At 36.5% G+C, this 144,179-nt stretch overlaps 3 protein-coding genes across 3 annotated transcripts; 2 read left to right on the forward strand and 1 right to left on the reverse strand.

Annotated features, from left to right (window-relative positions):
- The first annotated feature begins 11,866 nt into the window (after window positions 1-11,866).
- On the forward strand, window positions 11,867-59,705 carry LOC140163591 (uncharacterized). The gene is made up of 14 exons (XM_072186905.1): window positions 11,867-11,954; window positions 12,217-12,340; window positions 41,242-41,362; window positions 46,589-46,891; window positions 47,886-48,020; window positions 49,450-49,513; window positions 50,750-50,937; window positions 51,988-52,184; window positions 52,607-52,775; window positions 54,103-54,188; window positions 54,661-54,793; window positions 55,579-55,689; window positions 56,842-56,981; window positions 58,409-59,705. The coding sequence occupies exons 3-14, from the start codon at window positions 41,284-41,286 to the stop codon at window positions 59,699-59,701; spliced, it is 2,898 nt and encodes a 965-aa protein (XP_072043006.1). The 5' UTR covers window positions 11,867-11,954; window positions 12,217-12,340; window positions 41,242-41,283; the 3' UTR covers window positions 59,702-59,705.
- An 11,114-nt stretch (window positions 59,706-70,819) lies between these two features.
- Window positions 70,820-106,481, reverse strand: LOC140163592 (extracellular serine proteinase-like). The gene is made up of 11 exons (XM_072186906.1): window positions 106,158-106,481; window positions 99,957-100,137; window positions 96,161-96,298; window positions 95,538-95,679; window positions 93,304-93,431; window positions 90,441-90,576; window positions 85,615-85,802; window positions 83,315-83,486; window positions 78,765-78,902; window positions 72,442-72,704; window positions 70,820-71,083 (listed from the first exon to the last, which is right to left on the reverse strand). The coding sequence occupies exons 2-11, from the start codon at window positions 100,098-100,100 to the stop codon at window positions 70,820-70,822; spliced, it is 1,713 nt and encodes a 570-aa protein (XP_072043007.1). The 5' UTR covers window positions 100,101-100,137; window positions 106,158-106,481.
- Window positions 106,482-133,563: 27,082 nt separating this feature from the next.
- On the forward strand, window positions 133,564-134,106 carry LOC140163593 (tereporin-Ca1-like). Its single transcript, XM_072186907.1, has one exon. The coding sequence runs from the start codon at window positions 133,564-133,566 to the stop codon at window positions 134,104-134,106; it is 543 nt and encodes a 180-aa protein (XP_072043008.1).
- The last annotated feature ends 10,073 nt before the right edge of the window (window positions 134,107-144,179 follow it).

The raw sequence follows: 144,179 nt of genomic DNA on the forward strand, positions 1-144,179 counted from the left end.
TAATATCTCACAATTGACCGCAAAATGCGTAATTGCGTTAAATATTCATAACCTCATTAATATACGCAAAGCCTGTGATCCAATCAAAAGAAATTGATTGCCTGACCGTGCACTCATTGCGCGGTCATTAAAAACTCACAATGACTCCGGACGCGCAACAATGACTTCCGCGTCTGATGTAGCAATCAAAACCTGGGTTGATTGTGGCCCCGAACATGGATAAAAATTTGGCATTTGCAGCGTCCAATTCAAATGGCGGCTACCTTCACAGCACGTAAACCAATATATATGCACGCATATCCTGTTTTGAATAAATAAATATAAACAATTTTTCCTGATGAATATGTTTGTCCCTGTGTTACGTTGATCGAGTGAGCTCCCAGAGTGAGCTTTGCAACTTGCGTCTACGTCTCAGCTGCTACCGGCATCTGCTGCTCTCAATAATATGATTTTGCATCGTATGACTTGACTTGTGTAAAACAAATACAATTGGGGAATACCAACAGGAAAAAACAAAAGAATAGATGATTCACAAGAACAGCAAAAATAGCAACAAAAACAATAGCAGTAACATGATAGGAACCATATTACAATCAAATTATTTTAAGGCCTTCAAGCCTAACACAGAGTTGTGCAGTATCACAAACAGGCTAGTCTACTTCATTAAAAAAAATTAGTATTCCAAAGTCAACTCATCTACCAAGAACCGCTTCCATCCGAAAACTGTGACGCCCGAGAAAAAATGCCTTTTCTCATTGATTTGTAGTTACAGGCTTCTAGCTGATTTAATAACATGACAGGCAAAACATGGTCTCAACATTTTTGTATATTTATACCAGATATCATATTGTCTATAATAAACGCCCCAGGGGTGTTGAATTTTTACAAAATCGGGGCGTTTATTAGAAGTGAATTTTCAGTGAAAAAAACAACTTTAAAATCGGGTTCAATTTCCCGATGGTGCGTCTGTCATGTTATTTGGTCCAAGTTTATTTCTTTTTTATTAAGTGTGAAAACTATTATAGGTCAGCTTAGAGAAAATCTAGGTTGGATCACATTGCATCAGCAATAACAAGCTGTACTGCAATCACCTGCTACATGCAGATGTTCAATCTGAGAGCTTTTTTATTTATCCCAGGCACAATTTAGCAGAGAAACAAAAGTATGAGAAACCATTGGATTCTATTTTGACATACGGGGTTATTGTATTTGGTATGGATACTTGGAAAACAGATGATAATGCTGATTGATTAGATGTTATTAGCAATTAAGTGCAATATCAGATATTTATTTAGTAGGGTTGGCCACGGTCAAAAATTTTTTCTTGCTGAGGTGAAAGGACTTTGGTTGGAGGTTACAAAAATGCATTTCGAAAATTCAGCTGAAGTCCGTTGCCATGGCAACGGCCTGATTTGTGTTTTTTACAATTTTCGCCTATTTTGGAGCTAAAAAAGTGAAAATTACCCTTAAAAGGACGCCTCGTTGCCTTAATAATATACAAGTTGGTATTTAAAAATAAATTATATCATAAAAACGCCTTATCCTTGTTCTATCTACAAACGAAGGTGTGTTTAGAGATTTGTTTTCTAAATATCGATTTCGGGCCTGGCAACACTGCAAGTTTTTCAAATTTGAAAAAAGCCATTTTTACCGATTTTAGGCGTCTGAAAAATTAACTTTCGCTCACCTAGGATTTTGTCGTTATGGTTATTGGTAGAACATACCTTGCCCCCAACATATATAATAAGAACAGCTTGGGGAAATTTATTTCTCTAAGGAAGGTGTTGCCAGAAAAAAATACATTTTGTAAAAATTCAAAATTCTCATAAAAGGAACATTTGCTGCAATTTGCCCTAGATTTAGCACATGTGATGTAATGAGTCATTTTATCATCATGGTCAACGATTCTGAATGTTTGGAAACAATAAATGAGGTTTAATTTTAATGCAGTGTTGCCAGATGCCTAAACTATAAAAAATATGACAAGTTTTTATGTATGATATTGATAAACAATTTCTTTGATGATGCATCTAAAATACAATTAAATTATAATAAATTTCGATATGACTGCTCACCCCTGTAACCATGTTAACCTATCTGTTTGTCAGTTGTGAATGTTTGACATAGTGTTGCCAGATGTCAAATACTAGCAGACATAGGAGGATTTTGTAAAAAATACACCATACATGCCATACACTCTCAGAGCTTTTTAAACCTTGTACTTTACTTAACCACTTTAACATTAACATAAACCTTCCAGTAAACATTTTACAAACAAAATTGTAATTTCATTACTTTAATAGAAGTCCTCATTATCGCAGATTTTCATTTTCATTTCAGATATTGTTGCTGAAAAGTTGGAAAAGGAATTAGCCAATCATATCTTATCAATACACATACACTCTTTACCAAATCTTTGGGCACATACTTTGTTATTGTTAATGCAGTTCGTTTCCGCATACCTTTGTTACCATTCGCTTTGGTGATTTACTAATATCATATATTTTGTGACTGCAATTTTAATATGTTTTAAGTTTACTAAGAAATTAAGAAAAATATCTGGTCATGGTCGTTTCAGAATTTCATTCTGATCTTCAACTTTTGCAGGCAACAGAATGCAGATTAGCTCACGATCGATGTTGTATTGCTCTATGTGGGTCCCTTGATGATAAAATTACTTTGAATTTCTTGTAAAAACATACAAATTTTCGTCTGGAAACAGGGTTTCAGTTTTATTATGGCACAGCTGTAGTGTTCGGCGCCGTATCAAATCTCCAAACAAATAGTTTAAGGGGTCATATCATAATTTATTATAATTTAATTGTATTTTAGATACATCATTAAAGAAATTGTTTATCATACATAAAAACTTGTCCTTTTTTTCATAGTTTAGGCATCTGGCAACACTGCAAGTTAAAGTTTCGAAACATAGAGAATAGTTGTCCATGGTCATAATGTGACTCTTCATACAATTCATTACATCACATGTACTAAATTCGGGCAAATTGGAAAAATGTCCTTTTATGAAAATAGTGTCTTGACGTAAACCAAAAATGGTATTGAAAACACAGGATTGACTAGATTCATACATGAAAACTTGACCTATTTGGGCTATTTTGCGTAAAGTAGCTTTCATAATTTTGGGCATCTGGCAACACCGCATTAAAATTAAACCTCATTTATTGTTTCCAAACATTCAGAATCGTTGACCATGATGATAAAATGACTCTACATACAACTCATTACATCACATGTGCCAAATCTAGGGCAAAATGCAGCAAATTTTCTTTTTATGAGAATTTTGAATTTTTACAAAATGTATGTTTTTCTGGCAACACCTTCCCTAGAGAAATAAATTTCCCCAAGCTGTTCTTAGTAGATATGTTTGGGGCAAGGTATGTTCTACCAATAACCATAACGACAAAATCCTAGGTGAGCGCAAAAGTTAATTTTTCGTATCGCCAAAATCGTAAAAAAAATGGCATTTTTCAAATTTGAAAATCTTGCAGTGTTGCCAGGTCCGAAATCGATATTTAAAAAACGAATCTCTAAACACAACTTCGTTTGTAGATAGAACGTGGATAGGGCTTTTTTATGATATAATTTATTTTTAAATACTAACTTGTATATTAAGGCAACGAGGCGCCCTTTTAAGGGCAATTTTCACTTTTTTAGCTCCAAAAATAGGCAAAAATTGTAAAAAACACAAATCGGGCCGTTGCCATGGCAACGGACTTCAGCTGAATTTTCTAAATGCATTTTTGTAACCTCCAACCAAAGTCTTTTCACCTCAGCAAGAAAATTTTTTTTTGACCGTGGCCAACCCTACTAAATAAATATCTGATATTGCACTTAAGTGCCCTTTGATTATATTATTCCCCCATAGTTTTTTTTTATTATTAATAAGTTTATCTAAGGGGTTTATTTAAGGGTGTCGACTGCAGACGACAAATTTAAAAAAAAATTCAAAATTTCAAAAATTTCAGAATTGTAATTTTTCATTACCATTATTTGGAATCAGCATGAAACATGAATTAAAATGAGTACAAACAAGCCTATTATTGATTCAGTGATTCTTTAGATAACTCTTGATATTTTGAGAAAATATCTCAAACTTTTTATGTTGAAGGCTATAATGGCTAGCATGCAGAGTATACGTATTAAAAGACTGATTTCTGTGAGAGCCTGTGGCCACCTTATACACTGTACTCATGCGTGACTCAAAAATGAATGAAAGGGTGTTTTTTATGACAAGGCATATAGTTTAGGGGTAAAAAAGCGGATAATTTAATAAAAAGGATTCATTGTCAACTTGTTCAGGGTAGTTTTAAACCAGCCAACATATCCCCAATAACAACTAAAAAAGAGTTTCACAGATGTGACTGAAAAAATAAATTTGAGTAGAAACTTTGCTTGTGTACTGGATTAATTAGTTTAACTTTCCTGTAATTATAGTTTTAAACATGTTTGCCAATTGGGTCAAAAAGGGTACATTTGTTGGACAAAAACATGCTTTGGGGGAATATTTTGTTTCAAATATTGTTATTTAAGGGGTAAAAGGGTGAAACTTGTTTAGAGGTGTTTTGAAAAATATTCTTCATGCATGTATACGCTTACTGTCATACTTGAGTGCCCCCCCCCCCCACACACACACACCCGGGGCCTAAACGCCACCCAGCCTGGGTATAAAAGGGGGTGGCGGACTCTGATAGGTTCTTACTTCACAAAATTCAGATGGGAAAGGACAGATAAGTTGAAATGATCAGAGTTGATTAGAGTTGAAAAAATAACAGACACCTGGGACGGGGCTCTTGGATCTTGGGCTGCCGGATTTTCAATCTAGTGTTCCCTCACTAGAAAACACTTGGATTTTTGTAAAGTTTTTTTTTTCAAGTTACACATTTTATTGAAAATGGCAATTGCATCATATGGTTTAAAAGTTAAAAGGGCCCATTCAGTGATCCCACTGAATGTGTAAAAAAACCCGAAAAGTGTATATAAATTGCATAAAAGTGAAGTATAAGTCATCAAAATTGGTATGTATTTTTAAATGTAAAATTTGGCGAAAAACAAGAAATTAAAACTGCAATATTGAATAAGTTCAAGCCCCTTTCAAAAAGATGTAGCTAAGGATATTAGAGTTTAATGTAAAATGTCCTATTTTGTCTTTAAGCTTCTTTAATAGTAAAACACTACTTTTGGCTTAACCACTAGAAAGCTATAACACATCTGTGCTATAGCAAAGGGAAGAAAACTAAATTTGGATGATTTTTACAATTTTTCATATGAGAAAATCACTGAAGAGGCATTTAACACATTTTTGCGTGTTGCAGCTGGACTCGCGTGGGATTAACAAGAGGCAATCGGGGGCGGGATGATGTAACAACTGCCTGTGAAAAGAAGTGGGTGGTGGTAAAAACAAGCTGCATGTTTTCCATACAGTTTTGGCAATCCTGTCTGTTGCCTTTCTCAATGGTATATGCCATTTGATCCCTTGTTGGATGGTATGACGTCATCGGAAGATGATGACGCCCTCAGGATCAATTGGTCATAGACATCTTCCGAACGTCATGCCAGGGATCAAATGGCATATACCATTGACAAAGGCAACAGACAGGATTGCTTTAACTGTATGGAAAACGTGAGTTTTTTATTGGAATTTGTACTATGAAAACTTTGAAATCTGATAACTGTATTCCTGATGAATCTCTTCAATAAAGCTGCATGTTTATAAACATCTTTCATAAAAAGGGGTAAATGTGAGCATGCACCATTGGCTGGGATTGGACTTCATATCTATGCAACATTGGGATATTCCAGTTGAAATCCATACACCCCCTGATGGAAGACATGATGACCTTAATCTTCCACACAGGGAGTGTGAATTTCAAATGGGGTTACCTGAATGGGTGACTCCATTTGAAATCTTCACTCTCTGTATGGAAGGTTAAGGCCATATGTCTTCCATAGGGGTGTATGGATTTCAACTGGAGTCGCCCAAAATTGGGAAAAATGGATATATCTTGTAAAAGGGGAAAGGGGTCTTTTTTTATTGATCTGGCATTGTACATACGTATCGTGAATAGGGTATCTCTGAATACAGGGAAATTTAAGGAAAAGGATATACATGTACCTTGCAAAATAAATTAATCACAGTGTTTAGGGTCCTTTCAGGAAAATGTAGGGTGATAATAATTGATAAAAGGTTAAAAGTTCTAACCTTTTGTATTTGTGGTTTTAGGATCAAGAAAATGAATGATTTATTTGCTTCTAAAAGTGGGTGTAAGCAATGCCAATACCAGGAAATTGCACTTATAGAGGTACATTTTCTGATTTTCAGACCTCGCAAATACTTACTTAGGGTGCTTTTTGAGACTTCATGTTAATTTGAATGCATGATACCCTCTGTCCCAGGATGAGAACACACAAAGGCCAATTGGGCTATTCCATTTAAAATCCATGTTACCCCTGTGGAAGATTTTGGAAATCTTCCACAGTGGGAGTATGTTTTTCAAATGGAATGAACACATTAGGCAGCTGCATTAGAATTTCATACACCTTCTGAGAAAGATTCAACCTGAATCTTCCACAGAGGGAGGGTGAGTTTCAAATGGAGCTGCCTAATGTGTTCATTCCATTTGAAATTCATGCTCCTCCTGTGAAAGATATTTCTAAAATCTTACATACATACAATAGATATTACACAGGGGTAACATGGATTTTAAATGGAATAGCCCATTGACCCTCCCTCCCTACTGAAGACACAAGCAAAACTTGGATTTTTGATATTTTTGCCCAGGATGAGACACAGTCGAATTAAAGTAGGTCAACAATCACAATTATTGTTCAAACACTCACGATTACAGGATGCCAACTCATGCACGTCATTATTAAAGGAGTATTTTGTGTTTACGAGTTATGCATGATTATGTGTATTACACTGCTCCAAAGGCCACTGTGTTGTAATTTCGTTCTAGTGTTAGGGTGCTTTTTGACAAATGCCATTGTGTTGTAATTTTGTTCTGTTAACCAGAACTTAATACAAATTTGTGATATTTTTGCTACATGAATCTGCAAGAAGAAATGTTATATACATAAACATTAATGCAGGGAAGCCAGTGGCCTGAAGTTACTTTGCAGGAAAAGCCTGAAAAAGTGCGCAAATTGGGCTACAAAGCCTAAAAAGGGCTGAAAATAAACAAACATGCGGAAATTTGGAGTAATTTGGTCAGTTGGAACAGATTTTCCCTGTTTTTATAAAAAGTAGGAAATCATGTAATTATCTGAAACCTGGCATCCCATAATGATTATGTAGCCAGAGGTTTCCAGTGGTATGAAATTGAAAATCTCGACTCTTTTTGAGAAAAGTGGGAAGATGAGGCTGTGGATCACGAAATGCCCCTTTAAGTGTATATTATCCCAGTCTTTGATCTTTTCATTTCTAAATGGAAAAGGCATTCAATTAAGATTCATTTAAGGGAAGGGGTATGAACCTCTGGACAGTATTTATTGTGGGACATATTAGAGCACATCAGACATATCGAATTGCATTCTGAATACGAAGAATGTCCTTTTGATATCAAATAATTTTGATTTTTTGAAATTCGCAATGTAATACACATTTTACGGCAAATCATTAAAATGGATATTTTTGATATTTAACAGTACTCGAAGTAAACTTAATAAATCTGATGATTTATATTTGAAGTGTATGTAAGTGGGATGAAAAGCCGACGATCAATTGAAAATTTGGACCTTTCGTATTGAAGATATGGATTTTTTTTTCCAAAACACAAAAAAAAATTAGTCTTTTTGGGAAAAAATCCATATCTTCAATATGAAAGGTCAAAATTTTCAATTGATCGTCGGCTTTTTCTCCCAGCTACATACACTTTAAGACTATATCATTAAATTTATAAAATTTACTTGAGGACTGTTATATCTCAAAATGTGAAAAATATCAAATGAAAATTATTTGATATCAGAAAGACATACTTCGTATTCAGAACGTAATTCGATAGGTTTGATATGCTCTCATGTCCCACAAAAAACACTGTCGAAACTCTCAAAACGCTCATTCCCGTTCCCTTAAAGAAGAAAAGCGGGAAAGTGTTCCATTATGTAAATAATCAGTCGTGATACAATCTTCCTACACAATATGATTCATTCAACAAAAATCAATGAGGGAGAGCAGATGTGATTTTAACTGAAAAGTTTAATCTTCATATGGAAAACAGTGGCATGATCAACAGGAATTATATATATTTAATAAGCATAATTTTTCACCAAGTTCGCTGTGGTAAATAATAAAGTAGAAAAAATGATCTGGTCTGGGAATTGAACCCAGGACCTCGGGATTACGAGACCTGTGCCATAACCACTCAGCCATGGGAGCTTCATGATTAGGCTGGTTGAAATTCAAATCTTCAGACTGATTTATATGTAATTGTGTGGTAAAATCAATACCAAACAAAAAATTGGGACAGCAACAACAGCTTACGATGTCTTCAGTAAATAATAAGTTTAAAACAACCTATTTATGCCAATCAGGGATCTTTGTCTGTCACATCCCTGTTCCAATACAGCCAGGATGACTAGGCCTACTGGTGCTATTCCACTTGAAATCCATACTCCCCTTGTGGAAGATTTGACTTTGATCTCCCACACAGGGGATGTAGATTTCAAATGGACTCATCCATTCAGGTAACTCCATTTGAAATTCACACTCCCTCTGTGGAACATTCAGGTCATGTCTTCCATACGGGGTGTAAGGATTTCAATTGTAATAGCTTATTGTCCTGCTTGCCTAGAGGGAACAGGTGTGCACTGATAGCACAATTATTAATTTGCTGATTTATTAGACATGGCCTATTATTACCTTCACACCATTGTCTCTTAATTGTTGTAGTTTGGAAAATTAGGACACATGTATATAGAACTGATTGTTATGCCCTCAAATAGAGCTTGTGTCTGAAGTGCAATTTGCCAGGGGGCAAGTAATTTTTGGCACAGATATTTTGGGCACCGTTTCTAATTTACACCATAAAAGGTGTAGGAAAACGTTAGGAACACATTCAAATATGCAAAATTCTCTGCTTGCTGATGCACTCACACTATATGATAAGATAATTTAAGGTTTTAAATTCGGGTTCCCAAAAATCTTGCAATGTAGGGGGGATGGGCAAAGATTTTTTGGCACAGCAAAAGGGGGGAATTTTTTGGCACATCAAAAGAGGGGCAACAATTTTTTGGCACAACCACAGGGTGGGGGCAAGCGATTTTTGGCAGACCATTTTGAGAATTCACCACCCCGGGTATACATAATTATTGCACAATCCTCATGAACCAGAGCTAAAGTTTGTTTGGTTTATATAAGGCAGAAAAAATAAGACTCAACACCGTGTATTGATATAGAATGGCATGCATGCAGTTGGGTGCAATGCTAACACTAGTTGTGCATTGCGTAATGCGTGACTGGCGCACGCTTATGTGAATTTATGCGAGCATGAGTTGCAGTGACAAAAGCCGAATAATTTCTGCCTTATATAAGCCAAACAAACTTTAGAAGTAGGTTAACCTTTTTTACCTAAAAACGTAGCATTGTGATAATTTTCTGGAATGTTGTATGCTGTCAAAGCTAGCAGTGAAGTATAGCGTCAACTGACTGGGAATCTCCATGATTGGTAAGTTTACAAATGTATGGTGTATTAAAGCCATAATGTGTGATTTGCTTCACAGCGACGCCCTCAATTTTACTCGGATTTCTACTTTTTGCATAATTATAATGCCCAGTGGTATACTAAAATACCACGTAAAAGACTAAGCCTGAAGTGCTTTAATAACAGTAAAATGTAACTTTTGTATTAAAACCGGTCGACCGGTTTTATTCAGAGTTCAACGATTGAGTACTTGCTAACATGTACCGTGGATGTCAGCTTGTATATACACACGTCGAGCGCGATGCTCCGTGCGGTTACATGTAATACGATCGGCGAGCGTAGTACACGCATTGTAGGCTTGGGAATGAATCGCAATTTTTTTCGTTATACTTCATTTGTTTGGCTTGAAATTAAAAGGGGATAATGTGATCAGTGAAAATAAACATTTAACTTGTGTAATGTAGTTCAATGTGTAGTTATACTTTGATCAACTCGTAATCGGCGGGCCTTATAACATCGCGGATTAATATCAAAATAATTTCATTTTGAGAATTTTCTTGTCACATCTCTCCAGAAGCATCACAAATTATTAATACAAGTGCTATACTTTGTCTACTTTCTATAACACACAAAATAAAGACCGGACATGTCAATTGATAGAAATCTTAACGTGGGTCCAAGTTCCGCGTAGTGGTAAAAGCCTAACATTTCCCGCTTATTACGAGCTGATCAAAGTATAAACATGTATTTAAATCACACCGCTGGTGCAGAAACAAGCAAATATTTCCCCATAATACTGAGTCGCACACAAAAGTGGTGTGTATATTTTGAATGATGTAACTATGGTGTGTGGTGCAAACCCAGAACCTGATATTACACATGATTTGCGTGAAGTTTCTGAATGTTGGGTTGCTGGTTGCCCAGTAACTTACATACGTTATAAAAAACAAAATTTCAGAAAAAAATTACTGAAAGCAAAAACATTTCTATAAAGAGCAAAGCATTTCATTTGTTTGGTGTATTTTGGAGTAATGAATTATCTTTGAACAGTGACTTGGTGTAACTATCTACTGAAGATAGCATTTAAGTCATAATGTACAATCTTATAATATGAAATTGGTTAATATTTTTCAAACCTGATTTTTTTGCATATTTGTAATGTTTACACATGTCCCAACTTGCACTTAAATGGAATCGGCCAAATCTGTTGTCTTTGTAGGTCAATAGAGCAAAGTTCGACATATTATCATCATTTAAAAATTATGATAATATGTCCTCCCATAGAACTGCATGTTAAATGGCCAAAATAACCAGTGTGGTTTCTTTCACTTTACCTTGTTATTTCAACTTAAAATGGACATCAACCCTTCCCGGATAATATTATTTCAACATTGTGAATAAAGAATAACAAAATTAAAATTTGACGGAAATCGTACATTAAGGCTCTCATTGGATTGCTGACTGTTAAACATGGCATCATTTGGTACATATTATTATTGTAGCAGCAGGCTGTATGCTAATTTCAACTGTAGTAGTTAACATGATGCAAACCTTTATTTTTAAAAGTTTAAGGATAATTTTCCAAATTCAATTATCAGGGTGAAACATATGACATGGTTTTCTTTGAATAACCTCTAAGAAATTCATACAATGTACTTTCAGCTGAACAGATCTTGTGGTTCTTGAGATATATATTGGGGTACTCAAGTTTAGATTGTGCTATTCCATTTATTCCCTGTCAAAGATTTTGGAAATAGCTTCCACAGGGGGAGTATGTTTTTCAAATGTAATGGTCATTATCATTTAGTTATCATTTTGAAAACCATACTCCCCCTGTATTATGGCTTTACCTTTATATAAAAAAAAATATGAACAGATTTCATTGGGAAAAGTGGGTGTTTTTGACCTATTTTTCACAAACTTTCCTGACACCAAGTGGGAAATCCCCCCTCAGGCACCCCCAGGATGGATCAACAAAATTTAAAAAAATCTTCCTAAGCCAATGCTGTGTTTTGAATTGTTTTAGCATAAAAATTTAATTGCATGAAAATTACCACCTTACAGTATGGTATAATTATATTAAGTTTAGTATGCACTAGTTTCATGAAATCAATAAATGGGGGAAAAAAGAGAGAAAATGGGATAAAAGGATATAAAGTTTGGCCATACAATGCAACAGACTCATGGAGTGTGGGGAGTACTCATCCATGACCAGTTGGGCTATTCTTGTCAAAATCCATACACCCCTGTGGAAGATATGACCTTAACCTTTCACACAGTGTGAATTTCAAATGGGTGACTTTATTTGAAACCTACACCCGTGTTGGGGATTAAGGTCATATCTTCCATAGGGGGCGTATGGATTTCAACTGGAATTGCCCAACGTTTTAAATGTATGTCATGCGTGACTTCATCAAGTAGAACTTGTAGTTATCATAATGTGTAGCTCTAACAGTCACGATCATTTAACAATAACATAAATTGCACATGCGTGATGGCTGCCACGTGCCACTGTAAAGTGTATACAATTTTGATTTATTTTTTATTGCGCTTTCAGGAAAATTGTTCAGTGTTACTTTGGGATATCCTGTTGTTTACATGGGTTCTGTTTTGCTGCTGTTAATGTTTTCCTGTAACCAGACCAAAGGCTTACACAGTCAAGCTGGAATGATATGTTATTGGTAAGAAAGTTTTACAATTTTTCTGATTTAGTTTCATGATCATTTTTTTTATTACTTACAAAATATATTTTGGTACAGATTTGGTAAAGTCTTTTGTGTGATGTATGTGGCTGTGTAAATAGTTGCTTATTTTTTTATCACGCATGAGAATTTTCAAGTTTAAGCCTGAATTCATGGTTTTTTGGTTCAAATTTTCTCACTTTCTTTTAATTTCAGCCTGTGTTTGGCCTTTTAAGCTTAATTTCACAGGCTTTTTCAGGTTTTTTCATGGATGATCATTCTCGATCATGCCTGTTTTATTTATTTTTTTATTGTTTCTTATAAATGTGTTTTTGACTTATACAGGGTATCTGCATAAGTGACTTTTATCACTTTTTCCAGTGCACTTTTGAACATATATTCCTGTTGGTCCCTGTTATTTTAGCAGTTTAACATTTCTGTATGCTGTAGAATTTGTAATTTTTGGCTATCAGACTTTACCTACTTCTGTGCCTACATTAATTTGTTGTCCCCCTTTACATAGCATCTTCTTGTTTTACTTGTTTCCACCACATCAAGTTGGTGTATAGTGCTCCTTCTTTTTCAGTTATTTGCATATCAAGGTATCCTCTTTTATCATTAATTGATTCTTAATGGGTTTTTTTTAATATCCTTGTCCGTTAAACAGGTTATTGTAAATTTATTAAATAATTTCATGATTATTGATTTATAATATCTTTCACAGTTACCATCAACTGACAAGTCAAGTATCTCCACTGTAGTTCTCATACCAATGCCTTTTTCAACTCTGTTTTTGTTTCCTTTCCACGTTTGTGGAATGAACTTCCCACTGATGTACGCTCTGCGCACTCCCTTAGCTTGTTTAAGGCCATGTGTAAAGAACATTTTATGATGTAATTATGTTTTTCATATGCATGTTATCATTTTGTTTAAATTTAGGTAATTTAGCTGTATAATTTGAGTTGCATGTAGGCCCACTCTAAGGCAATGACTTTGTTCACGCATGTTTTATTTTCTGTACTGCCTATTTTGTGCACTGTTGATACATCATGTGTGCATAAGATATGTCATAGAGTGTTTCACTTATTTTTTTCCCCTACAAATGTTTCTGGTTTAATTAATGCATATCTATTATCTTAATTTATATTATTATTATTATTATTATATGTACTTTAATATAATCAGGAAAGAAGAACACATTGTGCTTGGACTGTTTAGTCTATTTCTTCTTTCATGGATTGTCATTTAAATTGCTTTTAATGTTTTTTCATGTTTGTAATTTATGGCAATTGAAATAAATATTATTATTATTATTATTATTATTATTGAAATTTGGAGGATTTGAAACGACTCCTACTCTAATAAAAGTAAGTTCATGTTTGCATTTGTGGCAAAATCTAATGAAAAGTGGCATGTACACTCTTAGAAAAAAGGGTTCCAAGTAGAACTTAAAAAGGTTCTTAAGGGTAGACAAGGTATTATTGGTCGAAGCAACCAAAAAATTGATTTTCATTATCTGAATCAATATATTTAAAAAAAATAACACTTTGCTGTTTTGCAAAAGTTCAGTCTACAAATAATATACTTAAAAAACATGCTTGATTTATTGTTGTTTTGAGTTATGTTTGTTTTACAAAAGTGTTGTTGTTTCAGCCCTTTTTTCAACATAACTTAAGAACCACATGACCTACAAAAGTATATCTGTGATATTTGAATTCTTCTACACACTCGCTATGCAATGATCAATGCAAGTTTTGCCAAAGCTCACTACCATTCACAAGATGCTGTGAACTACCAAATCGCAACAGCTTAAAATAGTTGCTAACCTTAAAGGGATATTTTGTGATCCACAGCCTCATCCTCCACTTTTTTGAGATTTTAATACCACTGGAAACCTCTGGCTACATAAAGTTTATGTACAATATTTCTTGCAGATTAATTCGTTAAGCAAAAATATCATCAAATTTGAATTACATTCTGGTACACCAGAACAAAATTACAACCAGTGGCCTATAGAGCAGTGTAATCATGGTAATACCCATAATCATGCATAACTCACATATTTTTCTGATTTAGTTTCATGATCATTATTTTTATTACTTACAAAATGTATTTTGGTACAGATTTGGTAAAGTCTTTTGGCGTTTTTATATGCTACTTCGGAATCGACTGAAATAAGTTCTTTTTGTGGATATCTATGGAAAATTGTCATAAAAAGAGGATGCCAAGTTCTGTAGTGACCAGAAAGAACCATTTTGGGTTCATACAATTTCCTGGAACCCTTTTCTCTTGAGCTCTTGCATGTAAAACCCCTAGAAGTTGCCTTTTTTATTCTATGAGTTACTATGAAATTTTCCAATGAACACGTACACTCATAAATATATGTAGCTCTCCATGGACTTACTTTTCAAACATTTTTATTGTGTGAGTTGGTCAGTTTTTCATAGATAGCATTTTCTTAAAGTTCAAAGTCAGATTGAATAATCTAGTGTAAGCCAGGGTTGTTGATTTTTTAAATTTTTTTTATTTAAATTGATTTTTTGAAGAACTGCTATATCCCATGATAAAGTCAAAAGAGTACCAGTGGAATACTAGTCATATGCACAATCCTACCAGATATTTACAAAAAAATCAAAACATGTTTTTACATGTGAAAATTTCAAAGAAAAAAATTGGTAAGGGGACTGGCATTTTCTTTGGAAGGGGGGGGGGGGTCCCCAAAAATACAAGGGGGGGTCATAGAATTATCAGACCAAAAATAGAGGGGGTTATAATTTCTTTAACACCCAAATAGGGGGGTTATAGAATTATTAAGGCTGGTGACTCCAAATTTCTTTAATTTCGCAATCAAAATGTGCGTACAATCTATGCACAATTTTTACGCGCTACGCACGCCTTCTTTACACTTACGATAACAATTTAATGCGCTCCGCACACTTTCTTTTTGGCGCGCTCCACACCATAGTTCCGGGAAGGAATCAATTGTCTTGAGTCTGTGTAGGTGGAAGGGGGGTCATAAAATTTTCGACTCATGATAGGGGGTCGTAAAAAAATTGCCCACGATAGGGGGGTCATAAAAAATTGATTCCGCCACCGACATATTTGGGACCCCTCTTTTTTTTAATCAAGTGATTTAAATCGCGATTTTAATCAATGATTTAAATCGGCGTGATTTAAATCAAACAACCCTGGTGTAAGCCAAATGGTCTAATAACCAATGGCACAGATCAATAGCCTTGTAAAATTTTAGCTCAAATTCTGATATCACATTGCAGAGAAAACCTATTTTGGTTCACCATTTCCTATTCCCTGTGTATCCTATTATGTATAGACTTTATCATGGTGGGCAGGCTATGGTTCAGGACAAAAAGTTTAGCCTGGTGTTGTGATTTTTATTTCCAATAGGCTAAATACAGTAGGCAAGTAACAGCCCTGAAATTCAGAATTTGAAAAAGTGGACCTTTTTTTCCAGAGGGGAGGCAATTTTGTGAAAATTTTGAAATTTTTTGACCAAAAAAGCATTAAAAAAGACTTTTTTTTGGGGGGGGTTTATTTGGGACTTTTTTTAAATACTTTTGCGAACTGGGTAAAACATTGAACTAGCAAGTGATAATTCAGGACTAAATAGGAATCAGGGCTCAGCTTTTTGCTTTTATGCAACCTTTTCTAGTTTATTTCATACCCTGATTTCATATGTGGAAGCTTGTGGAGAAGTCAATTTGACCGAAATTCCTTCCCACAATATGCTAACAGTTTGGCTGTTAGTACCCACACACGTTATTGATGTACGCTACATTCAAGTTGTTCCACGATACTCAATGACAGGCTAAGTTTGGTCAAACGGACTCCAGGTGTAAAGAAACGTATTAAGTCTAGTGGCCGCTTTCAAGACACTCATTGCTTTTGCCCTAAAATTAATAGGGGATTCCCATATGTATATATAGGTATTACTCATGTTTGCAATGTTTTCCATTTATGCCATAACTTGCTATTAATAGTGTATTGCATCGTGACTGAGTCATGAACCAGAACAGACACTTAAACTACATACATAATAGAATCAATTAAATGATAGCATCAGAGGAAATTGAATGTAAACATAACAAGAATATGTTGTTGTTAACATTTGATGATGACACTCCAGGAACTATGCCCACTCGCCTAATTTCAAATGGCAGGTGTAGTCATACAGACACACACAATGCATCCCATACATGACTGATTGACAATTAAAGCAATAATGTGTGATTTGCCTGAAGAATAGATTCCTATATAAATGTTTGTTTTCACTCATCACATTATCCCCTTTTAATTTCGAACCAAACATGAGATATAACGAAGAAAATTGTGATTTCATTCCAGCACCTACAATGCGTGTAATACGCTCGCCGATCGTAACATGTAATACTACACGGAGCATCGCGCTTGACGTGTGTACACATAAGCTGACATCCGCGGGAGATGTTAGCAAGCATTCGATCGATGAACTCTGAATAAAACTGGGTCGACCCGGTTTTAATATAAAAAGTTAAATTGTACTGTTAATAAAACACTTCAGGCTTAGTCTTTTACGTGGTATTTTAGTACACCATTGGGCATTATAATTTCACATTATAATAATCACACATTATGGCTTTAAAGGTACTATATATATATATATATATATATCAGCAGCGTTCAAAATAACCGCTTACACTTTTGCACCCCAAAATTGTACCACACAATTTGCACCCCAAACAATTTGCCTGTTGCGATACAAGTACGGTGCAAAATTGCGATATCACAGTTCACTGACTTGATATGTTTGTGACAGATACTTCAAATGGCCTTGATTAAAAGCCCTTTCACTGGGCCTACCTTTCGCAGTACAATTTGCACCCCAAAATTTGCATGTTGTGATCGGTGCAAACTTGCGATATTACATATTACTGACTTTATATGTTTGACAGATACTTCAAATGGCCTTGATTAAAAGCCCTCTCAATGGGCCTACCTTTCACAGCTGTACAATTTGCACTACAAAATTTGCATGTTGTGATCGGTGCAAACTTGCGATATTACATTTTACTGACTTTAAATGTTTGACAGATACTTCAAATGGCCTTGATTAAAAGCCCTTTCACTGGGCTACCTTTCGCAGTACAATTTGCTCCACAAAATTTGCATGTTGTGATCGGTGCAAACTTGCGATATTACATTTTACTGACTTTATATGTTTGACAGATACTTCAAATGGCCTTGATTAAAAGCCCTCTCAATGGGCCTACCTTTCACAGCCAGTACAATTTGCTCCACAAAATTTGCATGTTGTGATTGGTGCAAACTTATGATATTACATTTTACTGACTTTAAATGTTTGACAGATACTTCAAATGGCCTTGATTAAAAGCCCTTTCACTGGGCTACCTTTCATGAGTACAATTTGCTCCACAAAATTTGCATGTTGTGATCGGTGCAAACTTGCGATATTACATTTTACTGACTTTATATGTTTGACAGATACTTCAAATGGCCTTGATTAAAAGCCCTTTCACTGGGCTACCTTTCGCAGTACAATTTGCACCCCAAAATTTGCATGTTGTAAGACAACTTTCAAAGTACGGTGGAAACTTGCGATATTACATTTTACTGACTTTATATGTTTGATGGATACTTCAATTGGCCTTGATTAAAAAATATATCAATAAATTGGAAAAATACAAGGAAAGGTTGATAATGTGCATAAAATCAGGTCCTTAGTTTCAGTTATTTTTCATTTGATGTGCACACAATCCAGTATCATATGTGACATGATCTGGTCCATGGGGCCAAAGGTGGCATTTAAAAAATTGAGTTACTGTAATTAGTACATCATACATACAATGGGCTATCATTTACATTTACTGAAAACACCAAAGGTCTATCTTACTTGGTTCTAAAGTTGTTGTTTGCTCCATATTTTGACCTTTATCTCAGTTTCAAATTTGCCGCCTTTGGCCCCCATGGACCAGATCGTGTCACATATGAAGTCTAGCCCTGTAATCTTTTTTTTTACAAGATTGGAGAAGACTTTTTTGTGACCAGTTGTCGCTATCTTCATTATTTGTATTTATTTTGTATTTAATTATTTGTGTACAATTACAAGTTATTTGTGTACATCATAGAGCTTCATAGCAAATACGCAAGATCTTAGAAGAGAGTAAAGACAGTTTTCAAAAATAAACAAAACACTGAAATTCATTGTTACTGTGTGTGTTAAAGGGGCATTTCGTGATCCACAGCCTCATCCCCCACTTTTCCCAAAAAAAAGTTGAGATTTTTACACCACTGGATACCTCTGGCTACATAATGTTTATGTACCAAATATTTCTTGCAGATTAATTAGTTTTAGCAAAAATATATCGCTAAATTTGAATTTCGTTCTGGTGCACCAGAACGAAATTACAACACATTGTCTATGGAGCAGTGTAATATAATACACATAATCATGCATAACTCGCAAACGCAAAATCGGAATCAACTGAAATTTTGGCAATAAGCTTTTTTCGTGGATATCTACTGAAAAATGTCATAAAAAGAGGATGCTAGGATCACGAAATCCTCCTTTAAATTCCATAAGCTTCATGTTTTGGCCTATGTTGAATGTTAGTGTCCTACAAAACTATAACTTATTTTCATTGTTCCAAGGCTACATTTCAAATTGCTGTGCATCAGATGAAATTACACCACAACTTTCAAAATGGGATGAAAAAGTGCACTCCAAGGTAAAAAATTTAACTCGAACACTGTACATCAGTGATTGCTAAATCAGAAAATCTGATCATATGACAAAAGTCATTTTGCTAAATATCAACGTGATCAATGACACAAGCGGGATTTTAACTATGGAAAACCTTTATTTATAACATGGTAGCTACAACAGAAACAAATTTAGGTCAAACTTTTCAACTTTGCATTATTTCTCATTCTTCTAACATTGACTTGGCATGCCTACAACATTTCTTATTTCTTGATTTCTTTTGTGCACTTTGACATATTACATTGCATTGTCTAGAAATAACTAGTTTCAATGACTTGAGTCATTCTGTGACAAGGAAATAGTATGAGTTGTCCTATATATGTTCAACACTTTTCCACACTTCCTTGCAAATGACCTACATTTTTGTGGCCCAAATCAACCCATAATCTATAAGGGGCTGTGCAATAATTATGAGCCCCCAGGTAAAATTTCCAAACGGCTTGCCAAAAATCGCTTGCCCCCCTCTTGGTCCGCCAAAAATCGCTTCCCCCCTCTCGGCCTGCCAAATTTGCATATTTAAGCGTTTCCGTACTGTTTACCTAAGCCTTTTAGAGCGTTTTATTAGAAAGGCGCCCAATGAATGCGTGCCAAAATCACTTGCCCCCCACCCCTCTCGGCTGGCCAAAATTGCTTCCCCCCCTCTTGGCTCGCCAAAAATTTCTTGCCACCTCCCCCCCATTTTACCCTCCCCAGGGCTCATAATTATTGCACAGCCCTAAAATAGAAAAAGAACCAAGATCAATGCCTGGGAATTTGTGAGCCTCAGGTATAGTGCAAGACATAGTCATGAAGACAGGCATTTGGCCCGGTGGGTTCAGTTTGTATTTAAAGGTAGGACGTATGACCGTTCCAGGATTTGAAAATAACCCCTATTTCACGGGGAATCGAGGATATTTGCAGCAATTTTACCCCCTATTTTACGCGAAATCAAGGAAAATTTGCCCCCAAATACCTCCCCTATTTTCATCATTTTGAGGACGATTTTCATTTCACCCCTTATCACAAGGAATCGAGGACATTTTTCCGAAATAAATACCCCTATTTTTACCATTTCAAGGACGCTTTTGAATTTTCCCCCCTATTTCACGGGGAAATGAGGACAATAACGAAAACTGTAGCGGTAAAACGCGGACGAAAGTCATAGAAATACACCCTATTTTTCATTTCAAGGACAATTTTGCTCCAAAACACCCCTAATTTGGACAATCGCGAACAATTTTGTCCTCGAAAATTCCATGGACATTTCTTGAAAAGTACCCTAATTGGAACCATCATGCGTACACATTGTCAGTGAAGACTGAACCCACCGGGGCATTTGGGTCATAATTAGTTTGGTAGTAACGTAAGTGTGCATATTCCGCTAGTCGCAGTATCAAATCTTGCAAGTAAAGTTATTTAATCAAACACAGCATTATACACACAACTACAATGGCTATTTGCTTGAGACACAACTGCATAAAAAACATTGACCCAGCAAACACAAAAATGTTTTTAAAATGTTATTTCTAAACATGTTTTGGTTTTGGTCAAAATGTTTTTAAGCAAATTTAAATGTCAGGCTAATATAAATTAAGGTTGTGAAAACATTTCAAAATCATTTTATATGAAAAAACACAACAACAAACAAAAACTGCTATTTCTTTCCAGCGCATATAGTTATCGTCAATGCGTGTATTAGCTAACCAAATAAGACGATCATTATTGTGGTGGGTCCTTAGTATAAACTAGATTTCGCGGTTCTCGGATCGGGCAGTTCTTGTAATAGGCCTATCTCTAATACCAATATACCTGCCCTGACCTTTTTGACTACTATGATATAGGCCTAGGAGGATCCCGAAAATACCCGAAATTAGTAAACGCATAATAACGCCTAATATAACGGGTTATAATGCCTTACCATAACTGATTATTTTAATGTTAACCATTTTGGAGGACCACGGAAATAGTCATGTTCTACTGAAATAGGCCTATGCACTCGTTCTGTATTGAAATAGGCCTATTGGTCCGATGAGATGCACCTGGTAGTCACACTGTTAGGCCTAATGCTTTCAGTTGCACACACTGCTACCCGTTGCTACTCAGCGAAAGCGATCCGCATGCACGCGATAGCGCCTTAGCGGACTCAGCGCAAGCGATCCGCTCGACGCAATAGCGCACGGACTCAGCGAAAGCGCTATGCGCGACGCGATAGCGCGCGGACGGACGGACGGACGGACACTCTGTAAATAGTATTATGATAAGATGTAAGAAGAATAGTGATACACACACATTTTATATGAAGAAATTGAAGAACAATTAATGAGGGGGTCTCTGTGGAGCAAATCACACATTATGGCTTAAAGTAACATTATGTTAGAATGTTTTGCAGCAAGTTTTCAAAAGTGTTTTTGAATGTTTTTAAAACATTTTATACCCTTTATATGACCCAACATTTAAATATTTTATGTGTAATGTTTTGTGATTGCCGGAGACTTCACTACCGAACTTGAGGTGAACCAAAGTCCTTTTGTTATTAATTGTGCCATATTTTTCCATCTACTGAAGATAGCAGTAATATATGACAAATATATGTTACAGTCAACTTGCTTAATGTATTGCAGCATTAAACTGCTGTCACAATACCAGGCCCATAACCAGGATTAACCCCAGACGCAATAACGGAAAACTGGACCCAAGAATTTGCGCCTTTATCAGACGTTCAACAAGCATCTATGTTTTATTTGCAATAAGTATGTAACAAAATAGCATGCATATAAGGAATCAGCCCCCAATACTTGGACTTATTTGCAAAACGATATTTAGATTGACAAAGGACCCAGATGAACTATCTTAAGTCACCACCCCAGTGACCACCTACAAAAGGGCTTATAAATATCTTATAAATAAACAAGAATATTTTAAAGGACCCGAATGAAACCTATCTCAAGCCACCACCCTCGTGAACCCTACAGAGGGAGCTGCATAATATCTTGTTAACAGAAAAAACAGGAATATTTAATTTATAGCACCCCAGATGACCTATCTGAAATCACATCCCCAGTGAACTACAAAAGAGGGGAGATTAAATATCCAAACAAAGAGCATAGCCAAAAATATAAAATGATGGGCTGAAACCTTTAACAATATTTGTGCATGCAATATATATAATAATCCTGTGAGATGTAAATTGGATAACTTGATCCATACAAAAATGTCTACATACTTTTACAGGTTAAATTGGATAAACTTGATCCAGACTAAAATGTCTACATACATTAAATTGTGTGCATTTCTTGTCCATTCTTTAATAGATATATGTTTCAAATTAGAAAATCTCTGCCAAAAGATTTATAAAAGTTTACATTGATCTGCTAATGCTTTAGCATTGCTGAAATGAAAATGACATGGTTGACCATGTAGAAATCTATAGCTATGTCGCCACTTCCTTGGAAGTTTTTATTTGAAAACTATAAGATTTGAAATTATATTTAATTACATACAAATCCATGCGGCTAGAGAGATTCCATGAGCTACTATTTCTACGCTATGAGGTACCTGTAGAATTTCATCAATGATAAGTATAGCAAAGTGCGGGTGCATCTCTTGATCGTTTATGAAAACGAAAAACTGCCGTTGCTCTAAGGGAGTTAGACAACTGCACCAATCCCGACCCCAAAACCAAGATTATTGCAGCCCAAACTTTGCTATATCAAACATAATATAAATACATATTTTATTTTGTATTTTCTTGACAATTTACCTAATAAGTCTAGTGTATCCATGTTAGATTTACTTTATTTTAACTTTTAATAGCCATCAACAAAGTAATTTCACTTCTTAATGTAATTATTCCACACCCTATAAATATTTGCTAAGGGAGTGGTGGGTGGGAAAGAAAATTTTGTAAACACAAGCTGTCTTGTTGAAATCTGACAAAGCAATGATGACATGAGAATCAAACAACAAAAACATGCCATGGCAACAACAGGACCATACCATTATTCCACAGGGGTTAAATTTGTTTTCAATTGAGGGATTGAAAACTGTATTAACCCCAGACGCAATAACGGAAAACTGGACCCAAGAATTTGCGCCTTTATCAGACGTTCAACAAGCATCTATGTTTTATTTGCAATAAGTATGTAACAAAATAGCATGCATATAAGGAATCAGCCCCAATACTTGGACTTATTTGCAAAACGATATTTAGATTGACAAAGGACCCAGATGAACTATCTTAAGTCACCACCCCAGTGACCACCTACAAAAGGGCTTATAAATATCTTATAAATAAACAAGAATATTTTAAAGGACCCGAATGAAACCTATCTCAAGCCACCACCCTCGTGAACCCTACAGAGGGAGCTGCATAATATCTTGTTAACAGAAAAAACAGGAATATTTAATTTATAGCACCCCAGATGACCTATCTGAAATCACATCCCCAGTGAACTACAAAAGGGGAGATTAAATATCCAAACAAAGAGCATAGCCAAAAATATAAAATGATGGGCTGAAACCTTTAACAATATTTGTGCATGCAATATATATAATAATCCTGTGAGATGTAAATTGGATAACTTGATCCATACAAAAATGTCTACATACTTTTACAGGTTAAATTGGATAAACTTGATCCAGACTAAAATGTCTACATACATTAAATTGTGTGCATTTCTTGTCCATTCTTTAATAGATATATGTTTCAAATTAGAAAATCTCTGCCAAAAGAAATTATGGATCATGCATGAACTGAATGAGAAATAATTTCTCAATCCCCCCCCCCCTGATTTTTAGATTTTTAAACATATATTCTTAAATTTTTATCAGTTGAACCTGGAGGATATGAAAAGCTCCTGGATGGACATTGAAATGAATAAGAGCATTTTGCAACTTTCTAATAATTTGATACCTCATATCCAAACGATAAAACTTTGTATATGGGGGTCTTGCAGCGTTATCACAGGCCTTTTATAGATCCAAATGTATTGCCCGATATATGAGGTTATTATGCATGTTAGACGTAGATTAAATAACTAATAAGAAAACTGTAATAGCATTTTTACTTCATATTATAAAATATGATGAAAACAATCCTGAAAATTGCAGGCGCCTGTGATATCGGTTTATTGCTGCCAAACGAGAAAACCACACTGTGCCGTGCTATGAGAACTGGAGTACCAAGAACTGGATCCTGCCTATTCTAAATACAATAGGTAACATACCTCTGAAATCAACGCGATAACTAGGCGGCTGCGCAACCTCACAAAAAACTTGAACATAATTTTGATTTTGATTTTTGTTGAACAAGAAAAAAAATATGAGGGCATAGTACTTGGCTCCTGCCTAGGCTATCCCATGCCAACCTGGTGTTGATTCCTTAATTCCTTTGGAATTAATTCCATTGTGCATACTCTGGCTATTGCATTTAATTAATTGTGCACCATTGATAGATTTTTACATCTGATCATTTCAGTCACCGTATTCGCTGTTTGTTATCTTCCCAAGTGTTTGAATTTAACTCGGGCTTTCACAATTAATAAACTGGTAGATTCTAAAACAGAATTGTACAGCATTGTAGAGGGGCGGATCCAGGAATCCAATAGGAGAGAGCGCCATGAGCGCCGAGCCACCACCGCTCGGCACCCACACAAAGTCAGGTGCCGTTCTGCAAAATTGGGGGGCGAGCACCGCTTTGTAAATATTAGGGGGCACACCTATGTTGATCAAGTGCCATTATAATTATGCCATTATAATATGTTGCATTCAATAATATTTAGCCTTATATTATATACATATGCCTTATTTTTTATTATTTATTATCTTTACCCAGGGTATGCCTGAATCAGCTTAAAGCTGTTCTAACCGGGGCCCTGCAATATACAATTAAGTTACAACAATATTTAAAGGACACTTGTATAAAATATAGTAATTATACATAAAAACACATTTAGATATACAAACAATTATGGCACGTAATTTCATATAATCATAGGTATATACAACTTTTTAAAAACATCAAATCATGCGAATATGCAATCTACTTCAAATGGCTACTTTTATACATTGTCTTAAACGACTGAACATTAACAGCATTTCTAGTAGGCGGGTCAATATTATTCCACAACTTAACGCCACTATAGCTAAAACGAAAATTTAAAAGACTCAATGTTATACCATGAAAAATGGGTGGAAGAGCTAGCAAATCAGCTGCAGCTTGCCTCAGTAACACGATCGTGATTGTCATGCACATAATTGAACATATTATTTAAATACTGTGGAGCAAGACTATTAAGACATTTATAAATCATTAGAGCTTGACATAATCATTACGATCTGATAGCCGTGACCACCTTGGCTCTTGAAACATATAATTAGATGGAGTGTAGTAATTAACACCTAAGATCTCTCGCGCACATCGCTTTTGTATTACATCAAGTCTATGACAATCTTCTTTAAAACGACCATACCATGCTAAGCTACAATAATCAAAGTGAGGTTGAACCATACTTTTATAAAGAACATTTAAAGTATCAACATTAAGATATGGTTTAACACGACGTAACAAAGCAAGTTTACAAAAAACATTTCGAACAACATTATTAACTTGCTTATGCCATTTTAATTGATTATCAATTACAACACCCAAGCATTTAAAATTATCAACATATTCAAGATCATTACCCTCAATTCTAACAGAAAAATCATTTGCATGCACATTTATTAAGTCTAGCACTAGTACCAACTAGCATGATTTTTGTCTTATCAGAGTTAAGGAACACAGGAGGGTGAAAGTGCATAGGAACAATGCGGAAACTACGTCACGCTATTGTTCGACTTAGACTACATCATTTTTAACGTGTGCGTGTTCGTTAATACAGCTTTAGTCTCCTCCACCTTCGCAACACGGCACGCGGAACGTCTGGAATCACACTGACGGCGGAGGAGAATACTAGCTGGTCAGACAGTTTAATTTTATCAAGCATATAATACCTGAACAATCACCGTCATTTGATCGATTTACTACAGAATATAATTGATTATTCAAAATATAATTTTAATATTGTAAACCTGTTAACTTGTATATTTGTGTACTAAAGTATAAGGACACGTGAATAAAATCATGTCGAAGACAAAATGGCCGCTAATCCGCCTATTGTCTAGACCTAGGATACATATTTCAACAGAGGGCAGCAGTCTAGGATGCCTATCCCTTTGTCTATTATTCCTGAGGAACATCTTATTCATGCGCATCCAAATGATAAGCTTTTCAAGATCACATCTTAATTTACTTGCAATATCACGAGCATCATCCCCACTAACAGACAGTACAGTGTGGTATCATCAGCATACATTGAAATATAACCATGCTCAATTACTTTACACATGCTATTAATAAAATGATGAATAATAGTGGCCCAAGTATGCTACCTTGAGGAACACCTGAATTTACAGGAAGTTCATTTGATAAAGCTCCCTTAAAAGACACTCGTTGTGTTCTATCATGTAAATAAGAACGAAACCATTTAACTGTGTGGTCAGTTAAGCCCATTTCCTGTAATTTATTCAACAACATATCATGATTGACTGTATCAAACGCCTTACGCAAATCAACAAAGGCTACGCCAGTCATTTCACCTGAATTCATATTGCTCAACCAGTAATATGTCATTTTTACTTTTACTGTTACTAATATGATTATATAAACTTTTTCATAACCATTTACTAGTATTTGGATGTGATAAATATCAGTATAATTTCGAGCTCAACTGAATGCCTTCACCATGATTATATTTTTATCAAAATCGACAATGGCATAGTCTATCAAAACTGATGAAAGCATAAATAGCTATAAATGATGGTGCTGTACATACATGCTGGTGAGTATGTCAAATGTTCAGAGTGACAAAAGATTGATTGCAGCAATTTACAAACCTTTGATCACATCTCAAGAAAAATGGTTACAACTTGGAGAAAATAAAATTGTTCAGATCGAGTTGAAAAACAGAAGCTCTGTTGGCCCGATGACATCCAAAAGTCCCAAGGACCGTCCCTTATGAATTCTCATTGTCTTGCATTGGACAGGTAGACATACATATAAAATGTAAAATGCTATATAATCTGTGATTCTTGCACGATTGTTCTCCATTATTTTTATGTCCGTTAAAAGCACTTGAAATGGTTCTTCCATAGCTTTTACATGATGCCACATGCAGTATTAATTAATACAACAATTTCTTCTTCACCTGAGCAAAAGTACATCTACTCTGTATTTGATACCATTATGTTAATCGAGTGTCCTCATAATTTACGCTTTAAATACTGTACTCTGTTAGAGCAGTAATTTTAACTGTTTTAAGGACCAATAATTCAGTGGTATTTTCATCCATCTTTCATAGTGCTCCATGCTAGTCTATGACAGAACTATACAGAATATAAGTCATGCTGCCATGTGGCTGTTATATGGTCCCAGTCTAACCGAAGTAAGCCCCTATGCCTGATGATGAGATCAACATATATCGTTGTGCAATTACAAATCTCCATTTCAAACAAGCAAAGCATCTTCTCTTCTGCTATCTGACTTGGATGGAGTCCCTATTTAATCTGCAACGAAGAAGACAGAAAAAAGGGGAGCAAATTGTGCAAGCATAGGCTTTTGCATATGTATACAAGCCACAGTGTCGACACCATATTATAAAGATTTTTTCCTGCAACTTAACACTCTGTTGGTGAACGACGGGCGATTGGTATTTCACCAGGAGTCCTATGTGATTGGCTAGGAATCTATCGCTAGATCGCTCAGTGCTGAAGTACAAACTCAAAATGTAGAGATGTATTCAATTCGATAAAAATCAATATTCTATTATTGACGCAGATAAAGAAAAATTGCATAGTGTCTGGATAGCTCTCGATATAGTGCATTGTATTAAAGACTTGTGATTTAATATTCTATAGAGTGCGTGGATCTGATTTTTATTCTCAAACAGTTGAATATATCACAATTTTAATGTACGATTTAAAAATCGTAATGTATAAAATGCAGCAAACTATATGCGCTACTTGACAACAGCAAACGCCTATTAGTGTATTGAATTTCCAGTTAGTGTATTGAAACCCAACCAAAATGTTGCCTTTCAATAATGACAATCTTTTCAAGTACCGACCACTAACATTCTTTAATCAGACTATAACATGAATCACAAAATTAACCAAAATAAGTGATACACAGCCTATACGCCATGCTAAATATTATTTTATTTATTGATTGCTTGATTGATTGATTGATGCCAATTAAGTCAGCAAAACTTAGTACGCCATTCATTTTTGAATATGGACGCAACAATAATGATTAAGATTTATTTATTTAGATTGATTGATTTTTTAGATGCCGATTAAGTCATTATCTATTTAATATGCTAACGCCCTAAATCACGGCCTATGAATGGCTCCTGGCCCGCGATATAAGGCATTTATGATTTATGCAAAAGAAGAGTCACGGCAGACCTCGCATGGCTCCGCCTCTTATTACCTTTTCAGGGCTAAAAAGAAAAGGAAACCTGTGCCCGGGATTATTTATAACCCTCTTCAACGAATTTATTGCACCAACAACAGTTTTATTTTGAACTGAAGTTCAGGCACGGAGCATCAGCGTGCACCGAGGGTTTTGACCCCCACGCTTGTTGTTTCTAAAACAAATTATTTCTCTCTCAATTAAGTTGACACATGTAAACGATGCAATTTATATGTGAAAAAATTCGTATGACGCCATCTCATTAATATACGATCAATGAATTTTTTGTAATATGCTGATAAACACGTCATAGAAATTCAGGTATTTGCATAACACTATATATTGATTGACGTTCCACATATTGCTCATAGAACAATGAACCGAGATCGCAATATTCCCAGTGCTTTATGTTCTGCCTTAATAATGAAATGAATGTGAGCCCCAACAATTGGATGCACTTTTAAATAGCTGTTGCGACGTAAATTTAAATAAAACAATATTATTACTTTGCCGCACTAATTAATAGCTCATGCTTATTACTTCCAAAGCACGCTTTTTACAAATGTGCTGCCTTTACTACAATCCGACAATACTGAAATCGGAACTGATAGTGATAGGCCTATTCATAATTTTTAAAAACCAATTTTCTCACCGAATCAATTCATCATGATCTGCCATATCTCAACACTACTGCTGCATGACCGCATCCATACTGGAAAATACCTCCAGCGTTACGATCAGGGGTGTGATGATTTTAGTTTGTCATTCCACCATGATTCCACGATGACCACTGCATGTCTCGCTTTGTTTGGTGGGTATCTCTGCCATTGCATTACTCACGACAATTTAGTAAGCTTATAAACCACAAAACTAAACCAAAACCCGTTGATGAAATGATGAAATGCCAGCAATAACAATAACCAATAATATTACTACTGATGATTAGTACAGATGAACCATGATAAATTGTAAAAATTATAAAGAGGAAAGAAAATTTTGTAAACACAAGCTGTCTTGTTGAAATCTGACAAAGCAATGATGACATGAGAATCAAACAACAAAAACATGCCATGGCAACAACAGGACCATACCATTATTCCACAGGGGTTAAATTTGTTTTCAATTGAGGGATTGAAAACTGTATTATCTGGGGCTGATTATGAAAAAGTGTACTTTTATCAAAAATTTTGACCTTTTTGACCAAAAAGTCATAAACAAACCTATTTTCCCCTCACTATCGCAAATGAGACTTTTTGGGTCTAAAAGGGGGCTTTTTGGCGCATTTGGACTTGCCCCCTAGTTACATGCCTGCACAATACATATGTTATGCTAAATAAATAAGCTTCATTACCACAGATGCATGTTTCCTGCAATTGTTTGTTTATTTAAATGGTCCCTCCATACGCAGACACACTTAGGTCCTGATGAGACCAGGCTTAAACAAAATGCTAGACAGGTTAGAAATCTTATAAGCAAGATTTCAGACCTGCAGGTGGGTAACTTATGTGAGACTCACTTTATGATACGGTACTATAGTGGCAATATTTTCCCAGGTGAATAAACTGAGATATTTGGTAGGTAAAGTTCCACTCAGATTTTTTAAATGTGGGCTCCATATGGGAGTTTGAAATTGGGGTTTTTTAGTTGTAGAGAGCCTCAAAACCCACCAGCTTGTATGTGAAGAGTGCAAAAATTGGCACCTTTTAGGCTAAAATGATCAAATATTATGGTAAATTTAGTCAGAAACCCACATACAGGCATCAACATGGGAGGCGGATATGATTGTATGGACCATGTCCTTTTATCCCCCCCATCCCCTGGGATCCCTATGAGTACAACTTGTATGAAGATTTTTAATTATCTGGTAACTTTTAATTTCTTTCATCTTGTTCTTTGTTGCTCTGCGGAATATGTTTTGATGTTTGCGTATTGCTTCTTTTTGCTTTGTTACATTCAGCACAATGAACATCTGCGATGACAATCTCCTCTCTAACTGCTGGTCTTTTATCATTTATTCATATACAGTGAAAACCAATAAAAGGGGAAGTTTTAATGACTAATAATGCCAGCAAAAAGTTTAATTTAAGACAAACAAACTGTCTTGTTTGCAAAGTTGAATGCTATCGATCAGTTTTGTTAGAACTACAGTCTTTTACCAGCAGCTTTCAGAGCATTTTTGCAGCCTCTTGCATTCACACTTGAGCACATTTGGATTGAAGGAGTTAAAGGAGTGTTTCGTGATCCTAGCAATCTCTTTTTATGACATTTTTCAGTAAATATCCACGAAAAAAGCCTATTCCCAAAATTTCAGTTGAGTCCGATTTTGCGTTTGCGAGTTATGCATGATTTAGTGTATTACACTGCTCCATAGACAATGCGTTGTAATTTCGTTCTGGTGCACCAGAACGAAATTCAAATTTCACGATATCTTTGCAAAACGAATTAATCTGCAAGAAATATTTTGTACATAAACATTATGTAGCCAGAGGTTTCCAGTGATATAAAAATCTCAACTTTTTTTTGAGAAAAGTGGGGGATGAGGCTGTGGATCACGAAATGCCCCTTTAAGCCAGCTGTATTAATCAAGCAGGACTGTCAAGAGCTGACTGAGCCCAGGCAGTAAATGAAAAGGGCCCTTTAATCTTTAAAAAGCGAAGGTAAAAATTAAATGTTCCACCAATGTGCCTACCAAAGTGGTCCTCTAAGGGACCGTTCACAAACAGAAAAATTCACATATCTTTTCAGACCCCCCCCCTTTGAACCTAAAATTATTTTCAGGCCCCCTTTTCTTTCAAGCTTGTCGGTGAACTTTAAAAAAAAACCCCTTTTGCATCTCATTTCGCGAAGTTTTCAGGGGAAAAATACCCCCTTTTTTAGCGATTTCGCAAATTATTTGCCCTTCGACAATACCCCCTATTTTTGCTCAAACGCGTTACGCAAACTATATTTCTGATATACCTTTTTCTGGCAAAAATGCGTAGGCTGTGTACAATGCACGAATTGCACTGGCACAGGCATTTGGTTTATTCTGCAGACTGGATCATATTAAAGTTAATATTGAATAGGACCGGGAAGTAGGAGGACTTGTAATAATATTGAATTGCTTCTCTGATAAAAGCATTATAAGAGAATTAATATTTCGATGAAAATACCCTTTTTTTTCAATTTTGCAAATCGTGGTTTGAAAAACACCCTTTTTTGTGTTTTTCTCGAATCATGTTTCTTCATCTGAAAATACCCTTATTTTGTGAATACCAGCGAATGCATGGAGTGCAGGGGCGGGGTTGCAGGCCACTTAAGGCCTGTGCACCAGCGAACACCCTGTTACCCCTTTCCCTTTCTCTATGTCAACGGCACAGCTTTAACCAAGTGTAGCACCAATGCAACTAGAATAGAGTAGCAGTTAAGTAGGCTAACCCTAACAATTTTATACCCAACAGTTTTTAGGTTTAATATTACCGTAATCAATCATTTTGTAGTGCAATGATTCCCAATCAATGACAACCTGTGTTCTGTTGGCAATATATTTAGGTTGAATGATTACTCTCTTGCTATTTTTGTAGTGAATAGTATTTTGTGTTTGAGTTTGAAATTTGTGATTTTTAGTTCTGGAGAACTTCAAACCCCATCAGCTTGTGTGAAAAGTGCAAAAATGGGCACCTTTTAGGCTAACCCACATACAGGCATTTAGGTTGAATGATTACCCTCTTGCTATTATTGTGCTTAATAATATTTTGTCTTTGAAGAATGAAAAAGCTGACAAAATGGGCCATTTTTCGGTATCAATTTAAACTTTTACAGGTGCAATATCACTTTATGTAGAGCATGGACAGGCGCAGATGCAGGTTTTAAAAGGGGGCCCAAAATTGGTTAACCCATAAAACATTTTCTGATGGCCAACGTGGGGGAGCTTGAGGGGAGGGGGTTAAACTGGCCCCAGACTCAGGAATTGGGAGCATGTTTCAGGGTAGATTTTCAGAAGGATTTATATGTGGGAGCAAGTAAAACAAGGACAAAGAAAGATATAAAACTAAAGCAGTATGCAAAACATAAGAGAACAAAAACTGAAGTAGACAAAAATAGAACAACAAAAAGGGATTATTAAATCTATAGAGTTCTGAGAAAATCAAAGGTTTTTTTTTTTTTTTTGGATAAGGATTGTTGTGCTTTTATCAAGTTCATTTTCTGCCCTCCGATAGATACTACATGTGTTGAAGCTTAAAAACTGGTTTGGTTTCATTCTTTTATTCTCAATATAGTTTCTATGTATTTCTTTATTTTTGGACATATTAGTTGATTTGACCAATTTTTAGACAACCTTGCTTAGGTCGACTTGTCCCGTCAGAATCTGCAGATGACTCTCCAAACAATCCAGTTAATCTGCATGCAGATATCCTGTCTCTCTATTATAGTATCCTCCGAAAACCACTTTACCAGAAAGTGTTTATTTCAAAATAAGGTGCACCTGAAAGAAAGACAATGTCCAAACAAAAAAAAAACAGAAAACTGCATTTAATACCTCTTTTTGAATTTGTGTTATTTTGTGAGAAAACAGTCATAGAAAATTTTGCACATTTTTCAAACACCACCAATTTAGTTCATGTGCAATTTCCAATATATAACATGTGCCCATCCACCACGAACTGGTTGTAAAATCAGCATTTTACATTTTGAGATACAATCAAAAACAGTATATGGATTTATATGTAAAATATACTAGGAATTTGACCTTTGATGAACCATAACTTCACTTTCAAATGTCTGATGAAGCTGGTTGAGGTGTCATTTTAAAGCTGAAAGTGCGTTCTTTCAAAATCTGCAATAAACAGAAAATGATCTAGAGCCGACTTAACTACAACTTTGTGGTGGATGGTCACAAATAGTCTACGAGATGCATGCCAAATCACATATTTTTGAGTTTATTCTGCCTTCTGTCATGTAAATCAATAACACTGTGCCCCATATTTCCTCATATCTTTGTTCAAATCATTTTTTTAAGGAAACTGATTTAGAATTTCATGAAGGTGGTAAACAAATGCAAATTGGATGATTCATCAGCAATTTTTTTGGATGATGACTTGGGGGAACTTTGCACTGCTGGTTTTGCATGTCACTCTTTATATCTGCAAAATTCACAATGGTTCAGACTTGGCTTGTTTAGATCTTTTTAGGTTTCTATGTACATTTGTGGCATGATAAGTTTGATTCTTATCCAAGTCTATTCTTTACTCTTTTTGTTTTGTTTTCATGCAACAAGATGCAGTTGATTAATCTATGACATTTAACTCTCAAATTGATGGGTATAGACATGAAAGTTTAGTGACTTTATGTTTTAAAATATGAAAGTTTTACTCATGTTTATCTTTGATCAGTCATTATTAATTTGTAATCACAGACATCTTACAGGACTTTTAACAACATAGCTGTTTTAATACATACATGTTAGTAAACTCAGTTTTCAAAAAATGCCCCATGGAGAAGATTTTGTCACATTTGTGACACAATCTGGTCCATGTAGTAAAAAAAACAATAAAATACATAAGGAAATAGACATCACATAACTGAGTATGCTAGACCTTTGGTGTTTTCAGTATGATAACCTAATGTTTGTATATGGTAAAAATTATTGTAGTTACTCAGTTAGCTTCAGTTTTCAAAAATGCTTATCTTTTAGCCCCATGGAGCAGATCGTGTCACATAATTTTATCATTTTAAATTTAGCACTTGACATACACAAATTTGCTTCTTGTTAAAGGTTTAATGGCAGCTTTCACATACTGTAAATATTAATTGAATGCTTTAAGGGATCTAGAATGAGCGTTTATGGCGTTTCGGCAGTATTTTTGTGAGACATGAGAGCACCTCAGGCGTGTCGAATTGCATTCTGAATACTGAAGCATGTATTTTTGATATCAAATAATTTTCATTTTTTGAAATTCACGATATAATACAAATTTTATGACAAATTATTAAAATTTGATATTTTTCAAATTTTTGATATAATATAACAGTCCTCGAAATAAATTTGATAAATCTTATGATATATTCTTAAAGTGTACCGGTATGTAGCTGAGAGGAAAAGCCGACGATCAATTGAAAATTTTAACCTTTTATATTGAAGATATGGATTTTTTTCACCTAAAAGACCTATTTTTTTTTTGTGTTTTGGGAAAAAAATCCATATCTTCAATATGAAAGGTCAAAATTTTCAATTGATCGTCGAACTTTTCATCCCACCTACATACACTTTAAGTATAAATCATCAGATTTATAAAGTTTACTTCAAGTACTGTTAAATATCAAAAATATCAATTTTTAATGATTTGCCATAAAATGTGTATTACATTGCGAATTTCAAAAATCAAAATTTATTTGATATCAGAAGAACATTCTTTGTATTCAGAATGCAATTCGATATGTCTGATGTGCTCTAATGTCCCACAATAAATACTGTCCAAACATTCATACCCCTTCCCTTAAGCAGACATGATTTATTGGGTATTTATTCCAGAATCGTGATGTTTCAAACTATGTTCAAATCATAAAAATAGAAATATTATGTGTATGGAAATTGGCCATTAACATGATAAATAATGATGATGGTTCCAACCAATGTTGTAATTTATTTATTTTGTATTTTTTGTATTTTTTGTATTTATTTTTGTATTTTTTTTTTTTTTAATTATTATTTTTTTCCCAATGTAGTAATTTTAGCCCTGATACTTGTGGATATTGGGCAAGGTGATAATAATACAGTTTCCAAAAGTCTGTTAGATCAGTTCATGTTACAAATAAGAACAGTGGCAGCACTTGGTGAGGGCAAGGAGACTCCCCTCCCAAGTATTTTCTTCTCCCCACTTTTAAAATAAAAACACCTAAATTATGAAAATTTCCACTTTTTGCATTAATTTTGTGCAAAATTTGTTGACTGCACCCCCACAAGTTAACTTAGTCCTCATGCCCCCCCAAAAAAAACCTCTGGTGCTGCAGCACTGAATAAGAAATTGACACCAGGCTTGGGGAAGGTGTTCTGACAATCCAAATATAAACTTAGTCCACCTCAAATTTGTGATTTACATTACTTAATTCACCTCGGATGACTTTGATCTGACATTCAACATTTTCGCGATTACACCAATCATATCCATAACAATTTAACTCTTACAACTTCCTGTCAACTCTCTAATTTAAAACTCTAAATTTCTGTCTGTTTGCCTTTTCTGTCTTGTACCATTTAGTACACTACAGTTTGTTACAATAATTATTATTAAGATAAGCAAACATTGCTGGGTAGATAACAGGATTTAGTTATTTACTTACTCCAATCATGGAGGTAGTAGCTAGTACTACCTCCATGATCCAATCATGGCATTAACGTCAATTTTGGTCTTCAGTGTTTTAAAATACAACAATGTAGAACATGTATAATTAGTCTGCCGTGATGTTTGCATACAGTTTGCCGCCCAATTGTGCCACCATATTGCAACTTTGGCAATAACCGCTATATAGATTCTATGGTAATTGGCAAACAAAAGCCATCAGTTTAAGAGGCCTCGTTAATTGATCTTATCAATATGGACCACAAGAGTCTCATCCCAATGGCATAGTCCAATAACCTCAATTACATAATCATAGTGCAAAATTTGACCTCAAGTTGCAGAGTATGAGTTTGTGTACCCAAATTTTCAAATGATGAATGTATAAATGTATTAGGGTTTAAGAACTGTTCCCATGATAGATGAGCATGTTGTGGATCCTAGTGTGTGGTCAAATGTCACCGTCTATCGGGTTCTAAGGCACACGGTAAACTGGTTGAACGCATACAAAGGTCAGGATTTATTTGGTGTTTTTATAAGTCCTAATTTTGTATTTTAAACAAAGAATATACACTCACCATTTTATCCCGTGCATATCAGAAAACAATAATAAAATAAAATCCAAGCAAATTGTGGTTTTATTTCTGAGCTGGGCATAATTTTAGCAAAACAATTGCGAAGTCAATCTAGCAAGAGTGAAATTAGAAACTTTTCACAAAGTCATGTTATATGGTGGCGCCTCCGTGAGGGCGCCCCAAAAATCAGACTATACTTCTCGGTAGTATAAAGACTAGTAAATGTCAAAGCTTATTGTTTTGTGGGATTTATTTTCCTGTTACTCTGTTAAAGTGACCAATTGAATAGCCAACAAAAAGATTCAATCACAAAGATTAATTTTTCAATCTTCTGCGATTAGGACAAATCATTTTTGACAGAATATTCAGTCAAATGATTTGAATTCTCAATCTTTTTATCAATTTAAAGGAGTGATTTTAGTTTTTTAATGATTACAGTTATAAACAAATCTTTTTTTCCATTGAATATTTAGTTGAAAGAGTCGAAAGGATTGATTTTCATTATTTTCAATCTTTTGCTGGCTGAACTTAAAAAGGGACAAAATGTAATCCTTTTAAATTGTAAAAAGATTGAAATATTCACTCATAAAAAGACTGAAATCTCATAACAACCAAATACAGTGTATGTCATTGCCAGAGCATATAGGAGTAAGATTATTTGATGGTGATATTAGTATACAAAGAGAGCAAAAGTCAATCGGTATTTAGATTGATTCCAATCATCAACCGTTAAGGGGTGGGGTATGGACGTTTGGACAGTATTTATTGTGGGACACTGACATTAGAGCACATCAGACATATCGAATTGCATTCTGAATAAGACGAATGTCCTTCTGATATCAAATAATTTTGATTTTTTGAAATTCACAATGTAATACACATTTTATGGCAAATGATTAAAAATTGATATTTTTGATAGGATATAACAATACTCGATTACTCGAAGTAAACTTTATAAATCTGATGGTTTATACTTAAAGTGTATGTAGGTGGGATGAAAAGCCGACGATTAATTGAAAATTTTGACCTTTCGTATTGAAGATATGAATTTTTTTCCCAAAACACCAAAAAAGATTTGGTCTTTTTGGGAAAAAGTCCATATCTTCAATATGAAAGGTCAAAATTTTCAATTGATCAAACTTTTTTATGCTTTATAAAATTTTTCCGCCCTTTTTTATTTACTAATTCTTTTTACCGCCCCTTCGCTTTTTGCCGCCCTGTTTTTGCAGCCCTTCTTCTTCCACCCCCTTCATTTTGGCCCCCCTGCTTTTACCCGGGGATGGCGCCCAAAGCCCCCAAAATATGCTCATGCAGAAAGACATTCTTCGTATTGAGAATGTAATTCGATATGTCTGATGTGCTTTCATGTCCCACAAAAAATACTGTCGAAACGCTCAAAACACTCATTCCAGATCCCTTAAAAGATTGAAATATTTTAAGAGAGTACAATATTGAAGACAGCGTAGCAAGATTTTATGAGGATCATTGCATACAGGATGTGAATATTTTAGTGCAATTTAGCCACACTTTGATTGCCAATGGTTGTGTCACATATAGTGAACCAACTTGACATATAATCTGTCATGCTAATTTGTTGATTAAAGACCCATTCAGTGATTTGCTCATCCGGACGATCGCTAAAAATCATCAAAATTCAGATTTTGGTACCTTTGTCATTGTCATAGATGTGTTAACATAGCCTGATGGTTCTGTCAAAAGCTGTGTATTTAAGACGAAATAAGGCATTTACATGAATCTGTAATTTGTATACTATAAATTAACTACATGCATTTGAATGGGGGGAGGGCTTCAACTTTGTCAATAATGCTGATTTCTTTTGTTTTTTGTGAACTTTTTCATTATATTTTTGAAAAATACCAAATGACAATTTGAATGACTTCACTTTTAAGCAATTTATAAACAATTTTAAATTTTTTACACTTGCTCTGGATTACTGAATGGGACTTTAAGATGTGGTTGTGTTGAAGAAGATATGATCAGATATTATTTTTAAATGGGGTCTCATTTAGGAGGGAAGCAGTGACAGTGCCAGAATTTTTCCAGGAAGTGTGTGGAGCCTTGGGATCACTCATTACGTGACTTGCTACATGCCAGCATCCAAGCATCAAAAAGGGTATAATTTTTAGCATAGGGCAGCATCCCAGCAAACACAAAAACGTTTTAAAAACGTTTTAAATAAGCTATATTTTGGCTTTTGGTTTAGGTAAAACGTTTTAATAACATTAAAATGTCGGGTTATATAAAGGTCATGATAACGTTTTAAAACGTTTTGTATGAAAAAAAACACACTGCAACAATATTTTTTTAATGTTTTCAAAAAATGTTATTTTAAACTATTTTTGCCAACATTTTTGCCAAATATTTTGTCAATACTTTTAAGTATTTAAAAATAACATTGTGTTAAAATATTTGAACCCAGCAAACACAGAAATGTTCTTAAAATGTTTTTTTCAAAACCTTTTAATAACATTTAAATGTCGGGTTATATAAAGGTCATGAAAACGTTTTTAAAACGTTATTGAAAATATTTTGGGCAAACGTTTTTTGCAAAATATTTTTTCAACCCCAAAATAACATTCTGTTTAGAATGTTTTGTATGAAGTTTTCAAGAATGTTTTTGGAATGTTATTAAAACGTTTTTATACCTTTTATATAACCCGACATTTAAACGCTTTCTGTAAAACATTTTTGTTTGCTGAGCAGTAGATTATCAAAAAAATGTTTTTTAAAGTTATAAAAAACGTTTTATACTCTTAATATACCCTTTATATAACCCGACATTTAAATGTTTTCTGACAACCTTTTATAACCTTTTGCGAATGATGTCGAAAACGTTTTGTGTTTACTGGGATCACCATGTTTTCCAAAAAGAGATGCTTTTGAAAAGCTGACAGCCAAAAGCAGAGACGTTTAGGACTGATTTTCGGTTGACTTGGAAGTTTAAAATGAATGGTGAAATTTAATTTAATGTGTTGTGTAAAAGAAGTGGTGTTTTTTGTACCCATGGTTTCTCTTTATCTTCTGCAGGAGATCATGAAAGTTAAAGAATATTATAGTTATAGTAATATTATCTATACACAATTGAGGGTAATTTTTACATTTAGGGGTACAAACTTGAGCTAACTTGATTGCCTGTGATATGTTTAGGGTGCAATTTAGAGATTGTTGGATGGAGAGTACTCGTGTGAGAGTGGACCCTCCCCTAGAGTCCGACGGAAAACGGAAAAAAATCACGGAATCGGAGGTACAACACGGAAAATTAAATTTTTGTATAATGTGACAAAAATTGTTAAAAGATAAGAGAAATAAATGTTAAAAACAATCATGAGTTTGTGTGTCAATTTTTATGATAAAAATACTGTTTAATAATACCGAAATAAAGGTATATTACCCAAACATCGTAATAGTCGGTATATTATCGTAAGGATATATATTGATCGCGATATTGAACACTTTATTGTGACATCAATATCATTGTTTATACATTTTAAGCTTTATTCATGACACAGATTTACAAATTTTACAACACAGATTAGAACACGGAAAATGGATTTTAGAAAATGGTAAACTTCGGACTCTACCCTCCCCCAGGTGGGGGGTGATATCTGTTGGTGCAACATCTGAAAACGTTCTTAGAATATGTATGTTTGCTTTTCGCTTTCATAACATAGTAAATAACCGGTTTCCTCTTGAATTAACTTTTTCAGTATATAGAGGAATCCAAATTCACACATTCCTACACCTGACTAACAGCCTTTAGTTGGGTAGCCGTCGGCTAAAATGCACTCAAAATGTGAAATAATTTGGCCTTGGCAGAAATTTTAAACTGCATTCCATCACGCGTTTACACCTTCTGCGAAAACACAGGTAGACAAAAGAAAGATTAAAGTTTACAACACAATACAGTTCCCTTCGACAAAACACACAGCTGGTCTATTCGCTGTTGAAGTGACATAATAATCGGATTAACTACACGCCGTATCTATGCATTGATGTACTTGCAAACAAAAGGACTATGTACATGAATAGATGCGACAGGATTACCTGCGGAATTATCTCCACTATATATATTATTAGCTATTATTCTATTAACCCTCCTCGTCCTTGCATCTTCTCTAAGTGTTAGGCGGCTTTTATTTGCACAATTGGACGCTCAAAACACCAGGTTAGTGCTAGCAGCTACCCAAAGATGTCCGACCAAATCCTGACCATGACTTGGCTTGTTGGATTCGTCTATATATTGTGAAATTTGTAAAGAACTTCAAATACTACAGGAAGATTTTGCAGGGATTAATTGTCACACCTTTTGCAACCACAAATTTAAAGCCATGCAAAAATATTTTTCACTTACAGTACATGTACTGTATCTTGATCTTAAGAAATACTCACAACACCTCCTTCTGGGTCAGATGAGAGTGCTTTCTGTAGATGTGGAACAGAGTTTTAAAGTGCCAAAATGATGGTGTGTTTTTTTTCAGTAAATTGATGTAGAGAACCACTAGCCAATTTGAGCTGAAGATAAACACAATTTATGCATTACTGTTTACAGTGCTTGTGTGAATTGAAAAAAAAAACACCATAAAACTTTACCCAAAATATCTCTTTATTAGACACATAAAGCTCCAACCTTTCATATTTTTCCCTAATTGATTGGCTCAATGGTTATTTATTATCACATCTGATGTTTTTCACGATCCTTTATTATATTTTGTTTACCACAGACTGAACATTGAATAACATCTGGCAAGATAGGGACCTACGCCATGAACTACAATCTGTTATGCACGACATGTGTTGCTCTTCTACTGTGCTGCAAAGTTGCCATTAGCGTCAACAAAAATGGTGAGTATTGCCTGGACCATTCCAGTTGAAATCCATACACCCCCTGTGGAAGACATGACCTTAATCTTCCACACAGGGAGTGTTAAATTAGGTACGGTAACTTTAAAGGAGAATACAAGTGATGAAAACATGTTATAAACATGGAAGAAGAATAGAGCACAAAGTGCGATGGAATTGCAACTCCGTTCGTCGACGTGAGGTCAGTGACGTCAACACTTGCAACATGTGGACGTAGATGGCAGCAGCATTTTTCTGTCATTAGCATAAGTCTCCACAGCACTACGCAGTAGGCCGTAGGTGGCAGCAGCATTTTTCTGCAGTTTTCAGTAGGCTATCAGCACAGGGTAATACACAGGGGAAGCCGACGCTGTCGACATCTTTTTGTATTGCGCTAGTATAGAAGTTGCAACGGCCTGTTATAAACATAATTATTGAACACATATGCACTGGTTTTACTGAAAACGGAGCAGCATTTACCGTAAAATTAAATAAAATGTGTCTGTTCCAGCCCGTGATATTAAGATTTTATTTCATACATTTCAGTGTGGGTACAGTGAAGTCGACATGCTCACAAATCAGGGGGAGCGCACATGACGTGCCCCCCCACACACACACACACTAATTTTTGCAGAGCAGTGCCTGACTTTGTGTGGGCGCTGAGCCGCGGTAGTGGCTGCCCTAAGTTGAACATTCCTGGATCCGCCCCTGCAAAGGTTTTGAATAGCTATGACATCACTGTACCCGCACTAGAGCGTGAAGCTATCCGGTGCAAGACTTAAATACCACATGGTGGGAAACGGCACATTTTATTTGTCGTTGTGGTAAATATCATCCCGTTTTCAGTAAAACCAGTGTATATGTGTTCAATAATTACGTTTATAACAGATTAAAGCATATGTTTTCATCAGTAATATTCTCCTTTAATTGAAATTCACACCACCTGCAGTGGAGATTAATCCCTAACACTGTTCCATGCTTTTTGCTATCAGAAGTTCAAGAACAAACAAAAAAGGAGGGAAGATGAACAAAGAAGTCACTTGGCACTCCCGGGATTCGAACCTTAGACCCCCCCCCCGCGTGCCAAGCACACGATCACCGACTGGTAGCCACACGGGTTACGCTGCCCCGGGCAGCGATTCCGTGAGCATATAGCACTTAGGGTGATTGCGTCATCGCAGATCCTGGGATTCATGCATGCGCAGTGGTTTCCATCATGGTATTTATGGGTGTTAGGGTTAACATAGGGTGATTGAGTCATCGCAGACCCTGGGATTCATGCATATGCAGTGGTTTCCATGGGGTGTTAGGGTTAATGCCAGCAGGTGTGTGGATTTCATCTGGAAGAGCCCTTGTTAATCTGTGATGTGACATGATTTGTGACCGTACACCATGAATGAGCCATAAAGTCGGCAAATTGTATTCTGAGTTACAGTGTAAAATGTGCATGAAGCTCGTATTCATAGGTACCTCAATTTGGTTCTACATGTATCTCATTTTGATAGCGCCAGTCCAACACCTTTTAAACCAACCAATAACCCTATTGATGAAGAGGATAATAAGCTTCTACCTATGTCTATAGAATTTTTAAATAGCTCTATAGTCTTTGTTTGCTTTGGCTAAATCCTGTTCAAGTGGTGGGTTACAAAGCATTGTATTTTCTCTTGGTATGTTTAACCAACAATGAGAGGACATTCCTGAACCTCATTGACTTGGGGATGATTTGAAATGACTGCCAATTATGACTGTTTGATATTTATTACCAACAATGTGGAGCACATAACCCCGCTTCTGGATATCATTTGAAGTCAAATGATAAACCATTTTAAAGCTTATATATATTTTCTAAAACAAAATTGACCATGGGCCGACTTTACGGCTCATTTGTGGTGCACAGTCACATTTGTGATGGGATGTTGGTCCATGGAACCAGGCCATAGGCAGGAATCGTAAAACTTAGATACAGACAAAACAAGGAGCAAAAAAAAACCAATCAGATCCGGTGGAAGATTAATGGATTTCAACTGGAATAGCCAATTGATAACTAAGAAATAATTTGTTGAAAAATCCATAATACAAATATGGGTGGCACGCTGGACCCTGATCATGAACAAAATTTACAAAGAGAGAAATTTGAAAGGAATACAGGAAATAGATTATCGACCCCACAGAGAAAGCTTACATGGAAAATTGCCAAAAAAGTAACAGGTGTTTGGACAAAACTACATAAAATATGAATCAAGTCAAATCAACAATACAACAAATAGAACCAGGAAATAGAACTTTATGGAAAATTTAATTTATGAACAGTAATTTTCACGCTTTTCTTGCACTACAGTGTGGTCGAGGGAGGGGTTGGTAAATCCCCAAGATGATTTGGTTTTCTAGCTCCATCTTTCCCAAAGAAATTTCACCCCCTTCCCCTCCTTAAAATCACCCCAAGAAAATAACAATAAATAACTAAATAATGTAAAATTGAAAATTAGCCTGTTGCACAAAATTTCAATTGATATGATAAAATGATGCACACCAGAATTTTTTATCTTTGTCCCCTGAGACAAATAACTCTGATACGCCACTGAACAAGCATGTAAAATATTTGGACCCCTCCCTCAACTGAAAGAATTTTTACAAAGACCACTAGGGTTGTTGTCGTCTTGTCGAGTAGAATTTTCATTGTCTACAATCGTCAAATCCGACGTGAGCAAGTTGTGGACAAAGCAATACATCAATAAAGTCAAAATATTAAATTCAGAGACCACATTATGTGTTGTTTATTTACATCAAAATATGTACTGTCAATTGCATGTAATCATATCGGTAACTCACTATTACAAAATAAAATCTATTAATCCACCCTATCATTGTCATTTTGCTCAATTATTATTTTCTTTTTATACCTAGAAGTTATTTCATGATTAATAATTGTAATCTTAAGCTTATCTCTAATATTTTTAATGACTAGTCTTTGTCGACAATTAGTCCATACTTGTTGACAATCAAAAAAATTGTCAAAAAGTTAGGGAAAATTGCTTTGTCAACAATATACAACCCTAATGACAGCACAGCTTCCATGCAAATAAAAACATGCAAATAATATTCTTTACCCACAAATCTATATTCAAAAACTCAAATCAGGAGTAGTTCAAAATTGACAAGTGTGAAAAATTAAACATGCAAAAATAATCACTTCTATAATACTGTATATTTGGATATTTTAGGTGGTGTTTTTTTTCTCAAGATTATACTATTCTGAACAATTTTTTTATGTTTTATTCACGGTTTTCAAACACAACACATACCCTATGGATCCGAAATATTTTCACTGCTTTTTAATTTGTGGCTCTGAATATACAACAAAAAGCAGAAAGATGATACATAATCTATGATTTGAATTGGCTTGATCTAAGATCAAACCAATTCATATCATAGATTATGCTCAAATTAAGATTGATTACATTGTACTATAATGATTTTCTACACAAAAAAACCTACAAAAGACAATCTTTTTAGAGATTCACCGCCGGGTTCATGTGTATTGATGCATGGCAGCAGTAGTTTATTTTAAATGTCATGATGTGAAAAGAAGCAATTCTGTGAAATTTGGATAAAGGATCCTTATGGAGCATTGTACAAAATGACACAAAAACTGTGAGACTGGTGAACTTGAACTTGAATGTGCTATTCCATCTAAAATCCACACTCCCCCTGTGGAAGATTTTGGAAATATCTTCCACAGGGGGAGTATGCATTTCAAATGTAATGAACACATTAGGCAGCTCCTTTAGAATTTTTTACACCCTCTGAGAAAGATTCAACCTGAATCTTCCAGCGTGAGGGTGAGTTTCAAATGGAGCTGCCTAATGTGTTCATTCCATTTGCAATTCATACTCCCCCTGTGGAAGATATTTCCAAAGTCTTCCACAGGGGTAGTGTGGATTATAAAATGGAATAGCCTAATTAATTCAGTAGTTGTGTTTAAAGAGCTATTTATGTTGATTTTGAATGTAGCCTATAACATGTAATATAATTATGTGACACGATAGAGCGCCAAAGGCGGCAAATTTGAAACTGAGATAAAGGTAAAAATGTGGAGTAAAAAAACAATAAAATACATAAGAAAATAGACATCAAAAAACGTCATAACTTTAGAACCAAGTATGCTAGACCTTTGCTGTTTTCAATAATTGATAGCCTATTGTATGTATAATGTAATAATTACAGAAACTCAATTTTCAAAAATGTCTCCTTTGGCCCCCATGGACCAGATTGTGTCACATATTTATTATGTTTGCCTTGTTGTGCTTTCACTGAGCATGGTGAGTGAATGGAATAGACATTAGGCTAATAAAAGTTGATTACAAGTTTTATGTAACTGCCCAGCACCCAAATCACATTTTCATTTTTGACCAAAACCTTCATTATTTTCATGAAAAGGCCAATTATCTGCCCTTATGATTTGAGCAGTTTGTCTTAGTTGTAGGGGCAGGGGATGTAGTCAGTAATGAACATTTAGGTCCGTATGCACAAAAGGGATAGACTGAGTTTAAAGTTAGACCAGGTCTAAGTGGAATTCAGTTTAACCAAGAAATATATTTTCCTGTGTTCCAAGATGAATTAATTTGGTTTGTTGTTGAACTTTACACTTGAATCTTTAAAATTAGCTTGTCATTTTATGAAGAAAGTGTGATTAAATGCCCATTTCTGACAGAAGTAAATTCCACTTAGACCCGGTCTAACTTTAGACCCAGTCTAACTCTTTTGTGCATACAGACCATAAGGATCCGCTCATCATGTTTTTGGTGATTATAAAAAACTGCTTTTATAATAACAATTGTCATATCTTCCTAATGAAGTGTAAAGCGCTTCAGACTCCGAGTATTGTATCGTACAATATTGTATGTACAATATATACGTTATTTAATCTATTGCCATTCTATTTCCAGTAATGTTTAAGTTCTAACGAATGTTTGATGACGTAAAATCGATAATATGTTACATACAATATCTAGCAGAAATATATTATCGATTTTACGTCATGAAACATTCGTTAGAACATAAACATTACTGGAAATAGAATGGCAATAGATTAAATAACATACATATTGTACGTACAATAAAAAGTCTGTATACTGCTTTAGGGGCAGATGCATTTCAACTGGAAGAGCCCATTGTGATTTTGGGTGGCAATCACTGGTCTAAATAAAGTTCCTCTTCTTTTTTTACTAGTTTCAGTGTCGGCATGTCCTCTATCTTATATCACACAAATTGGAAGTGAAGCAATCTTCAACTGCACCGTTGCTGTACCCAGTGGTCACTCTTTAGGCAACTATGACATTAGGTGGTTCAACAGGTCCATTCCCTTCCCTGACAACAGTTACCATGGATACCAAGTACTGGAAGATGGGACATCTCAACTGCTATTGTCTAGTGTTCAAGCTAGTGATAGTGGATTGTTTACATGTTGTTTAGTTCAGGATGATGAGCAGTGTGGTGATGCAAGCAGAGTTGATGTGCAACTAGAAGTCGGATGTAAGTGAATGAATTATTCAGATTCAGATCAAAAATGTAATATATTAAGAGAACTCTCATCTGACCATAAATACTTTTGATTTAGAGCATATTTTACCATCAATTGAAATTCATTTTAAAGGGGTTTAGGATATGATGTGCATTATCTTAAAACTAAAGTACAATGTCAAATATCGTCCCTTAAGGGCTGGGGTATGAACGTTTGGACAGTATTTATTTTGGGACATTAGAGCACATCAGACATATCGAATTGCATTCTGAATATGAAGAATGTCATTCCGATATCAAATAATTTTGATTTTTTGAAATTCGCAATTTAATACACATTTTATGGCAAATCATTAAAAATTTATATTTTTGATATTTAACAGTACTTGAAGTAAACTTTATAAATCTGATGATTTATACTTAAAGTGTATGTAGGTGGGATGAAAAGCCGACGATCAATTGAAAATTTTGACCTTTTCATTATTAAAGATATGGATTTTTTTTCCCAAAACACCAAAAAAAAATTAGGTCTTTTTGGGAAAAAATCCATATCTTCAATATGAAAGGTCAAAATTTTCAATTGACCGTCGGCTTTTCCTCCCTGCTACATACACTTTAAGAATATATCATTAGATTTATATAATTTACTTCGAGGACTGTTATATATCAAAATTTGAAAAATATCAAATTTTTATAATTTGTCATAAAATTTGTATTATATTGTGATTTAAAAAAATGAAAATTATTTGAAATCAGAAAGACATACTTCGTATTCAGAATGCAATTCGATAGGTCTGATGTGCTCTCATGTCCCACAAAAAATACTGTCGAAACGCAATAAACGCTCATTTTGGATCCCTTAATGCATCCATGTTAAAAAATACCACTTCAATGTTGTCAGTGTAAATGTGATTAATTGGCAAAATTATCAAGCCAATACATTGGTACATCCAATTGCATTGCGGTCACTATTGACTGTCTGTCTGTTTACTGTTTTCTTATACAGTACCACCTGGGAATGTACAGGGCCTCACATGTTTTAGTCGAAATATAAACTATGGATACTGTGTATGGAATAATTCTGAGATAGACACCCATCTTGAGTTGAATCATACTCTGCAACGCATACACAAACAAGAGGGTAAATAGTTGTTGTTGTTGTTATTGCTGCTGTGGATGTTGTTGTTGCTATTGCTGCTGATGTTGTTGTAATTGCTTCTGATGTTGTTGTTGTTGTTGTTATTGCTGCTGATGTTGTTGTTATTGCTGCTGATGTTGTTGTTGTCATTGTTGTTGCTGCTGCTTCTGCTGTTGCTGTTGTTGCTGCTGATGTTGCTGTTCTTGGAAATAGCAATAATTTGACAATTACTACTTCATCAACTATCTACTGCTGATAGCACAGTACTTCATCAACTATCTACTGCTGATAGAATATTACTTCATTATCTTACTGTTGATAGAAAACTACTTCATTTGCTATCTACTGTTGATAGCACACTATTTCATTATCTTGCTGTTGATAGAATACTACTCCATTCACTATCTATTGCTGATAACACACTACTTCGTCAACTATCTACTGCTGATAGCACACTCCTTCATTATCTTGCTGTTGATAGAATACTACTTCATTCACTATCTACTGCTGATAGCACACTACTTCATTCACTATCTACTGCTGATAGCACACTACTTCATCAACTTTCTACTGCTGATAGCACATTACTTCATCAACTCTCTTCTGCTGACAGCACACTACTTCATCAACTATCTACTGTTGATAGAATACTACTTCATCATCTTACTGTTGATAGAATACTACTTGCTATCTACTGTTGATAGCACACTACTTTGTCATCTACTGCTGATAGCACCTGCTTTATCATTTTGCCATTAAAAACTACTACATAATCCACTATCTACTGCTGATAGCACACTGCTTCATCCACTATCTACTGCTGATAGCATACTGCTTCATCCACTATCTACTCCTGATAGCACACTACTTCATCAACTATCTACTGCTGATAGCACACTGCTTCATCCACTATCTACTGCTGATAGCACACTACTTCATCAACTATCTACTGCTGATAGCACACTACTTCATCAATTATCTACTGCTGATAGCACACTACTTCATCAACTATAGTATCTACTGCTGATAGCACACTACTTCATCAACTATCTACTGCTGATAGCACACTACTTCATCAATTATCTACTGCTGATAGCATACTTCTTACTTCATCAACTATAGTATCTACTGCTGATAGCACACTACTTCATCAACTATCTACTGCTGATAGCACACTACTTCATCAACTATCTACTGCTGATAGCACACTATTTTATACAAATATATACTGCCATGAGAGGTTCTGGTTAAAACTATGGGCCCTCGGTGAGATCAATAGTACTATTTTCCTGAGGGGCGCAGCCCCGAAGGAAAATAGTACTATTGATCTCACCGAGGGTGTATAGTTTTAACCAGAGCCTCGAATGAAGGCAGTATATATTTGTTTTATATCCTTCATTCATAGATTTTTTGTTCATTGATTGGTTAAAAGATTACATGAAAACTCCACCATGCTTCGAAATGGGCCTGGGTAGGGCCTATGCACATGATGCACGGTAGGCCGGTTTAGGCGGTCCAGACTCGCACTGTCATGTTCAGGTGTAAAACTTACTCATTGACTGCTCATTGTCAGTGTTTATTTGTTCAAGTTGTATCTTCATTCCACTGTGCCTTCTTTCATAGATTTTTTGTTTATTGATTAGTTAAAAGATTTACATGTAAAAAATATTTACGTGTAAACTCGAAGGCCATCATGCATCAGGATTGGCCTCCGTGCGCACGGTAGGCCTACTACTACTAGGCCAGCTGCCTTCATGGCCTAGCCGGTCCGAGACTTGTCTCGCACTGTCAGTGTTTGTTTTTAAGCTTACCATGTCAGCTGATTATGATGTCAGTGTTGGTCTGAATACAGTCAATATTCCTGCACTAGAACTGGTAAAAAAGTTCAAATTAAACAGCTGAAATCATGAATCTTTTTCAGCAGAGCAGCCACTCCAGCTTGATTTAATATTTCGCCATGTTTGTGTTGTCGTTTCACGGCAGTGACAAAATATTCTCATAGTCAATGTCGACGTTCAATATTATTTTTATGCTTTATGGACTGCGACGTGGGTATGCTGCTATCCGTAGATAGTAAATATCCAGAAGTACTATTTACGGCTTGGAGGTACTATTTACGGACGTAAATAGTACTTTTTCTCACTTCTTTACAGAATAGTGTGTTTATTTTTGATCACGTGACACACTTTTAACCAATCAATGAACAAGAATCTATTAATGAAGGATATAACATCAACTATCTACTGCTGAGAGCACACTACTTCATCAACTATCTACTGCTGAGAGCACACTACTTCATCAACTATCTACAGCTGATAGCACACTACTTCATCAACTATCTACTGCTGATAGCACACTACTTCATCAACTATCTACTGCTGATAGCACACTACTTCATCAACTATCTACTGCTGATAGCACACTACTTCATCAACTATCTACTGCTGATAGCACACTACTTCATCAACTATCTACTGCTGATAGCACACTACTTCATCAACTATCTACTGCTGGTAGCACACTACTTCATCAACTATCTACTGCTGATAGCACAGTACTTCAACAATTTGCTGCGGATAACACAGTTCTTCATCAACTATCTACTGTTGATAGCATACAATTTTGTTTTATTAGCATTTCAAACTACAGTGAAGGAAAAAATATTTATAGTGCAGCTATTGATTGGTAATCAACTCTTGATTATTATTATGTTTCTATCAATTTCCTTACAGTTCCAGATGGGAAGATGCACCTTGTGATGAAGAGGTGCCAGGAGCAGTGTCCATTAATGCAGATAATGTGTGTTATGTACCGCTTCAAGGTGGTGATCATTATTACTATAGAGTGGTTACTAAGAACCAACTTGGCATGGTCATTACTGACATGATTCATCCAGACAAATTCAGTATATTTGTCGATGGTAAGTATGTGGAGGTGTGTTTAGAGGTGTACAGCGAGTCAAGTGGTGCAGCCAAGGGGGGCAGCTGCCCCCTGTGAAAAGTCTTGCCCCCTCTCCCCCTTACACCTTGAACATCTTGTTTTGATAGTGTGTCCGCATTATAAATCCTTTTAGTTGAGTTAAGTGGTGTGTCTGGTGAATATTTGTGGTTTACCTATTACAGGCGAGCGAAGCAAGCCATATATTTTTGAACAGTCGGGGGAATCATGCCCCTCCCCCCACTTTTGAAAACTTGTGGACACAACTGCAGTAAGGCAAAACTGCATGTCCCCAGTTAGATAGCACAAACTCCTAGGGGTGTTGCTGTCCACGGGTGGCTGGGTGTTACACATGAAATGTGTATGTGCTTCTTTTTGCTTACATGACTTTTTTGTGTGGGCATTATGTTTGACATAGCACATTTTGTTCAATACCAACAAGCAAAAGACTACAATCAAGGAAAAAAAATAGTTGGCACACTTTGATAATACGTTGGAACTCTTTTTTGCTGCTCTTCAAGTTTAGCGAGATTAGTATAACTATTTATTCCTGGTTCCTTTCCCTCCCCATCCCCACTCCCCCTCAATAAATATTTGGGAGACTGGAGAACCCATTTTCAAAAGTGATTTTATCAATATTGAATTTGGAGGAGAGGGATGGTGATTTATAAGTGCAATACATTTAGTAAGACAGAGCGTGCAAACATTTCTTGATTGCAGCTAAATACTAGCAAAGAAACTGCACATTAACCCTAAAGCTAAACATGGTTTTTGGCTATCGGAAAGGGAAGAATGAACAAAAAAAGAGAGAAGATGAACAGAAGTTACTTGGCACACCTAGGATTTGAACCATAGACCCTTCTGGTGCCCCACACAAGATCACCGACTTGTAGCCACAGGAGTTTTGATGGCCCGGCCAGTAATTCCCTGTGTATATGACTTGCGTCATGGCATCATGTGCAATGCATGCATGCCCGAGTTCCGGTTAGTTAATTAACCCATGTTTTTAATGTGTGCTTTGTGTGTATTCCAGCAATTCCATTGCCACCCGAAAGAATCTCCTTGGAGGCTGAGACCAGCAACACTATCCTTGTTACTTGGCAACCACCTCCAGGGTTTGTGTTCAATAAAAGGTCACTCTGCAACAAATTAGGATATAGAATACGATATCAAAATGACAATGGAGGACCTCAGTGGGTTTATACAGAAAATGTGAACCAACACAACATGGTAAGATCAAGCTCACAGGCAGGGGTTTTATTTAAGGATATGTGGGACTTACAAAATGTGGACTTTCGGGGAAGGGGGAGAAGGAATAGTGGCTTGCATGTAAAAATTAGATTTTTCTTCAGAATTGGGATCACAAAATTTGGACCTGTGATGACTGCCACACATACCCGTACCACCTTTTCATGTCAATGCCCCCCACACCCGTAATTTCTTATAGATTCTTTTCAAATATGTTTATTTATCAATTTATCATCATCTTGGATTTATTTTGCTTAGATAAACAAAACAGTGGAAGCACAGAGGATTGGGCCACCAATTGTTTTGTTTTATTATATCCAATTTCGTAAGTCCACATTTCAAAACTTTTTTTTTTCATTTTTGATCACAATAACCCAACTCTTATTGTACTATTTCAATTTCAGGCTGATATTTGCAATCCAACATATGGCATTGATAAACTTCATCCACCTTATTCCAATGTATGCATTCAAATATCCAGTGAAAACAATGTATTGAATGGTGGAAAATCAGATGAGGAGAAGCAATGGAGTGAGTGGTCACAGGTGCAGTGTACCAGGCTCTTGGAAGAAGGTAAAAACCCACCAAACACAAGATATGTTTTGCAACATTTTTAAGTCATTTTAAAATGTTATTGTAAACTATTTTTGCTTTTGCAACATATGATAAAAAATATTTTGTCAACAATTAAATACTATTATAGTTTGATCAGCTCGTAATCGACGGGCCATTTCACCTCGCAGATTAATACCGAATTTTGAACAGGAATAATTGAAATTTAGCACAAATTTTGTTCTTTATCAACAAATTTGGTATATTTTTAGGGTATGGTTTGAAACTGCACACCCTTACCCAAACCAAAATCGAGACCAACATATTAAAAAATTATATAACCTTATTTGAACCAACCATTATGTTTTGTTTATGCAAGCATCAATTGGAAGCTTGAACTTACCCACCTCATTGATTCGATGCCATTGATTGAGGTCAATGAAAGTATGACCTCAATCATCTGCATCAAATCAATGTTGATATATGTCGAGGCTTGAGGTGGGTAGGTTAAGGTTTTAAATTGATGCTTGCATTAGATAGTATAACAAAGATATGATAGCACAATGGCTCCTGACGTATAGGGCTATTCCAGTTGAAATCCATACACACCTATGGAAGACATGGCCTTGATCACCCATTCAGGTAACCCCATTTGAAATTCACACTGTGTGGAAGATTAAGGTCATGTCCTCCATAGGGGGTGTAATCTGGTGTAGGGATTTCAACTGGAATAGCACAATGATATAGTTCTTCAAGAGCATGTGTCACAGGCCACAGCATTAGGGAGTGGTCATTATTTATACTAGGGGGGAATGTTAGGGGGAATAAAACTTTTTTTGGTGAGAAAGAGGGGAATGCAATTTTTTTTTGCCAGGAAAGAGGGGGGAATGTTTAGTTTTAAATGGAGAAATAGGGGAATACGGTATTTTTGAATGGAAGCGAGGGGGGACAGGAAATTTTTCGTCAAAAAAAAATTGAAATCCTCCATTCCCCCCTGGCGTAAATAGTGACCTGTGTAATACAAATTTTTGCTTCTAATTTCCAAACTGATTCAGCAATTTAACTCAAAACTTGGGAATATAAGTTTGTACAAACAAAAGTGTTGTTGGCAAGAATTGAAGTGTATCATGCCTCCTGTCCTTTAATGAGTTTTAGACCTGAGTGAGAATGTGTGAATGTTGGCATGCTGGTCACTTTTGGAGAAAGAAAAAAAAAACTTTTACCAGTTGTCTGACCTATCTGTAAAATGTGGTCTATGGACAGGCAAACCATCATTTTTGTTTGGCTGTATAGTTTGAGTGAATTGAACCCATTGTAATTATGTCTTTTGTTTTCATATCCCTTATAGCTCCAGAAGCAGCACCCAATGAATTCACTGCAAGTAATATAGAACATGAGGAAAAACAACTCATTAATGTGATTCTAACATGGAAGGTAAGAAGTTCTCAATGAATTGGATTTCAAATCAGTGGTTGCACCTTTTGTTTAGGAAGAGCATGGGGTCTATAGGGGGGGAGGGGGTTCTGTAGTGAAATTTAGAGGGGTTCTATAGTGGGTTTCAGAGGTGGGGTCACATAATTTGACTTACATTTTTGCAATATTTGCCCAAAATAGTAAATTTCCAATGTTTCTCTTGACTGATGAAAACTGGGGAGAAATCCCAAGTTTTTGTGGGATTAGAAATTAACTTACATTTATCAAAAATGGTAAAAAAATGAGAAAAAGTTGATTTAAATCAGTGATATTTTTGAATAAAAATTATGTGATTTAAATCAAGCAACCCTGTTCTCATTATGCAGTTTTTATGATATGCTGTGTCATTGATGGTTTAATATCCAAAAGAATTCAAGAATTACCATAATGGTCTATTTCAATTGCAATAAATATTTATATTTTCATTTCATAGCCTATATCAGAAGAAAAAAGAAATGGCCTGGTTCTTGGTTACAGTGTTAGTGTTATTGGTCGACTGGAAACGGACACCTTATATAGAAGAAATTATTCGGCTGATGCAAACAGCACATCACTTTCTGTAAAAGGTATGTCTCTTCTTTGAGTTTTTAAATCATTCTCAGGTCCTAATAGTTGCACCCATGGACTAAAGAGATCAACTAAACAGTGGAAGTCTCAGCATCACCCGATAATGAGGGCCGATTGTTCCATGAAGTGCGACAGACAAAACTCCTACTAGACAGGCACAATCGAATCTCATGAATATGCGAGAATTCACAGCATACAGTGCACATTGACATTTGACTAGTTGGAAAATATTCTGTATTAGTCTATGGTAGCACCTTTGTGGAAATTTAGATAAAAGTAGAGTAAGCTTATGGGCTATTCCAGTTGAAGAAAATGTCACCTGCACAATTACACAACACACCTTCTCATACTGCCCTTTTGTTTTCCTTCTTTTGTATTGATTAAACAGTTTCATCTGTAAAGGGTCCTTTTTCAGGTTATCCGGCAGTTAAGACACACATTTGGATCATGCTTCAGTTCTTTGAGCCTCAAAATCTGACAAATTGTAGCTCTTTAGCTCAAATTTGGATTTTAGCTAAGCTCCACAGCCTATAATTTGGCCCAATTTTAATTCACTAGACCCCCCCAAAAAAGTTGATATTTCATTTCATCAAGCTTCTATTTTGCACAAAAATCAGTTCTTAGTTCCCAAAGTTTGGCGCTCTGTGCCACACACCCATACCAAAATTTAAGTTGAGTGCTCCGGGTATTATTCATGCAGGTGTAGAGTATTTTCAATTTGATATCATTTGCATAAGACAAATGAAAATTATTTACACTTTGATGTTTTATTTACTGTCTGTAGGTTTAAACAGGACATATGAATATACTTTTGAAATAACAGCCTTCAACAGTGCTGGCAATTCTCCTAAAGAATCAACCACAATTCAACCAACACCTATTAACATGGTTAAAGGTAAGTTACTTGAGTACCATGTTTGGACTTTGTTCTAAGGCAAAAAAAAAAAAAAAAATTGTTTGCTTGTCCTCCACCGACCGACCCTAATCTGGAAAATCTGGAAATTTTTTTTGTTTTTGTTTTACTGTACAAATGAATCATCATCATCATCACAAACGCTTCTCGTCAGCAGTTTGATATCGCACCATCAATAAAGTTTCTCCAAGTAGGTCTCTTTCTCAAAAGTTCAGTCGCTTTCTTTATGGTTAAGTCTTTGATTTCTTTCAGCTCTTTTTGAATTGCTGATATCCACATAGTTTTTGGTTTCCCTCTTGGTCGTTGTACGTGTAGTTCATATTCTTGAAGAGCTTGCTTTGCTGGGGTATCATCAGGCAGTCTCAGGAGGTGTCCTAACCAAAGAGCCGCCTCTTCTTGATTTTATTACTCCACTTTTGTTTCCTTGGTTTTTTTTACAGTTTCTACACACTTCTGAACTGTTTTAAAAACATGAATGAAGTGGTATACAGTAGAGAAATACCCCAATTCACAACTATTTGGGCTATTTATTAAGCTAATTAAAGGCATACAGTCATGTTTTGGCTATGACTTAAAAAAATTATTATAAAAAAAATCCTGATCCACCGACCCAATTCTGAAAAAGTCGTGGAGGACAAGTAATCTTTTTTGGGGGGCTATTTAGTGTCCTGGGTGCAGGAGTAGCCCACCTGCAGTTAGATTTTGTCCCAAATATTCTAGAAAATGCTTAATCTTAGTATAATAATTTCTGCTTGAAGTGATTCTTTTTGAGAAAATTTTCTCTTCCTGTAGCCCCCAGATGTTACGGTATATTTGGTGCAACAGGTTATTTCATTTAAAATCCACACTACCCCTATGGAAGATTTGGAAATATCTTCCCGAGGGGGAGTATGAATTTCAACTGGAACACACCAGGCAGTTCCATTTGAATTTCATACACTCTCTGAGGATTCAACCTGAATCTTCCATAGATGGAGTGTGAATTTTAAATAGAGTTGGTTAATGAGCAAATTCCATTTAAATTTTATACTCCCCCTGTGTAAGATATTTCCAAAATCTTCCACAGGGGTAGTGTGGATTTTACATGGAATAGCCCAATGTCAATGAGAACACAATCTGACTTATTTATTTCAGGAAGTAGCTTGTATGCACTCATTGTAATAGCTGTTGTCTTACCAGTTGCTGTAGCTGTAATATGCATGATCAGCTGCTGTTGCTGGAAGAAGTTATCTGAACAACCAGACTATGAAGTGAAGATCCCCAGTGCTGTATATGTGAGTAGAAAGTTTAGTTGATTATTGTTATAGCTATTGTTTCTTAATGTGGATGACATGCAGTGGCGTACCGTGGCTGCTTCTACCCCGGGGGGCTGAAGAAAATTCAATTTTGCCGCCCTACAGCCCGAAAAGGTTGACCTAATTTTTTTTTCAGTGGTTTGAAAACGTGAAGAGCAAAAAAAAAAAAAAAAAAGGATTATAGGCGCTAGCACCCTAAAAGCAACACATTTTGAATTTTTTTAAATACTTTTACAAATTTTTCTGCCCTTTTTCTTTTTGCCACCCCTTCTTCCGCCGCCCCCTTCGCTTTTGCCGCCACTTCTCCTTCCGTCAGCCCTTCGCTTTGGCTGCCCCTGCTTTTACCCCAGGGGCTTGCGGCTTGCCCCAAAGCCCCCCAAAAATACGCACATGGCATTAATGTGCAAAATAGTTCTACAACTGTATTAATGTTGACAGCTATAACTAGATGTAATCATGTGTATTTTGAATGGGACATAAAACTACATTGCAATAAAGTTTTCATAGGGGTTCTCAACAAGTGACTTCACAAAAAGTAATGCAGCTGTTATAAATATGCCTATACAATAGCTTCAGAACTATTAATCATAATTATTCACAAACAGAGAAAGAAGGATGGTTTAATTACACACACTTTGATATCCCCATTCATCCAATGTCATTCAATATTAACAACACATCAATATTTTTAAAGAAAAAAACACTGTATTTAAAAGTTGCAGATATTTGTATTGATTTGAATTCAGCTCGAAGATAATGGTGGGTTTTAATAACATGCAGCAATGATTGCGTAATATACCACTAATCGCTGTAAACTGCAACTTTTAAACTGGGGAAAGCTCACTACCATTCGCAAGATGCTGTGAACTACCAAATCGCAACATTTTAAAATGGTATCTAGCCTTAAATAACTGAAGTTCTGAAGCTATATGCATATTACTGATGGCTGCATTACTTTTTGTGAAGACTTTATATGAGTATATACTCACTACCTTTTTGCATCCAACCATCAAAATTTAAGTATGATAATCAAAAACACCATAGGCGTAGATCCCGAGGGGATGGGGAGGGTAAATCCCCCAATATTTTGATAGGGGATGGTCCATACAATCATCCCCAATGTTGATGCCTGTATGTGAGATTCTGACAAAATTAACCTCATCATATTTGGCCATTTTAGCCTAAAAAGTGCACAATTTTTCGCGCTTCGCATGCATTTCTTCCAGTTTTGCATCACAGTTCAGCTTCAATATGCTTTGTGCACATTTGTACAATATACTTATTATGTGACATGTCACCAAAAGGGGATATCTCAAGAATTTTTTTCAAACCTCATCCCCCCCCAATGTCAAAAAGAAATCTATGTCACTGAAAAACACAATATTTGTGTATTTTGTTTATTACAGAGTAACCACAACATCAAAAGTACAAACTTCAGAGTTCAGGAACCAGAAGAATTTGATGAGCTTTGTACAGGAAGACCGGACCTCAGCACCAATAATACCAATAATGACAAGAACTATCAGAACAATATTGTCACCATGAATTTATATCAAAATTTCTCCTTTAGTCAAGAAACTGAGGTGGAGGAGTTTGACCACCTTGTGGAAGTGACTGGTGTTGGTTGTACTGGAAATGGCGATGCAATGTTACAATTAGGGATGAATGTACGAGAAGGTGGTCGTCATGGCGATGGAGAGGGTAGAGATGATGATGATGATGATGATGAAATAGTTTATTACACAGTTACTCCTCAAGGTCTCTCCCCCATTAAGACAAAACTTGTGGAAGTGACTGATGTTGGTTGTACTGAAAATGGTGATGAAATGTTACAATTAGAGATGAATGTACAAGAAGATGGTTGCCATGGGGATGGACAGTGTAGAGATGATGATGATGAAATAGTTTATCACACAGTTACTCCCCAAGGTCTTTCCCCCATTAAGACAAAAAGTGAAACACAGAGAAATACGAACACCCAACCAACTGTCGCCAGTGAAGAAGCTACTGTGTTCCCATCTAATTTGTCATCCACAGTGTACATTCATAGTGTTGAAATTCATAGTTGTGAAAATGATTGTATTTCCTTAAAAAAATTAGCAGTTCCTGATGAGGTTAACCTGAGTGGCTTTGAGTCAAAAATGAATGAAGTTACTGAAGAAGAAACGACAGATGTCAATGCATATGTACAACAAAGTAAAGTGCCTACCTGTAAACAGACACCAGTAAAACAGGGTGCAATACAGTGTCCTTCTAGTGATGGTAATTTTGAAAATGAGGAAGGTGCAAGCTATTCCAAAGCTTCCATCGCAAGCGCTGGGTTTCAGGTCATAGGTTCAGATGAAGGGATATGTATTCATGAGAGCAAATATGATGACCATAATAACACAAATTTGAAAAAAGATCATTTAATTCAAAATGTGGGTAATGGAAAATGTACCAAAAGCATGCAGCCTTCACTACCCGAGCTTGTTATTGTCAATGAAGTTAAAGAAGATAGCTTTAAGAAAAACAACCAATTTAGTTGTCCGGGAAACATGTTAACCTTTGACCCCAGGATGTGTGATTTCAGAAATGGGTACCTTCAGCATCCCAGTGGAAAGGTTTGGAGTTCTGTAGATGATGGATATTCATCAAATGGTAATGGTTCACTCCCAGATTCACCAAATGATGTAATGGAAAGTAAAATGAGTTATTGAAAACCACTTGTGGTGGGGTGGGGGATTGAAGGGTGGGATAGGGGAGGGGATATTCATGATGGATATTCATCCAATGGTAATGGTTCACTCCCAGATTCAACAAATGATGTACTGCTGTTGTAAAATGAGTTATTGAAAACCACTTGGGTGGAGATTGGAGGGGTGGGGTAGGGGAGGGGGTATTCATGATGGATACTCAACCATTGGAAATGTGTCATTCCCAGATGCACCAAATGATGTGCTGCTTTTGTAAAATGAGTTATTGATTACTCACTTGGGGTTGGGTGGGTGACTGGAGGGTGGGGTAGGGTAGAAATGCTTCACTCCTAGATTCATCAAATGATGTATTGCTATTGTAAAATCAGTTATGAAAACCACTTGGGGTGGGTGGGGATTGGAGGGGTGGGGGAGGGGGTATTCATGATGGATACTCATCCAATGGAAATGGCTCACTCCCAGATTCACCAAATGAAGTACCGCAAAGTAATATGAGTTGTAAATGAAAACCACTTGAGGTGGGGTGGGGACTGGAAGGGTGGGGGAGTGGGTATTCAGGATGGATGATCATCCATTAGCTCACTTCAGATTCACCAAATGATGTCTTGCAATTGTAAAATGAATGATTGAAAAACACTTGGGTGGGGTGGGGTGGGACTAGAGGGGTGGGAAGGGGTATTCATGGTGGATACTCATCCAAAAGAAATGGCTCACTCCCAGATTCACCAAATAAAGTACCGCTAAGTAATATGAGTTGTAAATGAAAACCACTTGGGGTGTGTGGGGATTGGAGGGGTGGGGAGGGGTATTCATGATGGATACTCATTCAATGGTAATAACTCGCTCCCAGATTTACCAAATGAAGCAGTGCTATTGTAAAATGAGTTACTGAAAACCACTTGAGTGGGGTGGGATTGGGGGATAGGGAGGGGTTATTCATGCCAATGGTAATGGTTCATCAGAGATTCACCAAATGATGTAAGCCTACTGAAAAGTAAAATGAGTTATTGAAAACCACTTGGGGTGTGATGGAGGAGGGTTATTCAAGATGGATCCAACGGAAATAGCTCGCTCCCGGATTCACCAAATGATGTATTACAAAGTAAAATAGTTAAAATGAAGGAAACTGATGAAAACACCAAGTGACACAATTTGAAATTTGCATTAATTTTCCACGTCAATGATAAGCAATGTGTCCCGGGCAATGTTTAAGGTGTTATTATTGATTTTCATACTGCTTACTTGTTTGTGAAGCAAATCTATGGGGGCAGCTATGGTTAACATTGGCGTACACTGAAGTGAAATTTGCAACTTTTGAATTATATGTTCCATCTGTTTTCATTTCATAACTTGGTTATTTTTGCATCATTTGATATCTCAAATTAAAGAAAACATCCTTGCGGTCATGATGTCACCTTGATTTTCAAAATCGACCTTCACTTTGGCTATAAGGTCATGTTTCATGACTTGCTACCTTATATATTGTGCTGGCTGTAGTTATATTTATAGGGCTTCATTGATCTCGAAGCTGGTCCCTAAACCAAGCAAACAAAACATTACTTTTTTTGTAAAAATGTACAAAAGGTTGCCAGAAAATGTTTTAATGTTGAGTTATGTAAAGGGGAAAAAAGCATTTTAATTTCAAAATTCCTCACAGGCTGTGAAATATTGTTATAACATACTGTTATTTAAGTGTTGATAAAATGTTTGGAAAAAATTATTTTACATTTTGAAAACATTATTGTAGCATTTCTTCATACATATTTTGAAGCTAGTGGTCTTTATATAACCTGACATTTGTTATTTAAATATTTTGACCAAAACAAAAAACAAAAAGTTTTCACACATTTTTATGTTTGCCGGGAATGTGTATATAGTTTGATGTTATGTGTGCATTTTGCCATTGAGACAGGGGCAGGCAGCAGTTATGTCTGAAAAACGCCATTATTCGCCACTGAAGTGATGTAATAATCGGATTAACTACCATAGCGATAGGTGAAAACAATTTTTGAATATATCACGCTGCAGTACAAGCAAGTTGCACTCATCACTTGTGTATATCTGCAATCATAGATTGAATACAATACCGCTCTTTTCAAAGATATATTACAAGTGTGAGTGATCAGCATATGGTTCAATGCAGAGCTACCACGTGAACGTACTAGTGCAGCGCAATATAATCAAAAATTGTTTTCACCTATTGTTATATTACCGGTACATCACTTCGGCGGCAAATTCTGAGCACAAAGTGCCAAATTTTGGGCACATTTTCCAATCACCCCCCCCCCCCCACACACACACACACACCCCCACCCCGTGGCACTCTTATGGAAACACAATTTTGGTGCCACCATTACCCAGAAGACAGCAGAGAAGCACTCCAAGAATGAAAAGCACACATTTGGGAAACTTTAGAGATCTTGTTGATGGACTGTTTGTAGATGATAATTTTGATAACTTTTGTTTGATTTATAAGACATCACCAAACTCTTTGGTGGCCATCTTAAAGATAAACTGATTATATGATTATATATTTTTTGTCTGGCTTCTATGTCCTCAAAATAGGGTTCACAACTTATAACTTCCCCCTATTACTTTTTCAAATAAATCAAAAAATATTTTATGAAATGTAAAAAGGCATGTGTGGCCCAATTTGTTTTACACATGTGGACCAATTTATTGTGATCAGTCACAGTGGTTAATTATGTAAGAAAAGAGACTATTTTAAAAGTTGCACCTGAGTCAATTTGCTACTGTAGTGCATGTTAGTAACCATTGGTTACACTACGGGATTCTCATGAGAGTAGCAGCGCTGCTACTCTCGAGTACCTACGTCGGCCACCAGACCCTTGTGGCCCAGCAAGCCGGCTGCAACTCGCGAATACCTCGTGGCGTAGGTACTTTGAAGGTACTCCGAGTACCGACACTGGTACTCACCTGTCCGGTACTCCGCAGCTGAGTACCGACGTGGGTACTCTGGCAAAAAAATGAGGCAAGCGGGTTGCCATTTCTTATTTGTTTTTGTTGCCATATTGATTTATATTGATTAATATGTTCTTGATTTATGTTTCTTATTTGTTTTGGGGCATTTTAAGCGGATATTAAAGTTACGTAGGCCTATTAGTAAATAAGTAAATAAATAAGTAAGTAAACAACTAACTAAAGGACTAAGTAAATAAATAAGGCAATAGGTAAACAAATAAATAAGTTATTAAATAATTACCCAACTTGAAGTAAATAAATAAATAAATAAACACATAAATAAATAAGGAGATTGGTAAATTAGGGGTTCATTCATATATTTTCATGACTAAACGGTTGTTTATGCCCGAGGGGCCGCTTGAGGCCCGAGGGCATAAACAACTAATCATAAAAATAAGTAAATAATTAGGTAAATAATAAATAAATGAGTAAGTAAATAAACAAGGAAATAAAAAATAACCAAGTAAGTAAATAAGCAACTAAATAAATAAATATCTAAATGAGTAATTTAATAAATAGGCCTAAGTGAAGATAATAAATAAGTATATAAACAACTAAATAAAAAATAAATAGTGAAATAAGTAAAGAAAAGGTAAATTTATAAGTAGGCCTACATAAATAGGCCCTAAATAAGTAAATAACTAACTAAATATATAAATAGTTAATATATAAATGAGTAAATAACTAAAGCAAATAATGATTTAATGAATAAAAAACATATGAACATGTTAATAAAATACATGATTCCAATCTTTTCTAAACATTTCTGAAAAATAATAAACTTACTAAATAATTAATTAAAATTTAAATAAGATAAAAATTACAAATGAAAATAACCAAGCTGAGCAACCAGCCAAGCAAACGGCTAACTAACCAACCAAGTAAACAATCAAACAAACATAAAAACCGATACAAAAATCAAAGCACAAGAAAATAAATAACAATCTTCAGGTTTTGGAACAAGGCAATTTAAAACAGAAAAATCTTCACATAACATCGGTCTAGGTAACATGCTAAAACATTATAAAACATAACAATGATGATGGTAATTTGGCATTAACAAATTAAAGTGTTATTTTCTTAACAGAACAAAACAGAAAACAAAAGAAAACGATGGGATTATAATATAACACTGTCGCCGGCGTACGGAAAAACTGCATTGTGCAACAAGCATTATGCATCCATCATAACAAATTAATTATTCCACTTCAACGCGTTCGTGTGCAAACCTTGTTGAACGCGTAGTCGGCCGCGTAGTTGTATCATAGGCGCGCGCCGCTTGAAGTCAATGAACTTTTACGATCGAATGATTTTGGCGACGGAGTACCTCGCGGGTGAGTACCTTCACTGCTACTTCACTGCTGACACATGGGTACACCATGTATGCGGTTACTGTGCAGGTACTTCCGCTGAAGGGCCATTGAAGTACCCCTGACTATGGTGTGCCTATAAGTCACCTACTCGGTGCATCGCAGTTGACTCTTAGGTGACGCATGGCGGAGTATCGCTGTAAGTACTTTGCTACGGGGGGTATCTACAGTATGGTGGCCGACGCTGGTACTTTGGTGTAGTACCAACGTCGGCCACAAAGGGATTGGGTACTCGGTAGTAGCAGCGGTAGTAGCCGCGAAGTAACATTGCAGCAGAGGTACTACGTCGCCAGGAATCTTGTAGTGTACTGGTTCAAGTCTGGGCTCATAATACACATGTTCTGAATTATGATATGCCATAGGCTTTGTGTTATGATCATTTTGATCAGTGGTTCGTAATAAAGATAGCATGAGCCAGTTGACCTAGCAATGGTCATATTCTAACATGAACTGTGCTAGCGAATAGCAGCAAGGTTTTCCTTAACAAACACATGAATAGGCCTGGCCTACTGTATTGACCATTATTTGAGAATAGTTTGACTCCTATGGACTTTGATGAAACTTTTAACAATGTTTAAAACGATCTTTTTTTTACATAATGAACCATTATGATTGGACGCAATGACATGCACACTATAATTTGGTCCATATGTGTAAAACAAATAAGGTGATGCATAACTTTTCACACTTTTACATTTTGTAAAATTTTCTGCGATTGATTTTAAAAAGGATCAAGTGGGAACTTGTAAGTTGTGGACCCTTCATTCAATAATTGTTTTAATGGTACTATTTCACTGAAATTATGTGTATATATGGTGTTTCTCTGAATAAAATAAAAATTTAAAGTCAATGAAACAAAACTTGTCTATTTGCGAAATCTTTATCATTAGATGCACTAAAGACACAAACAACATGGAAGAAAGGAAAAGAGAAAGCCGGAAATGAAGTTGAAGCCATAATGTATGATCTTTTACAATAAAGTTGGCTTTTTTATTTTAAACCCAATTTTTTTGACATGTTTGTAATGTTTATACATGCCTCAACTTGCACCCAATTGGATTCAGCCAAATTAAACTAACCTTAACACCCAACCCTGCTTTTTGCTATCAGAAGAAACGAAAAAACCCAGGATTCGAACCTTAGACCCCTCGCATGCCAAGCACACGATCACCGACCTGTAGCCACACAGGTTATGCTGCCCCGGGCAGCAATTCTGTGAGCATATAACACTAAGGGTGATTGCATCATCGCAGACCCTTGGATTCATGCATGCGCAGTGGTTTTCATCGTGGTATTTTGTGGTATCTATGGGTGTTAGGGTTAACATAGGCCTCAATCTGGAAAAATACATATGTTATCTAAGGATATTATGGAGCAATGCTATTGAGGCATAACATCTCCATTGAATAACAGGTTTTAAGTATGAGCATTATTTCATTTTACCTCATTATTTGTCTTAAAATAAACAGGAAATCTTCCCAACTGGTGTTACTAATAATTTATCTGAATTTCTGGCAAAGAATGACAAAATTTGACCGAAATCGTATGGCTTTAAAGGCCCATTCAGCGATCCCAACGAAGTATTAAAAAATTAGAATGTTGTATAAATTGCCTAAATATGAAAGATAAGTCATTAAAATTGTCGTTAGGCATTTTCAAAATGATAAATTTGGCACAACAGCATTATGGACGAAGTTAGAAGCCCCATTGAATTACCAATTCATGTAAATGTCGAATTTTGTCTTTAATACATGGCTTTCAGCATAACCGCTTAGAGCACATCAAGGTGCCAAAACCCGAATTTTGATTTTTACGATCCCCAAGATGAGTAAATCACTGAATAGGGATTTGGTAGCAATGAATGTTTGGAAAGATTTTTTTGTGGGACATGAGAGCACATCAGACATATCAAATTGCATTCTGAATACGAAGAATGTCCTGATGATATCAAATAATTATTTTTTTTAATTCACGATATTATACACATTTTATGGCAAATGATTAAAAATTGATATTTTTTATATTTAACAGTCCTCAAAGTAAACTTTATAATTTAGGTCTTTTGGGGGAAAATGTATATCTTCAATATGAAATTTGATTTCATCGTCCGCTTTTCATCCCAGCTACATACACTTCAAGTACATATCATTAGATATATAAAGTTTACTTCGAGTACTGTTAAATATAAACAATTTTAAAAATATCATATTTTACTAATTTGTCCTAAAATTTGTATCATATCGTGAATTTCAAAAAATGAAAATTATTTGATATCAGAAAGACATTCTTCGTATTCAGAATGCAATTCGATATGTCTGGTGTGCTCTCATGTCCCACAAAAAATACTGTCGAAACGCTCATTCCAGATCCCTTAAGAGAAATGAAAAAGAGACATGTATACTAGTATTCACCTAATTGAGCTATTCAATTTGAAATCCATACACCCTCTATGGAAGACATGACCTTAATCTCCCACACAGGGAGTGTGAATTTCAAATTTGAAATCTAACTAATATGTAAAAGATTTAAGGGGGCGTAAGGATTTCATCAGGAATATCCCAATAAACAACTCTCAGAGATGAAGACATAGTTAAAAAATGACACAAAGAATGTTTTTGGCATAAATTAGCCTTTCATGCTATAACTTTATTATCCATGTCTTCCAAATAAAAAGATCCACCGAGTTGTTTTAAATAATTCACAAATGTAACAGGAACCTGAACACAATTACAGGTAAACAGGTTAAAATAACAACAAATGCAAAGTATAAGCGGTCCAATTTCCATGTTCTAGTTTTCTACCTTACACCTAAAAAAATTGTTTGATTGGCGTAACATAAAAAAAAATTATAATTTTTTTTTACACACATTTTAAGCTGAAAATCAAAAATTTTAATCTTTCTAAATTTTTTAAATTCATTTTTTGCAAAAAATAAGAAAAAAAGTCTAGGGTCGGGCCTATTTTTAGGGTCGGGCCTATTTTTAGGGTCGGTCTGGTTACGCCAATCAAACAATTTTTAGACCTTAGATTGAGGCCTTTACCATTAAAAAGAATATGTTTGCAAATTGTGAGCTGTATTTCTCCAGCAGTTTTGATATGAGAAGCAACAATGCTCCATCGGATAGTACATACACTTCCAGCATGGTTTATGTGTTTGTTCACACCCGGGGGGGGGGCACTTGACTTTGGAAGTGACGGGAATGTGCGGACAGCAGTTCGAAACTAGCGGTCTTTCGGTGTGACACTGAAAAAGGGGGGTCTTTCAGTGAGAAGGCCCCAAAAAAGGGGATCGTTCCATGAGACCGGGGAAATCTGACTAAAAAAGGGGGTCATTCAGTGAGACTGGGAACAATTTTGGGTCAAGATAAAGTTGATAAAATTTTTTCAAAAATTCATCATAATTTGAAAATTTTTCAAACATTTTAGGAAAAATACTGAAAAAAACAGGGTCATTTAGTGAGAGATTAGCAGAAATTTCCCCAAAATTTTTGAAAAAGGGGGTCATTCTTCTTCTTCCTTATAAGTGCCTCCCTCATATGTATGAGTATTTGGTGACAGGAAAACAAAAAAGGGGGTCATTGGGTGAGAGGGAGTTCAGTAAAATAAAAAAGGGGGTCATTGGGTGAGCTAGTTGAAAAATGGGGGTCAATGTGGCCGCACATCCCTGTCACCCATTTTTAGGAGTGCCCCGGTGTGAATGTTCACACCATAGCAAAACACATCTCAAGCGTTAAATTTCACTGGAAAATGAGAAAAGAGCTTTCTTCTGATTCCAAAATAAGGACCTTCAATGCCTGTTCCATTATGTTACAGAATTGATATTATTAAAGGTCCGTGACCCGATCGACAGCATCATCCCCCCGATATTTTTCATTGTTGATGAGGTTTTGGTATCACATGATAGATACTATTTTTCTCATTGCTATCCTGGAATTTGACGCTCCAAGTCAATGTATTTTCGGAGAAATCATGAAGCACAGCGGTTTTTACAGGCTACCATTTTGTAAATACTAAAAATTACGTTGGATTTCTGGACAGGGAATTAATTGTGAATCATCAGTCTCCTCAACAGCTACTTTGGTTTCCCGTCATTCACATTCTGTGAAAGAAGCGAACTACACCAAGTGCTGAGGAGACAGGGCGCCGTTTATAGTTTAAAAAAACCTTTACAGATCTCAGTGGGCTAAATAGCTCAATTGGTTAGCGCATTGTGTTTTTACACGAGGGGTACCCGGTTCAAAATCCGGTGGTGGAAGTTTTTTTTTCCTCCCCATTTTTAGCCCAAACTTTTTTATATTCATTTGAAATGTACATGTTGCAAGGGAAGGGGAAATATAGTTTGTTTCCTTTTTTTCTGAAACGGTACGAAAAAGAGTTAAAAACAAATATTTTCTGTTCAATACGGGCCGGGCATTGCAACATTGTCGTCAGGTCTTGTTGCTTGCCTGCCCAGAATGCAATTCATGCATACCAAGGTATTGGATTGCAAATTTGGCTATTTATCCACATTTACGCTGAAAATGCTCTCGTTTTTTCACAAAGCAGCATAAAGAAGGCGATATTTTATATTATTATGTAATTTTAAAGACAATCCATATCCAAAACCAATAGGGTTACCCCCCTTTAAAGGGAGTCTCCGGCAATCACAACATTATGCCTTTTATATAAGATAATTATCAAGCACGAATCATGAGGTTTTATTCAAAACCAACTCATAGTGACCATAAAAACATCCGTCGCTCAACACGCGATATTCAAAATTCCCGGGCACCGAAATTGTCGAGTGCAATGATGTCCCAGTATTACAATGAAGGCTGACGACAATTGAACACAAATAGCCATTACGTCATTGCATTTAGACAATTTCGGCGCAAGAATTTTGAATATCACGTGTAGAGAACCAACTGTTTTTATTCATTTTTATGGTCAATATGAGTTTGTTTCAAATAAAACCATGTGATTCGCGCTTGATAATTATTTTTCTAATATATAAGGCATAATGTTATGCTTGCCGGAGACTCCCTTTAAAGGAGGATTTTGTGATCCTAGTATCTTCTTTTTATGACATTTTTCAGTTGATTCCGATTTTGCGTTTGCCAAATTTTTGGTACATAAACATTATGTAACCAGAAGTTTCCAGTGGTATAAAAATCTCAACTTTTTTTGAGAAAAGCGGGGGGATGAGGCTGTCACGAAATGCCCTTTTAGTTTATTAAATATAAGTGTAATTTTATTTTTGAGAAATAATTTAAATTTACTTCAGATATTGATAATTGACTTTCCTGATTTTTCTATTTTTCAGAAATATTTGGCATAATAGAGATTATCCATCGCAATTGCATAGACAAAACCTTTTTTAACTGTAAACTCCCATCCAGTTCATTCCCAAATCATAGTAGAATTTTACTTATTCACTAATCACATTCTTGCATAAAAATGCACTTACAGGTGTAATTTTGTGGTCAGTATTTTCAATAATTTGCTAAAATCCCCCCCCCCCCCCGCCGATATCTTGAATGTGGAGTGCCACAAGGATTAGTTATTGGACCTTCCATTTTTATATACATTGTACTACACCTCCGATTGAAAGTATCCTGAAGTCTGGCATGGTTTGCATGCAGGGGATGATATATGAACCATAATCTAAAAGAAGGACCTCACAAAACATTAATTTGAAATCTTGGTGTATCTCTGACATAGGCGGTAGAAATTTTTTCATGAGGAATGTCTCCCTAAGGCCCTGTATCCATAGGCTGTTCCCTTGTGGCGTGTGCCCTTGTTCCGTGTTCACTTGTTCCCATGTGACCTGACACACAGACAACGAACCTTTGTTTTGCTTAGTGGCCGCTACGGCCACTTCTGTGTGGCAGGTCACATGGGAACAAGTGAACACAGAACAAGGGCACATGCCACAAGGAACAGCCTATGGATACGGGGCCTTAAACATCCAAATAGAAGAAAATAAAGCAATATTTGCCCTGTGCATCTTCCTTTTTTGCCTCAAAAAAAAAAACTTGTTTTGGGCCAATTTGTCATGCAATTTGTGTGCCTGCAAAATGTCCCAGTAAAACCAAAACAAAATATGCCGCCCCTAAATTTTAATGTTTCCGGTGCCACTGATCTCTTAACAAATAAATTTTTACAGCGGTAGGTACACTGAGCTCAAAAAGAAACTTATAATTTTTTACAACTTGTGAATCACAAGGTCATATCTTAAAATATTGTCAATCAAAATGAACCCAAATTACACACAGGATTACCTTAATAATCTACTCAAAACACATGTCAGTAACCAAGCAGTTATCCAACTGACACAACAGCAAAATGCACTGTCATGGGACAGCTTCCTGGACTTCATCCACTTTCACAGCACAACATTTGGCACCCAGCACAAAAAAATCTGTGAGAATGCACACAAGATCCTTGCACAGATGATAAAACAGTGCTGCTTTCTGCTTTTCATACACTTTTTTCATGAAACAGGGCTGGGCTGTGAATGTGGTCCAGGAAGCTGTTCCATGTCAGTGCATTTTGCTGTTGTGTCAGTTGGATAACTGCTTTGTTACTGACATGTGTTAAGAGTAGAGTATTGAAGTAAACCTGTGTAATTTTGGTTCAATTTGATGGACAAGATTTCAAGATATGACCTTGTGAAAAATTATAAGTTTCTTTTTGAGCTCAGTTTATTTATCGCATTTAGCATCTGAATTCTTCATTTGTTCTTCTGTATAATTATACTAGAAAAAATCTTGCACCGTTCAGTTTGTCCTTAAGAATAAGAACTTGATGAACTGAAAGATGCGGATTGTTCATTCTGGGGAGTTATTTTACACATAAACCATTTTGTAATATCACAGTTAGCATCATTCCAGGAGGCCACATCACCATTGGGATATGTCCCAAATTCGACACAGTCCTCTCTGTTCTTATGATTATTCGGCTGCTTGCGTTTCCAGTTTGTATAGTCCAGTGCAGTCTCATCTGTCCATACCATTCTACCCTCTCTGGTTTTGTCGTTTAGGCCAATCCACACCTATCAATTAAGAAAAATAAATGTGTACATCCATATCAAAATGATGCACTTGTCAGCTGCTACATGTGTCTCTTTTTACATGATAGCCAGGAAAAAATATGAGACTTGTCTCAAGTGGAGGACATTTCAAATCATCCCCAAGTGACCACTGTCAGAAATGCACATATCACTTCAAAAATATTCCAGTTTGCCCACAAAAATGCAACTTTTTACAATGTGCTATAGAAAAACATTTACTGAAAGAGCATCATCTCTGGTACATGAATGGGAATGCATTGTGGGCCAAAGAAAAAAACCAAAATGGGGGTCTAAAAATGAATAGTTTGGAAATCATGTGAAATGGGGTGTTGAGGGAAGAAAAATCAATTTGGCTCAAAATTGGACTTTTACGTAGTTCACTTGCCCATTGTGCATACTCTGCATTAAACTCTGATTTGTATTAATCAGTGTTAATTGTTTACAATTGATCTGATCTTTTCTGTCACCATACTCCCTCTGTTTGTTAGCTTCCCAAGTGGACTATTTACTTTGGATTGCTGTTAACATGTTTAACACAGGTGACTATGATGGACACCGGCGTGTCCAGGATCTTTTCCTCTTTCAGATTTATGCGGGAGGTTTAATGGCTAAAATCACCAAAAAACCGGCTGATTTTACATGATTTTTAACAAAGTGCGGGGGGCTTCAGCACACCCGGACACGCCACTGATGGAAAGATTATCGAATTTCCAGCCTACTAAACTTGGCCATGATGTAATGCATCTTTAAGTGGATCTGGCTTGTGATTAGTCGGCCAGATCTCATTACATATTTTTGATATCATTTGGAAGCATGTTCCAATCCCGTATTGCACTGAACCATTACTTTTACCTACCAGTCGTCTTAGGGCATTTAAATAAAGGCACTTAATTTAATGCCCACGTGACCAGATGGGCGCTGACATTACAGCGTCTAGACAGGGTGTCTGGAAAAGTGACCTTTGGCACAGCGGGTGGTCTTCCTGTGTATTTCAATTGGAAACGCGGGTTGCATGTCCAAATTTTCTAGCAAATTTGTAATTTTTTTGCAACTTTGTAGTATTATTGTAAGAGTTTCTGTTGATAACTTTTTTTCCGTCGTTCAAAACTTTCAAAATTTTGTTCTTGGAAGCATACTAAAAAAACAGAATCCCCCAATGTATAATTAAGTTGCCTTTTAAATTTTCACCAATTTTGATGATATTTGTCTGAAAAATTCCTATCTCTTAGCATTGTAGCACATCTACTGATCACTTGGTGGTCTTGGAATGGCGGCGCCCATGGGTCATGCGAGCATTAAATTTAGTGCCTTTTATGTAATACCCTGTGATAACTACCTACCCTTGTCCCTTCTGTTAGCCAATTAACAAAATCATTCTCTTCACTGGAATGGATGCTAACAAGATCCGTGCCATCTCCATATGCGGTGCAGAGAAACTCGGCATCCGTCCATGTTGAGGGCGTCTCAAAAACACGATAGCAATTATCTTGGAATTCATACCAACCTTCACAGCATGGGATTGTTTCAGAATCTGATGATGGATTTGAACTTGATGGAAATGATGAACTAAAAGATAATGATGATGTCCCCAAATTCTCTCCAGCTGTGAAAAATATTGGGGACATTATGATGTTATTATAAGTAACTCATGTTGAAAGTTTTCAACTTCATGACCATGTGGCACCATCAAACATGTCAAACCTGAAATGTAAAACCAATGTGGGATTTCCATAAAGAAAAGATTCCTTTTTAAAAGTGGATTTTGTGATCCTAGCATCCTCTTTTTATGACATCTTTCAGTATATATTCACGAAAAAAGCTTATTCCCAAAATTTCAGTTGATTCCGATTTTGTGTTTATGAGTTAGGCATGATTATGTGTAATACACTGCTCCAAATGCCAGAACGAAATTCAAATTTGGCGATATTTTTGCTAAACGAATTAATCTACAAGAATTTTTTGTACATTAACATTATGTGGCCAGAGGTTTCCAGTGGTATAAAAATCTCAACTTTTTTGGAGAAAAGTGGCGGGATGATGCTGTGGATCACGAAATCCCCTTTCAAATGTAAACTCATCTTTTTCTTCATGCTTTTCCGGATTCACAGATGAAACTTGTTGGTCTTTATTGCTTGTGCACCTTAAGTTCTTTTGAAGATTATGCGCCTACTAAGAACCCTCCATTATTATTAAATAATGTGCCTCCAATCGATTTGAAAATTTAGAAATCCAATAGGTAAATTTCCAAAAATGGCTTGTGCCCCCCCCCCATCAGGCCTGGTGCAGTGCCCCCCCCCATTTGGATGAATCACACTATGCCACTGGTGTACGCGACCTGCTTATGGAAAGCAATCAATTTGTGTATATTCGTAGCAGGTAGGTAACTTATTGCCCCAGTAAATCACTGAATGCCTGGCTCGGCAAATTGGTCCATTTTTTGTGACAAAAATATAGTTCAGCTTTTGACACCAATATGCACTCTTCAAATTGATCCAAATATATTAAGGCTGGTATTCAGTATTCCTGACAAGGCCCCCTGTTATTTTGGCCAAAGGCCCCCCCCCCTGCTTTTTTTTTTGTTGCTTTAATTGTTTTCTGCAAGGTTCAAAGGTCCGGTGGGTAGAATAGTATGCCTACTGACAAGGTTATATATATGCCCGTGCATGCAAGAGGACATTCTATTTATGCCTGCATTTATGATTCTTGAAAAGTTTCATTAAATTTTGCCCGTTTTGGCCACAGCAAGAGATCAAAAGTCAAGGGCCCTAGCTGCCCAAATTTAATATTTGGGAATACAATTTTTATAGAATCAGGACTACGAATTGGTGCATTACACATTCTCAAAATACAAGTAGGTCATCTAGTATGGGACATGGGTCCAGGGCCCCCAATATAAGCGTATCATCAAAGCTGGCTCTAAAACTACAAAGGACCCCATGTGGACCGTGATACACTTAAGCCTGAAGGTATTTCCCCTTAGATATGAATTTTGGCCCGGATACACAAGATCAAGAGTTTCCGGGGGCCCGAATGTCAATACAAAGGGCCTGTCGTTTCTCAATAACTATTCATGAGTTCCAAAGGTCAAATATTATAGGTCCCCGGGGCCTAAAATGTTTTAAAATAATAATTTAAAGCAATGACTGTTCATGGTTCAGCACTTGGGCAATGTACCTTTACATGGGCATATGAGCCTCATAATGTCAAATATTATTGGGTACAGAGCCCACATGGGCTCAGACCCAGGGCCCCCAAAATGTGCCTCCCTCCCAATTGCCCTGTGCACCTTCCTTTTTAGACCTAAAACACCATGTTGTGGGCCAAAATAGGTAAAATTGCATAATTTTGCCCGTGCGAAGCGCGCACTGGCCCTATATTATAGCAAAATTCACCTTCATTTGTTTCCGTGCTTTACCCGCAAATGTCATAGTAAAATCGAAAACAAAATATGCCAGACTCTCTCTAAATTGTTATACTTCTGTCGCAATCTTATACGTAAATCAAAATTAAACTAAGCCACTTGAGTGCATATATATCCACTCAAGTGGCTTAGTTTAATTTCCTTACAGTGAGTTTGGGGCCCTCAAAAAGGCCAATCCTGCCCTAAGGTGCATAGGCGTAGATCCTGGGGTGTGGGGATGGGGATAAATCCAACGTACCAACGTATTGGCTTCGTTGAGATCAGATAATGACCATTAATCTGGGATTTTGCTTGCTTCTTGACTATCAAGCAAAAACAGAAAAGGAAATATTCCTAGTTCTTTAGTACCGTTTAAACACTCACAAATCTGATAAACCCTCGAATTGGGTATAGAATAGTGTGAAATTGCAAACTTTTGCTAGCTTCGCACGAACTTTACTGGGATAATATAGGCCTACATCAACTTTTACTTCAAATAGTATGAAATGGAATGAATGTTTGCGCACTACGCGCACGTATCTCATAACATTGGGCCGAACTAATGATCACTATCAAATTTTGTTCTTACTCTCCTCCCGACAAAAATTCACGTACTTTCCTGATTTCAACTCTTTACCATTGGGCCCCCAGGATATTTTGCTGACAGGGCCCTTTTCCTTAAATCCGCCTCTAACCCGAGTCATAATTTCTTTACCCGTACTCGTACCCATGGCCCCCAGACCCGTGGCCTGGGACTCGTGCCCGTCCCATGGCCTGGGACCCGTACCTGTACTCATGGCTCCGGACCCTTACTCATGGCGGGTCCCAATACTACAAGTGTGCTAAAAAGAGATCAATTCTGTCAACCCAGACTGCACTATTCCTCCATTGCCTTTTTGCATGTTTACAAAAAAATGTAGGGGAGACCAGGTAGTGTCTGCCCTTGGGGCAAGTCTGCCCACCATATCGCTCATTCTACAAAATCCGGTGCCAATCCACTGTAAAAATTGAAAAAAATAAAGTTGTTCAAAAAGACCTGCTTTTTGTGTTTTTTAAGAGCAAATGTATCACTACTTTCAGATGTAAAAGATTGTCAACACCACTTGCATATTTTTCTTTCAGGACATCATGATGTTTTTTAACACTAAAAGTCAATGTAATGTGAGCTACGTTACCGGCTACAAAATGGGTTGGTTTTACTTAATCCAAGGTCATAAAAAGCAAACGAAAGATCACTTGAGTGAAATGTAACACCGATTTCACCATTTCATAGAAGTTTTGAAGATGCATAAATGAGTGCGTAACGTAGCTCACAGTAACGTAGTTCACGGGTTTTAATGTTTTTGATGTGATTTGCGAACGTTAGAATGTTATGTCGGTTAATTCTAATATAAATGGGATTCGATCACTGGTACCTATCACATATTATTAGGAAGTACTTGTTATACAAGTGCATACTATGGAATTCTGGTAACGTAGCTCACCAATCTTAACATGGTCGGTCGAAATTTCAATGTTTACAACATTTCTATGCCAAAATGCTACAGCATCACGATTTTTACTGTTATTTTTAAAAACCTAGGAGTGTTTCCTTTCAAAAACCGTAAACTACGTTGATACCTCTGTTTTACGTCTTTCCAATAACGTGTGTTAAAAAGTGGTAACGTAGCTCACAGCGTTTTGTGGAAAGTGCAATTTATTTTAGAATTACACAAAGACGTTTTAATCACTAAAAATAATGTTGATATGCAATATGATGACGCCTTATCTAATTAAAAACAACAAATATGTAAAGATATCGCATTTATTCAAAGAAAATATTAAGGATCAGATTTGACACTTGAGCAGTGGAAACGCAATTTTAGCGATTTTCGAGCCTTTGCAAGGGTTAATCAGGCTGAAGAAAGCATTTAAAGTATGGACAACTATATATGTCCGTAGATCTCGTTTAGTTCTACCAGAAAAACAACATATTTGATGCCCTAAATGCTCGACAAAGTATTTGTGGACCAAAGAATGGAAAAAGGGCTATTGGCACCGGATTTTGTAGAATGAGCGATATGTTTCTGATCATGTGACTGCTGGGAAAGTACTATGATGGTGATGTATTAGCTGGCACATGTCACAGCTAAGTACCCAAGAAAACAAGACAGTCCAACACTGACTAGCCACAGAAATTATCTTCAAAAATGTTTCTGAGTCAAGGAAGTTTTTTTTTTTATCTTTCAAGGAAGTTTACTTTTCTTGGAATTCGTAATATTGTAATAATCTCAAGACTCATCGCAGAGATGGTTTTCATTCGTATGTTAAAGCCTTAATGTGCGATCTTTTTTCAGAATATACCCGTCCGGTCTGACTGCCTGATCAGGAAGTACTGCCGAATCAGGCAGTATGTTGCCGAGTCAGGCAGTATGGTATCCCACAATGCAATGCTCTATTTCAAATAGAGCATCTTTTAATATACCGTTATTTCTTGGTTTAGAGTAAAGAAGTAAGTAAAATATATAAAATTATCAATGAATGTACAATAAGTAGTAATTTTTCATCAATTTTAGTTAAAATAAAGTTAATTTGTATATTTAAATCAAACCGTTAGAAATTGTTTTGTTATTTAAATCATTTTTCTCCTGGTGGAATTTTTTTTCGCCCGGTGAAAAATTGTCAACTTACATGTACCTCATGTGTGTCAAAGTAAAATTTCCCCCGATCTTTTATAAAATCACCATGAACAATTTAGTCCTTAGTCTGTCGAATTCGGAAGGGTTACCAAAGCCTGTGTTGTCTAACTCGGCAACATGCTGCCTGATTTGGCAGTACTTCCTGATCAGGCAGTCGGACCGGACTGTATACCTTTATTTTTTTCAAAACCTTACACATGTTCCAACTTATATCTATGAACAAACTGTCAAATTCGTCCTATTTGTATGCATGTAAAACAGGATGATTTTCTGTTGGTCCGACATATCATAATTTTCAGATTATGATAATATGTTGGAATGATCAAAATCTTAGTCTCCTACGAAGCCAGTTTGGTTACGCTAGGGAGCGTAACCAAACTGGCTGCATAGGAGCTCTGAGGCCGCATTCATCCTTAAATCCAAAAAGTGCAAGATATTTCAAGTAATATAGAGGTTAAGTGATGATGTTGTTTCTTTGCAAATTTCCAATGATTTTCGCATCCAAATGTATTGGGAACTTTCATAATGATTGCATTTTATCATTTTGGAAGAAAAAAAGGAAAATCTAAAAATTTAAAAAGATCATACATTAAGGTTTTAATTCGGAAGGTGAATGATCTGCCCAACCCATCATGCAATGTAAAGATCGACAGTTTGCATTTAGTGGGCATAACACAAAGTTAATAAAAAAGTGCTGTTGGGGCATGTCTGCCATGTAGGCCATTGTGAGGAGTAAGTTTGCTCGGTGTTTTACCCAAAATAAATGTGAAATTTTGTGTTTATCAGACTAACTTTCAATTGTACACAGGGGGGCTGCAGGGGGAAAATTGCAAATTTAATTGCAATTTTAGTTGCTTCACCTCAGGTGTTTGGCGCAAAGTTAAAGGGGACATATCTGACAGTAAAAACTAATTGCATTTTGTGGAAAAGAAATGCAAATATATCTTTAAAGCCATAATGTACGATCTTATAATATGCAATTGGTTAATTTTATTCAAACCTGATTTTTGTGCATATTTGTAATGTTTACACATGTTCCAACTTGCACCTAAATGGAATCGGCCAAATATGTTGTCTCTGTAGGTCAACAGAGCAAAGTTCGACATATGTGACACGATCAAGATATTGGCAAAGAAAGTATTAATTGTTTTCAGCCATTGATCAAGTGACGTAACTTTTCAAAGAAAAGTCGTATCAACATGGGGTTTTCAATTTTGGAAAGCTCTAAATGTCCTCTTTAGAAACTAATGTAAAACTTATTTTTGACCAGGGTCGACATGTGACTCATTCCCCTTGATCACGTCACATATTATCATAATTTAAAAATTATGATAATATGTTCTCCCATTGAACTGCATGTCAAATGACCAAAATAACCAGTGGGGTTTCTTTCACTTCACCTTTTTTATTTCAACTTAAAATGGACAGCAACCCTTCCTGGCAGTCATTACTTATATTATTTCAACATTTTGAATGAAGAATAAAAAAATTAAGCTAATTTTTAGGAAATTGTTTCTGCTCACTGTTGCTAGGGTCATAGAGAGAATAGCACAGTATAAACTTTAACATTAACATTGTAACATACCTCCAATGTAAAGAAGACGATTTGGTGTCGCAATTTGAGCATTGTATATCTTATTCGGTGTTGAGTTTAAGATAAGTAGTTTAGCCACTTGATCAGGACTGAGTGCATTGTTATTACCAAGCAGAATGGCAGCAGCTCCTGTGTACACAAAACACATGTGAAGGAATCATTATTATGATACATGGCACTAACGTAGCCAGCAGGGTGGCAGAGTGCCCCCCCCCCACCCGACAAAAAATGAAAGAAAAAAGTGTCCTCTGACAAAAAAATGAAAGAGAAAATCTAGAGGGCAAGGGAAAAAAAGGGGCAAGGAGCCCTTTTCCACCAAAAGTGTACGCTCGTATTTCAAGCCATGGAGGTTCCACTCAATGTTTCACTCTTCCCAAGACATGTGGACAAGCCATGGAGGTTCCACTCAATGTTTCATTCTTACCTGAGACATGTGGACAAGCCACGGAGGTTCCACTCAATGTTTCATTCTTACCTGAGACATGTGGGCAAGCCATGGAGGTTCCACTCAATGTTTCATTCTTACCTGAGACATGTGGACAAGCCATGGAGGTTCCACTCAATGTTTCATTCTTACCTGAGACATGTGGACAAGCCATGGACGTTCCACTCAATGTTTCATTCTTACCTGAGACATGTGGACAAGCCATGGAGGTTCCACTCAATGATTCATTCTTACCCGAGACATGTGGACAAGCCATGGAGGTTCCACTCAATGTTTCATTCTTACCTGAGACATGTGGACAAGCCACGGAGGTTCCACTCAATGTTTCATTCTTACCTGAGACATGTGGACAAGCCATGGACGTTCCACTCAATGTTTCATTCTTACCTGAGACATGTGGACAAGCCATGGAGGTTCCACTCAATGTTTCATTCTTACCTGAGACATTTGGACAAGCCATGGAGGTTCCACTCAATGTTTCATTCTTACCTGAGACATGTGGACAAGCCATAGAGGTTCCACTCAATGTTTCATTCTTACCTGAGACATGTGGACAAGCCATGGAGGTTCCACTCAATGTTTCATTCTTACCTGAGACATGTGGGCAAGCCATGGAGGTTCCACTCAATGTTTCATTCTTACCTGAGACATGTGGACAAGCCACGGAGGTTCCACTCAATGTTTCATTCTTACCTGAGACATGTGGACAAGCCACGGAGGTTCCACTCAATGTTTCATTCTTACCTGAGACATGTGGGCAAGCCATGGAGGTTAGTCCACTCAATGTTTCATTCTTACCTGAGACATGTGGGCAAGCCATGGAGGTTCCACTCAATGTTTCATTCTTACCTGAGACCTGTGGACAAGCCATGGAGGTTCCACTCAATGTTTCATTCTTACCTGAGACATGTGGACAAGCCATGGAGGTTAGTCCACTCAATGTTTCATTCTTACCTGAGACATGTGGGCAAGCCATGGAGGTTCCACTCAATGTTTCATTCTTACCTGAGACCTGTGGACAAGCCACGGAGGTTCCACTCAATGTTTCATTCTTACCTGAGACATGTGGACAAGCCACGGAGGTTCCACTCAATGTTTCATTCTTCCCAAGACATGTGGACAAGCCATGGAGGTTCCACTCAATGTTTCACTCTTCCCAAGACATGTGGACAAGCCACGGAGGTTCCACTCAATGTTTCATTCTTACCAGAAACATGTGGACAAGCCATGGAGGTTCCACTCAATGTTTCATTCTTCCCAAGACATGTGGACAAGCCATGGAGGTTCCACTCAATGTTTCATTCTTACCCGAGATATGTGGACAAGCCATGGAGGTTCCACTCAATGTTTCATTCTTACCAGAAACATGTGGACAAGCCATGGAGGTTCCACTCAATGTTTCATTCTTCCCAAGACATGTGGACAAGCCATGGAGGTTCCACTCAATGTTTCATTCTTACCCGAGATATGTGGACAAGCCATGGAGGTTCCACTCAATGTTTCATTCTTACCTGAGACATGTGGACAAGCCACGGAGGTTCCACTCAATGTTTCATTCTTACCCGAGACATGTGGACAAGCCATGGAGGTTCCACTCAATGTTTCATTCTTACCTGAGACATGTGGACAAGCCATGGAGGTTCCACTCAATGTTTCATTCTTCCCAAGACATGTGGACAAGCCACGGAGGTTCCACTCAATGTTTCATTCTTACCCGAGATATGTGGACAAGCCATGGAGGTTCCACTCAATGTTTCATTCTTACCTGAGACATGTGGACAAGCCATGGAGGTTCCACTCAATGTTTCATTCTTCCCAAGACATGTGGACAAGCCACGGAGGTTCCACTCAATGTTTCATTCTTACCCGAGATATGTGGACAAGCCATGGAGGTTCCACTCAATGTTTCATTCTTACCCGAGATATGTGGACAAGCCATGGAGGTTCCACTCAATGTTTCATTCTTACCTGAGACATGTGGACAAGCCACGGAGGTTCCACTCAATGTTTCATTCTTCCCAAGACATGTGGACAAGCCATGGAGGTTCCACTCAATGTTTCATTCTTCCCAAGACATGTGGACAAGCCATGGAGGTTCCACTCAATGTTTCATTCTTACCCGAGATATGTGGACAAGCCATGGAGGTTCCACTCAATGTTTCATTCTTACCTGAGACATGTGGACAAGCCATGGAGGTTCCACTCAATGTTTCATTCTTACCTGAGACATGTGGACAAGCCACGGAGGTTCCACTCAATGTTTCATTCTTCCCAAGACATGTGGACAAGCCATGGAGGTTCCACTCAATGTTTCATTCTTACCTGAGACATGTGGGCAAGCCATGGAGGATCCACTCAATGTTTCATTCTTACCCGAGATATGTGGACAAGCCATGGAGGTTCCACTCAATGTTTCATTCTTACCTGAGACATGTGGACAAGCCATGGAGGTTCCACTCAATGTTTCATTCTTACCTGAGACATGTGGACAAGCCATGGAGGTTCCACTCAATGTTTCATTCTTACCTGAGACATGTGGACAAGCCATGGAGGTTCCACTCAATGTTTCATTCTTACCTGAGACATGTGGACAAGCCATGGAGGTTCCACTCAATGTTTCATTCTTACCTGAGACATGTGGACAAGCCACGGAGGTTCCACTCAATGTTTCATTCTTACCTGAAACATGTGGACAAGCCATGGAGGTTCCACTCAATGTTTCATTCTTACCTGAGACATGTGGACAAGCCACGGAGGTTCCACTCAATGTTTCATTCTTCCCAAGACATGTGGACAAGCCATGGAGGTTCCACTCAATGTTTCATTCTTCCCAAGACATGTGGACAAGCCATGGAGGTTCCACTCAATGTTTCATTCTTACCTGAGACATGTGGACAAACCATGGAGGTTCCACTCAATGTTTCATTCTTACCAGAAACATGTGGACAAGCCATGGAGGTTCCACTCAATGTTTCATTCTTACCTGAGACATGTGGACAAGCCATGGAGGTTCTACTCAATGTTTCACTCTTCCCAAGACATGTGGACAAGCCACGGAGGTTCCACTCAATGTTTCATTCTTCCCAAAACATGTGGACAAGCCACGGAGGATCCACTCAATGTTTCATTCTTACCTGAGACATGTGGACAAGCCACGGAGGTTCCACTCAATGTTTCATTCTTCCCAAGACATGTGGACAAGCCATGGAGGTTCCACTCAATGTTTCATTCTTCCCAAGACATGTGGACAAGCCATGGAGGTTCCACTCAATGTTTCATTCTTACCTGAGACATGTGGACAAGCCACGGAGGTTCCACTCAATGTTTCATTCTTCCCAAGACATGTGGACAAGCCATGGAGGTTCCACTCAATGTTTCATTCTTCCCAAGACATGTGGACAAGCCATGGAGGTTCCACTCAATGTTTCATTCTTACCTGAGACATGTGGACAAACCATGGAGGTTCCATTCAATGTTTCATTCTTACCAGAAACATGTGGACAAGCCATGGAGGTTCCACTCAATGTTTCATTCTTACCTGAGACATGTGGACAAGCCATGGAGGTTCTACTCAATGTTTCACTCTTCCCAAGACATGTGGACAAGCCACGGAGGTTCTACTCAATGTTTCACTCTTCCCAAGACATGTGGACAAGCCATGGAGGTTCCACTCAATGTTTCATTCTTACCCGAGACATGTGGACAAGCCATGGAGGTTCCACTCAATGTTTCATTCTTACCAGAGACATGTGGACAAGCCATGGAGGTTCCACTCAATGTTTCACTCTTCCCAAGACATGTGGACAAACCATGGAGGTTCCACTCAATGTTCCATTCTTACCCGAGACCTGTGGACAAGCCATGGAGGTTCCACTCAATGTTTCATTCTTACCTGAGACATGTGGACAAACCATGGAGGTTCCACTCAATGATTCATTCTTACCTGAGACATGTGGACAAACCATGGAGGTTCCACTCAATGTTTCATTTTTACCTGAGACATGTGGGCAAGCCATGGAGGTTCCACTCAATGTTTCATTTTTACCTGAGACATGTGGACAAGCCATGGAGGTTCCACTCAATGTTTCATTCTTACCTGAGACATGTGGACAAGCCATAGAGGTTCCACTTATTGTTGCAGTACTTGTTGGATATGGGATCCATGCGCTGGAGATGTCAACTCCAGGTGCAAATAAGTCCACACATGTACCGTAGTTGGAAAATGAAGCTCTGGTGTCATACCAATCTGAGGCAGCGACGGTCAAAGCCTAGAAGACAACAGACAAGAAAACAAATGATTAAACACTCAGAGAATAATTTAATAAGACCTGAATTCAAAATTAAGGTGACTAATTTGCTTACAGACATTTGAAGGTATGCATTTTCACAGCAAATATGAAGAGTTTCTAAAGATAAAAAACATGTCCATTTTTCTCGATTTAAGATACGCAAATTTAACTCGTCTTATATAAAGAACATAATCAACTTTAGAAGTGACAGGTATGTGCCTACTGGTGTCTCGAATTGAAGTAGGGGCCTATCGGTAACAAAGCGTTATTTAAAAAAAAAGGGGGGGGTCATTGGGTATAATATTTTGAAAAAAGGGTTCATTGAGTAGGCCCTATAAGAATTTTAAAAAAAGGGTCATCTGGTAGAAAATTTCGAAAAAATGGAGCAAAATTTTAAAAGTTTCGGCATAATTTTGAAAAAAATGGAACAAAATTTGAAAGTTTCGGCATTATTTTGTTGCATTTTTATGATGCTATTCTATAGTATAAAATTTAGAAAAAAGGGGGTCATTGGGTAGCCGCAACCAAAAAAGGGGGTCATTGGGTAGCCGCAACTAAAAAAAGGGGGGGGTCATCGGGTATGACTTTTAAAAAAGGGGGTCATCGGGTATAGTTGACTTCAAAAGAGGGGGCCTATTGACAGGCACATACCGTCACTTCCAAAGTTGAGTGCCCCCCGGTCCTGTTCCCTGGCACTGCATCATGAAAATATGTTCATGTGCTATCACGATCATGCATGGGTTGAAAATTATGCACCACTGGCAATAAGAGTATATTCTCATGTCATTCAGTTGCTCTGATATTACTTGCATAGATGTAGAACAGCGGGGGGTAAATTACCCAATATTTGATGATGCAGATGGTCCATTCAATCGTCCCTCCAACAATTGTATGCATATATTTTCATATTACTGTTTTAGCTTTTTGCTCCAGGTTAACATTATATTTTATCATTTTCATTTCAAACCCGGGGGGGGGGTCACTCTCACACAAAAGTGCTACCCACCCGCGTCCGACCTCCTCTGAAATGCACCCTTAATGGCTAATTTTCACATAACCAAATTGCAGCCCTTAATGGCGAAACACATGCAAAATCCTACCCTAAATTGCGGAGCACATGCAAAAACCATACCCTAAATGGTGTTAACTGAGAAATATCTAATTTATACCCTAGTGGCGTAAACAAGAAAATGAGCTAATTTATACCTAGTCCGACGAGTAGGACCTGTTTTTTTTCTTAGTTACCAACTATACTCTAACTCTGATCGCTTAAGAAAGATTAACCACAAAAATACACTAACCGCGCCTCCCGGTGGACTTTCGCGATTCGTCTTTCTTGCACCATGTGAGATAGTGATCATAGTGTGAAATGAGTATAGTCTGGTAACTTAAAAAAGGTCCTACTCGTCAGACTATTTATACCCAACCCTAGGTGTCTTTTTGATGTTGCGGACCTATAGATAAAGAAAACATGCACAAAGGTAACAAGAATCAATTAAAAAGTAGTGATTTTTATCAAATAAGTGCAAACTCACTCCAAATATAATATTACTAGCCCTAAACGTCTAAGGATTTGGCTAAAAAATGACCCCTAAATGGCGATGCCTTCTGAAAAAGTACCCTTTTTCAAAAAGACGTTGATGACGCTGTGTGGTGAAAAACATACCCTTTTAGACGTTTTTCTTGAATGCGGGTGCGTAGCAAGTCAAGTAGTGAGTGACCCTCCCCGATTTCAAAATGGCAATTTTTGCAATGTCATTCTGTTGCTCTGGTACTACTCACATAGACGTAGAACTGGGGGGGGGGGGTAAATTCCCCAATATTTGATGAGGGAGATGGTCTAATCAATCCCACTCATCAAGTGGAAAATACTGGTATTTCCTGGAATTCAAATTGCCAACCATGAACAAACAATGGGCTATTCCAGTTGAAATCCTTACACCCCTATGAAAACATGACCTTAACCTTCCACACAGGGAGTGTAAACTTCAAATGGGTTACCTGAATGGGGGACTCCATTTGAAATCTACACTCACTGTGTGGGAGATTAAGATCATGTTTCCATAGGGGGGTGTATGGATTTCAACTGGAATAGCTAAACACTCACTTCAGGAGCACTACCTGGTGACTTGCCGCATGCTAAATCGTTGTCGTTTCCTGCAGCCACACTCACTACTATACCAGCATTGTGAAGTCGTGCCACTGCATAGTTTATGGGAGAATAAACACTGCTTGTTCCAAGTGACATAGATACCACTGCTGGATATTGAGCATTCATTCCAACCCAATCCATACCTGCCAGAATATTTAAATAAATTGAATTTTACGTAAAATCCACATGATGATGAAGATGAAGATGATGGTGATGAAGATGAAGATGAAGATGAAGATGAAGATGAAGATGAAGATGAAGGAGATGATGATGAAGATGAAGATGAAGATGAAGAAGAAGATGAAGAGGATGATAAAGATGAAGAAGATGAGATGAAGAAGATGATGAAGATGAAGATGAAGATGAAGATGAAGATGAGGATGAAGATGAAGAAGATGATGAAGATGAAGAAGATGATGAAGATGAACATGAACATGATGAAGATGAAGATGGTGAAGATGATGATGAAGATGAAGATATGAAGATGATGAAGATGAAGAAGATGATGAAGATGAAGATGATGAAGATGAACATAATGAAGATGAAGATGGTGAACATAATGAATGAAGATTATGAAGATGAAGATGATAAAGATGAAAAAGATGATAAAGATGATAAAGATGAAAAAGATGATAAGAAGATGAAGATGATGAATATGATGAGGATGAACAGGAACATGATGAAGATGATAATTGCTGAAGATGATAATTGATGAAGATGAAGAAGATGATGATGAACATAATGAAGATGAATATGAACATGAAGATGAAGAGATGATGAAGATGATGATATGAAGATGAAAATAATGAAGATGAAGAGATGATGAAGATGATGATATGAAGATGAAAATAATGATGATAAAGAAGATGAACATGACGAAGATGATGATTGATGAAGAAGATGATGATGATGAACATAGATGTGAAGATGAATATGAAAAAGATGAAGATGAAGATGATGATGAAGATGAAGATGAGAATGAAGATGATGAAGATGAACATGATGAAGATGAGGAAGATGATGAAGATGACAAAGATGAAGATGAAGATGATGATAATGATGAACATGAACATGATGAAGATGAAGATGATGAAGATAAAGATGATGATGAGATGCTGAAGATGAACATGATATAGATGATGATGAAGATGAAGATGAAGAAGATGAAGATGATGAAGATGAAGATGATGAAGATGATGAAGATGAAGATGATGAAGATGAAGATGATGAAGATGATGATGAAGATGAAGATATGAAGATGATGATGAAGATGAAGATGATGAAGATGAACATAATGAAGATGAAGATGGTGAACATAATGAATGAAGATTATGAAGATGAAGATGATAAAGATGAAAAAGATGATAAGAAGATGATGATGAATATGATGAGGATGAACATGAACATGATGAAGATGATAATTGCTGAAGATGATAATTGATGAAGATGAAGAAGATGATGATGAACATAATGAAGATGAATATGAACATGATGAAGATGAAGAGATGATGAAGATGATGATATGAAGATGAAAATAATGAAGATGAAGAAGATGATGAAGATGAACATGATGAAGATGAACATGATGAAGATGAACATGATGATAAAGAAGATGAACATGACGAAGATGATGATTGATGAAGAAGATGATGATGATGAACATGAACATGAAGATGTGAGGATGCATATGAAAAAGATGAAGATGAAGATGAAGATGAGAATGAAGATGATGAAGATGAACATGATGAAGATGAAGAAGATGATGAGATGATGAAGATGACAAAGATGAAGATGAAGATGATGATAATGATGAACATGAACATGATGAAGATGAAGATGATGAAGATAAAGAAGATGATGAGATGCTGAAGATGAACATGATGAAGATGATGATGAAGATGAAGATGAAGAAGATGAAGATGAAGATGATGAAGATGAAGATGATGAAGATGAAGAAGATGATGAGATGATGAAGATGAACATGAACATGATAAAGATGATGATTGATGAAGATGATGAAGATGAAGAAGAGATGAGATGATGAAGATGAACATGAACATGATGAAGATAATGATGATGAAGAAGATGAACATGATGAAGATGAAGATGGTGAAGATGAACATGATAATGAAGAAGCTGAAGATGAACATGAAGATGATGATTGATGAAGATGAAGATATGAAGATGAAGATGAAGAAGATGATGATGATGATGATGAAGATGAAGAAGATGAACATGATGATAAAGAAGATGAACATGATGAAGATGAAGATGAAGATGATGATTGATGAAGATGAACATGATGAAGATGAATATGAAGATGAAGATGAAGAAGATGATGATGATGATGATGATCAAGATGAAGAAGATGAACATGATGATAAAGAAGATGAACATGATGAAGATGAATATGATGATTGATGAAGATGAAGATGAAGATGAAGATGAAGATGAAGATGATGATGAAGATGAAGAAGATGAACATGATGATGATGATGATGATGAAGATGAAGAAGATGAACATGATGATAAAGAAGATGAACATGATGAAGATGAAGATGGTGAAGATGAACATGATAATGATGAAGCTGAAGATGAACATGATGAAGATGATGATTGATGAAGATGATGATGATGAACATGATGAAGATGAAGATATGAAGATGAAGATGAAGAAGAAGATGATGATGATGATGATGATGATGAAGATGAAGAAGATGAACATGATGATAAAGAAGATGAACATGATGAAGATGAATATGATGAAGATGAAGATGAAGATGAAGATGAAGATGAAGATGAAGATGAAGATGAAGATGATGATGATGATGATGATGATGATGAAGATGAAGAAGATGAAGAGGATGATGAAGATGAAGATGAAGATGAAGAGGATGAGGATGAGGATGAAGGCGAAGGCGAAGATGAAGACGAAGATGATGATGATGAAAACTAAATGACAGGTGACTTGATTTGCAGATTTTGGAACTTGTGGAAGTGCATCCAATCAATTAGTTGATTCACACAATCAGACGCAGGTTATTGATTTAGACAGTAATGACTGCATCTATCTGTTTTGAGGTCATTACGTGAAATTTATTATTGCTATTCATTACCGCCATTTTAGAAATTTGCTTCATAAAAATAACAATGTTGAAAGAAAAAGACTATTAAATTTGTATTTAATACACACGATGCACAAGTATGCCGGGAGGTGCGCTGGCTTACTCAAGGTGATTACACACACCGCATTAATAAATGATATGCAAATGCAAGTCATTAATTTGCGAGATTGGAACAATTACCAACTTTGTGTTCAATTTTGAGATATTCATAAACTTGGAATGCACTGCAGGCTTTGGCCTTGGGGCATAAAAACAAGCAAGTCTCAAATAATTATGATACAAAGAACCTCATAATACAAAGCGAGCAGTAACTAACCTCAAATTCATAACTCATGATATAAATGCGATGCATGTGATCCAAACATGATGTGGACACAAATGTAGGTCATTAAGATCTCACAATTCATTGATCACAAAGTGCATAATTGTTCCAATCACCATGATCACACACATAAATAACCTGCATTTTGTGTACATATGCAAAAAAGTGTACATAATCACCACAAGTAAGCCTGCACGCTTGTGCATCGCGTATCAAATGCGCATTAAAACATTGAATGGGAAATACACTTTAACAGGTCCAAACAAATCCGTCTGAATTCACGCAATGACCCAAAAACAGATAGTGCACAGTTTATATTAGTCTATATGATATGTGACGCGTCCAGTTACATACTATATGATACGTAATGTAACCATGGTAGGTATTAATAGTACTAAACACAGCCAAATTAAAAAGTCTCCACTAGTTCCATCCCCATTTAATCAGAGTCTGATGAATTTATGGCAAAATAATTTATATAATAATTTTCTATACACTTTCCTTAGAAGCTTCGAAAGTTGATACCAAATTTGATATCAAAAGTTTAATCATCGTGAGCATAGGAGCCGTTGTTTGGAAATTCTTGTAATTAATTTTTAAAATGACAAATTACGAATTGACCACGCAAAAACCGATGCATGGTATCAGCTTATATATGTGGCCTGAATCAACCCGTACAGGAATCATTGTACACTTGCATGCGCACAATTGAAAGAGCGGGGTATTTGATTTGCATTTGGACATGCATGGGTAAACCTTTAACATGCCGGCCTATTCAGGCGATGTAATTCTTGGCACTCACGCTAGCTCCGCTACGTGATACAATTCCCTATGTCATTTTTAAAATTGCACAAATTTCCAAACAACGTTTACTATGCTAACGATGATTAAACTTTTGATATCAAATTTGGTATCAACCTTCGAAGGAAAGTGTATAGAAAATTAGTATATGAATTATTTTGCCATAAACTCATCAGACTCTGATTAAATGGGGATGGAACTAGTGGAGACTTTTTATTTTGGCTGTGTTTATATGAATCCAGCACCTTTTGGCAACGGAAGAAGTTTATGGTACAAAGGCAAGTGAAGCACATAAAAGTTTGCCATATTGAAGCTAAAATGGGGGAAATATGGTTCAAAATTGAACAAATTTCCATTTAAACCCAGTGGCGTAGCCAGGACTTTTTCAGAGGGGGGCAAGGCAAATTTCCAGGGGGGGGGGGGGGAAACTTTGGCAAAAATGGCTAAAAATAACAAAAAAGCCTCTCACAAGGGGGGAACTCGGACTTCTACCCACCCGTCCCCCCTGGCTACACGCCATTGTTTAAACCTACCCTCTATAACTCCCGACGCTGATCCACTGCCACTGCAGCTCAATACTTTGACAGCATGTATTGTTGCCCTGTAAGCCACACCATATGATGCACCAGCTGCAGTACCTGCACAGTGTGTTCCATGCCCATTACAATCCTAGAAAAAACAAGAAACATCTTTAAAAAGGACATGGCAGTAAATTGCTTACCTAAAAACTTTTTTTTTTTGATGGGGGCACAAATACTAGCTAATACTAGTACAACACATCATGCATTCTTTAACCTTTACTCAGATCAAATGTGATTCCGGGGTACTGACGGTACAAATGACGAAGCTTTAAAATAGGGGAGTAGGGGGCAAGAAAAATATTTGGGGAAATTCACCCTTAACCCCCCCAATAATGCCACCATCGCAAATGACCATATGGGGACATGCCGCAAAAATGGGTATCATTTGCTTCTGGCATTTTAATCCATTTGGTTTTTCATATGACCCCTTACATACTAAATTTAGTATATGGCCGAGTAAATTTATCAATTCCAAAAATAGCCAAAATTTTGAAATTTGCCAAACGTTTTGGTAATTTGCATTAAATTTGGTATAGCAATCGGTGACATAGATTTCTTTTTGACATTGGGGGGATGGAGTTGGAAAATAATTCTTCAAGTATAGTCAATCCAGCACCTTTTGGCGACAGAATAAGTTAATGGTAAAATTGCGCGTGAAGCGTGCGAAAAATTACTATTTTGAAGCTAAACTGAGGAAATATGGTGTAAAAGTAGAATAAATGTGCGCGAAGTGCGCAAAAATTTGCACTTTTGGGGCTAAAATGGACAAATATGAGGTTAATTTGGTCAGAAACCCATTATCAGGCATCAACATTGGGAGATGATTGTATGGACTATCCCCCCTGGTAAAATATTGGGGGTGGGATTTATCCCCCATCCCCGGGATCTACGCCTATGATAGCAATGGGTCCACTTCCAAATTCTCAGCGGCACATCCCTACCCAAACCAAACTTGAGTACCCCCCCCCCTCGCTGTGATTAATATATATCAATGCAATCACCACTTCAGATACAGCACTGTTTTTGTAATTAAAAAAATATTTATCTTGTTTTGCTAAATGAAACATAGCAATACTTAATCATTTAGTTAGTTCTAACTGGCAATAAAAGTTCTTTTTGTTTTGCCATTTGTGGGAGAATGGCCCCAAAACATGTAATTTTGCATGTTTTCTTACAATTGTAGTCACACAATTAGTCTAAGCATTCAAAATCATGAGTAAAGGCATAATAAAAATATTTCATGTAAAGTTGAATTTTGTCTTTATGTCTTTTTGCCTGATAATCACAGCATACTAAAAATGCATGTTTTTGGCCCTATTTCTCAAAATTGACTAAATATTAAAATTTGATTTTCACTGCCAGTTTGAACTGACTAAAGTATTAGGCTTTATCGCTAAATAGGATCATATTTTTTAATCCAAAAATGTTAGTGCTGTATTTTTCTGGAATAAGGAATCTCTGTCAACTTGTAAACATGTTAAAACATGCTAAACTTTCATGAAATTTGTATAAAATGATCCAGATCACATATGACCTTAAAGCCACACCCAAAATCTAGCTCTATGTATTCGACCTAATTAGCACCCTCCCCAGCTGGGGCACCAGAATGTTTTTTTCTGTTATTCTGGGTGGGGCATTAGGAGGAAAAGTAAATTTAAAGGGGGGGGGGGGTCAAAGCCATCTAGTGAAATGTGCGCAAAATTTTGAATATTTTTGACTCCCCTATGGTATTGTCACTGACCCTCCCATTAGGCCTCATTAATTTAAAAGTTTGTCACAAAGCAAAGACGCACATGAAAAAATTTGTATGCTTTGTGATTTATTTTGTGTAGCATTATGTGCAATATTAAAGGAGTATTTTGTCATCCTAGCATCCTCTTTTCATGACGTTGTAAATATGCACGAAAAAAGCTTATTCCCAAAATTTCAGTTGATTCCGATTTTGCGTTTGCGAGTTATGCATCATTATGTGTATTTCACTGCTCCATAGACAATGTGTTATAATTTCGTTCTGGTGTACCACAACAAAAATTTCACAATATTTTTGCTAAATGAATCTCAACTTTTTTTGAGAAAAGTGGGGGGATGATGCTGTGGATCACGAAATGCTTACCATCAGTCATAAATCAAATCTAAAATGAAAATGAAATAAAATAAATGTGGAAAAAAAATCCATTCCCCATTCGATTTTGAACATCAGAGCAGCTTTCAGACAGCATGGTGAAGTTGGCTCGAGATTAGAGATTAGACATTCGTTTCAACATCGAATTTTTTTTTTTAAACGTTTTTCTGCATCGATCAAGGGTAGGCCTACTGAAGTAATTTCAGACCATTTGTGAAGTGGCAAATTTGCACTGACCCCTCCTTGACAAGTAGTTGCAATTTGGATGCTGGCGAGGGCATGGGGGAATTGAATTTTAGAGTGGGGGTGGCAAAGAATTGAAAGATTTTCTAAAATTTGGCACACAAAATTATTAATAGTTCCTTGATTTTTTATTGACAGGGTGGTGGAAAGTGGGGTCAATGGCTAACTAGGGGGAAATTCTCCCATGCACAGTGGCGGCGCCAGGAATTTGTTTCCGGGGGGGGGGGGCATTGAGGGGGCAAAGTGAATTTCAGGGCGGGCAAAACTTCAACAAATTTTGTGCAAAATTACTGGTAAAAGGTGAAATTTTCGTAATTTTTTTGTTTTTACTGGGGGGAAACAGGGGGGAAAGAGTTTTGACTGGGGGCATTTTCCCCTCATGCCCCCCCCCGTAGCGCCACCACTGCCCATGCATGCACCCTGTGATACTGCCACTGCATCAATCCTCACCTCGCCAATATTTCCCGTTAGGTCAGAGGATACAAACCCATTAACCCAATCAAATCTTCCTGTAAACTCCTGATGATTGCCCATGACTCCAGTGTCTATTATGTAGATGTGTGTTCCTGCTCCAGTTCCTGTAATTGAACAAACAAATACAATAAACGAAGTAGGCCTAGTGATTCACCAACAGAAAATTTGGAATTGGGACTTCCCAGCCAGGATTCCCAATCAAACCTTTTCAAATGTTTTTTCCTTCAATATTTTTTACTTCGACTGAGGGGAAAGAGACACATATATGCCCCTATTACACTACTATACAAGCAAGTAAGGCAATAGAAACAAATTAGTAAGTTCAATCTTTCGATCGACCATCGATGCTTGGTCGATCCTTATTATATATGAAATCAATTATAAATTGACTATTGTTACTTGCCTGCATTGATAAATATGGCATATAAATTTAGCATTAATTCTTATTAACCCTCTCCATGCGGGTGACTACTGCAGACGATAAGTTTCAAAACATTAAAAAAAAATTCTGAATGGTACATTGACATGACCATATTTGAAATCAGCATGAATTGCTTACTTGCTTACTTGCTTATGTCGACTTGTCTAGTCGGACTCCTCTGATGGCTCTCCACACAACTCTGTTCTGCATGCAGTTCCTAATGTCTTGTCTCTCTAGTCCAGTATCCTCAATTAGTTGCTTAATATAGTCCTTCCGTGGTTGTCCTCTTGATCTTATACCATGCGTACGCTGCCACAGCAAAACTCTGGAAGCTGCCTCTGTTTCACTTCTGGCACAGTGTCCAGCAAATCTCAGCCTTTTTGTTTTCAGCCTTTCATAGATTGGGGAGAGATTGCCGTACAGCTCCTTATTGGTGGTGTGCGACTGCCAGGTAACATTAAGTGCTTTTCTCAGTAGTCTTGTGTAACAACCATCAAGCGCCTTCCTAATCTTTGATGTAATTGTCCAGATTTCTGCACCATAGGCCTACATCAGAACTGATTCGACTATGGTGGTGAAAAGCTTGGTTTTAAGATTTCTAGGCAGGCTGCTCTTCCATATCCTGTTCATGCTGTTGCAGGCCCTCCATGCCTGGGCTTTCCTGATGTTAAAATCCTTTTCACTACTGCCAATCCAAGCCCCAAGGCATGAATAATGCATCAAAATGAGTACAAACAAGCCTAGTATTGGTTCAGTGGTTCTTGAGATAGCTGATATTTTGAGAAAATATCTCACAGTGGACTTTTTATGTTGAAGCCTATGGCCAGAGCATTAATTAGTTGTTAGTTAAAGGAGGATTTCGTGATCCTAGCATCCTCTTTTTATGACATTTTTCAGTAGATATCCATGAAAAAAGCTTATTTCCAAAATTTCAATTGATTCCGATTTTGCGTTTGTGAGTTTTGCATGATTATGTGTATTACACTGCTCCACTGCTGGTGCACCAGAACGAAATTCAAATTTGGCGATATTTTTGCTAAACGAATTAATCTGCAAGAAATATTTGGTACATAAACATTATGTAGCCAGAGGTATCCAGTGGTGTAAAAATCTCAACTTTTTTTGGGAAAAGTGGGGGGATGAGGCTGTGGATCACGAAATGCCCCTTTAATTAATAACAAGAAGCAGCATCGAAGGTGATCCAAAGATCGAAGAAATTTGTTTCGGGTGCCTAACTAGTCTGTAGGCCTACTACTAGCCAGGATTTTTTTTGGTTTTTTTTCAAGGGGTGCAGAACTCCAAAATGTGGATTTTTTTTTTTTTTTTTTTTTTGGGGAAATCTGCTTGCATTTAATAATGTGATGTGCGCTTTATCCCCCAACACTTTGTGAACATTTTCACCAAAAAAAAGTGGAACTGTTTTTTAAATCACAAGAATATTATTGATGATGGATGGAAGCCACCCGGAGGATTCTTCTTGGTTGAATGTATACAGGGATGTGCCACGGTTTTGGGGTACCATTTCAGCAATTTTGGTATATCGATGGGTGGGTTTTCAGTGGAGATCAATGCGCCCAACTGGGCGCATTTGGGCAAAAGTGCCCCTAAAAGCGCCCAAATTTCGGTTCTTTTTTGGGCATTTTTTGTGAAGTGAAAATTGGTATACTGATGGGTAGCAAAAACAGCAAAAGTAGGTATAAAAAGTCGGCATCCGAAAGTCTGTGTGGCACCCCGTGGCACATCCCTGTAATTTTTTACGACTCCCCCGGAAGTCATACAATAACCTTACCTTTGAAGTCGGCGCTACCGTCCACAGGTAAATCTCGTTCATCTATCCGATCAAGCCCCCATGATGGCACTGCCTCGATTTTAGCCACAGCTTGAACCAGCACATCATCTTCAATATAACTAACATCAGGGTTGTTGCAAAGCTGAAGGGTAAGATTTGGCAATCCTTGGTTTTTAGGTGTTTATTATTGTTATTTAATATCATTATTATTATCATTATCATTATATTTTGTTTTGGGAACAACAAAATTTGTGTACTAGGGATTTTAAGGATTACAAAATAGGCTAGAAAAATAAATCATTCAGGTGCATGACAAAGCCACCTGGTGACTAGACTAAATCTGTAATTTATATACCGACAGTATATAGCTAGGCCTACATGTATTTGAACGGGGCTTTGTCAATACTGCTGTTTTGTTTGTTTGTTTTTTTTCATTTCAAAAATACCAAATGACAATTTGAACGAAAATCCTTCACTTTTAAGCAATTTATAAATGATTTATTTTTTTTAAACTTGCGCTGGGATCACTGAATGGGACTTTAATTCCATAAATGCTCTGCGCCGCACAGCCCTACCAAAATATAAGCTGAGCCCCTCTCGCCCCCTCCCCGATTATATCCTACCTCATTTATTTCATCCTCAGTAGACAGATGAACACAAAATCCTTTGATTGTGTGGGTATATATTTGTCTTGAAAGGCTTGCAGTATTAATAACACCGGCATCATAATTATTGACGAACATTACTACGTCGACATCATCCTGTATATAGTAAAGATGAAAAGGATATTAGGTACCGGTATACACTTTAGTCATATTATCATATTAGGTAGGCCTATACACTTTAGTCATATTATCATTTGCTGAGGAGAACGCCCTCAATGTTTTTTAAAATTATGGTTTTCACACCGTTGTAATGTACTTTAGTAGACAAAGATCTGCAAAAATCAAGAATTTAGGTGCTCTAGTTTTGTCAAAATCCGAGATTTTGAATAAAACGTTTTATTATTACGATGGAAATATTAGTCGAAGACGTATGCGATGTTCCACAGTACGTACACGACGTGCGGGACATACACATCAGAGGATCGTACCGTATTACAACCGCGGGAGTAACATGCATCATATAAAATTTGGCGCTAGTACTAAATTCCAATTTTCTTTGCTTTACCTCACTTGTTCGGCTCAAAATTAAAAGGGACATATCTGACAGTAAAAGCTAACATTTTATTGAAATTAAATTCTATTATATTTTTACAGAAAATGTGATAAAATGGCTTTAAGAAATAATCAACCCAGAACCATTTTAATTACTATACAGAACCCTTCTATAATGGTTATATAATGATGCACCCTCTAAAAAGATCTATAAGCTGCCAATCTCTAACGAACTCATGAAGAACCATTTTCAACTTTACAGAATTGTAAAATACTTTTTGATGTCGATGTCGAATATACCCGATAACCACCTTTTTCTTACAATCCTAACTGATAACCCCCTCTTCATGAAAATGCCCTAAAATAATGCACAGACTTTCAAAATAATTCTCTTTGTATTGTATTGTATTGTATCGTATTGTATTGTGCTGTATCGTATTGTATTATTTTAAATAAATTTGTGAAGAAAAAAATTGCTGCAATTTGTAATTTTCTACCCATTTTGTTCTCAAACTGTTGTACCCATGACCCTCTTTTCAAAATGTTGTACGCAATGATCCTCTTTTCAAATCGTTGTACCCAATGACCCCCTTTTTAAACTACAAAACCATCGGCCACATACCCCAATAGCTAAAGGGCCATTACAGCTATAGCTACAGGCGCACTAGTAATATTTATACACATATCTTACTTGTCACCAATGTGCTATAATTTTTGAGAAAAAATGCAAAAATAGGCACAAAATTTGCCAGGGTGCATGTAGTACCCCCTTAATGAATTTACTTGAATTTTTCAATATTTTCCAACCCAACTATAATCAAAATGGTTATTTTGCCCATTTATATTAAAGTAAATAACATAGATAATGTTAGCTAATATTGCACAAAAATAATAAAGACCCATGTAGAATCGCAGTCGAAAGGTGTAAAAAGTAATGAACAAAAAAATAAACATGTAGGCCTATTCTTATTTAAGTTTTATAGATTGACTGCAGGAAATTATTTTCATAAATAATACTAGTATTACCTATTTGTGCACACCCAAAGACTTGAAATGGGCAAATAATGTTTCAAGTCTATTAAAAACGCCTCATTCAAGAATCCAAATTCATGAGCTCAATGAATTCTTTCAGGTTTTGGGTGGAATTAAGGGGGTACTACACCCCTCAATAAATTTGTGACTATTTTTGCATTTTTCTCAAAAACTAATAACACCCTGGTAACAAAAGTTATGTATATTATAGGGGCAATGAATCCGATTACTACACTGGAATTTCAGTGACCCAAGACAAGCGGTTCGACATTTGTGATAGAAAATGAGGTACCGCTAGGATGTACCTCATTTCCTATCATATTTACTGAACGGCTTGTCTTGATACACTGAAATTTCAGTGTAGTAATTGGATTCCTTGCCCCAATAATATACATAACTTTTGTTACCAGTGTAGTATTAGTTTTTGAGAAAAATGCAAAAATAGTCACAAATTTACCACAGGGGTGTAGTACCCCCTTAATTGTTCAAAATAATAGCTTTTTTAGCTTCCTACCATTGTGTACTGTGTAATATTTATTTCTACTCCTAAGCTGTAAACATGGTATAAATCATGAATAAATTGGCAGATATTAAGAAAAGATACTGAAATTCTTTATTCAACATCACTTTCAAAATGCAAGTTGATTTCAAGAGATGCACCACTAGTTTTATGATAAATATTATATGGTGCCCAATTTGTTGTGGGCAAAACAATTTACTGGATGGGCACTCGGGCATTGGGCAAATATAGGGTGCACAACTTATAAGTTCCCCCCTACATATTTTTTAAAATATATCGAAAACTATTTGACGAAATGCAAACCTGTAAAATGATTAGAGTAGCCTTATTTGTTTTACACATGTGGACCAAATTTTAGCGTCACACGTCATTGCGTTCAGTCACAATGGTTTATTATGTAAAAAAGGAGACCGTTTTAAACAGTGTTAAAAGTTGCACCTGAGTCCATAGGACTCAATTCTCAAACAATACAATAGGCCAGGGATATTCACGTGTTTGTAAAAGAAAACTTAATCTTTGGTATTCTTCTTCTTCTTCTTGTGAGACTATACCACCAGCAATATCGCCAGTAGTTCATCACATGTGAAAAGTCACATTTTAATAATGCCGCGTTTGCCCGAATTTCTTCGCGGTAGAGCAATAGGTTTGCTGGATGAAAATGTACCGGTGAAAGAAATTGCTCGTCGTATGGAAGTTTCGCCTAATGCAATTCGAAAATTGAGAACAAAATTTCAGTTGACAGGAGAGGTGAAAAATCAGCCGAGAGCACCTCGTCGACGTGTCACGACTGTTCGTCAGGACATGTCTATAGTGAATCTGGCTGAAACCCGTCGAAAATGTCTGGTAAGTTATTGCGTTTCAATAAATTATGTCGTGCTCATTTCCCAAACATCCCCTACTAAACATCTAGACTTTAAGTTTTATTTCCATTACAAACACATGGACAGGCCTAACATACTGTAATGTTTGACAATTGACTCCTATGGACTCAGGTGCAACTTTTAAAACTCCCTCTTTTTTACATAATGAACCATTGTGGCCAAACGCAATGATGTGTGACACTAAAAATTGGCCCAGATTTGTAAAACAAATAAGGTTACTCATAACTTTTTACAATTTTACATTTCGTTAAATAATTTTCGATTTATTTCAAAAAGCATTAGGGGGAACTTATAAGTTGTGCACTGTATATAATTACTGGGTGGGCAAATGCATTATTATTTACCTCTCTGAGGGGCTGTGCAATGATTATGTGTACTCCGGGGTGGTGAATTCTCAAAATGGTCTGCCAAAATCGCTTGCTCCTCCCTTTGGCCGTGCCAAAAACCTTTGTCCCCCCTTTTGACGTGCCAAACAATCTTGCCCCCCCCCCTTACACATGCAAGATTTTGGGGAACCCGAATTTAAAACCTTAAATTGTCTTATCATATAGTGCAGCGTTCATATTTCAACATGTTCCTGAAGTTTTCCACCTTTTTATGGCGTAATAGAGAAACGGTGCCCAAAATATCTGTGCCAAAAATCTTCCCCCCCTTTTGACCTGCCAAAATCGCTTGACCCCTTTCAACATGCCAAAAATGCTTACACTCCCCCCCCCCCCCATTGTGGCCTGCCAAAATATCTTTGCCCCCTCCCCCCTATAATTCACCGCCTCGGGGGTACACATAATTATTGCACCACCCCTGACACAAACACAAAGTATTGTCTTACCTCTAAAACTACAATATACTGCCCAGGAATCTTAACATCGTCGGGATGTGTGTTCCGAGTGCATGTACTGCTAACTCGATGAATAAGTAGGAATATCGCGAAGGCGATCACCAAAACACACCGGAGAGACGGCCGTAAGAACATTGTGTAAACAATGACAATGATGATGATGATCAATTTACTGTAAACGAAAGGAATACCAGGTTTAAAAGATCCAATTGAATACCTGAGTGGAAGAAGGGCCCAACTCCATCAAAACTGTTTTTGAGATATTAAGAAAAAACTTAATATTTGGAAAAGTTTTACAGGCAGAACGTTTTTATCTTCAGGGGACCTTTAATACATGAACATACAATAGTACATACATTCGAAATTATATATGATGTTTCCATGGCAACGGTACAGGTCTTAATACGAGCTGGAGTTGGGCCCTTCTTCCACTAATATACCACAAGTACCAGTTCTGTGTTATAAATAGCTACAGAAATTAGATAATCACCATTAATTGCACAAGTAGAACTCATGTAATAGGTTGGCAAGAAAATTTATTGTAGTGAAAAGCAGATTTCATGGATGAACAAAATTCCTCTTTAACACTATATATGTGGAAGAAGGGCCCAACTCCATGGAGTTGGGCCTTTCTTCCATGAAAACCATGATTAAGTGTATGTGGAAGACTATTTGGAGAGTGGATTTTTGTTCATCCTGCACACACAAGGAAGATCAGTCTGCTGGCAATAAAATGCTGGGTCTAACTCATTTTTGTAAAAAATTGGAGTTGGGCCCTTCTTCCACTCAGGTATTCAATTTCAAACGTTGACAGGGGCGTAGCAAGAGTGGGGCCCATCAGGACTAGGAGTAGTGCGAGCCCTTCTCCATTGTCAGCTCTTTCATTTTCGCTTGCTGGGCCCCTGAACAGGTCTACTCCAAGTCTCGTCGCGGCTTCACCTCGGACTGGTCCTTCGAGAAGGACAATATCTAAGCCGGCTCACCGACTATATATCCACTGCCAAATTTTATGACAAATTATAAAAATTTGATATTTTAAATTTTTTTGATATATAACAGTCCTCGATGTAAATTTTATAAATCTAATGATATATTCTTAAAGTGTATATAGCTGGGAGGAAAAGCCGACGATCAATTGAAACAATGATGATGATGATCAATTTACTGTAAACGAAAGGAAAAGCAGATTTAAAAGATCCAATTTCAAACGTTGACAGGGGCGTAGCAAGAGCGAGGCCCATCATCAGGACTAGGAGTAGTGCGAGCCCTTCTCCATTGTCAGCTCTTTCATTTTCGCTTGCTGGGCCCCTGAACAGGTCTACTCCAAGTCTCGGCGCTGCTTCACCTCGGACTGGTCCTTCGAGAAGGACAATATCTAAGCCGGCTCACGGACTATAGGCCTATCGGGGTGATTATGTGGTGCTAGCTGTTGAGTCCTTCTGGAAGGGCGGACTTCCTCCACCCTGCAGTGGCGGCGCTACGGATGAAGGGGAATCTCCAAATCTTGCCCTCCCCCAGTTCAAGTACAGGGATACGATGATTTGGTGACAGGATAAAATTCAAATTGAGAAAATATTCTAGGTATTTGACTTGTTGTAGGCTACTACCCCACTTCCCTCCACCATTTTTGAGGCAAAAACCACAAAAACACGTAATTTTTCACTTCTTGCGGCAATTTTACGCAAAAAAAGTGTCAATTTTGCCCCCCCTAAAATTCACTTCGCTCCCCATGTCCCGCCGTAAAAAAAAATTCCTGGTGCCGCCACTGCCATTCTGTCCACCCGCTTGATACGCCCCTGCGCGTTCGTCTGCGGGGCTAGTCTACTGTAGTAGACCAGTTTAATTTATCATTCCCTAATCTCTCTGACCTGACCATGGAAAACTCATCATTCCTGTTCCGCTGATTCAACAGCTCAGCTATCCATGAGAAACTTTTTTCTCTGGGCAGGGCAGTCACTGGAGATGTGATTGTGTTTCGTCATAGATTTTAAATGGTTTCATGCATGGAAACGTATGAATTGTTTATCAAAAAATAGAAAAAGGAATGCAGCGCAGTCTACTGCGGGGCGGGGTAAGTTCGGCATTCAAATATGGAGACAAATAAAGCCGACACATTGGATAGGCCTATCCCAAGGCCCAATATAATAAAAAATAATAATCAATTTACATTTGACCTATAGACCTACCTTTTCTCAAGCCTAATGATATAAAGGAATATATTGGTATATGTAGTGCTGCAGAATGGTGCAACATATCAAACCTATTTTGCATTTTACCGGATAATGACATAAATATCAGATATAGCGCTTAAAGGAGTATTTCGTGATCCTAGCATCCTCTATTTATGTCATTTTTCATTAGATATCCACGAAAAAAACCAATTCCCAAAATTTCAGTTGATTCCGATTTTGCGTTTGCGAGTTATGCATGATTATGTGTATTACACTGCTCCATAGACAATGCGTTGAAATTTCGTTCTGATGCACCAGAACGAAATTCAAATTTCACGATATCTTTGCTAAACGAATTAAGGGCTGGGGTATGAACGTTTGGACAGTATTTATTGTGGGACATTTAGAGCACATCAGACATATCAAATTGCATTCAGAATACGTAAAATGTCCTTCTGATATCAAATAATTTTGATTTTTTGAAATTCGCAATGTAATACACATTTTATGGCAAATCATTAAAAATTGATATTTTTGATATTTAACAGTGCTTGAAGTAAACTTTATAAATCTGATGATTTATACTTAAAGTGTATGAAGGTGGGATGAAAAGCCGGCGATCAATTGAAAATTTTGACCTTTCATATTGAAGATATGGATTTTTTTCCCAAAACACCAAAAAAAATTAGGTCTTTTTGGGAAAAAATCCATATCTTCAATATGAAAGGTCAAAATTTTCAATTGACCGTCGGCTTTCCTCCCTGCTACATACACTTTAAGAATATATCATTAGATTTATATAATTTACTTCGAGGACTGTTATATATCAAAATTTGAAAAATATCAAATTTTTATAATTTGTCATAAAATTTGTATTATATTGTGATTTTCAAAAATGAAAATTATTTGATATCTTCGTATTCAGAATGCAATTCGATAGGTCTGAGGTGCTCTCATGTCCCACAAAAAATACTGTCGAAACGCAATAAATGCTTATTTTAGATCCCTTAATCTGCAAGAAATATTTTGTACATAAACATTATGTAGCCAGAGGTTTCCAGTGATATAAAAATCTCAACTTTTTTTGAGAAAAGTAGGGGATGAGGCTGTGGATCACGAAATGCCCTTTTAATATGCTGAACAAATTTGGAATAAGGGCCAATTTAATTGCTTTTCAAGATGGCTGGAAAAGGCCATAAAATTTATACAGGGATCAAATATTCTAAAATTGCTCAAATATTGTTGGAAAACACAACTACCCGTCAAGCCGTAAGCATTCTGAAAAAGTATAGTTTGACCTATCTGTGACGTACTGTTCTCGAGTTATAAAAGCAAAAAAAAAGGTTGCAGGTCACATTTTGACCTCCACGAGGGTCAAATTCTTGATGCTTCGATTTTAACCAAAATGGTCTCAAATTGTTCGTCTTGCAAAAATAATTCAAATAATTAAAAATAATTTGCACCAGGATGTATAGACCTTTTTCTCAGACGTCACCAATCAATCGATATTGGGGTCCAGCATTCGAGTCATCAGCACCCAAACGCAAATACCGCGCCGGCGCGCGCGATCAACTTTGCGCCACGCTAAGCGTCCTGCGCGGAATTGCCAGCTCGCAGTACGCGTTTAGTTCGCCACGGTGTAAAAAGTAAACAATAATGTGAAACAAAACAAAGATTAATTTTCAAATAGCATGGCGGTTTTTCCGTATCTTTTGTATTTTGTGGTGTCAAAACAATCTGAAACAAATGTAACCAGTATACAGTTCCCTTTAAAAAATTATTTTATGGAAGCTAATGGGAAACAGAGTAGAAAATACGCAGTATTTGGTGTTTTCACACTGTCGGCATGTGGGAAACGCACGTGTTGTTTGTTTACATCTGAGACCCCAATATCGATTAGGTGACGTCATCAGAAAAAGGTCTATTATTACATTTATCATCGCCAAATTAGGTGCTGAAATATGATATTTTAACTCAAAAGTAGCGTCCGCAGTCCGCACAATGTTTTTGGTGTTTTCTATATATATCTCTGATACCTACTGGTTCAGAATCGGGCGGGTGTCACCCTCAAGCATTTCGAAATAAATGACCCCAAAATGACCCCATAGGGTTACAGCTGGGGTCAAAAATTGATATTGTTCAAATATCACTTCAAAGTATATCAATTTATTCGTCTACGCCCAAGGATCACAATTTTCACAAAAACTTAAATTTTTGACCCCTATGCAAACTAGAAATTGACCCTTGACCTGTTGCGGCACATAACTTCTGAACCAAAGGTCGTATTGAGAAAAAATACATATTTGCGATCCTTGAGCCTAGACGAATAATTTGATATAGGCCTACTTTAAATTGATATTTGAACACTTTCAATTTTCGACCCTGCATAACCCTATATGGGGTCATTTTGGGGTCATTTATTTCAAAATGCTCAAGGGTGCCAGGGTGACACCCGTCAGATTCTGAATTGGTACGTCTCAGAGATATAGAAAACACAATAAAACATTGTGCGGACGCTACTTTTAGGTTTTTGGCTTAGGCACCAGACTAAATAGGTCAATGTCAATACAGTTCAATTGGTATTTTTATAAGTCTCGGGGTCAAACTATATTTTTTCTGAATCGTTATAATCATAGCAATACTTTGCATATATAGGCAGTCGAAGCGGGGGTAGGGGCAAAACACACCTTCTAGTAGGTATCACAGGAAACCTCGGTTAACGCATTTGTTAGTCAGTCAAAATGGCCTAAACCGGCAATACAAATTTACATTGAAATTAAAAAGAAGCTTTTTAAGAAGGAAACCTTCATAAATATGTTGTCTATACTTCACTTGACCCAAATATATGATTTTTTTTTGGTGATGAGAGACTCGCACATGGAATTTCAGAGAGATTGTGATAGCAGTTCCATTAAAAAAAGGTGCTATCGTCGTGAGACTAAGATCTAGAAACACCCCCGTAATGCTGTTTTGGGGAATTTTGCTAGGAGAATCTTTTTGATGAAAGTCAATCTTTGACAAGATGTAACTTTGCTACGGAAAGTGCTATGACAAAAAGGTTTTCAGTGTTGGCTTTCTTTACTCAAGGGCTTTAATTTGATATATAAAATGATGCAGTTTGATGGCAAATTTGAATTCACCTGGCATACCTACTTCTAGGCTAGTCAAATTAAAAAATAACACCATAAGGCCCCCCCCCAAAAAAAAAACATGTTTGTTTCCTGTAGCAGCCGTCCAAAAAGTCAAATGCGAATGCGTGGGTTTTTTTTTAATCCATCTCTTGAAATGGACAAAAATACCCTTTTCGCTGCAAATTGGAATGGGAATTTACAGTGGGTTTCTCCGACTCCGACACACACAAAAAAATCATATTTCTTCATATTCCATAATATTTGACACCCTTTCAACCTGCAGTAGTTTGTCATATCAAAGCTGCCGATTCTGCACCTAAGGCCAATGAAAGTCAATTCCGAGTTTATCGTCCCTTTTTTTCCCCAGGTTGGTGAGGTGACTTTTTCATTTTCATTTTTCATTATTTCATCAGATTTCATTATTGACCTAAAGTGCGTGTTGATTTAAAGCCACACTCATACATGTTATTTAAAAACATGTTTTTATATGGGTAGGGACTAGAAAAGTTGGAAAAGAGCCTGGTTTTGGTTCCAAGTTATAAATTTATATGTTTTACAAACAAAAATATATGTTTCCAATTGCTAAAACTGGTGAAAACACTGATACTTTGAAAATAATGAATTATTTTGGTATTTTTGAAAATTTGACGCGGGTGTTTTGGTGTCCAAAAAGTGACGCGGGCGGGGGACGATAAACTCGGAATCGACTTTCATTCGCCTAATCACAAAATGCTTGCGGAATTTTCCTTGCTTGACTAATACTACTAGCAATGTACTAATATTCAAAATAATTGGTTGAGATACTGATATCAAAATACTGTTATAACAATTACTATTTTTAAATACCGCTAACAAATTAATTATTTTTAAACATTAGGCCTGCGTCTTACCTTTAGGATACACGTAATCGTTCAGTGGTGACAAGTCGGCCTGTGGAAAATAAACCTATTAGCAATAATTTCAGCTATAAAAGCGGTGTATTTGTACGATGAAAACTATAAATCCAGGTTTCTACACCGCAAGTTTGAAAATACACGACTACAGACTATACAGCAGTTGGCCTAGCCTAGTCTTCTTGGTGGTTTATAGAGGTTGTGCATATGACGTGCATCATACCGTAAATATGGCGGACTACTCAAATGCATTCAACAAAAGCATGATTGCAATCTAGCGCGACAGTTAGTCTCACACACATGACAAATGCACTGCGATCGAATAAGTTGATGACAACATTTAATTGAATGGACTGCACTGCGTCATATTTATGGTGAAGGACACCGGTTCAAATCCTTTGTTTGGAGCCAATCGATAAAAGCATACAGGGCCTCTATACAAACACCATTGTTCCGGGTTTGAACACGTGCACTTTTCATTTGGTTTAATATTCGCGCGCAGCTGTTTAATTATTGTGTCATTTAAATCCTCCAGGGGGAATTCCCCATGACATGCAGATAGTAGCAGATCATCACAACGCACTCATGCATGGTTTAGGCCTATTTTTAATATATCGCTGAACAACGCTCTGCAGGGTCTTTTGTTCTATTGTTTCCGATTAGAGCGCTGACATATTGGAAAATGTTGCCAATCAATATTCATGAGAGTGTACATTCAACGTCCAGTTTTCGAAATTGGGTGACTTGTGTTTGGCAGGTGTGAAATACATCTGACTGGGTGTTTTAATTACGTAACGCATAAAGGTTTTGGCATCATTGAATGGCTGCCTAGTGCTGATATGCTTAATTTCTATAATAATAATTATTTTCTTTATTCATCACTTTCTTTTCCTTTATCTTATCTGCACTTATTCTTTCTTATTCCTACACTTTAGCAGTGGCGCGCGAAAAATGTTACCACAGGCCTATTGAAACTAAACTGTTGAATGGGACAAAGTGGAATAAATTCGCGCGAAGCACTAAAAATTGGCATTTTGTGGCTAACATGGCCAAATATGAGGTTGATTTCGACAGAAACCACACACACAAGGAATACAAGGGATAGCGACTTCATTTTGATATAATATAGTTCCATCTTTTAACAAAAATATTAAATTTTTAAAATTCTATCTGCACCTTATATCGTTGGCCTATGGATTCTCTCTATCTCCCCCCCCCCCCCTTTTTCCATCTCTCTCACTCCTTTATTATTTTGCCCTGCGCTAGGGGGCGCACAGTGGGCCAGAATCGCCTCAAAGTGTGCCAAAATTATAAACCGACAATCAAACACATACAAACACGGTAAAATGACTAAATTAGAGGTTTTTGAGGCTGCAGAATTTAATGGAGGCATTTTTAAAAATGTATGACGTCATCAAAATGCTGAACGGTGATTGGTCGATTACTTTTACAACAGTATTTCAAATGACATATAATTATAATTGTAATTGAAAAAGCAAAATAGGGGTTCCAAGGGGTGAGAAATTCAATGATGACATTTTGGAAAGCGTATGACGTCATTAATATGCTGATCTGTGATTGGTCAATTATTCCTTCCACAGTTATTCAAATGGCTGTGTAAAATTATTATCAAAACTAGCAAATCGGGGGTTTTAAGGAATGCGGAATACAATAGAGCCATTTTCCGAGGCATATGACGTCATTAAAATACCGAGCCGTGATTTGCTAGGTAGGCCTACTCGTAGAACAGTAATTCAAATGTCCGATTGGAAAAGTATTATCAAAAACATAGGCCTATTTAAGGTTATACGGACTGCACAATTCACGGACAGCATTTTTCTATAATAAAGTATGTATGACATCAATAAAATGATGACATTTTAATTGTTTAATAAATAAGCAAACAAACAACCAGCCAGACTAAATGTATGCGTGATTGTTCCTGCTGGACTACAAAACGGTCTATTGCCATTTGGTCTAATACCAATTCGTCTAATTCCCGTTTAGTCTATATTCAATTGGTCTATTACCAGAAAGGCTAATTGCCACTTAGTCTAATAATCATATAGTCTATTTAGTCTAACATTGTTTGGCCTAATAACCGGTATGTCTACTAAGCATATAGTCTAATAACCATTTGGTCTAATATTTCTTCAATATCCGTTTGGTCTTATAACCGTTTGGTCTAATAACCGTTAGGTCTAATACTCGTATGGTCTAATATCCATTTAGTCTAATACAATTTCGTCTATTTAATAATAAACTAAATGATTGTAAGACTAAAATGGTTTGTAGACCAAATGGGTATTAGACCAAATGGCTATTAGACCTATTGGTTATAGACCAAATGGGTATTAGACTAAATGGTTGTTAGACTAAATGGTTTTAGACTTAATGGTTATTAGACTAAATGGTTATCGGACCAAATGGTTATCGGACCAAATGGTTATAATGGATATAGACCTAATGGGTTTAGACGAAATGGATGTAGACGAAATGGATATTAGACCAAATGGTATTAGACCAAATGGCAAATCCCCTACAAAACTCTCTTAACTTAATTTTGGCTCTAATTTGCATTTTGCAACACATCATTGTACCATTTTTCTTGAAAAAACAACCAATTTTGCCCAAATTGGGTGCTTTTACCAACATGTTTCTCAAAATACACAATGATACTGGGCGCTTTTGTCTGTGGTGAAAACCCACCCATCTGCATACCAATATTGGAGAAAAAAGCACCCCAAAAGGTAAGCACATGCATCTATATACCATGTTAATGGCAGACTCCCACCGTGGATGTTACAATTTATTAACCCTCAACATCATCACAAACGACACTAAAATGATATAATATGATTCAAATTGCAATTCTTCATTACAGACACATGATCAGTGATAACACAACTACGTCATGTTATTTGGTCGTTCACTAAATAGGCCCAATACTGAAATGTGAATTAGAATTTTATTAAGGGATGGTGTATGAACGTTTGGACAGTATTTATTGTGGGACATTAAAGAACATCAGACATATCGAATTTGCATTCTGAATAAGAAGAATGTTCATCTGATATCAAATAATTTTGATCAAACAAAAAATACTGTCGAAACGCTCAAAACGCTCATTCCAGATCCCTTAGAGTAGACTAATCCCAAATCTAGATATCATGTTTAAAACTGGCAGACCGCGGGGTTCTTGTATGTAATTGAGTTTCTTTTTGTGTTAAAAAGTTGCTAACATCATCAGAAAAGGTCAGTTATCCATCGAGCCATTATCCTTGTTATTCGCAAGGGATGCGTATTCCGTTTGCGAACTCTATTCCACATTTCTCCCAGTTTGTAAAGAAACGTTTTTGACGTTGAAACTGCCGGTTGATAAAGTTTTTCTGAAAAGGAATGATGGCTTATTAAGAAGTTCATGCAATGTCTGTTGACTCTGTTCGATGTATCAATATCATTAATAAAAATTAAATGCAATTTTGTATAATGCTTCAAATACATTTCATTATGTGCCTACTTAATTAAATTATTTATTTTATTGCTAATTCTTAAATTTTGTCTATACGTATATATGATTTTGAAAATATTGCAATTAAATGTGAAATCACGTGTGAATAAATGAATCGAATGAATAAATGACATAATTGTTTCCTGGATGAAACATGATTATAAGCCATCACAAAAGCTTAAAATGATCCTTCACACAGGTAAACGATGCAATTTCAGCCAGTGTATTTAAAACTTATGCGATTTGGTCTCCCATCAGTCTATTTATAGAACAAGGTGTGGCTGTTTGTACACTGCAGCACGGTACGCGGTAGGATACATATCTCTTTTCACGTGAACTTTTAAACGATTTTGTCGCCTATTTTACCGGCAAAGGGCCTCATAAAACTGACTCCACTGCAGAAGATCGCAGAATATCGCAGCTAAATTTGGTACCATCACAAAGATTAATCTTTTCTGCAGGTGACTGTATAAGTTTTAAGGCGGAAATCAACGGAAATCTAAACTTTCGGGATCAAATTTGATAAAACGTAATTTTTCCTTAGTTTTGGGGACGTTTAAGCAAAAATATTTATTGACTGACGGTTTTTATATTCTTCATATCCCAGTGTTATGTTCTAAAAATAGTTTCTCAGGTATCTGTGAAAGCACAGATGCATCAAAATTGTCTTTAAAAAGTTATATAGTTGTACCCCCCAAAGCATGATATTTCTAATGAGAAGCAGATTGTTGCGATTTTGCATGTTTATTATAAAAAATATCACCTTTAAGAATAAACTAAGGGTGAAATATTTTCAGAAAATATTTATATGTTCATCCTCCTGCCAAATCGCATGAAAAAAGTTTGAACATTGATAGTCACCTATCTAGGGTTTTGGCACACTTTGACTTTGACCTGGCCCACTGTGGGGCGGGGCCCAAATAGGCATTGCCAGGGGGGCAATTGCCTCCCCTGCCCCCCCCCCCCGGCAGCTACGCCACTGGGTGATTGTATGGACAATCCCCCTGGCAAAATATCTAGTTCTAGTAGAACGCAAAATGCATTGCTATCTACAACAGATAGCAAAATAAATTCTATTTTACATTACTAGTAGAAGGCAAAATGCATTGCTACCTACAGTAGATAGCAAAATAAATTGCATTTTACATTACTAGTAGAAGGCAAAATGCATTGTTATCTACAGTAGATAGCAAAATACATTGCATTTTACATTACTAGTAGAAGGCAAAATGCATTGTTATCTACAGTATAGATAGCAAAATAAATTGCATTCTACAATACTAGAGGGTAAAATGCATTGCTATCTGCAGTAGATAGCAAAATAAATTGCATTAGACAGTACTAGTAGAAGGCAAAATGCATTGCTACCTACAGTAGATAGCAAAATACATTGCATTTTACATTACTAGTAGAAGGCAAAATGCATTGTTATCTACAGTATAGATAGCAAAATAAATTGCATTCTACAATACTAGAGGGTAAAATGCATTGCTATCTGCAGTAGATAGCAAAATAAATTGCATTAGACAGTACTAGTAGAAGGCAAAATGCATTGCTACCTACAGTAGATAGCAAAATACATTGCATTTTACATTACTAGTAGAAGGCAAAATGCATTGTTATCTACAGTATAGATAGCAAAATAAATTGCATTCTACAATACTAGAGGGTAAAATGCATTGCTATCTGCAGTAGATAGCAAAATAAATTGCATTAGACAGTACTAGTAGAAGGCAAAATGCATTGCTACCTACAGTAGATAGCAAAATACATTGCATTTTGATTTTACATTACTAGTAGAAGGCAAAATGCATTGTTATCTACAGTATAGATAGCAAAATAAATTGCATTCTACAATACTAGAGGGTAAAATGCATTGCTATCTGCAGTAGATAGCAAACTAAATTGCATTAGACAGTACTAGTAGAAGGCAAAATGCATTGCTACCTACAGTAGATAGCAAAATACATTGCATTTTACATTGCTAGTAGAAGGCAAAATGCATTGTTATCTACAGTATAGATAGCAAAATAAATTGCATTCTACAATACTAGAGGGTAAAATGCATTGCTATCTGCAGTAGATAGCAAAATAAATTGCATTTTACATTACTAGTAGAAGGCAAAATGCATTGTTATCTACAGTAGATAGCAAAATAAATTGCATTCTACAATACTAGAGGGTAAAATGCATTGCTATCTGCAGTAGATAGCAAAATAAATTGCATTTACATTACCAGTAGAAGGCAAAATGCATTGTTATCTACAGTAGATAGCAACATTAATTGCATTCTACAGTACTAGTAGAAGGCAAAATACATTGTTATCTATAGTAGATAGCAAAATAAATTGCATTAGACAGTACTAGTAGAAGGTAAAATACATTGCTATCTACAGTAGATAGCAAAATAAATTGCATTTTACATTACTAGTAGAAGGCAAAATGCAATGTTATCTATAGTAGATAGCAAAATAAATTGCATTCGACAGTACTAGTATAACGCAAAATGCATTGCTATCTACAGTAGATAGCAAAATAAATTGCATTAGACAGTACTAGTAGAAGGTAAAATACATTGCTATCTACAGTAGATAGCAAAATAAATTGCATTTTACATTACTAGTAGAAGGCAAAATGCATTGTTATCTACAGTAGATAGCAAAATAAATTGCATTCTACAGTACTAGTATAACGCAAAATGCATTGCTATCTACAGTAGATAGCAAAATAAATTGCATTAGACAGTACTAGTAGAAGGTAAAATACATTGCTATCTACAGTAGATAGCAAAATAAATTGCATTTTACATTACTAGTAGAAGGCAAAATGCAATGTTATCTACAGTAGATAGCAAAATAAATTGCATTCTACAGTACTAGTAGAAGGCAAAATACATTGTTATCTATAGTAGATAGCAAAATAAATTGCATTCGACAGTACTAGTAGAAGGTAGAATACATTGCTATCTACAGTAGATAGCAAAATAAATTGCATTTTACATTACTAGTAGAAGGCAAAATGCATTGTTATCTACAGTAGATAGCAAAATAAATTGCATTCTACAGTACTAGTAGAAGGCAAAATGCATTGCTATCTACAGTAGATAGCAAAATAAATTGCATTCGACAGTACTAGAAGGTAAAATGCATTGCTATCTGCAGTAGATAGCAAAATAAATTGCATTTAACATTACTAGTAGAAGGCAAAATGCATTGTTATCTACAGTATAGCAAAATACATTGCATTCTACAGTACTAGAGGGTAAAATGCATTGTTATCTGCAGTAGATAGCAAAATAAATTGCATCCTACAGTACTAGTAGAAGGCAAAATGCATTGTTATCTACAGTATAGCAAAATACATTGCATTCTACAGTACTAGAGGGTAAAATGCATTGTTATCTGCAGTAGATAGCAAAATAAATTGCATTCTACAGTACTAGTAGAACGCAAAATGCATTGCTATCTACCCGAGATAGCAAAATAAATTGCATTCGACAGTACTAGTAGAAGGCAAAATACATTGTTATCTATAGTAGATAGCAAAATAAATTGCATTCGACAGTACTAGTAGAAGGCAAAATGCATTGCTATCTACAGTAGATAGCAAAATACATTGCATTCGACAGTACTAGAGGGTAAAATGCATTGTTATCTACAGTAGATAGCAAAATAAATTGCATTTAACATTATTAGTAGAAGGCAAAATGCATTGCTATCTACAGTAGATAGCAAAATAAATTGCATTTTACATTACTAGTAGAAGGCAAAATGCATTGCTATCTACAGTAGATAGCAAAATAAATTGCATTCTACAGTACTAGAGGGTAAAATGCATTGTTAACTGCAGTAGATAGCAAAATAAATTGCATTTAACATTACTAGTAGAAGGCAAAATGCATTGTTATCTACAGTATAGCAAAATACATTGCATTCTACAGTACTAGAGGGTAAAATGCATTGATATCTGCAGCTGATAGCAAAATAAATATTGCATTCGACAGTATTTGTAGAAGGCACAATACATTGCTATCTACAGTAGATAGCAAAATAAATTGCATTCGACAGTACTAGTAGAACGCAAAATGCATTGTTATCTACAGTATAGCAAAATAAATTGCATTTTACATTACTAGTAGAAGGCAAATTGCATTGCTATTTACAATAGATAGCAAAATAAATTGCATTCGACAGTACTAGAAGGTAAAATGCATTGCTATCTGCAGTAGATAGCAAAATAAATTGCATTCTACAGTACTAGAGGGTAAAATGCATTGCTATCTGCAGTAGATAGCAAAATAAATTGCATAGAACGCAAAATGCATTGCTATCTACCCGAAATAAATTGCATTCGACAGTACTAGTAGAAGGCAAAATACATTGTTATCTATAGTAGATAGCAAAATAAATATTGCATTCGACAGTACTAGTAGAAGGCAAAATGCATTGCTATCTACAGTAGATAGCAAAATAAATTGCATTCTACAGTACTAGAGGGTAAAATGCATTGTTAACTACAGTAGATAGCAAAATAAATTGCATTTAACATTACTAGTAGAAGGCAAAATGCATTGTTATCTACAGTATAGCAAAATACATTGCATTCTACAGTACTAGAGGGTAAAATGCATTGTTATCTGCAGCTGATAGCAAAATAAATATTGCATTCGACAGTATTTGTAGAAGGCACAATGCATTGCTATCTACAGTAGATAGCAAAATAAATTGCATTCGACAGTACTAGTAGAACGCAAAATGCATTGTTATCTACAGTATAGCAAAATAAATTGCATTTTACATTACTAGTAGAAGGCAAAGTGCATTGCTATTTACAGTAGATAGCAAAATAAATTGCATTCGACAGTACTAGAAGGTAAAATGCATTGCTATCTGCAGTAGATAGCAAAATAAATTGCATTCTACAGTACTAGAGGGTAAAATGCATTGCTATCTGCAGTAGATAGCAAAATGCATTGCTATCTACCCGAAATAAATTGCATTCGACAGTACTAGTAGAAGGCAAAATGCATTGTTATCTACAGTAGATAGCAAAATAAATTGCATTCGACAGTACTAGTAGAAGGCAAAATGCATTGCTATCTACAGTATAGCAAAATACATTGCATTCTACAGTACTAAGGTAAAATGCATTGTTATCTGCAGTAGATAGCAAAATAAATTGCATTCTACAGTACTAGTAGAACGCAAAATGCATTGCTATCTACCCGAGATAGCAAAATAAATTGCAGTCGACAGTATCTGCAGTAGATAGCAAAATAAATTGCATTCGACAGTACTAGTAGAAGGCAAATTGCATTGCTATCTGCAGTAGATAGCAAAATAAATTGCATTTAACATTACTAGTAGAAGGCAAAATGCATTGTTATCTACAGTATAGCAAAATACATTGCATTCTACAGTACTAGAGGGTAAAATGCATTGTTATCTGCAGTAGATAGCAAAATAAATTGCATTCTACAGTACTAGTAGAACGCAAAATGCATTGCTATCTACCCGAGATAGCAAAATAAATTGCATTCGACAGTACTAGTAGAATGCAAAATGCATTGCTATCTGCAGTAGATAGCAAAATAAATTGCATTCGACAGTACTAGAGGGTAAAATGCATTGTTATCTACAGTAGATAGCAAAATAAATTGCATTCTACAGTACTAGAGGGTAAAATGCATTGTTATCTGCAGTAGATAGCAAAATACATTGCATTCGACAGTACTAGAGGATAAAATGCATTGTTATCTACAGTAGATAGCAAAATAAATTGCATTCTACAGTACTAGAGGGTAAAATGCATTGTTATCTGCAGTAGATAGCAAAATAAATATTGCATTCGACAGTATTTGTAGAAGGCAAATTGCATTGCTATCTACAGTAGATAGCAAAATAAATTGCATTCGACAGTACTAGTAGAACGCAAAATGCATTGTTATCTATCTACAGTATAGCAAAATAAATTGCATTTTACATTACTAGTAGAAGGCAAAATGCATTGCTATCTACAGTAGATAGCAAAATAAATTGCATTCTACAGTACTAGAGGGTAAAATGCATTGTTATCTGCAGTAGATAGCAAAATAAATATTGCATTCGACAGTATTTGTAGAAGGCAAAATGCATTGCTATCTACAGTAGATAGCAAAATAAATTGCATTCGACAGTACTAGTAGAACGCAAAATGCATTGTTATCTATCTACAGTATAGCAAAATAAATTGCATTTTACATTACTAGTAGAAGGCAAAATGCATTGCTACCTACAGTAGATAGCAAAATAAATTGTATTCTACAGTACTAGAGGGTAAAATGCATTGTTATCTGCAGTAGATAGCAAAATAAATATTGCATTCGACAGTATTTGTAGAAGGCAAAATGCATTACTATCTACAGTAGATAGCAAAATAAATTGCATTCGACAGTACTAGAGGGTAAAATGCATTGTTATCTGCAGTAGATAGCAAAATAAATATTGCATTCGACAGTATTTGTAGAAGGCAAAATGCATTGCTATCTACAGTAGATAGCAAAATACATTGCATTCGACAGTACTAGAGGGTAAAATGCATTGTTATCTACAGTAGATAGCAAAATAAATATTGCATTCGACAGTATTTGTAGAAGGCAAAATGCATTGCTATCTACAGTAGATAGCAAAATAAATTGCATTCGACAGTACTAGTAGAACGCAAAATGCATTGTTATCTATCTACAGTATAGCAAAATAAATTGCATTTTACATTACTAGTAGAAGGCAAAATGCATTGCTATCTACAGTAGATAGCAAAATAAATTGCATTCTACAGTACTAGAGGGTAAAATGCATTGCTATCTGCAGTAGATAGCAAAATAAATTGCATAGAACGCAAAATGCATTGCTTTCTACCCGAGATAGCAAAATAAATTGCATTCGACAGTACTAGTAGAAGGCAAAATACATTGTTATCTATAGTAGATAGCAAAATAAATTGCATTAGACAGTACTAGTAGAAGGCAAAATGCATTGCTATCTACAGTAGATAGCAAAATAAATTGCATTCGACAGTACTAGAAGGCAAAATGCATTGTTATCTACAGTAGATAGCAAAATAAATTGCATTCTACAGTACTAGAGGGTAAAATGCATTGTTATCTGCAGTAGATAGCAAAATAAATTGCATTAGACAGTACTAGTAGACGGCAAAATGCATTGCTATCTACAGTAGATAGCAAAATAAATTGCATTCTACAGTACTAGAGGGTAAAATGCATTGCTATCTGCAGTAGATAGCAAAATAAATTGCATAGAACGCAAAATGCATTGCTTTCTACCCGAGATAGCAAAATAAATTGCATTCGACAGTACTAGTAGAAGGCAAAATACATTGTTATCTATAGTAGATAGCAAAATAAATTGCATTAGACAGTACTAGTAGAAGGCAAAATGCATTGCTATCTACAGTAGATAGCAAAATAAATTGCATTCGACAGTACTAGAAGGCAAAATGCATTGTTATCTACAGTAGATAGCAAAATAAATTGCATTCTACAGTACTAGAGGGTAAAATGCATTATCTGCAGTAGATAGCAAAAAAAATTGCATTTAACATTACTTGTAGAAGGCAAAATGCATTGTTATCTACAGTATAGCAAAATACATTGCATTCTACAATACTAGAGGGTAAAATGCATTGTTATCTGCAGTAGATAGCAAAATAAATATTGCATTCGACAGTATTTGTAGAAGGCAAAATGCATTGCTATCTACAGTAGATAGCAAAATAAATTGCATTCGACAGTACTAGTAGAACGCAAAATGCATTGTTATCTACAGTATAGCAAAATAAATTGCATTTTACAGTACTAGTAGAAGGCAAAATGCATTGCTATTTACAGTAGATAGCAAAATAAATTGCATTCGACAGTACTAGAAGGTAAAATGCATTGCTATCTGCAGTAGATAGCAAAATAAATTGCATAGAACGCAAAATGCATTGCTATCTACCCGAGATAGCAAAATAAATTGCATTCGACAGTACTAGTAGAAGGCAAAATACATTGGTATCTATAGTAGATAGCAAAATAAATTGCATTTTACATTACTAGTAGAAGGCAAAATGCATTGTTATCTACAGTATAGCAAAATAAATTGCATTCTACAGTACTAAGGTAAAATGCACTGCTATCTGCAGTAGATAGCAAAATAAATTGCATTCGACAGTACTAGTAGAAGGCAAAATGCATTGTTATCTATAGTATAGCAAAATACATTGCATTCTACAGTACTAGTAGAAGGCCAAATGCATTGCTATCTACAAGATATAGGAAAATAAATTGCATTTTACAGTACTAGTAGAAGGCAAAATGCATTGCTATCTGCAGTAGATAGCAAAATAAATTGCATTCTACAGTACTAGTAGAAGGCCAAATGCATTGCTATCTACAGTAGATAGCAAAATAAATTGCATTCTGCAGTACTAGTAAAGGCCAAATGCCAAATGCATTGCTATCTACAGTAGATAGCAAAATAAATTGCATTCTACAGTACAAGTAAACACAAAATGCATTGCTATCTACAGTAGATAGCAAAATAAATTGCATTCTACAGTACTAGTAGAAGGCCAAATGCATTGCTATCTACAGTAGATAGCAAAATAAATTGCATTCTATAGTACTAGTACAAGGCAAAATGGCATTGCTATCTGCGGGAGATAGCAAAATAAATCGCATTTTACAGTACCAGTAGAAGGCAAAATGCATTGGAGAAAGCAAAATACATTGCAAATATACAAATATCTATTGTTATCTATAGCCTATCTTCAGAAGACATGACAGGAAAATAAAATAACTCTCAATGGTTTAAAACAAAACAAAGAACTTTCACATTTTAAAGACAAAATCAAGTAAGCAAACTCATTCAACGATTCCGATATCTTTATTTCATACAGATAGCAATATTATTGAAGTTATTAAGGGAGGTGTAATGAGCGAACCGTGGTTTGGATTCCAGAGGGAGGGTGTCTGTAAGAGGCACAGCCATCAGAAAATGAATAACTGAGATAGCGCACCAAATAAACTTACTGCAGTAATTTTCCAAGTCTTTAAAAAATAGGCATAGATGGGAATCGAACCCGGCAGCTTCCGGTTCTGAATCAACGGATAGTATCACTAAGTCAACTTCCTATCAGCACTAAAACCTGTGATATTAATTCTTGATAATGCTTAACGGAAAAAATCAATACTAATGTACGATGTCAATCAAAATCAAATAGAAGTCCCACAACTAAAGTAGCAATCGATAAATCTGCTCACTCAATCATCAAATAATTAATCGAAAGATAAATAAATAAATAAATAAATAAAAAAATAAATAAATAAATAAATAAATAAATAAATAAATAAATAAATAAATAAATAAATAAATAAATAAATAAATAAATAAATAAATCTATATAAATAAAAGGAAGTCGCTAAATCTTGCTCGAATAGACTCAGAGATGATTTCACTTTCAGCTCTGATTTATTCGTACATTGATCGGGTACATATTGCCATTAAACCATCTGAGGTTCATTTTTGCAAAACTATTCAATCACTAACTATTCAATCACTATGGAAATAACAAAAAAAATGGTCGGTTGCTAGGCCATTGAGGTCAATAACCTTACGGCTCAGGTCATGACCAAAAACGCGTCAAATGTACGCGCGCGATTAGTGGCGAGTCACGCACCCTGACACGTACTGCGTCTGGGTTTATAGGTCGCGCGCCGCAGAGGGTTGTCTGATGGTCTGAGGAGGGGGTGGTGTCCACTCAGAATTGAACACTTGATCAAAATAAAGGCCCAGGCCTAATTGAAGCCATTTCGGGGACCATTTTTGTTTTGTCATTGCTTTAAAGTGTACAGGTGTCCAAAACGAATGATTAAACAATACAGTTCCCTTTGTCAAAACCAGAGAAGATGTAAAGCCAAAACGGACACTTCTTTATACGCAGGGGGTATCAAGGGGGGGGGTTGAGTATTTAAAAAAAAAATCAAAATAAAGGCTCAATTGAAGCACCATTTTGACACTAATGTTGTTATCATCGTTTAAAACGTAAGTGTACAGCTGTCCGAAGCAGAAGCAAAAACGGACACTTCTTACGCAATATTGGCACACGACACGGGCACATGTCTGCGGGTAAAGATACTGCATGATAGAAAGGCGCATAAAGGGTCTATCCCTGAAGTTATACTAACCAAATGGTCAACCAATTCTTAGTATACCAGCTACAGTCAACATATAGACGAATCCAACGAGCCAAGTCATGGTCAGGATTTGGTCGGCCATCTTTGGGTAGCCGCTAGCACCAACCTGGTGTTTTGAGCGCCCCATTGTGCAAATAAAAGCCGCCTAACACCTAAAGAAGATGCAAGTAGGAGGGTTAATAGAATTATATACAATACAGATAATTCCGCAGGTAATCCCGTCACATCTATTCATACATAGTCCTTTTGTTCGCAAGTACATCCATTTGTAGCGTTTGATATGGTGTACGGTTAATCCGATTATTATGTCACTTCAACAGCGAATAGACCAACGCACTGAAGAGTCTATTGTTCTATTGTGTCCGATTTGAGCGCTGACATATTGGAAAATATTGCCAATCAATATTAATGAAGTCGTGCGATCGACACCTACAACTATTCAATTGGGCGACTTTATTGTTAGGTGCTTTTATTCAAACATTGGGCGTATCGAGCTGTATCGTATTATATTATTGCTGTATTATAGGCCTACAAGTATGATTTGCTTTGCTTTATTAATTGATTCAGAAATAGTATGGCTATATGCTTCTCGAGTTATCAGCAAATATATCACATTTGAGGTCCAGGGTAGACTCCTATATACGCGATGCTCATGTAAAATACTATGGTAGGCCTATACATAATAAAATACGATGTGGACCGCGGCTAATGTCCTTAAAAATACTACAGTAGGATCTTCAAATCCTTATATGTAGACCTTTTGGCAAAAAATGTAGACAATTACTTGTGTAGATTCTTATATCCGCCACACAGAGCGCACACTTTGCCTATACTGCTGAACTGTCCGTAGCGAAATGGCAGAGCAAAGCGTGTTCACTGAGTATAATCAAATGAGCGCCCAAACCAATTTGGGCGCTGCAATAGGTTTGTATTGTAGGTGAACCTCTGTTTTGTGTGCATGCGACAACTCACGCACACCCTTGGGATGGACTAGTACAAAAGGTACCTCTCGTTCGTATAGGCGCTTTTACGTGAGTTTCGTTTCATCACTTATAGACGAATCCAAATACACGCATTCCTACACCTGACTAGCAGCCTTTAGTTGGGTAGCCGTCGGCTACAATGCACTCAAAATGTGAAATGATTCGGCCTTGGCGGAAATTTTAAACTGCATTCCATCACCCGTTTTACACCTTCCGCGAAAACACAGGTAGACAAAAGAATAACACAATACAGTTCCCTTCGACAAAACACACAGCATGGTCTATTCGTTGTTGAAGTGACATAATAATCGGATTAACTATACGCGGTGCATTGATGTACTTGCGAACAAAAGGACTATGTATATGAATAGATGCGACGGGATTACCTGCGGAATTATCTCCATTATATATATTATTAGCTATTATTCTATTAACCCTCCTCGTCCTTGCATCTTCTCTAGGTGTTAGGCGGCTTTTATTTGCACAATCGGACGCTCAAAACACCAGGTTGGTGCTAGCGGCTACCCAAAGATATCCGACCAAATCCTGACCATGACTTGGCTACTTGGATTCGTCTATTGACAGTAGCCTGCCTATTATAGCGTTAATACGCTGGTCAGGTCAGTTACCGATTTAATGGCGGAAGCCCTTTGTCTCAAACAATAGGTACCTCTCGATGAATAGCGTGTCGGGAACTCCAATTGGCACAAAGGAACAATAAGCGTTACATAATCTATTTCTTCTCCTTCCTATATAAACTCCTTGGAATAGACCATGTAGAAGCTGTGTGTTTTGCCGAAGGGAACTATAGGGCCTATTGTGTTGTAAACTTTTGTCTACCTGTGTTTTCGCGGAAGGTGTAAAACGGGTGATGGAATGCAGTTTAAAATTTCCGCCAAGGCCGAATCATTTCACATTTTGGGTGCATTGTAGCCGACGGCTATCCAACTAAAGGCTGCTAGTCAGAGGTAGGAATGCGTGGATTTGGATTCGTCTATAGACGAATCCAACGAGCCAAGTCATGGTCAGGATTTGGTCGGACATCTTTGGGTAGCCGCTAGCACCAACCTGGTGTTTTGAGCGTCCAATTGTGCAAATAAAAGCCGCCTAACACCTACAGAAGATGCAAGGACGAGGTGGGTTAATAGAATAATATATATAATAGAGATAATTCCGCATACATAGCATAGTCCTTTTGTTCGCAAGTACATCAGTGCATAGATACCGCGTGTAGTTAATCCGATTATTATGTATAAGGTGTAAAACGGGTGATGGAATGCAGTTTAAAATTATCGCCAAGGCCGAATCATTTCGCATTTTGAGTGCATTGTAGCTGACGGCTACCCAACTAAAGGCTGCTAGTCAGGTGTAGGAATGCGTGAATTTAGATTCGTCTATAGAGGAATCCAAATTCACGCATTCCTACACCTGACTAGCAGCCTTTAGTTGGGTAGCCGCTCGGCTACAATGCACTCAAAATGTGAAATGATTCGGCCTTAACGGAATTTTTTAAACTGCATTCCATCACCCGTTTTACACCTTCCGCGAAAACACAGGTGGACAAAAGAATGATTAAACAATACAGTTCCCTTTGTCAAAACCAGAGAAGATGTAAAGAAAAGGAGATAGATCCAGCTATCCTCAAACAAAATATGTGTGTTGCCGCTCATTCAAAAGTAATCACGATATTTAGGTTTAAAGGTCCGTGACCCGATCGACAGCATCATCCCCCCGATTTTTCTCTTTTTTTTTCTAGGGTCTGTGGTTTTTGGTATCATTTAATAAATTATATTTTTCTCATTACCATCCTGAAATTTGACGATCCAATTTGATGTATTTTCGGAGAAATCAAGAAACAAACAGGCTATACTGGTAACCACCTTCGACATTCTGGGTAGGAAAAAATGATTCCGTGAATAAGAGCCGTTTTACTCCCATGCCAATTCGCACGAACGGAAATAAGTCCGAATCAATGAGGGCGCTATAATGATAAACGCTTAAAAATACATAAGGGATGAAATAAATACAAAACAAGACCTTATCTTGTTAAGTATGATATGAGGAATATGAAAAAAAATATGAGAAAAAATGTCCCCCACTATAAAATTAATTAATTAATTATTTAAAAATATTATAAAAATCCCATTTTTTCATTAAAACAGTTCCTAAAATAAAAGATAAGTGTAAAATGTACGTGATGATAATATACAAAATTAAAAGGAAATGTATCAGGGTCAAATTAAAATAAAAAGAATGAGATATTTTGTCACAAGAAAGATGAGCGTAGTGGTATGGCGAAGCACTCGACGGGAGTGTTGTTTCTGGATGCCGGACCACAATGCAATTCATGGTACCAACGTATTGGCTTACTAATTGTGCTAATTATTCACTTTTACGCTGAAAATGTTCTCGTTTTCTCACATAGATGCATAAAGGGACAATATTTGAAATTGTATGTAAGTTTGAAGACAATCCATATCCTAAACTGATAGGGTTACCCCCCCCCCCCTTTAACAATAAAATACAACAAAAGGGTTCGAACCCATGACGGGTGTGATACACAAGTTGCTGCTTACTAGTTTTAGGGAAATGTCAGTGGACCCATTCCATGTCAACTCCAGGGATGTGCACCGCACCACCTCTTCAATTTTTTTCTTTTTCTGTGTGGTGGTAGATATTGATGAGAAAGTAAAATTCCGAAAATTTGAGCTTCATACTCCATTTCGTTTTCCCGTGGCATCAATTTGAAATTTAGGGGGTCAGCGTAAAAATGTGTCGCAACGCGAAAGACAACGTTTGGAGGTCCATAAATGTATAAAGGGAACCATTTACAACTTGAAAAGTATATGTATTCTGGGGGTACTTATTTGTGTAGAATTCAAATATGGCATCAGAAAACTTGTAACTCCTTTACTTTAAAAGATATAGGGCCCTCAAAATGCAACTTCGTCCATCCAGGACCAACTTTGGGGGGTCAAAACTCCAAAAGTAAAAATAATTTTACCGTCCATTTTTTTGCCAGTCAGAGCCCTTTGGTAGGACATTACTCTTATCCAATATTGAGCCTATTAGAATACTTTTAGCTGAGATATTACCCATGCAAAACCCCAATTGTACATTTTTTGTACATTTTGACCCCCCTGAAAACCAATGTCAGACATTTTGCCCCACCATCAGGTATGTTGAAGATATGTCCTTGGACAACATTTCTGAGAGATATTGGCTTTGGGACTCGATGGCTTCAACACATCAGTAAGGTTTGCATTCTCCATAGAGTTGTACACATTTTTTGATTTCGCATGTATAATGACTTATGTCAGGTGATGTGAAATTCTTCTGCGTGACCCCTCTGCGTGGTAGAATTATATTCATAAAACATTGAATTTAACAGATATCATGGGCAGCCAACCTCGATTTATCAGCATTTAAAATATATGTTAATAATATTAACAAAGATAAATAATAAAGAGTACAAATGGCAATTAACCAGTAAACAAGCCTGAAATCTTAAAATGTTGCCACGTGATTTCCCGAACACATGATATGTCAACATGTGACAACTATTCAGATTTACCGTAAATATTTGGAGTATTGTTGCACGGCTTGCACATACACTGACCTACACTGTGCATTTCTTTACCTCCGTATAAAATCAATAATTCATGCTGGGAGCCAAGTAACATTCTGTCTGCTTAGTGCAGATTGGTATTTTATTTTACTTGAGAGCATAATAGAAATACATAAGACGAATAAGGCGCCATGATGGAAGGTCAGGTCGGGTATCAAAGGTTATTATAGCTTCAAATACTACTTTTATTTCACACCTTGCCTCTGTCACATATTTCCTTCATATTATTGACAGCAAGTCCTAATTTTGACTTTGTCATTTCATATCAAATTAGTAGACTTTCTTTGAAAAAACATATCACTGGTGCCTGATGGGAATACCCGTCCGCCATTTCATTAAACTGGATCGTTTTCGCCTGGTTTGTGCCCAGATGTATTGGGGCGCGCTATACTCTCATTGAACAGGCAAAGTTCGCAAAACTAACAACGTTGTTATTTGCCAATATCAATTAACATGATCCAAGGGGTCGAACATGAATTATTCATAACGGATCGATAACTGGCCTCACTTTCTAGCTATTTTCTAGCTGAATTTTTCATAGGTTTTGCGTTGCTAATAGAATAACCGTGAATTTAGTGTCACCCCCTTGATCCTATGCATACCATGCATGCAGATCCTAACATCCAGTTTATTTCAAATAAAATATGACCGAAGTTCCATGGCAAATAATAATTTTGCACGCTTGGTTACGCTTTCAACCTCTACGATTTATGATACAGACTATTTTCAATTATCAAAATATCTTTATTAGGTTTGCAGGAAATGACAGGAAAATACATAAAACAATAAAATATAGATGATCAAAAATCAGTTTTTCTAACAAAATCCTAAAACACTCTCCTAAATAATTAATATATCTTCCAAAATGGGCGGATTTTTTAAAAATCTTTACAAAACTACATTTCTTTCTTATAGTATCCACGTGTGGTATCCCTTCAGAGCAACATCAGGTAACTATAACACACACGTGTCATACTTTCAAGGGATTCTCTATAGAAACATTGGATATGGTTTCAATTCTGGAGTGAAAATTAATCAACCGTAGTCGGCAACACACATCACATCAAAGGTTACTTTCAAGTAGATGTGTAACTACTTGAGAATAAAGGACTATGAATAGGTGCGACAGGATAACCTACGGGATTATCTCAAGGATATAATTCCGTTCTTCCTCCTTTCTTTACATCTTCTCTGGTCAAAACACACAGCTTCTATATTCTCTGTTGAAGTGATATAATAATCGGATTAACTACACGCGGTATCTATGCATTGATGTACTTGCTAACAAAAGGACTATGTATGAATAGATGCGACGGGATTACCTGCGGAATTATCTATATTGTATATATTATTCTATTAACCCCCTCGTCCTTGTATCTTCTTTATGTGTTAGGCGGCTTTCATTTGCACAATTGAACGCTCAAAACACCAGGTTGGTGCTAGCGGCTACCCAAAGATGTCCGACCAAATCCTGACCATGACTTGGCTCGTTGTTAGGCGTAGACGCAATCATCAATGCGGGAAGTATAAAACCATAGTCGCCACTCGTGCACTTGTTCTACGGGTATTTATTTGTCTAAAACGAAACGAAAACAGGTTTTGAAAGACCCATTTTTAAGTAGATAAGATACTATTTCTGAGGTCAGATTCTGTTTTGCTGAGTAAAAGTCACCCCAGTTAGTACTTTTCAGCATAATATAATTTTTCAAAGTCAAAATATGAGAGAGCAAAAAGTGGGGATCTGGGCCAAATTTTGACAAGCAATATCTCCCAAACCGCTTGGAGTTGAGCATTCATTTTTTCCATGTGTTCATTATGCTCATAGAGGTATGCTAGAAATGATTTTCAGCAAGATTTGAGGGGATGACCACTGACCAACCAACCCTTTTTGTTGATGTGGCTGCAATGACTCCTATGTAAGTAACCACTCCTAACTGATGTTTTTAATGCAAAGTCATCAAGACCCCAAGCCACTATTTCTCAGAAATCTCAAGAACATATTTTCAACATACCTAAAGTTGATGGTGGGGCAAAATGTCTGACATTGGTTTTCAGGGTGGTCAAAATGTACAAAAAATGTACTATTGGAGTTTTGCATGGGTAATATCTCAGCTAAAATTATTCTAATTGACTCAATATTGGATAAGAGTAATGTCCTACCAAAGGGTTCCGACTGGCAACAAAATGGACGAAAGAAATATTTTTACTGAACCCCCCCTGAAGTTGGTCCTGGATGGACAAAGTTGCATTTTGAGGGCCCTATATCTTTTATAGTAAAATTAAGTACCCCAGGATACATACTTTTCAAAAATTGTAGGGGGTTCCCTTTATACATTTATGGACCTCCAAACATCGTCTTTCGCGTTGCGACACATTTTTTACGCTGATCCCCCTAAATTTTAAATTGATGCCACGGGAAAACGAAATAGCGTATGAAGCTCAAATGTTCAGGATTTTACTTTCTCATCAATATCTACCACCACACAGAAAAAGAAACAAGATATTCCTGAAAAATTTAGTGGTAGTTTATTTATCATTAAATAAGTATACACTAACATACGTGTTTTGGCGCAGCGTCAGCCTTCTATTCTGGCCAAAAATGTTTTTAAAAATAAACAATATGCAAATGAGGTAGCTAATTAGCATATTTTGTGACAAAAATCACATGGGATCTTAAGACTGCCCCTTACCACCATCCCACCAAGTTAAATCTCTATATGCCTCACCAGTTCCAAAAAATGGCCAAAAACCTTTTTAAAAATAAACAAATATGCAAATGAGGTGGCTAATTTAAATATTTTACGACAAAAATCACGTGGGATCCGAAGACTGCCCTTTACCACCACCCTACCAACTTATATCTATATACCCCCTACCAGTTCCGAAAAATGGCAAAAAGCGTTTTTAAAAATAGAAAAAAAGGAAATGAGGTGGCTGATTTGCATATTTTGAGACAAAAATAGCATCTGATCTTAAAACTGCTCTTAACCATCGCCCCACCAAATTACATTTCTATATGCCTCACCAGTTCCGAAAAATGGCCAAAAGCATTTCGACAAATAAAAAAATAAGCAAATGTGGTGACTAATTTGCACATCTTGCGACAAAAATCGCATCGGATCTTACGACTGCCGCTTACCACAACCTCATCAAGTTACATCCCTATACGCCTCACCAGTTCTTCGAAATGGCAAAAAAAAACCACCCAAAAACTATTTTTAAGTTAAATATGCAAATTAGCTACCTAATTTGCATATTTTGCGCCAAAAACTGCATCAAGTCTTAGGGCAGCCACTTACCACCACCCTACCAAGTTACACCCCAATACACCTCACCAGCTCCGAGAAACTAACCTGGATGCCAAAGGCATTTTAAGACAAAGTTCACACAATACAAATGTATAAGACCCCATTATAGCATAAGGCAATTTATAAGTCATTTTAAATGTGACGTATAAAATTAGTCTATAACACAGGGAGATATAAAATGTAGGGATTTGGGTACTTTTAGTTCAATTTTCACAGAAATTGAAGGATTTTGACCCATGTTTACCTGTCTGTTTACCCCAGGGTTGCTGAAAGAAAGAATTATATTCATTAAATCACCTAATTTATAATTAATAAAGGACAAAGAAAGACAAAAGCAAAAGTATGCTTCATTTAGTTAAACAATAGTAAAATCCCTGTTGAGAGAATAAATTTAATCTATTCAACCAGATTAACGTACCTTGGAGCAACCAACGTTGCGGCCAGTACCACTGACCTTCAGCTGGGTTGTGATGTTATACACCTTGAGACCCGATGACGTCACCCTGTGACGTCATTTGGCGAGGTAGAGTTCTGATGGTTCTGTCCCAGGCGTGTGAGAGGTTGTTTCTGAGTCCTCCACCACGGTTGAGGGATGGTTGTTCTGCTCGCACCCAGATGGCTTCTTTTACTCCCCGTTCGTAGCACCGTGCTTCGCGGTCGAGGACTTTGACGTCCTCTAGGTCCACCTCGTGTTTGCTGGGTTTTAGGTGTGTATAAACCGCTGATTCTGCAGGGCCCGAACTAGAGCGCTGATGTTGTTTTAGCCGTTTCTTAAGTGGTTGAGATGTTTCTCCAATATAAGTGTCACTCAGTACAGTTGAAACTCTCCGCGCACTGAAGTCCACTCTGCCTGCCGTTGGGTTGGTTGTCCTTGCGGTGGACTAAGGCTTGGCGTATGGTATTGACTGATTTAAAGTGAGTTGTGATATTATACTCTCTGAAAATGCGATTAAAGTTTCTCTGATAAATCACGTGGTAAGGAATTGTAGCACTTGCAGTTCTACCAGAATTACTGTTGGAATGTTTGGTGGGCTCTTTACCGTCTTTTCCACCTGAGTTCAGGGCTTTATCGATTGCCCAGTTCTTGAAGCCACAATGGTGGAGAGCTTTACGCAGGTGTTCTTGTTCCGCTTTCTTTTCGGATTCCTTGGTGACAATGGTCTCCGCTCTATGGAAAAGAATCTTTACCACACCGAGTTTCTGGATTAGCGGATGGTTTGAGTCGAACTGCAAATACTGGTCAGTATGAGTCTGTTTTCGATAAACAGATACTGACAGGGAAAGGTCTTCCTCTACGTGAACGAGACAATCAAGAAAGGCGAGCTTATTGTCTGATAAGCCTTCCTGGGTGAACTGGGGTCAACTTGGTTTATGTGGTTGAAAAACTGATCTAGTTCACAGGCTTTAATTAACACCCAGATATCATCGACATAACGATACCACTTGGGTGGACCGATACCGTCAAACGTCGACAAAGCTACGCGTTCAAAGTTCTCCATATAAAGGTTGGAAATGATCGGAGAAATTGGTGAACCCATACTGCAACCATGCGATTGTTTGTAAAATTGACCGCCATAGCTAAAATAGGTGTTATCCAGGCATAATTGAAGCAAATCACACAACTGATCAGGAGACAAGTCAGTACGTTCGTGCAAACTCGTATTTTGTCTCAACACTTCGCGTATCGCTTTCACCGCATCAACCGGGGGGATACTGGTGAAGAGTGCCGTAACATCAAATGATGTGATTGTCTCGTCGGGTTCCAGCGATAAGTCACAAATCTTATCAGCAAAGTCTTTGTAATTAAGGATATGGTGCTCAGATTTACCGACTAACGGCCCTAGGATCTTTGCTAAAAACTTTGGGATGTCATAGGTAACAGCACCGATGCTGCTCACAATGGGCCGTAAAGGAACATTAGCTTTGTGAACCTTAGGAAGACCATAGAATGTTGGGATGGTTTCCACTGTGGGGTTTAATTGAAGTTTAAGCTTCACATCAATTGCACCGTCCTCATGTAATTCTTTAAGTTTCGCAGTAACTTTGCTCTTACAAGGGCCAGTAGGGTCTCTCTTTAAAGGAGTATAGGTATATACTCCTCCAAGAGTGTCTTTACTTTCTGATCATAGTCTTTTGAATTCAGAACCACTGTACATCTACCCTTGTCAGCTGGGAGGATAGTAATTGAATCGTCTTTCTTGAGACTATCAAGGGCTAAATACTCACTCTTAGTGAGGTTAGATTTCGGCGGTTTTGCACTTAAAATGCTCGCATTCACCCGCTGTCTCAGTTCCTCCGCTCTACAATATTCCAATTTGGAACTCCTAATCGCCGACTTAGTCGATGTTATGATCTCAGTAACTTGACGACCTTTAATTCGCTTCGATGATCATGATGATACAACGTAATTTAGTCCTTTCTCTAACAAACTGCGTTCGCTATCAGAAATACTGCGATCCGATAGGTTCTTAACACATCTTTCCTTGACATTTGGACTGGAATCTGTGACGTCATTTGGCGAGGTAGAGTTCTGATGGTTCTGTCCCAGGCGTGTGAGAGGTTGTTTCTGAGTCATCGGGTCTCAACATGCTCAAGGTGTATAACATCACAACCCAGCTGAAGGTCAGTGGTACTGGCCGCAACGTTGGTTGCTCCAAGGTACGTTAATCTGGTTGAATAGATTTAATTTATTCTCTCATTGTATGATTCCCAGATGGCTGAGAGTATTCACAATAAAATCCCTGTTGTGTACAAAAAATAACTCTATACGACAATGCAAATCAGGATCAATTCATGGACTAAGTGAACAGGGAAATGTTGATTTCTCAGCGGATGGAACAGCCATTTTTTTCAGAGGGAGTATGTAAATTAAATGGAACAGCTATTTGGGGGCCATTATTTCAAAGGGAGTATGTAAATTAAATGTAACAGTCAAAATGCCAATGGGTATGCCCGGGTGGGTATGTAATTTAACTAGAACAACCTTAAATTGATATCGATATCAATATTGACGTCACAGATTCGATTTGTCACGGTCAGTTCTGCAGGAACTGACACAAAAAATTGAAGAGGTGCTGCGGTGCACATCCCAGGAGTTGACATGGAATGGCTCTGCTACGTTATTTTACTTTTTAGCATAGTGCACTTATGTCCACGGCAAATTCACCGTGACCTTTCCAGCCATAAATCCGCTTAGTGAAGATTAAACCGAGATATGCAGTACTAAACCATTATAGTAATCGATTGTCCAACGCAAATTTATTACCACGTGATAATATTAATCCAATGACCGATTGAATTATCCGCTACGGTCGACTGATCCAATCGAGAATGACGCTATTGACATGCACGGGCGAAGCTCCACTGACTGAGTTTTGGGGTATTTTTCACTGGTTTGCTGTCATTTACTCATCAAGGCGGTCCACCGTTATTATAAGGACTATGCTAATGATTTAGATTTAGAAAATAATTTATACTTGATTGACAGAAAGTACTAAATTTATACCTATTACGGTTTCGTGACACGCCTTTTACAAATGTGACCAAGCCAGGACGGCCCAGTGAAGCAAAATGTGCATTGGAACAACACGGGTTTTTGGATATATATAGATGGTATATTTCTTTCTCATACAAATGTATGGTCCCCCGTTATTAAAGCTTGTACCGGGTTGAAAATTCAGATATTTTGTAATTTTCAGTAATTGAAACATAGAGAAAGTACTAAAATCATAGCTTTTACACTTTTTCATATGACGCTAACTAGTTCATCTCCTATAGCTACAACACAGCGCTACCAGTAGGGTTCAATTGCCTATGCCCCTGTGTTGTGTGCATACATGTAGTTAACAATAACTGCATGATGGTATGACTACTGGTTTGTTTACGTCCCCCCGGATGCTTGATACCGCACCTGAGTATCGCCCTCTTGTGAAAATCGAAAAGTTGCAGAAATTATTTTGAAGTTTGCAAAAATTATTTTAAGTTTGCAAAACTAATTTTAAGTTTGCAAAAATTAATTGAGTTTGCAAAAAATTGATTTAGCTTTGCAAAAATTATTTGAGTTTGCAAAAATTATTTGAGTTTGCAAAAATTATTTGAGTTTGCAAAAATTAATTAAAGTTTGCAAAAATTATTTGAGTTTGTAAACAAGAATTTGTCTTTAATAAAAGACAAGTTCACGGATCAGGTGTATAGTACATGTACTTTGAGCTACTTTGATTGATCTAACATTTAATATTCATATCTAACCTGCACTTATTCGACAATAAATAAGTGATATTAGGCTTAATAATGATACCTGCGTCTTGACTCTGGAAAACAATATTTTTAAAAACCTCATTTTTGCATTTAGTTTTTTAAGCCACCTCGGGAGCCACCTACAGATCTCATTTTGCATTTAGGTTTTTATTGCGTTGTTAAACTACAGCACCTACAGTCTTGATTTTTGCAGGGTATATTGGTTTAATAAAGTACAATATAATCGTGTAAAAAAAGAATTTTAAAAATTCAGTGAGGGCGTCCTCCTCAGCAAATGTTATAATATGGCTTTAAGTGCTAAATAGTAAGTTGTCATGTGTGGCAAGATTAGATAAAGCAAGTATTACTTCCATGGATAAAGGCATACAAACTAGGGTATGAGATATTAGGAATTATTTTCTAGCCTCTTATAAGCATATGGTTAGTGGGCTATAGGGGAAAGTGGGGTAATCCCGGGCACCTTTCGTTAAGGCTACACAGGTACAAGATTAAATAAAGTTCATCAGTGAAAATCATATCAATGCAAAGTAGGAGTAATGTTCTTACTAGTAACCAGTTTTAATAACTCAACATCTATAGTTAATAAGTTATAATTAAAAACAAAATGGTAAAAATGATGGGGTAATGCCGGACACGAGGTAATAGGATGATAATCCCCTAGAATGTATTGGGTACTTCTGTTACCTCAAGCATACAACTATGGGGGCTGTTGTTGTTGTCTATATTTTCGAAATAAACAAATGTCCGGCATTACCCCATCTGTATAGAGACGCATGTGTGTCCGGGATTACCCCTCACGGTCCCGATTTAATTTTTCAGTGTTTGTTCTACTAATCCATTTTTAAGATACCAAAATTCATACATCCAGCTAACAATCAAGTATCAAACATAATTTTCATCCATACTTCATCTGTGTCCCTTGTCGCATTAACTGTCACCCAGCTAATAAATCACTTTTCAGATAAAAAGTCAAAATGACAATTTCTGTTTTTCGTAATTTTCACAAAGAAAGACGAGACCCAAAGCGCTGGTAGTAGTACACGTGAGGTACACCTTGAGGTAGCTAATACCCTAAGGTAGTATAATAGTGTCACCCTTCTCCATTTAGCTGCAATCGATGTGTCCGGGATTCCCCACAGTCCGGCATTACCCCCACTTTCCCCTATAGATATTCAAGACACAGGGTATGTAAGGGATCAACTGTGATGTGGGTGCAAGTGGCATCATTTCACTGCCGTGAAAAAAATATTTGAGTTTGTGTCCCTCATGGTACAATAAATTAGCAATACAATTAATCTGATTGTGACAGCGTTCTAGAAACACTTGCATTTCGGCGGACACTCCTGTGGCCGCCTGGTAGTGCCCTCACTTGTTATCGTATGTTTCATCGAAGTGGAAGTCTCGGGTACGGGTGGTATTAAATTTGAAAACATTTTGCACAATAACCTAACATTTCATTTGGATAAACCGTTTCCAAATACTATGGCGTTTGTTACTGCAGCTGGCATTGCAGCTGCGGCTAGTACAGCAATGGCTGGCATGGCGGGGGCCAACGCTTTGATGGATACATCATATCGTGTCTCTGTCGGGATAGAGGTTGAAAACTGGACAAAATTCCGGTTGACTGATGCGATAGCGACACCTTACAGTGGGCAGATAAATAAACCACCATCAGAAATTCTCCCGGGAAACAAAGGTCCAATGGCCGCTAGAAAATCACATACTGTTGCCTGCGGATCGGTTGGCACAGTATCTTGGAAGATAGAGACTGGTAATTCAAGACAAGATCGGCGTCTGATTGTCATGTGGTCCATGCCATTTAACCACGACCATTATGACAACATCCTCGCAGTGGGAATAACTAAACCAGGACGCGCAGATATCGAAGAGGGTCATGGATGGTACAAGTTCATGTACTACGATGATAAAGCAGACGAAGTGAAGAATACATTTGGATATAAGCGCGGGAATTATGGCACGTCTTCAAGGGAAATCCAATATACAGGGATTCCCAATTTGACGTGACTGGAAATATGCCAACCACTCACCAAGGCGTTGTGAAAATTATCTTTCGCCCAAAAAATGAATAATACCGATGATCTTGCGGCAACCATAAAGCAGCTCTGTTAGTTCGGCTGCAAACTATGAGATTCTGGGGGAGTAAAATTGTCACCTTTTGGCAATTCGAGATTACGAAGGTAAAAGTGTATATACAGGTTTCAAAATGGAGCGATTGCCGAATAGGGTGCAACTCTACTAGTCTTATTAAAAGACTGCCCTACCCAACCCTATAACCCTAACCCTAAACTCCGTAAACGAGGATTACTCAAAAGTTTTAGCTCGCTGTTTAGATGGATGTCTCACTACCTTCAAAAATGGCCATAATTAATCAAGATGACGTCACGCCTTAGTCAATATGAACACTTCCGAATCGGACTCCTGCTATTCTCTTCTCGGTGGATTTTCAGAAAAAAATAAACCAACGTGTCTTATTTTGTGTTTTTGGTTCAAACACTTGGGATGAATATGCGCCAGACTAAAAAACACAGATTTTTACAGCTATTGGGAATTGCGTGTCCCTAATTGATACTCTGACTGGACTGCTATATCACGGACACTGAGATTATAAGCTATTTTACAGATAATCACCTTTAGAGTATTCTTCTGAAGGATCTACAAACAATAATTAAGGTGATAGACCTGTTCCTTATACATATAGCTTAAGGAATAAGCTCAAGCCTCAAAGCTGTCATAATATCCGTCAAACGGGGTGCAAAATATTATTGTGATGCAGCTTTTTCTATTCTGCACGTCAAGCCCCAAATAATGATTAACCAGCTCTGCAAAAATATATCACTAGTTTCTAAGAAAACAGTTACTAAAATGTTATAACTGTTCGTGCTGTCCAATTCATTTTATAAATATTAAACTCCGTATACTCATAATTTAGCATCAGAAATCTTATTGTTATGTCCAACAAAACTTGAATGCGACAAAAATCGCCGATACAAGCATTTCAATTTTGTGTTATAAGCAACCATTTCTAAACCTACACTTAAAATTGTACCTCATGAGAAGAAATTGCACCCCAACTTGAAAAGTAATGTGCAATTTTGCACCTCAAGAAAACTTCTGCTTATTCATGTTATTATTAATATTAGGCTCTGTTTGAATGTAGCGAGCTGGAAATTTTGCATATTTGAACGTTTCTGTAATACTTTCCTAAGCCTTTTTTAGAGCGTTTCATTTAAAAGGTGCCCCCGTCACAGTGTGCCAAAATCGCTTGCCCCTCCCCCCTCTCGACCTGCCAAAATTGTTTTCCCCAGGGGCGGGCGTAGCCAGCTTTCTTGGTCAGGGGGGGGGGGGGGGGCAAAACAAAATTTTGGGGGCACAGACTAAAAAATTGCAGTTGCATCATACAACACATAGAGACTGTATGTCCTCGAGCTTCCCGAAAATGGCTTTATTGTGATGATGTGCGCGCGTAGCGCGAAAAAATGGTATTTTACACTATTTTCGCCCATTATCCGGCTAAAAAGGGCTTTATTGTTACAATGTGCGCGCGTAGCACGGACAATTTTTGTATTTTACACTATTTTTGCCCTGAATTTTGCTAGAAAAGGGGCTCCTTGCCCTTTTTCTTTTCCTTTGCCCTCCTGATTTTCTCTTTCATTTTTTTGTCAGAGGGGCTCTTTTCTTTCTTTTTTTTTGTCAGGGGCACCTGCCCCCCCCCCCGCTGGCTACGCTACTGGTTTTCCCCCAATATTACCCTCCCACCAGGACTCATAATTATTGCACAGCGCCTATTGTGTATAAACTTTATAATAATATTGATTGAGATTGCAATTATGGTGTAAGGATATAATAGATAATATACACGGTTTAAGTAAAAAAAAACTTCTTTAAATTTTTTCCCTGTGCAAGTAATAGGGAAATACAAATTTTGTAGTATTTAAATGGGTATTTCGTGATTTTAGTATTCTCGTTTTTGGTAGGTCTATATGGTGCAATCCACAAAATATTAAAAGCTTTTTTTCTCAAAATATCAGTTGATTCGGACATTGCATTTGCCAGTTATATTTCGGTGTTGTAATTTCGGGCTGTCGACAGCCCGAAAATAGATATTGAATGATGTCTTTGCCAAACGACCGAATCTACAAGAAAGCGAGTTTTGTGTTATGTACACAAATATGGTGTAGTCTTAGGTTTTTGATGGTGTAAAAAATTTCAACTTTTTTGGAGTAACTTGGGAGATGAGGCTGCGGATCACGAAGTGCCCCTTAAGTAAAAGGTCGTGGTATCTAAGAAAAAAAGGTATAATATTTTGTAGAGCAGGTGATAAAGAGAGAAATGATATGGCATGTAGGCCTAGATTTGTATTTTCCTTAAGGGATCTAAAATGAGCGTTTATTGCGTTTCGACAGTATTTTTGTGGGACATGAGAGCACCTCAGACCTATCGAATTGCATTCTGAATACGAAGCATGTCTTTCTGATATCAATTTTTGAAAATCACAATATAATACAAATTTTATGACAAATTATAAAAATTTGATATTTTTCAAATTTTTGATATATAACAGTCCTCGAAGTAATTATATAAATCTAATGATATATTCTTAAAGTGTATGTAGCAGGGAGGAAAAGCCGACGGTCAATTGAAAATTTTGACCTTTCATATTGAAGATATGGATTTTTTCCCCAAAAGACCTAATTTTTTTTGTGTTTTGGGGAAAAAATCTTCAATACGAAAGGTCAAAATTTTCAATTGATCGTCGGCTTTTCATCCCACCTACATACACTTTAAGTATAAATCATCAGATTTATAAAGTTTACTTCAAGTACTGTTAAATATCAAAAATATCAATTTTAATGATTTGCCATAAAATGTGTATTAAATTGCGAATTTCAAAAATCTAAATTATTTGATATCAGAATGACTTTCTTCGTATTCAGAATGCAAATCGATATGTCTGATGTGCTCTAATGTCCCAAAATAAATACTGTCCAAACGTTCATACCCCAGCCCTTAAGGACTTGAAAAAAAGGGAGATGGAGGTATAATTGTTTTAAAACCATTTATTTAAAAGACTTCCTTATTAGTAAGGAAGAAAAAGAGAAATAAAAATTTGTAGTATTTAAATGAACGGTAGTATGTTATCGCTATAGACGGAAGCCTAGCAACCCCTACTAAACGGCCACTTTAAAAAAACCAATCCTTAAACAATCCTCTCATCTTAAGGATTCAGAAAAAGTATCGTTTGACCCACCTGCGCCATACCGTTCTTGAATATAAGCAAAAAGATCAAATGTCAAATTTTGCCATAATCTTTAATATACATGAATTTTAAGACCACTGTTAAATAGATTAACATTTTACAGCCAGTCATACTATATACATTAAGTAATTAACACACAGGAAACAAGACGCAAACATTTTGAATGATATGAACGTATTTATTCATCTGTCATTGATGCTGAAAGTGTCATCCTCACCCATCTAAAGCAGGGGTAGGCCACCTTTTTAACTCGCCGGGCTAGAAATAACCAATGAAAAACTGCACGGACTACACATTTTTATTTTCAAAATGCACTATTAAAATCACTTACAATAATTTAATTTGCTACCTATTTTGTCTGAATTAATTTTGTAAACTATGTAAATTAATCCATGTTTGCTAAAGTCCATAATCATTGGCCAAAATGTATGGTTATGAATTTTGAAACTTTAATGAGTGCAAAAAATGGAAGAGGAAGTCATTACATATTGTTATCATCGACTAAAGTCGTAAGTCTACATGTAACATGTGTAATGAACTTAATTCTTCAAGCTATACAGAATTCCCAGGTCATTTGATCATTGTAAAATACAATGAAAATTATTCATGCGTCTTCTCATGAATCAGGTAGTCATGGAAACCTTTGAAAAAATAATGTATACATAAATCCCAGTTATATATAAATCATTCCTTGTCAACATATTATTTGTCCGTTTATTTTTCCATAGAAAATATTTGACATTGAATTTACATCCAACGTACACTCGTAGGTACAGGACTTTTGCGTTTTAATAATAGCAGTGTTAATGTACGATTTCAGTCAAATTTTAATTTGATTATTCTTTGCCAAAAGGTTATATATTATTAGGAAAGTTTTCTGGTCATTTGAAGCTAAACTAATGAGGTATAGTGACAGAAATCTCCCTATCTCAGCCGCTTAAAACTTTGGTATTCTAATCGGGATTTATAAGGTGGTACTACACCCCTTGATAAATTTGTGACTATTTTTGCATTTTTCTCAAAAAATAATAACACACTGGTAACAAAAGTTATGTATACCGGGTATGTATATTATAGGGGCAAGGAAGCTCAAGGAATCCAGTTATACTACACTGGAATTTCAGTGACTCACGACAAGCGGTACGTTATTTATGGTAAGAAAAGAGGTACCGTTAGAATGTACCTCATTTCTTAACATATAATCATGATAATTATAATGAACCACTTGTCTTGAATCACTGAAATTTCAGTGAAGTAATTGGATTCCTTGCCCCTATAATATACATAACTTTTGTTACCAGTGGGTAGTTATTTTTTTTTAGAAAAATGCAAAATTAGTCACAAAATTTTTCAGGGGGTGTAGTACCACCTTCAAAGTCACAATGACTTTAATTCAAACTTGCTTTTGTCCTGCAAACACAATGAATTTGGTTGAATCCAATTAGGCCTACGTGTAAGTTAGGACTGGCATGTGTAAATATTACAAATATGGCAAAAAAATCGGTTTTAAGACGAAACTCATTTTTAAAAGATCGTACATTATGGCTTTAAATACAACGATTACCTAGAGACAGAAATGTAGAAACTTTCCAATATAAAATTGATAGTAAAATAATTATAAATGGAGATTTGATACATGTATTGAATAGGAAAATTGAAAACGATTAAAAGATGCATCGAGGCGGTTACAAGTTGAGAGTTAGTATATACAGTGTAAAGTAGAATAAAATTGTATAGGCCTAGTTAAAAGAAGTCTTGTAGAAAAGTCAAAGCTAGTGCGGCTAGTTAGCTGATAAAAGTGGGAAATATTCAGTTTTACAGTACGACAGCAACTTAGCTCACTTCCGGTAATTTTTACCGGCGTGACCTCTGCTGTTACGTAACGCAATGTTGAAAATCAGGTGGCAAATACGGGTTTTCAGAAAACATCAAAAAAATGGAATACACGAGTCGTTCCTCCCTTCCTATCCATATTGAGCCCATATATAAGATATGAAACATGAGTATAAGGCAAAGAATAACGTATAAAAGTTGAATTATTGTGGAAAAAATGAATGCTTTTGGTTGTCGAAGTAGCCTAAAATATGAGAGAAAATGCATGTCACGATCACTAAAATGGTTATATCTACAGCTTGGAGGAAACGCCGGTCTAATGCTTTTCTGTTATGATAAACATTAATTAACCAGAGCTTGTATTAAATTTTCAGCGAAAATGAGCGGTGGAACAACCTAGTCGTAGGTTGAAAAGTTGTGTTCTTTGAGTTCTCGTGTCGTAAGCGCACGTTGCAAGAGTCACGATGCTTCACGAAATGGATCCCAGCCGGCGCTGTCTATTATGCATGTTATATTGATCAATATAGCAATTAAAAACGTCTATTGTTATATATTTTATTAATGCAAAATACTCTATTGTGTAACAAAATATTGTAGTCGTCAAAGAAAGTAGTATCATCTCATTTAACTGAAGTACACGCAGTTTTAAAAAGACTGTTGATGAGTGAGATACTTGAACATGTTGAACGAGAAATAAGATAGCAAAATAGTACCCGTTGCAAGAACAAGATGCGATGGCTTAGTGGACAGAGCGAAGGTCTGCAGTGCGGAAGGTTGAGAGTTCGATTCCCATCATGTATTCTTAGAATTTTTCAGTTCGTTTTTCTGTCTTTTTTTTCTCTCCCTTTTGTCTTTAATAATATAGGCCTAATGAATGCAGCTTGAAGGCCCACCTTTTTCAAGATTTATTTCTTGTTGCTAAGTATTTCATATTTAGGCCTAATCCTACATTCGATTTGATCTTTTTTTAAAATTGCATTTAAGTTCAGTAGCTTTCATGAAATAATTTTAAATAAAGCATGTCAAACTTAAGTAATTTTTAGTTCAAGATTATATATAGGCCTATCAAATAAAGGAACATCAACACAGATTTTCACGATTTTTTAATTGGACTAGACTCCTCCCCTATCGACAACATGTTTTATGAGCTTTTATGCATTCATATTAAATCACGAGATGCACGAATTTCAAACCTAATATTTTGGCATATTTGTCATTTTTACACAATGTCCAACTTACACCTCGGATTACACCTAATTGGAATCAGCAGAAGTTCGTTTTCCAGATAGAGCTTTGATGTTTTATTTAATCCCCCATTATAGAACACCACAGTTAAGCGGTCAAGATATTAGGTGTTTTCTTTCATTTTTATCTCGCTACTCCTGCTTCAAATGTAGGCCTAATGTGAAAACCTTCCTGACAGTTATTTATTAATATTATAAATATTGTTATACTTTTTGGAATTACAAAACTTCAAATTTAATAAAAATATGAAAACTAGGATTTTAAAAAAATTAGTTAAAATAAAATCAAAAATCAAAGACAGGTGCTAGCGGGGTTCGAACCAAGATCGAACTTCCAAATATTTAATTTACCCCCGGTATTTACCACCAAGCCATACCAGTGATTTGATAGATACGGTAATAATAGCAATGTTATTCCCACTCATGGCTCACTCGTATATTCTATTTCTGGAATGAATTAACACCGTCCAAATAATGTAACACAAACCTTTATGCTGACTTTAAAATTGTTTAAACGTTGGGAGTATTATTTTCAAGGTAAATAACCAACAATGAACAATTGACAATGCAAGTTTCTTTGCAGGAAAAACATCGGCCTTACAATATATCGCGTGACAGTAGTCACGCACAAAGATAACATTTCAACATGTTCAATATACGACTCGGAATATACCCCAACCAAAATTGATGAAATTTTCAGGCAAGCTCACTTTAGTTATTCTATAACATGACACCCAATTTTGATTCCGGCGCTTTTTCTTGCTTGATGATATGAAAATTTGTGTGTTCGTGACATGCAATTTTTCTCATTTTCCGAACTACTTTGGACATGTTCAAGCTTCTTTATTTTCCATTTAATTCAACTTTTACAAGTTATTTGTTGCTTTACACAATGTTTGATATCTTATCTGTGGTTAGGGTACATAAATGGAGCAATATACGACCCGTGTCTTCCATTTCTGGAGCTATTTTGATCAAACGTGTTTGCCGGCTAAAATTTCAACATTGCGTTACGTAACTCGTGTTCACCAACCCGTATAAATTTTCTGTCGAACAAAAGAGGTCACGAAGTTGCTGTCGTACTGTTTAGAGTAGATAAATGTGGCGGCACGGCCATTCGTTTTTATCATGAAAAAGCGTTGTAAAATAAGCGTAATTGGCGAGTGAAAATAGAATCAAGTTATGTGAATAAAAGACAATCCTGGTAACAGGAATGCCAAGAACAGCGAACTTATCTGGGCAAACTTACACTTTGCTAATACCGTAAACGCTCGCCTAATGGCGCTATGGGCTCCCTTGACATAACTGGAATTTTAGACACAAACTAGAAGTGCCCTCCTTAAATATCCCACCAGCAAATAAGGGCATATACCCTTAATTCTTGTTGGGATTTTTAGAGGAGGAAGCCCTCTATTTGTACATGAAATTTACCCCAAGGCAAAGAAGACCAGGTGCGCCATTAGGCGAACGTTTACGGTAGTAAATCATTGTACCTCGCCAGTTTTTATAGACCACCCAGTCAAACTGAATTTGCTTCAGTTGAAGAACTGAATCGTACAATCCATGATCTTCTTGCTAAACATCCCCGTCAACATGTGAACTTGGTGATAGGAGGAGACTTCAACTTTGGCGACATAAACTGGGATGATTGGCGTGCTACTGTTAGCAGAACCAAGGCTGTCCATGAGAAATTTCTCCAATCCCTGCTTGATAATTCCTTAGCTCAGCTTGTAAGGAAAATAACTAGACCACTCTCAAGAAAGACACTTGACTTAATTGTAACTTCCAATGCAAGTCTCATCAGTGAACATGATGTGCTGCCTGGTATTATCGTGTTATGCTATATCAACACTAAACCTCATCATCAGCGTAAACCACCCAGAAAGGTGTTTCTATTCAGGAAAGCTAATGAAGATCTGCTAAAAGAAGACACCAAGAAGTTCACTCAGGAGTTTTTGTCTTCTAACCCTGAGTTAAATTCAGTGAACTTTCTATTTCTATTTCTATACAAATACTCAGTAAAGTTGCCGAAGCAATATCACGCTGAGAAATAACATGGCACTGGATGAAAAACAAATATATACTACAAAACTACGGTCAAAAATTACCTTACTCTACACCCTAGATCTACAAGTGCATTTTTGAAACCATTGATATTTGAATATTGAGTATTGAAGTTGGCAATGAATTCCAGTCTAGAATGGTGCGTGGGTAAAACTGAATTTGTAAGCATTGCTTTTGGGTCCCATGACTCTGAACTTGGCCGGATGATATTGACGGGTTTGGGATGCTGTCTGATTCTGAACATAATCCGGTATGGGAATGGCAATGAGACCTTGTTTGATTTTAAACATAACGGTTAATCGTGATTCCATTCTTCTTTGTTCAAGTGTGGGCCATTCAAGTTGGTGCAGTATTTTTGTCATTGTACCTGGTGATTTTTTGTAATTTCTGGTAACAAACCTTGCGGCTCTACGTTGGACCATCTCTATTTTATGAGTATCCGATGCTGTATGGGGGTCCCAAACGGAGCACGCGTATTCAAGCAAGGGTCTGACCAGAGCAAAATACATCTGTTGTTTTACCGCTACTGGACATCTCCATAGATTTCTGCGGAGGAACCACAATGCTCAGTTTGCTTTTGCTGCGATATTATTTATGTGATGAGACCATTTCATATTGTATGTCAATTCAACTCCAAGATACGGATGATGTGAAACGGATTCCAGTTGATCAGATGCCATCTTGTAGGTGTGCATAATCGGATTTTTCTTGGTAGCGACTCTTAAAGTTTTACATTTCTTTGTGTTGAAAGACATTTGCCACATGTTTGCCCACTCCACCAAGGTATTTAGGTCAGACTGAAGAGTCTCCGTATCCATTGGTGACTTAATAACTCGGTAGAGTAGGCAATCATCAGCAAATAGTCTTATTTGTGTTTCACTGTGAATACTGTCGGCAATGTCGTTAATATATATTAAAAACATGAGTGGCCCCAATACTGTTCCCTGGGGAACTCCAGATTTTACATGAACTGGTTCAGATGTTTTCCCCTCAACGACGACCCGCTGGGTCTAGATGTTAACCAGCATTCTATCCAATCCAAGATGGGTCCTTTTATACCATAAAATTCCTATTTCCGGATCAGTCGTTGATGAGGGACAGTATCGAACGCTTTTTGAAAGTCGAGTATGAGTGTGTCTGTTTGTAGCCCACTGTCCAGGTTTCTAGTCAGATCTTCTACTGTTACTATGAGCTGAGATTCGCAGGAGTGTTGGGAGCGAAACCCGTGCTGAAAATTTGATAAAATGCTGTGTTTTTCAAGATGGTCCATTATGTGACGGAATAATATGTGTTCAAGTAATTTACTTGTAACAGATGTTAGCGAAACCGGTCTATAATTGGCGGGATCACATTTGTTGCCTTTCTTGAATATGGCAGTGATATTCGCAGTGAGCCAGTCAAGGGGCAGTGTTCCTGTTTGGATTGACAGTGTAAAGATGTGCGTTATAACGGGTGCAAATTCTTCGTTCAGATCTTTTAAGATTCGCGATGGAATACAATCAGGGCCGCAGGCCTTTTTGGAATTTATCTCTTGAAGAAGATCTTTTACACCTTCAGTATCAATGATTATATCCCCAATTGCTGGGAAGGGATTGCCTTTCATTATAGGAAAATGAGACAAATCTTCATCTGTGAAAACACTACTATATTGACTACTCAAAGCTTCCGCTTTCCCTTTG

The sequence above is a fragment of the Amphiura filiformis genome, chromosome 11 (genome assembly GCF_039555335.1).
Source record: "Amphiura filiformis chromosome 11, Afil_fr2py, whole genome shotgun sequence".
Taxonomy (NCBI): domain Eukaryota; kingdom Metazoa; phylum Echinodermata; class Ophiuroidea; order Amphilepidida; family Amphiuridae; genus Amphiura; species Amphiura filiformis.

What these genes read in the sequence shown, in the direction of transcription:
- LOC140163591 (XM_072186905.1), top strand. Translation starts at nt 41,284, where the DNA reads ATGAACTACAATCTGTTATGCACGACATGTGTTGCTCTTCTACTGTGC. An exon ending in ATGTGAACCAACACAACATG is followed by an intron (nt 52,185 to 52,606) that starts GTAAGATCAAGC and finishes TTTCAATTTCAG; the next exon opens with GCTGATATTTGCAATCCAAC. An exon ending in ACCTATTAACATGGTTAAAG is followed by an intron (nt 55,690 to 56,841) that starts GTAAGTTACTTG and finishes TATTTATTTCAG; the next exon opens with GAAGTAGCTTGTATGCACTC.
- LOC140163592 (XM_072186906.1), bottom strand. Translation starts at nt 100,100, where the DNA reads ATGTTCTTACGGCCGTCTCTCCGGTGTGTTTTGGTGATCGCCTTCGCG. An exon ending in CTGAGGATGAAATAAATGAG is followed by an intron (nt 95,680 to 96,160) that starts GTAGGATATAAT and finishes CTTACCCTTCAG; the next exon opens with CTTTGCAACAACCCTGATGT. An exon ending in TAACGGGAAATATTGGCGAG is followed by an intron (nt 90,577 to 93,303) that starts GTGAGGATTGAT and finishes TGTTTTTTCTAG; the next exon opens with GATTGTAATGGGCATGGAAC.
- LOC140163593 (XM_072186907.1), top strand. Translation starts at nt 133,564, where the DNA reads ATGGCGTTTGTTACTGCAGCTGGCATTGCAGCTGCGGCTAGTACAGCA.